Source organism: Schistocerca nitens, chromosome 3, assembly GCF_023898315.1.
Source record: "Schistocerca nitens isolate TAMUIC-IGC-003100 chromosome 3, iqSchNite1.1, whole genome shotgun sequence".
NCBI classification, from domain to species: Eukaryota; Metazoa; Arthropoda; class Insecta; order Orthoptera; family Acrididae; genus Schistocerca; species Schistocerca nitens.
In genome coordinates this window covers 142,118,784-142,262,962 of record NC_064616.1, presented here as the reverse complement: position 1 = coordinate 142,262,962, position 144,179 = coordinate 142,118,784, and the positions used below count along the sequence as shown (strand labels likewise).

The 144,179-nt window shown below is 42.7% G+C and overlaps 1 protein-coding gene across 1 annotated transcript; it reads right to left on the bottom strand.

Annotated features, from left to right (window-relative positions):
* Positions 1-38,047: 38,047 nt before the first annotated feature.
* LOC126249110 (uncharacterized) lies at positions 38,048-111,927 on the bottom strand. The gene is made up of 5 exons (XM_049950760.1): positions 111,800-111,927; positions 105,836-105,973; positions 101,560-101,784; positions 58,984-59,106; positions 38,048-38,537 (listed from the first exon to the last, which is right to left on the bottom strand). Exons 1-5 carry the CDS (start codon positions 111,925-111,927, stop codon positions 38,114-38,116), a joined length of 1,038 nt encoding a protein of 345 aa, XP_049806717.1. The 3' UTR covers positions 38,048-38,113.
* Positions 111,928-144,179: the final 32,252 nt, after the last annotated feature.

Genomic DNA, 144,179 nt, shown 5'->3' with positions numbered 1-144,179 from the left:
GTTCATATCTAAAAATATATGTTAAAGAAATGTTAACAAAAGAAAATGTGTCTGTACTTCACTCCACCTCTTACGTAATACCTAATCCAGCATTAAAGCACTCAATTATGAAGTAAAGTTTCACTCGAAGAGTCAGAAATGTCAAGATGTTATAGAAGGGGTACAATCTCTTGTGTATGTGGACTGTAATATGTCAGACGAATAACAGGAATCGTTCGAGAATGGTGGGTGAACCATTTCCGGTACACTCGTATGCTACAGCCCGACGAATGTGCAGTGGCTGAACACTAGACTGAGATGCACCTCCCTATGGCTTACGACAGCACCCAGATTGTGGCATCCACATCACCATTCTTGGATCGAGGCTCCAGTGAAGCAAACGAAATCCGTCTGACCAAGATTCTACTAAGCCGACAGTTCCAGTAGTGAACGAGGAGGTAACGCGGCACTTTCAGCAGAAGGTTGTTGACTAGATGCGATACGCGAGAGGTCCGTTGTAGAAGGCATACTAGTAAGGTGTATCCTTTTCGTCCGAGTGACTTATCCTCAGTTTTAAGTGTAAGTGATAGCCCACACGCTGGCGTGATCCGTACGACGCTTGGGAGCTGAAATATTACGATAAGAACAGAGCCGTTTCCAGCTGCATCCCCAAAACGTGAGTGACTGTATGTTACTTGCTCGTAATGAGAAGTACGTGATGAGCTGGTGAGGGCAGAGACCTGCGCCTCAGGTGGCTGTGCGCTGACTCACGGCGTCCTCCGCCACGCCCCGCTAACAGTTTCTTGCAGGCGTGCAGCAAAACCGCAGCCACAGCCGGGCCAGCAAAAACTCTCCCCTCTCCTTTCTCACGTGGACAACTCGACCGCGTCGCCGTTGACCTCTTACAGCGGAATCGCCCCTTACCACAACACCTCCTCCCCCGTCAGCTTCACAGCACGGAAATTATACTGCCTGTACGCAATCACGTCCGTGACAGTGTTACGTCAGAAAAGAAACAGAACACTACTCGGACGTGCGCGCCGTCAGTCGAGTTTTTAAGAGTCTTCCGTCTGTTAAACACGAAGTTTTTCCTTTTCTTTACGCAAATATGTTTCGGCACCTGTGTATCAGCCTCAGTGGGCCTCGTTCTATCTCTGTAAATTATTTTACGAAATGTTTCTTTCGTTTGCGGTTTTAGGACTTTTTATTTTTGTCGTGATTGCTCACTTGAAACTGCACTAACTTTAGACATAGGACTGTGCAGATTGACCGGAGTTTAGAGGCTTTACTGTTTGTCAACATGGAACCTGAAAAGTAGTCGGAGGAATATATTCCTTTATTTCACGGGTAATCACTTCAAAATTTTCTCGATAGGAACAATAGTGGATGTCCTGTTATTACATTTGCAATCGTTTTGTAGACACTTGGAGTGTTCTTTGTCGCTTGTCATTAGATGTACTGTTTATCACATTTTCTCGCTTCTCTTCCACTTGGCAATAGGTGTATGAATACTTAAGGTGACAGGTGAGAACAGAGCGAAAAATTTAAACACACAAAGAAACAAATGAAAGATATATAATAAGATGGGAAACGTAGGTACAGAACATCCACAACTTTTACTTTCGGAAACAATATGAACAAATAAGTAGGGGAGAGTGTATACGGGGGGATGGTACACCTAGAAGGATATGACGATCCATGGTCATTACTTCAGTTTAGTGACTGATTTTAGAATCACGTGGAATAATGCGCACTAGAGACCACTATAAGCAGTTTCTTCTGTCTTCCACAATGTTTTTTGTGGTTTGATATGAGAAAGTGTTCTGTGCAGCATTTGCCAATATTTCGAGCTGTAAAAATTTATGTTCTGCATAATACGCTAAAACTATATCGAATATTTTGTTAATTCTTCAGTTACAGATGTTGTATAGAAAGTAAAATTTTATGGAACTTTAAAACTAATCTTATGAGGTGTGGACGGTTAAGCTATACTTCCTGGCCATGTATCATCTTATACCTTGAACGAGAAGAAGGTCTTTTGCCACGGAACATGTGATACCTGCAAATTAAATGAGTTTCGGGAATGTATAACAGATTATACCTATCTTGAAAATAGAAATTAGTAAATGTTTAGAATACAGTCAGTTACAAAAACTATTTAACTTGTATCTAGTTTTTCATAATACTTTTGCTTAATTTGATTTTACTTATTGAATGTTGGTGTGTAGGAGAGTGATAATCTAACACACAGACGACTAAATACGATTTTGACTAGATTTTTCTTCTTTGCGACGCTTTTAAATTTCAATAGAATATTTTTTCCTAGGTACAAGAAGACCATGCTGTACCTTGGAATATACAAATGAAAGTTTTCTGTGTCAGTCATTTATTTACTTTGCTACTATGCGTTTCGTCGGCCGAAGTGGCCGTGCGGTTAAAGGCGCTGCAGTCTGGAACCGCGAGACCGCTACGGTCGCAGGTTCGAATCCTGCCTCGGGCATGGATGTTTGTGTTGTCCTTAGGTTAGTTAGGTTTAACTAGTTCTAAGTTCTAGGGGACTAATGACCTCAGCAGTTGAGTCCCATAGTGCTCAGAGCCATTTGAACCATTTTTTACTATGCGTTTCGATGGTGGCAAAAAAATAAGTGACTGATGCAGAAAATTGTTCTAGTTGTATTTATCAGCAGTCACTGCCTTCATGATGTCATTTATGGGCAATATAGTAACCTTGGAACATGTTTTCACATTTAGAGCACCTTAATTTTTCGGAATAATTTTTGTAATTCCAGAAAAAGTCTAAAACGTACAAGAAGTGAATGCTATCATTTAAACATGGAATAAGAAAATATTTTAAACTTTTATCACACGATGGGCTAAAGGAAAAGTCTGAAATGTGTTGCAACGTACAACACACTCCCCTCCTCACTGAATAAACAAAAAATATTTTCCGATTACTTCTCAGCTGACATGCTGACAACTCATGAAGTGCGTAACAACAGGCAAATCTCTACCACTGCCTCCTTAAAATTAACGCAGTTTCAGGTGAGCCATCGCAACAAATTAAAAATGCAAACTGATAGTTTTTATGCATAAAACATGAAACCATCCCAACGATTTGTATAGCATTTGAACGAAATAAAACGATACCTACTGAAGGTAATATACCTGTGTTGAAACATGTTCACGCAAAGAACAGAAAAGGAAAGTCATTATGCTTCACAGAAGGCGGAGATTTAAGAACCGAAATTTAAATTGTAAACAGGGAAAATAGGCTGCTGGGGCTCCCAAACCGAGCAAGATAATTAGTCGAGGCAAATCTGAATGTCACATTATACATCCGCCATCAGCAGTTCAAAACAAACATTTTAATAATAACTGTCATTATTCGAGACAAAACCTTATGTTACATTAAAGCACCATCTCCAATATGTTGTATGAATAATTTTAATAATGAAAACACTAATTATGATATCTGGATATGCATCTAGGCACATTGATGATATCAACTGGCCCAGAGTCTGCCACTTGAGTTTGCTAAACATCTCCGTAACGCTATCACGCCTACCAAATAACCCTGTGACGAAACCCGCCGCTCTCCTTTGGATCTTCTCTATCTCCTCTGTCAACCCGATCTGGTACGGATCCCACACTGATGAGCAATACTCAAGTATAGGTCGAACGAGTGTTTTGTAAGCCATCTCCTTTGTTGATGGACTACATTTTCTAAGGACTCTCCCAATGAATCTCAACCTGGTACCCGCCTTACCAACAATTAATTTCATATGATCATTCCACTTCAAATCGTTCCGCACGCATACTCCCAGATATTTTACGGAAGTGGGATCACGTAGATGAGGTGGACTTAGTCCTAAAGAAACTGAAAACTATCTGAAGTGGATCTCAAATCCAGTAAATTAGAGTGTATACTGTGAAAATAAAGATTATAGCATAATAATGAAATGTAAACTTTGGTCACTTTTTATTAAGATGCAGACCTATGAACCAACTACCACTCCATATTCTGCCAGAGACTTGGCGCTAGAGGTAGAAAGGTCACGAAAGCAATCACCGATTGTGTAATTCATTTTCTGAATTTTTAATCCAGTGTCAGGTAAGAATGTAAGAGGAGAGCAACTAATCAGACGAAGGGCTCTCTCAAACTCATTTGCCGAAAATTGGACTGTAGAGCAGTGTTATTAAAACAAAAGGAAATAAGTATGTTACTAACATATTTATGGTAATAATTAAATATTATGTGAAGTAAGGTTTTTAACCTGAATTGCGTACAAACGAAGTAGTTTTTAATGAGTACCATTAAAAACATACAAATATTTGTCGACACATTTGGAGAAAAACGAACGCTATAAAATAAGGTTTAATGAGCACACTCATTATATCTTATAATCTGAATATGCAGATGAAGAACAAGGATGTTTATTTGAAAATAAGATTACAGTCAATATATTGCTTCTTTTGTAATTAAAAGCATTTTTCTGTGTGAATAATGTCTTGTACAAAAAATGTTCAAATGTGTGTGAATTCCTAAGGGACCAAACTGCTGAGGTCATCGGTCCCTAGATTTACACACTAACTAAACTAAATTATGCTAAGAAAAACATACACACATCCATACCCGAGGAAGGACTCGAATCTCCGGCGGGAGAGGCCGCGCAATCCGTGACATGGCGCCTCAAACCGAGCGGCCACTCCGCGCGGCAGTCTTTGGTACCTATATAATAATTGTGGTTCAATAATGGCAACTTTTGGTTTAAATCTCATATCGAATAAAATATTCACTGGGAAAAATATGTTTATAGTGCAGATTACTTGACGCTTTGAATCTGTGGCTGTTCACACTTCTGATATTTTTCTCCGACATTTTCTTTTCGTTAACCGTACAGAGCATGATATCGTTATTAGCAATCTCGATATCTCAAGTATTATCAGTGCCCTTAACTACTCTAGAAGCTTCCTTGGAAAACTGTGCTGGTCACCTTGGTGATTAGCACCCTCATCTGTAAATCATCATTATCATCATCACTTCTTTGGAAAAGGCAGAACAAAACCCTTGGTCTGTTTGCTTTGCTGCACACTAAAGCGGACATCAATAGTGTCGACATCGGCTCCCGAAGCTCGATGTGAATCTTCCGTGTCAAATGTTCTCCGTCACAGGTAACTCCAGAAAGAATTAAATACAGGTTAATATTTAACGTAAATAAGCACAGTAGCATCATCGTCTGATCTTTAATATTATTTGGTGGCATCGTGCTGTTCTAACCAAATGTTTGTTTATATCTTCGGTAAATAATATTTTCTCATTTCCCGGCGTATTGCATGTTGTCTGTTATACGTTCAGTGAATAGTTTGATTTTTCGCACAAACATCGCGCCCTCAGGGGCTCAGCATTCCTTTGCAGGGTGCAGACTTGGCGCCCCCAGGGTACACGAGCTCAGGATTGATAAGCACCACCAGTCCTCTGTCACAGTAAGCTCTGGGCATGCTTCAGTGACCTCCGTGTGGCACTGCAGTGGATCATTGTGTGTCACAGAGAGTGAGAATCTTAGCTTGACCATCCGGATCCCGTGGATGGTAAAAACCTCTATATAACACTCCTTATTCTCAATGTGGGCTGTGTGCTGATGAGATGCTTGGCTGTTGAAGTGTTACAGTTGTTAGCGGGCATCGTCTGGGGAACCTGTCACACCTCAGTTGTGTAAACCTTACCTAGGCATGTGCGGCGATGTCTATGTCGACTTTTATTTCCCTAGCCGCTCGTGGAGCCAGGCTGGATCACTCGAAAGCTTCTCTTCCTTCTCCCACCGGAAATGGTCAGCGACTGGTAGGGGTCAACACGCAATCAAACAGGAGGGCTCATGTACCCAGTCCTTAAGACCTGAGGATTACACAGAGTCTTTCAGTATCGAGTGGTAGAGCACATGCTGATGATCAGAATATGTTTCTTGTAGTTAAATGGAAAGAGGGGAGCTTTGATAAAGGTTAACCTTGTTACATAAAAAAAGGTTTAGACGGATTCGCTGGAAGTTTAAAATCTGTCAAGTGCTAGCAAAGCAGGACTCTGTTGGTAAAAACACCAATTCCCAACAAGAGAAGAAAATCCAGGAAGCTCAATGACTCAGGGAGTGGACAATAGAAATTGAACTACACAACACCTTGAACTATAGCAAAGGCGTTGTGACTTGCAGGGATTGGGCTGACACTCTCCGAGAAGAACTGAATGCTCAGTCGTTCCAGGAAGGCATTGTTGGTGTGCAAAACATAAAGAAAAGGATGGATGACGATCTCATGAAACCTGACTTATTTATACTGACTTTCAGCTGCATGAAACTTCACCTCAGCATGCATCCTTATTTTCCTAACCCAATCTGCTGTTTTGGATGCCAGCGCTTTGGGCACACCACCTTAGTTTTCAAGGGAGAAGCAACTTGTTATAAGTACGGTGAGGCCACCCACGAAGGTGCTGGTTGTTCATTTCCTCCAGAATGTGTAAACTGCTCTGGGGATCACCCTGTATGTAGTAGGGATTGCAGTGTCTTCCTTGACGAAAGGAAGATACAGGAGATTCAAACAACTACGCTTATCTTGTATGCTAAGGCCAAAAAGATCTATAAGGTCATGCAGCACCCAAACATTGAGCCACCTTTGTGTCTGCTCTCAAACCGTCAGTTAGGAAGACTGATCCTACCACACAAATGGAGATTGATAGTGTCAGCACGAGTACCTGCGTTTGCCAGTGCACACACGCTGTCGCCGTTACTTCAGTGACTGCACATCCTCGCAGAATATTAGAAAATCCATGGTCGCTAATGTTGAGGAGCTGTCTGCTCTTCCGAAGGTTCAGTCTGGTCCACTGTAAAGTACTGCCACTGCCACTGCTGGGTTTGTGGCTCTGAAGGCTACCCAGGGCAAAAAAATCAAAGGCTAGTCGTCAGCTACTAACGGAGTCGGGAAGTAAAGAGTCTGACGATGTCGACATCATCTTATCTGACGTCTCTCTTGATTCTTCTGTGAAGCTAATGGACTTAGACGTCCCCAAGGCTGAGCCTACATCCATTATGTGCTCCCATTCCTGGTGTACAGACAGAGTGAAAGTGCAACACCCATCATAGATGGCTCCCATATTACAGTGGATCATGAATGGGTTGAAGACACATGTGGAGGAACTGAAACTGCTGGCACCGGAACGCCCCATATGTCTGTGTTTAAAAGAAACATATTTTAAAGCCACTGACACCTCTGTGCTACAGGCTATACCTTTAACCGAAAGGATGACCTGACTGGGGACAGAGCGAAGAGAGGGGTTGCTGTGATCGTCAGTAATGTGCATCACTCCTTTGCTTCCCCTGGCTACTGACTTGCAAGCAGTTGCCATTGAAATTCAGGTGTGTTATAGCATCGCTGCTTGCTCACTGTATCTACCTCCACAAGATGCAATAGACTCCGAGCTTCTCACAGATCTTGTGGAACATCTCCCACAACCAAAGCTGGAATGGATGGATGACATTCCGCAAGTGATCCATCATGCCGCTGGCTTATCCGTCCCAGTCTTCAGGTCATGTTAGGAGGTATCGTGTACCTTTGTGGACCAGTGAGTGCCACTCAGAAATCTGTGTCAAGCCTGCAGCTCTTCGACGGGTTAGGTACCACCCAACAGCAGATCGGCACTGTGTGATACTTGTGATAGCTCACCCAGTCACGACCAAATCCGGTACTGCATGCTTCGACATTTGTTAGTAGTGTCAAAGGAAGTGCTTCTCAAGTGTTTTAGTTTGACATGGCAGACTGGTCACTTTTTTGATAACTCTCCTCAAACAAGGAAAGGACAGCACATGTATCATTACGCTCAGTGAGATTCCTGTGCCTCATTTTTGACTCCAAGTTGTCGTGGTAGCCACATCTTAGAGACCTGAAAGCCAGATCCCTGAGGGCAGTGAATATCATAAAGTGCCTTTTCCACAGATCTTGGAGAGCAGAGTTCATTAACTCTGTAAGAAAGATGTTGGAGGGAATGGTTAACTGTCGTCTTGTCTGGTTGCTAGAGACCAGGTAACTCCTTAACCGCTCCAAGTGTGGATTCTGGAAATTTCGTTCCACTGTCGATAAGCTGACCCTCCTACAGGGGGCTATGCAGCAGGCTTTCCCATGTAAACATCACTGTATCTGCATAATCTCTGTTATCAGTACGACATTCGGTACTACTTCGGGACACAGTATTCTCGTGCATCAATGGGGCTTTCGTGGGCACCTCCCCATCTCCAAATGGTCTTTACTGCTAAGTGGTGTTTTGGACCCCAGTTGGTGACAGACTGTCAGATCGATTTCATCAGGAGAATATTGTCCCTCAGGGCAGTGTTTTAAGTGGTACCCTCTTTGGCATAGCCACAAACAGTATCACATATACCGTAAGAAGTCCTGTACAGTGCTCCTTATTTGTGGACAGTTTTGCAGTTTTCTGTTCTTCTTCCAGTGCTGCAACAGCTACTTGTCAGTTGCAGCTTACAGTGATGGGCTGGAGTAGTGGGCTGTAGATAAGTGTGTGTGTGTTCATTTTAATCGTCCTCGTCGTATTTTTAATTTACTTGATTTGCATATGAGGGACAAAATTATACATTTTAGAGTCTCAGTGAGATTCCTGGGCCTCATTTTTGGCCCCAAGTTGTCATGATAGCCACATCTTAGAGACCTGAAAGCCAGATCCCCGAGGACAATGAAAATCATTAAGTGCCTTTTCCACAGATCTTGGGGAGCAGACAGGCTGCGTCTGTTCCAGTTTTATAGGGCTTTTGTGCATTCATGGCTAAACTATGGATGCGCAGCGTATTTGCCGGTGAAGCCTTCTTACCAAAAGATTATTGACATTATCCACAATGAGGTGATTAGGCTGGCCACAGGTGCTTACAGGACCATCAACGTACCCAGTATCTGTGCTGAGGCTGGGGAAATGCCACTCACCAACCGACGGCAACACCTCATCGTGCATCAGACATCTAAGTTCCTTGCAGCTCCTACATCACCTGCATACCACATACCCTTGCTTGTCCGCTACTGGAACACCTTCTCTCCAATCGTCCACGAACCACAAGACCATTTGGGATCTGTGTGTGGCACGTGCTGGAGTCACTTGGTGTGGAGCAAGTACAACCCCAAATCCAGAGTTTTAACTGTCTGTCACGCTGATTACTATATAGGCCAGGAGAAATTTTGATTTAGTGCAATACAGAAGAGATTGTACTACTGCATATGTTTTTAATATTTTATTTTCCGCCATTTTCACTGAGCACCACAGCTCTATCGCTGCATTTACAGATGAGTGGAAATAGGGGTTTTCTTTGGTCGCTCTGTTGTTTTCCCTGATCGTGTCCTCAAGGTCCGAATGCCTCGAGACTTTATTGTTTTCGATGTGGAACTGTATGTGATCTTGCGGGCACTGGAGCAGACAAAGCGGGCTTCAAGTGCTAAAACCCTTGTTTGTTCCGATTCTCTGAGTGCCCTAGAACGCTTGTACCCATCACGTAATGTTGTCCAGAATGTTCAGGACGCCCTCCGGCTGTGGAAAGAGGTGTCTTTTAGCTGGGTACCAGGACACATCGGTATTGTGGGGAAGGGAAGGTCGGATGCAGCAGCCAAGAGAACGTGTAGCGATCCTCAGTTATTTCAGAGCGCTATCCCCCTACATACTACCACCTCGCTGTTGAGGTACACAGTCATGCGTCGACGGAAATACAACAGGCTGGAAGTGACTGATAACGAGCTGCGTCTAGTAAATCTCACTATGTGGCCATAGGGTACCTCTTTTCGGCTACGAAGACCGGATGAGGTCTTGCTCACTCGTCTTAGTGTAGGCCAAAGGCCCCTGACACTTGGACAAGCCCCAGGCACCTCCAACGGCTGAGGGTGTTCAGAAGCCCAGCGTGGCCATTGATACTCCTACTCCAGCTCCAGCAAATCCCACAAAACCGCGAAAAGGTACTGTAAAGAAGCAGCAGGAGGTAAAATCAAGTATTAAGCCGTCCGAACATGTCGATGTGATTCTATCTGATGGTCCATCTGACTTTTCCCAGAGCTGATGGAATGTGAGGTATCTGTGGGGCAATTATCTTGTCCCACGACTGAACTTCCAGCTGCTGCTGTCTGCTTACCCCGGTAGAGAGACAGGATGAAGGCGCTACCCTCGTGATAGATGGATCACATACTTCAGCGGAATTTGCAGGCATGCAGGGTGCATGTGGAGGAACTTTGTCTACTATTCAGGATAGACCACTGTACCTGTGTCTATAGGAGACTAATTTCCGTCTGTCATACACCCCTGAGCTTCAGGGCTCTGTACTTCACAAAAGGACGACCTGAGTGGAGAGAGAGCTAGAGGAGGAGTAGATATTTTCGTCAGTACCGACTAGCACTCCTCGCCTCTCTCCCTTACAACGAGTTTGCAAGTAGCTGCCATATCAGTGCACGTGCATCATCTGTTAACAATATGTTCCCTTTACCTGCCCCCAAATTATGCACTCAACGAAGAGGCCCTAAACGACCTTCTTACACAGCTCCCCCACCCCTTCATCCTTTTAATGCACACAATGTTCTTTAGGGCTGTGCAACTACCTGTCCCTGGGGTAGGGCATTTGAGACGCTCTCATGTCATTGTGTGTGTATTTGCTAAATACAGAGAGCACACACTTCTGCACTGCAGCTGGCCCGTTCTCTGCCATCGATCTCTCGCTTTGTTCTCCAGCCATTACTCACACGACTTAATGGGAAGTGGTCAACGACTTCTACAGAACTGATCACTTCCCAATCTGGAGCCACTTGCCAGGAAACCGCCTCGATGGGTGCTCAGTAGTGCAGATTGGACGCTTTGCAGGTAGCTAGCCCAGTCTGAACATCATGTCAATATTGAGGAAGGGGAGGATAATATTACCAACATGATCAACTGCGTCAATGAAGCATCCATTCCACAGTCCATGGGACAACTTAAGAGGCAGCCTGTCCATCGGTGGAGTGCTGAATGCCGTTCTGCAATGAGAACTAGGCGTGCTGCTCTGCGTAGGTTCACGTGCATACCAACTGCAGAGAATCTTACAGCCTTTTGGATGGCGTGGGCGAAATGTTGTCAGATTATTCGAGAGAGCAAGAAGAGGTAATGAACACCGTTAATTCTTTCACAAGGAACTCTGTCGTATGGGAGACCATCAGGAGAATCTCTGGGAGAGGAGAGGAGGGTGGTGCCCAATGGCTGCTGTAGTGAAGAATGCCACTCTCCAAACAAATCTGCGAGACATTGCCCAGACGATGGAGGCCTATTTTTCCGAAGTTACTGCAACTGCAATTCAGGATCCAGGTTTCCAGCACCATAGAACGGTTGCTGAGAGGAGCAGTTTGGACTTCTGGTCCACCTCTGATGAAGATTAAAACTGCCCATTTTCCATGTGGGAGTTGGATTCTGTATTGTCTGCAGCTCGTGACACATCCCCTGGTCACGACAGAATCCATTACAGTATGCTGTGGCACCTAACAAGGCGAAACAAAGATATCCCTCTCACACTTTTTAATGCCATTTGGGCGTCAGGCCCCTTTCCCGACTAGTGGTGTGAGGCCATTTTGATTCCTCTTTTAAAACCTGGGAAGACCGTACGTGCCCGAGTAGTTATCGTAGTGTTGCCTTCACTAGCTGCATGGGAAAGACCTTGAAGTAGATGGTCAACCGCTGCCTTGTTTGGATCTTAGAATCCAGGTAGCTTCCTAGTCGCTTTCAGTGTAGGTTCGGGAGGTATCGCTCCAAGTATGATAAGCTGGCCCTCCTGGAGGCGGCTGTACAACAGGCTTTCCTGCGCTGGAATCATCTTCTAGGTGTATTTTTTGACATAGAGAAGGTCTAAGATACTACTTGGAGGCATCTTATCCTCAAGGAGCTTCATGAATGGGATTTTCGTGGTTCTCTTCCCATTTTTTTCGGTCTTTTCTCTCACCGCGGTATTTTCGATACCGAGTTGGTGACGTCCTGTCTGATCGCTTTGAGCAGGACAACGGTGGCCCACAAGGGAGTGCTTGAAATAGCTATTAATGGAATTACATCAGTAGTGAAAAGTCCTGTCCAGTGTTCGACTTATCTGTGTTCTGATCTTCTTCAAACCTTCCAACGACAACACGTCAGTTGTGACTAACTCTTTGGCGTTTGGATGAATGGGCGCAGAAGAGTGGTTTTTAGTTATCAACTAAAAAGTCTGTGTGTGTTCTTTTTAACCATTCTCGTTCCACTCTAAACTTTCCTGAGTTTAAAATGGGAGGGGGGGGGGGGAGTGGGAGGGGCACTGTTCTTAATTTTAAAGACACAGTGAGGTTTCTGGGCCTCATCTTTGATTGTAAACTTACATGGTTACCAAATCTTAAGGACCTCAAGAAACGGTCGCTTAAATCTCTCAGTACTTTAAAATGTCTTAGCCATAGTACACCGGCAGCAGACAGGACTTGCCTGCTACGGTTTTACGTGGTATTTTTGCGATCTCGGCTCGGTTGTGGATGCTCGGTGTATTGGTCTGCGAGACCTTCTTATTTAAAGATGTTGGACATGGTGCACCATGAAGAGATTCGGTTGGCCCCTGGGGCATTCAGAACAAGCTCCATACCAAGTCTCTGTGCAGAGACTGGTGAACAACAGGCGACGGCTACTTACAGTGCGCCAAGTGTATAAACACTGTGCACACTATACACACCTGCATACCATACCATTTCTTGGCTTCCACTGGCACGGCTTTTTCATAACCAGCAACGAGCAATGAGGCCCTATGGTATCCGCACATAGGGTTGCCTACTGCAGATGGATGTGCCTGGTCTTAATGTTTTACGTCGAGATTGGGGCAGATTTCCACCTTGGCTCCTCCAGAGACCCAGATTTATTTTATACTTGACTAACTTTAAGAAAGATAGTACGCGAGATGTTACATTTTAATCTCTGTTTTTTAACATTTTAGATATGCATCACGATTTCAAAGTATTTTACTCTGATGCCTCAAAACAAGGGAATTCCCTTGCCTGTTCTGTAGTGTTCCCTGACCATGTCACCAGGGTTAGCCTTCCTGGCGAGTGTACCGTTTTCACAGTGGAGCCCCACGCGATCCTAAAGGCATTGGAGCAGATGCGTCATATTTAGGACAAATTGTTTCTCATCTGCTCCCATTCCCTTAGTGCCTTACAATCGTTACAGAACTGGTACCCATATGAGGAGTTGGTCCGGCTGATATATGACCAAATGTACTTGCTCCCGAGGTAAGCAAGTATCATTCTGCTGCGTCCCAGGTCATGTAAGGATACGAGGAAATGAAGAGGCCGATCGGACTGCCAAGGAGACCTCCAGAGGACCAGATGTGGTATAGTGCTCTATTCCCTTGCAGGCTATCCTTTCTACACTACACAGGAAGTACAGGCAGTTATGGGATGAGGAATGGCTGGCGGCGACGGCCAAAAAGCTGCGGTTGGTGAAGCCAACAACCCAGCCGTGGCATTCTTCTAGCCATTTACTCAAGCGGAATGAAGTGACCCTCACACGTCTTAGAATTGGGCACTGCCCTCTCACACGTGACTTTTTACTATGGTGAGAAAATCCCCCATTTTGTGATGCTTGTGGCATGCACATCTCTATCCGCCATATTTTAACAGATTGCATTTTATACCGTGATTCAGGGGCAGAAACAAATATTGGTGGGCATCTGCCCTCTATTTTAGCTGATTATGAGACGATTGTGACTCAGGTTTTAAGGCTTTGCGATGTGTCTGGACTCTGGCCTAAACGTTTAGGCTGGAGGTTTTAGTGTGCTGCAGAGTGGCTGGCTTCTCCTTTTTTTCTTGCGGGCAGCCAGCCACGTCCATGTGCTATATTGGTTTAGCTCCTTATACCACTTTTTTCCTGTGCAGTTAATGTTTTACTACTGAAACAATACTTCGTTCCGCGCTTCTGTGCTGGTACACACACACACAGTTTTCCATCTTTTGTTACCTGTATTTTATGTGCTATTTTATCTTCCTGTTTTGTGTATTTTACCGACACTCGTCTCAATTTCGTTTTGCGTGGGCGCTGAAGATCTTGCTGTCGTACAGACATCTCCATCCATCCGTCCATCTGATTGAACTTGACACATTCCCTCTACCACCCTTCCTGCGGGCCCACTTACATACACCTCCATGGTCCGTGCCTTGGCCAAAGCTTCGTCTCGAACTATCGGGAGGCTTAAAAACCTTAGTTGCACCAGAGGCCCTCCGCCGGCAATTTTTCTCTCTTCTCGGTGAGTGTCAGGGCACAGAAATTGTCTGCACCAATGGCTCAATTGTCGATGGTCACGTCGGCTTCGCTTACGCTCGCGTTGGCCACTGTGAACAGCTCACCTTGCAGGATGGCTGCAGTATTTTCACTGCAGAGTTGGCAGCCATCTCTCGCATATCAACTTTTGCGCGTGTGAGTCCTTCGTGACCTATAGTGACTCCTTAAGCAGCCTAAAATCTCTCTACCAGTGCTTCCCTCCCCTTCTTTTGGTAAACTTTGGAGATCGGCCTTCCCGAGACGGTCTTCCACCGTAAAGTTACTGAATGGCGCACCCTCAGTACACCAAATAAACTCTGCGCTATCAAGGAGAAGACGAATGTCGACATAAAAGTTTTCTGGGTTTGGTACCGCGTCATAATGTAAAAACTACTGCTGCTGGAGAAAACCAACGTTTCGGCCACGATTGCAGCGGCCTTCTTTTCTCCAGCAGCAGTAGTTTTTACATTATGACGCGGTACCAAATGCAGAAAACTTTTATGTCGACTGACTCTGGCCGCGGAAGCCCACGCAGTTATATGAGACGACGAATATGTAGCAGTCATCCATGCGAGCCACTCGCAGGGACTCCGTTGTCCTTTGTTAGCTCCTCATTGGCCATAGTTGGTTAACTCATATTCACCTCCTCCGTCACGACGACCCGCCTCGGTGTCTCTATGGTTCCGAAATGACTGCCGTCCACATCTTGTTCTACTGACAAATTTCAGCCGCTCTGCGACGAACTTCTGGCCTTCCCGCCACACAGCCAACGATAATGGGAGACATTGCCGCAATGGCTGATGGTGTTTTACGTTTTATTCACGAGGGTAGTTTTTATCACACAATCTAAGGGTGGGAGTTTGGCCTTTTCTCCAAGGCCTCCACGCCCCATCCATTTTAACTCTTCCTCACACTTTCTTTGCTGTTTGTTGACCTTGGTGTTCGTCTTTTCCCCGTCTGTGTTCCTCTAGCCCCATCTTTTAGCCTGGAGATTTTAGTGTGTTGCAGAGCGGCTGGCTCATCCTTTTTTATTCTTGTGATCAGCCAGCCCAGGCCATCTGCTATATTATTTTAATATCTTCTACTACTTTTCCTTCTAGAATGCGTTTTCCTCTTTTCATTATTTTCTTTCGTTTTGTCTTTCAGTGTGGTTCGAAGTTAGTCTTACGCCTTTTACTTTCCCTGACTCTTTTGGGACTGTTTTTAACTGGAGACCTGTTTTAATGTGAAAAAAAGGAATCATAACCCCATCGTTTCTTCCCTTTACTCCCCAAGAAAACCACTGACCACATTTTACTAAACTGTGTTTTATTTTCGTACCAGAAGGCAGCGGCATATTTGCCGACAGATCTATCCTGTGTTTTAAGTGGCATTAAACGAACGTGGTTAGAGTTTTAAGATTTTTGAAACTTACTGGCAGATTAAAACTGTGTGCCTGACCGAGACTCGAACTTGGGACCTTTGCCTTCCGCGGGCAAGTGCTGTACCATCTGAGCTACCCAAGCACGACTCACGCCCCATCCTCACAGCTTTACGTCTCCAGTACCTCGACTCCTACCTTCCAAACTTTACACAAGCTCTCCAACTTGTTTCCAAAAATTTCAGGGAGATGTTCTTAATGTGTCAACAGGATGACTGGCTCACCCATGTCTTTTGTAAGTGGGTAGCCGGTCGCCATTCCGTGTGCCTTTTTTTAGTTCTCCTGTGCTTTTACTTCTATTTTAATCTCATGTATAGCACATATCACCATTCTCTGTTATTTCAAGGTATGTGACATGCGGATGAACGTGAGTGGGTTGGGAATGACCGAATGAAAGCCATTTTATAGGTTTCCTCCTCAATGTGTGACAACAATTTTAGTCATTTTATCCACATTCCATTCCTTTAATATGTGTAAGGGCGCTGATAACCTCGGAGTTAATCGCTCGTTAGTTCCAGACACACACACACACACACACACACACACACACACACACACACAAAATGGTTCAAATTGCTCTAAGCACTATGGAACTTAACATCTGAGGTAATCAGTCCCCCTAGACTTAGAACTACACACATCCATGCCCGAGGCAGGATTCGACCCTGCGACCGTAGCAGCAGCGCGGTTGCGAACTGAAGCGCCTAGAACACTGGGTCACAGCGGCCGGCCCACACACACACACACACACACACACACACACACACACAGAGAGAGAGAGAGAGAGAGAGAGAGAGATACACACATAAAAACATCACACTGTTGATCTTCGATTTCTGTGCAAAACTTGTACAAATTTCGAATGCGCTCTTTCGAAGACGCAGACAACAAAAAACCTACAACAACGCACCGTGAACTTAACAGTCATAAAACTGGTAGGGGTGTGGCAGATATAATCACCTTTAATGAGAATTACTCGTGTTTACTTTGTCAAGAAATCAGCTCTACGTAAAAATTTATTTTTATAGCTTTAGACAACGGGGCATTATAAATCAAACAAATTAGCTTATTGTTGAAAGTCTTAAGGCGTTGTTTTATTCTGATGGAGACAGATTCAACGATTTTTTGGGAGAAGGAAAGCCCATAGATAATTGGTAGGTAGTACACAGTTCAGAGTGTTTCGGTCGGGTAATTGAATGGCTTCTCTTCAATCATGTCTGTCCTGGGAGCTGAGACTGAAGTTGTACCTTGAGTGTAACTGTGGAAAGCAATAGCTCAGTACTAGATCCTCAATAATGTCGTGTTGCCCTTGTATTCTAAGGGGAATAGGGAAGCCTAAAATATGATACAGTGTATAGAGCCGAAGAAGGAATAGTCATCAGTTGCGCCTCATAACATAACGTGACATAGCACTGTTTTCTTGGAGGCCCTTGGAGATATTCCATCCTCTGTCATCACTACCAGACAGAATGCAGAGATTTCGAAACAGAAATTGGTCAGCATGAAAAATATACGTCGCCAGTACGTAAGTCTAATTCCGCCGGAATTCAGTGACGAAAGTATTCTACAAGCGCTAGGGTTCTAATTGAATATCCCACCATGTAATGTCATTGGACCTTGTTTAATTTTAGGCCCTCTTAGGTCACTGGCTACGCAAGTTACACTTCTATAGCGGTGAATTTAACTTTCTAAGTACGTAAGTTTCGTTTCGTTTGGATCAATGGCTTTGAAAGAAACACTATTATCCCAACTCGGGTGTTATACAAGTTGTACGATAAAAGCAGACTTAGCTCAAAATGGCTCAAATGGCTCTGAGCACTATGGGACTCAACTGCTGTGGTCATAAGTCCCCTAGAACTTAGAACTAATTAAACCTAACTAACCTAAGGACATCACACACATCCATGCCCGAGGCAGGATTCGAACCTGCGACCGTAGCAGTCGCACGGTTCCGGACTGCGCGCCTAGAACCGCGAGACCACCGCGGCCGGCAACAGACTTAGCTCTGAAAGGCGTGTCACAACTTAAGAAGACCACTAAACAAGAAACAACTTACGGTAAGGAGATGCGCACTCCGGGAGTCATAAAAAAAAAAACATCGGTGTCATCTTGCTGACTATACATGATTTAATGCTTTACTCGGTGAAAGCTCTATTACTCATTTACGAAATGTATCTGCATCGTTAATAACATTCGTAAAGTGCTTTACAGTGTCTCTTGGAGAAGACTTGGTGCTGGTATAATCTATCTCCTTCGATATCTCTCATACACATATTTCTCGACAAGGAAAAAAACAAGAGAAAGAAAAGACAAAAAGGAAGAAAAAGAGAAAGAAACGATTTTGTGTGCGCCACTGCGTATATTCCACATTAACGTGTTATCGAACTATCAGTGCAACTCATACAGAAGTATGTATTTGCGCTGTGGGTGGTTTCGACTTCGGTAATTCGTGTTCACACATTCAACACAGGTCGTTACTTCAGCCTCCATATCCAGAGTATGGTCTCCACGAACTGGTGACAGCTGAATCTCAATACTGAAAGACAAGAGTTAGCGCTACTAACTGTACTAATCATTTCTGTCTGCCCTCCAGTTGACTCTACACACTTCCTGATGAGCCACTTCAGCTGCGCCTTCCATATTTTCTAATTTTGTAGTGATATTTCTGTTAGCCACATTGTGTTGGAATGCGTAAAATGTCATTGTAGCAACGATTCCTAATTGATGGCGACAGTCTTATGACGGTTCCCGTTCAGCAACTACTACTCAACGTTTGTGCGCAGACTTCAAATTTACCCGTTAAATCAATCTACCCGTCTTCTGGATCCAAAAGAATTGAGGTAATGCGTCGGTTATCCAGTCAGCTGCGGATCCTGTGTAACACATTTACCTGTACTTTCCATGCAAGACACTAAATTTCCCTTGTTTGTACCTGGCTCACTTCTTTCGTATGAGATATAACGTAAGCTATTGAATACCGAAAAGTACTGCAAACCGGTAAGCAGCGGAACTTTCAATCTCCAGCGTAAGCTGTCCGTAGTTGTCTGGTGCTCCGAGAGGTGGCGACTCTGTACAGTGTCGCCTGCTGCGCCATGCGTCAACGAGGCGGGAGTGGCATGTACTTTCCGGAAGACATTCTCCGATTGCCGTGTATCACAATTTTTCAGTCAGTCCCTAATTTCTTTTGCAGACTTGACCATCACGAAACAAGCTTCAGACTGGTAGCAAATTAAATATGTTTTCATCGGATCGCAGCCATTTTAACATGACAGAACAAAGAAGGCAAGGAAGCTACGTGACAAATTGTTCGGCATTTTACTTCCGTACGCCTTACGAGAAACCGAGACGAGATGATTCAGTTCCATTTATACAGCTCGATTTGTCGTTCCTCTCGTTAGGTTTTAGCAGCTATCGACTTCGATTCAAGAAGACGGAGATGCCCCATTTAGCCGGTCTTCGAACCCTATCCGTTGATCTTAGCTTGATACTGCGTAAAGAATTTATTTCTCTCGGCGAGTACATAGGCTTACTAAAAATAAAGAGGGCCCTTGGCATGGAAAAGTCCATTTTGTTCGTTGTAATGTCTTCTAGTACCAGTATTCTGAAGACAAATTAAGAACTTCTTCAAACAGATGCTACAACGGTAATTTAAGTTTATTTTTTTGACATTGCTGAACACTGACAGTTTGAAATATTGTTCTCTGTGACAAAAAACAAAAACCGTTTGTTATTGCAACCAGATTGTGTACGCACATATTTCTGGAATTCGAATTCCACTTGAAATCACTTGAAATAAGTGGCAGAGAGTTTGGCTGAAATAGTTAAAATGGCCTTCAATGACCCTTCGTCTTGTGTTCACTTTGGCTTTCCCAAATAGATCAAAGAAAAACCAAGAAGAATTATTAAATACGGTGCTTTCATTCACTCTCTCTCTCTCTCTCTCTCTCTCTCTCTCTCTCGCACACACACACATACACACAAGCACAATCAAAGGGTCACACACGCCGGCCGAAGTGGCCGTGCGGTTAAAGGCGCTGCAGCCTGGAACCGCAAGACCGCTACGGTCGCAGGTTCGAATCCTGCCTCGGGCATGGATGTTTGTGATGTCATTAGGTTAGTTAGGTTTAAGTAGTTCTAAGTTCTAGGGGACTAATGACCCCAGCAGTTGAGTCCCATAGTGCTCAGAACCATTTAAAAAAAAAAAAAAAAAAAAAAAAAAAGGTCACACACACAAGAACTTTTAGTCATTTCTAGTTAACTAGTCTTACTGTAAAACTGATTTAAGTGTCACATTAGATGGGATATAACTTTAGAAAAAAATTTTTACATCATTATCCTCTTATTCTTCTTCTCCAACGGTTTTATGCTTTCTCTTCAGAATTTAAAAATTCCCATACTTCACTTTCATTTAGATTATTTATTAATAAATTTATGAGCTTTATATCTTTATAATATTCTCTTAAATTGTTTTAAGTTCTTAGAAATGGATGCCACAACGACAAGAAGAGTTTCTCTGAAGCGTTTTATTTCTCAATGAATCAAAAAAATTTCGCTCCTTTTTCTTCCTGTTAAACTCATTTTAAATTTACTCCGGAGTAAGTGAAAGTCACTGAATTCTTCGATTTTTATATTTCATATAACGAGCTGTTTTGTTCACTCAACAAAATATTCTTTGAAATTCTCACTAGTTGATGACCGAAGGCTGGATACGACAACACTCACGATGAACGCTGCGGGAGGTTTCGCATAGAGAGGGTCATGTTTGACAGGAAGGAGTTCTAATGTGATATTAAAGTGCAGATCTTGATGAATCTTGTGGAAATTATTCAGTTAACGATTATTGAGAGAGAACGGAACCAGCAAAAAATATTTTTAGGATTCTTTATTTTATTGCCATAATCGATTTCGTGCCATTACGCACATGTTCAGGTGACTACACTTGTTCCAGTCAAGTATCAAGTCAACAGCATCATGTCAGTTCCTCCTGCTCCTACATCAGGTCCCCAAACCGGTAATGGAAACTAAACAAAGCTTGTTAAAAGTATTTTTGGGTGGTTGCATTCTCCATCAACAGTCGTAAATTGAATAAAAGTTACAGTAATCCACAGAATCTCTCACATAGACAAAAAATTATTGACTCTTTTTGGACAGTAATATTTTTTCCCCTGTACGAGGACGTCCTGAAAAGCAATACTTCACAACGTTTTATGTGAAAATTCTTAAGGCTTTTTAAATAAATGGAACATTCTGCATCTTTATTCCTAATGCCTACATATTTGCAGCCCTTTGCACCTAGAGAGCCCCACATTGTAGCTTGTGTAACGTGCGGTGTGAAACGTAAATATGTAGGTGCGATAGGAACAGCTTGATGGAATCGAGTTTCAAATTCTAAGTGTGTATCTACACATGCCATCCAACACTAAATTGGTGATCCCTTGATGCCTCAGAGCATGTCCTACCAACAGATCCCTTCTTCTAGTCAAGTTGTGCCACAAACTCCTCTTCTCCCCAATTCTATTCAATACCTCCTCATTAGTTATGTGATCTACCCATCTAATCTTCAGAATCCTTCTGTAGCACCACATTTCGAAAGCTTCTATTCCTTACTGTCCAAACTATTTATCGTCCATGTTTCATTTCCATACATCGCTACACTCCATACAAATACTTTCAGAAACGACTTCCTGACATTTAAATCTATACTCGATGTTAACAAATTTCTCTTCTTCAGAAACGATTTCCTTGCCATTGCCAGTCTACATTTTATATCCTCTCTACTTCGACCATCATCAGTTATTTTACTCCCTAAATAGCAAAACTCCTTTACTACTTTAAGTGTCTCATTTCCTAATCTAATTCCCTCAGCATCACCCGATTTAATTCGACTGCATTCCATTATCCTCGTTTTGCTTTTGTTGATGTTCATCTTATACCCTCCTTTCAAGACACTGTCCATTCCGTTCAACTGCTCTTCCGAGTCCTTTGCTGTCTCTGACAGAATTACAATGTCATCGGCAAACCTCAAAGTTTTTAATTCTTCTCCATGGATTTTAATACCTACTCCGAATTTTTCTTTCGTTTCCTTCACTGCTTGCTCAATATACAGATTGAATAACATCGGGGAGAGGCTACAACCCTGTCTCACTCCCTTCCCAACCACTGCTACCCTTTCATGTCCCTCGACTCATATAACTGCCATCTGGTTTCTGTACAAATTGTAAATAGCCTTTCGCTTCCTGTATTTTACCCCTGCCACCTTCAGAATTTGAAAGAGAGTATTCCAGTCAACATTGTCAAAAGCTTTCTCAAAGTCTCTAAGTCTCTAAGTGTTGAAGGGCGGCGTGGGGGGAAAAATCGAAGAGGAAGACCAAGAGATGAATAAACTAAGCAGATTCAGATGGATGTAGGTTGCAGTAGGCACTGGGAGATGAAGAAGCATGGAGAGCTGCATCAAACCAGTCTCAGGACTGAAGACCACAACACCCTCTTCTTCAGCATAACGATGCCTGACCACACACGAGCGCTGCGATATCTGCGATAATCCGACGGCTTTGTTTCACTGCCATCTGTCATCCTCTATACGTTCTCCAATTGGCCCCATCCGATTTTCATCTGTTTCCAAAACAGAAGGACCACCTTCGAGGACTTCACTTTGATAGTTACGAAGCGGTGAAAGCAGAGGTGATGTTGTGGCTTCGTCAACAAAGTCAAACATTTTTCAGTGTCAACAAATTGGTCTCGCGTTTGCAGAAATGTGTTCGTCGCTACGTTTTCTATGTTGAGAAAAAAGTATAAATGAAGAATAGGGATGTGGAATGTTAATAAAGCCTGTTTTATTTAAAAAGCTTTAAGAGCTTACACATAAAAAATCGAAGGCATTACTTTTCAGTACGCCTTCGGAGTTAAGTTGGTGGACCCCATGCTATGCTGGTTTCACTTCACCTAAGTTATGCATGGATAACGTTTTGCGGCTAGTGGAGGTCCTCCTTTACATATTTAGACTATGTTTGTGGAGTATTGGTAACACACCTGTGGTGTGCGTCCTGTAAGACCTTCGGTACACACACCATCAGATTATTTGACTTGTCGCTCTAGGGAAGTAGGCGAGTGTCAGCAATATGCCTCGTGGTCTTATCGTGGCGTGTTTATCTTCTGCTGATAGGTCAGACGATAGAAATGCCACTCGCACGCTTTGAGTAGCGATTGACAGTGACCAACTTTAAACAGAACTTGATTAATTTTCACACACAGTTATTAAAATAATAAAAAAGCATAGAAATTATTTAACTTCATTCTGGATGCTGTTTACAACTGACAATCTGAAGTTTCTTTGGTCTTGGTACGTTAATCTTATTCTCACATATCTCTGATACTTGACAAAGTGTCTATACATTTATCTTCATGGTTATGTACAGGAATATGATAATCTTATTAGGCGCAGACTGAAACTTGACTATAGACTAATGCAGACTAATGCAGACTAGGCAGACTGGTACAGACTGGTGCAGACTGACTAACCGGAGGTCTGTACACTCGTTATAGTACATCGCGCGTTCAGGTATCACTGCGCGAGTGTGATCCGCGAGGAGAAAAGGTTCTATGTTAGCAGCAATCTCATTGGCTGCGTTACATATTAATACGCGGATCGGCGGAAACAGAATTTGATCCGTCTCTAAGGCAGCGTCATCTCGTAGTGCGGAGATGGACGAGAGCTGCGCCTGCGCTGTTGTGCTTAGCGGGGTGCGCTCTAGTGGGAAAGTTGTGTACGCGCTGACTACGCGGAACTATGTACACAACAACACCCAATTCGAAACCTTCTTTAATCTTGCTAAACTTCTTATATATTGACTCTCACAGATCAGATTTACAGAGAATCTATACTGTAAAATGTCAGTGTCTGAATTTACACGTGGAGGCATCTCCTCCAATGTGTGATATAAGAACGAATTATATATTTACTGTCATAATTTTTTAAGCTTTTTATTTGATTGTTTTGATTGCAGAGGTTTTTGACCAAAGTTACCAGTTTCAGCTATGCAAAAGCCCTCTTCAGAACCTACAACAAAACGGAAAGAAAGCAAGTTATTAGGTACTAATACAAATGACAACACGACGTACCTCTCACTCTGCTGCACTGCAGCAACTCATATGATGTAAAAATAACATGAAGTAGAACTTCCAAGTCTGTTTCAAACTGCTATATATAGGATGCAAAGTGATCTTACAGGTCATTAATGCTTTAATCACGTACTAATACTCATACAAAGTAATTAGAAGGAGGTTCAGTCAAAAGAAGAGATGTTTAAAATTTTTTCATTTGCATGTAAGAAAGCAGGATTTTAAAAAAAAATTGTTTAACCATACAAAAATGTATTCGTCTACTGACAGTTTAAAGCTGGTCAGAATTTAATGAAACGTTCAAAAGATAAGAACTGATTACAAAATATCAGACTAAAATTGAACACATAGTGGTGGTTTTTTTCCTTTATTGTTATTTCATTCCTCTTGTTCTATAAGGACAACTGGTGGACTGTCTGCGGTACAATATTCTGTTCTTTAGCCAAGAGCATTCTTGAAACTGTAACAAAGATGAGAAAAAGAAGCATGCGGACTGTTTTTCGTTTTTAAATGAAAAATCTCAAAAAAGGGCTGCTAAAAAGACCAAGACTTATATAATTTCATATCACTTTGCAACGTGATGAGATACTTCTATGAAAGAGCATTGAAACACTGCACTTTCATTTCAAATCTGAAGCACCTGCACTGTGACAGAAGTGTTTTGGGTGGAAATAATATGTTCCACAGGAACGGGTAGAAAAAGTGTAGAGATGAAGTGCAGGGGTGGATAGTGGGAATACAGAAGATGGTAAAGAGGGCTGAGGAGAAGTTTAGTGTGTCGGTAGTTTAGTGGTTACAAGAGAAATTGTATGTGGACAGATGGCGAGGGAAAAGGACAGAGTGTATCACGGTGGATGATCAGAGACGACACAGTGAGGTTGTTGACATCTAGTTGGGAGTTTGATGAGATGGTAGAGAATACGTGTAGTGGAAGATTCCCCCCCCCCCCCCCCCCCGTAGAGGGGGGCAGCTGGCAGCAGCGTAATCCGGCGCTCTGCAAGTGTAGAAAGTGAGGTGACATAACGATGTTTTTTTTTCTTTGTTGGATTTAGATTCCCCCCCCCCCCCCGTAGAGGGGGGCAGCTGGCAGCAGCGTAATCCGGCGCTCTGCAATCTACAGAAAAGTTAAAAACAGAACTAGGAGATATCAGAACAATAGAAACATGTGACAAAAAGGTGGGTGACTGTTAAAAAACTGAATCATGGCGAAAAGTTGTGAAAAAAATATGATAGCAAAGGGTCAGTGATGCTGATTAAAACACATAGTAAAAGACAGGCGCAATTAAAAAACATGGCGACAGTTAGCGTTCTGTTCACAACAGTTGAAAGCACACCTAGCGACAGGTTGTTGGCTGTTCACAACACTTAAAAACGGGACGCGCAACACTGAACACTCACAAAAACACTACATTGTAGAATACGAAGGCATATGGGGAGGAGGACCTGGACAGATGAGGGGGAAAAAGTGGGGAGTATAAGTAAAGCAAAAAAATGGGGGGAGCCTAAGGAGGGAGAGGACACAAAAAGGGGGGGGGGGGGCAAGGTGGATGCGAGAAGCCGTGGGGAAGGCAGTAGAGGAGAATGAACATAATGATGCTTTTTTTCCTTCATTGCATTTGCAATTCTCCATTAGGGGCAGGCTGCCTGCAGCATAGGTGCTGCTCATCAGCCAAGAGATATGACAAATAGACAGGAAGAGGTTCAAAACACTATAAAGAAGAAAATATGACGGAACATAGAAAAAAGGGTGGAACATAAGAGAAGAAAGTATACCAAAAGTGGCGACTATAAAATAGAGGTTGTAATCTAAAAAAGTATTTTACACAAAAAAAATACACCGTAATGATCAAAAGGCACTAGGTAAAGTACAGCTCAAGCATAAAAAGTCGCAGAACGATTAAAACAGCCACGTGACAGATGGGGTAGCACGGAGCAATCGTGGACTATATACAGGTCGAGCCTACAATTAGAACAACATCACCTGATGACACTCGATAACGGCACCGAACACCACACTAATGCAACACACTTGAGAATGAATAAAAACTTGGGAGGATCTGCCAGGAGTGGGGGACAAGGGAGAAGGGGAAAGGAGACAAGAAGGAGAGGAGAGAAAGGGGGATGAGGTGGGGGTGCGCTGAAGCGATGGGAGAGGAAAACGGCCAAGGAGGGAGTGCAGAGACTCAGGGGAGGAAGGAGGAAAATCCACTCTGGGAGAAGGAGAGCAGAGGAAAATTGGGGCCCTAGGGAGGGGGGAAATAGGCCAGACTACAGCTGGTAGGAAGGGTAGATGTCACGGCAAAGTTCAACATCTGTGAGGGGGAGATGTTAGAAGTTTCTTGGATGAAGGAGATGGAGGGTGTGGAGGTGGAAAGAGGGGGGGGGGATACAGTGATACAAGCATCGCAACAGGTGAGGGGTTGAGAAGAAGGAGGAAACCAGGGGGTGGGGAGGGGGGGATCAAGACTGCAGACAGTGTGAAGGATGTGGAGATGTGAGAGGAAAGGGAGGAGGTGGGGGAATGGAATGAGATCATAGAGATGTCGTGTGGGGGAAGGAAGGCGGATACAGAAGGCAAGGCAGAGCACATGGTGTTCTAGGATTTGGAGGGCCTTATAAAAGCGGGGTGGGGGGGAGGGGGCAGAGATCCAGACAACGTTGGCATAACAAAGGATATAACGATGGCTGCCAATTTAGTCTTATAAAGGAAGGAGACGAAATAAAATTCGAGAGTGCGTATGTTGTCCTGTTTCTCATATTCCATTCTACACTCCTGGAAATGGAAAAAAGAACACATTGACACCGGTGTGTCAGACCCACCATACTTGCTCCGGACACTGCGAGAGGGCTGTACAAGCAATGATCACACGCACGGCACAGCGGACACACCAGGAACCGCGGTGTTGGCCGTCGAATGGCGCTAGCTGCGCAGCATTTGTGCACCGCCGCCGTCAGTGTCAGCCAGTTTGCCGTGGCATACGGAGCTCCATCGCAGTCTTTAACACTGGTAGCATGCCGCGACAGCGTGGACGTGAACCGTATGTCCAGTTGACGGACTTTGAGCGAGGGCGTATAGCGGGCATGCGGGAGGCCAGGTGGACGTACCGCCGAATTGCTCAACACGTGGGGCGTGAGGTCTCCACAGTACATCGATGTTGTCGCCAGTGGTCGGCGGAAGGTGCACGTGCCCGTCGACCTGGGACCGGACCGCAGCGACGCACGGATGCACGCCAAGACCGTAGGATCCTACGCAGTGCTGTAGGGGACCGCACCGCCACTTCCCAGCAAATTAGGGACACTGTTGCTCCTGGGGTATCGGCGAGGACCATTCGCAACCGTCTCCATGAAGCTGGGCTACGGTCCCGCACACCGTTAGGCCGTCTTCCGCTTACGCCCCAACATCGTGCAGCCCGCCTCCAGTGGTGTCGCGACAGGCGTGAATGGAGGAACGAATGGAGACGTGTCGTCTTCAGTTATGAGAGTCGCTTCTGCCTTGGTGCCAATGATGGTCGTATGCGTGTTTGGCGCCGTGCAGGTGAGCGCCACAATCAGGACTGCATACGACCGAGGCACACAGGGCCAACACCCGGCATCATGGTGTGGGGAGCGATCTCCTAAACTGGCCGTACACCACTGGTGATCGTCGAGGGGGACACTGAATAGTGCACGGTACATCCAAACCGTCATCGAACCCATCGTTCTACCATTCCTAGACCGGCAAGGGAACTTGCTGTTCCAACAGGACAATGCACGTCCGCATGTATCCCGTGCCACCCAACGTGCTCTAGAAGGTGTAAGTCAACTACCCTGCCGGCCGAAGTGGTCGAGCGGTTCTAGGCGCTACAGTCTGGAACCGCGCGACCGCTACGGTCGCAGGTTCGAATCTTGCCTTGGGCATGGATGTGTGTGATGTCCTTAGGTTAGTTAGGTTTAAGTGGTTCTAAGTTCTAGGGGACTGATGACCTCGGAAGTTAAGTCCCATAGTGCTCAGAGCCATTCATTCAACTACCCTGGCCAGCAAGATCTCCGGATCTGTCCCCCATTGAGCATGTTTGGGACTGGATGAAGCGTCGTCTCACGCGGTCTGCACGTCCAGCACGAACGCTGGTCCAACTGAGGCGCCAGGTGGAAATGGCATGGCAAGCCGTTCCACAGGACTACATCCAGCATCTCTACGATCGTCTCCATGGGAGAATAGCAGCCTGCATTGCTGCGAAAGGTGGATATACACTGTACTAGTGGCGACATTGTGCATGCTCTGTTGCCTGTGTCTATGTGCCTGTGGTTCTGTCAGTGTGATCATGTGATGTATCTGACCCCAGGAATGTGTCAATAAAGTTTCCCCTTCCTGGGACAATGAATTCACGGTGTTCTTATTTCAATTTCCAGGAGTGTATATTTGATCGAGAAAAAAGAATAAAAATAAAAATGAAACAGGAGTAGTAGAACAACTTTCGTACCAGCCAACTCTCCATTGTTGTGAAATTTATTCAAGATGGGAGATCCAAGATGGCGGTAATAGATATGGCAACATGGTAATGACGTGATGGCAGTGACAGGATAAGTTTCTAGTTACTTAATGGTTTACAGCATGCTCCACCTCGCTAAAGTAACAGGTTTATAGAGAAATAATTTCCAGTCTATATCTTCAGAATTATGTTGCACGAGCGATACTGATATGCAAGTGATATTGTTATGTGCTTGCTATCGAAAGCATCGCGAAAATGGTACGATATTCTGACAAAAAATGCGAAATTACATATGTTCTTGTAATCCCAGAGTGTGGAGATGGGTGTAGAAAAGCAAGCAAGCAAGCAGGTCGGGACCTGAAACAGCATTACGTTTGTGCCAAGGGGGGCAGACCCTGAATTTGTAGAACAGTTCTGAGAGTGACTTCGGTCCACTCAGGTCGCTATGGTCATGCTTGGGAGGGGTTGATAACCGCCCTATCGCACGGGAAATATCTAGTGCAGTGAGGGGTATACCTACAGTGTATGTGCTTTTGCTACCTGTCTTCGCAGTACATGTACGAGTGTCTGGCGGTCTATAGCTATATGAATGATGTAAAAGGGGCGATTTTGTATGGCACAGGATACGAATTGTATGTTTACTACATCGACACAGTGCATGGTGATATATTGCCGGGTTGGAAATTGGTTTCATGCTCTAATATTCAAGCTCCTGCCATCAGTGGCAGAGTGGTGCAATTGAGTAAGAGTCTTTCTGTATTTGACGATCTGTATGCCTCTTTGCAGTGTTTAATTGTCAGTGCAAAATGGTGATCTGTACAAAACAGTTTTTTGCCACTGGAAGTCTCGTCTGCAGATAGAGATGAAGAGGCAGACAGTTATTCTACACTGGTGGCATCAGTAATTCAGCGGGTAAATACAATAAGAGCCAATCATAGTGATCCATTCATTCACAAATCATACTTTGTGCTGGAATGTAGGAACCTGTACATAGAGGTGAGAACATTTGCGTTTCAGAGATGTTTGTTGAAAGCAGGTCATAACCATTTCCAAGAAGGGTAACACATTATGGATAGGGTACCACATTTGGACCATTAGGAGGAATGTATTTGGCGTTATTTTCGTAAACAGGTTCTGTTATGGCCAAAATTTCCATGGAGACAAGCTGAGACATCACGAAAGCACCTACAAAAGCGACCGTTAACTTTTTCTCGGACACTATACAATTTCCAAGAGGTTGACTTGGCTGTTATTTTACATAGCCATGTGACATCAGTATAACACTCAGAACCTTTTAGATGTGCTTACAACGGTGTGTAAGTACGAGAGCATTTCGCAGCGATGCGTCAGCCATGCTTGGCTGGTTAAAGTATGCACAGCTAGATGCAGCTTGCATTTCCCGTTAGGATTGTTAGGAACAATTCAGCCTATGCTATTCTGGGAAGCAATGGAACGGATTTCTGCAGTGTCTGCGAGGGAGAGTTGCTCGGCAATTAGGTCTTCGCTGGACTACAGGTAGAGAGAGGGATCGAGCCAGCAATGGTGAACACGTGCACGCGGTCCAGAGGGTTTATTTATATGGACATGTGACATCAGTATAACACTCGAAGAACCGCAAATATCGGAAAATAGACGCGTCTTTCACCTGCCATCGGCAGCGGTAACATCTCATGCACTGGCACTGGCTTCCGTCCGGCTACCCCAGAAAACTGCATGCATGCATGGGAACAGTTTGCTGATACGTTTCGTTTTTTACGTGCACTGAGTTTTTGTGCACTACATTATTTTCAGGTGTTTAAGCGTTGTCAGCATGTTTGAGTATCGTTAAACATGCATTATTTTTTGTCAGTTTATGTGTTGTTTTCGTGTCTGTTGCATTGTTTTGTGAACAGGTGTGCAGTGCATGATTTCGACAGTTGATGATTAGCAAGCGTGCTTGGAGAGCCTTTTACATGCCTTATTTTGACAATTCAGGAGTTGTTGTTTGCGTCTCTGCACATAAGTGTACTGCATTATTTCGGTGATTTACAGTTGTTTGCCTGTCTGCAGACTATTTACTGTGACCCGATGCACATCAGGGTGAGTGTTTTTTATCAGTGCAATCAATGAATTTGTCCCTAAACAATCTGTTCCAAAAATAAATAAAGTACATTCCTTCCTCTCTCCAGCAGCCCAGCGCAAGCTAAGTACCTTTCTGCAATTTTTCCCCTACCCCATACCGCCATCTAGGGTTACATCATGAGAGGGGCGACTTTGCCCTCAGTCAGGTGACTTAGGTTAGTCAAGGTAGCCCAAGTTAACTATTTTATACATCTACATCTACATCTACATCCATACTCCGCAAGCCACCTGATGGTGTGTGGCGGAGGGTACTTTGAGTACCTCTATCAATTCTCCCTTCTATTCCAGTCTCGTATTGTTCGTGGAAAGGAAGATTGTCGGTATGCCTAATCTCTTTGATTTTATCCTCATGGTCTGTTCGTGAGATATACGTAGGAGGGAGCAATATACTGCTTGACTCCTCGGTGAACGTATGTTCTCGAAACTTCAAGAAGAGCCCGTTCCGAGCTACTGGAGTGTCTCTCCTGCAGAGTCTTCCAGTGGAGTTAATCTATCATCTCCGTAACTTCATTTTCTGCGATTTTCTTAGGTTAGTGGAGGTAGCCATGGTGTGTTGCATTTCCCTAATGGAATTTGAACTTTGCGCCATTTTTTGGGAAGAGGAGGGGAGGGGGGAGGAGGGTTAGGTTAGTGGAGGTAGCCCAATTGACATAATTTCCCACCAAAATTTGAACCTCCCACCATGACGTCATTGTGATGTAGCCATATCTATCTCCACCATCTTGCATCCGCCATCTTGAACAAATTTGGCAACAGTGGAGAGTGGGGCTGAACATACTCCGTTCCACTACTAACTGAGGTAAAGTTATGAAAAGAAATAAATTGCAAGTATGTTTCATTAAAGTAAATAACAACTTGATTTGCAGTGGGAAGATAGTGAAGTGCAGCGATCGTCGCTAGATGGCGCAGGCTGCTCATAGTTTCATGTTCCTTACTCTTGTCTACCTTTTTTTGTTGTGCAGCGGTCGCTGTTGGAAAGAGCATTGTGGTGGCTCGAGTGTTGTGCGTCCACAAAGCTCTGTAGACGAAGCGGCACTGTTGGTCTCTGTAAGCCTTCCACAGTGCGCGATAAGACGTTTAACGAGACATCTCAAATGGCAGAAAATAATTTCTTCGAAAATTCAGAAATAAAATATTTTACTTTTGTATTTGATAGACAGGACGTACCTCTGAATCAAGATTCAAAGGACACACGCATACTTGCAATAAAACAGCTTTTTGTGATCATTTAAAAAATCAAAACATAGAAAACGGACATTGGATACAATTTTAAGATTTTACACACCACTTCCAAAAGTAGACATTCCGACATTTTGGAGGAACTAGAAATTTTTTGTAATAACAGACAGCTTCCGGATTGTGTTCTTAACGAGCAAAGTGTCTTCAACCAAAACGAGCTGTTTTATTCCTAGGTGCTGAATAATATTAACTAGATGACAGTGTCTTCTTGAAATATGTACCAACATTTATGGAATAGTGATACTATCTTATTGAGTGAAGTAATGCATTAACACTATAATAAGGTAATTTGGTAATGAGTAAACGTCGTGAGCACTTGATCATTATTATTCTGTTTTGGGGTCCAATACCGAAATTACTGTGGCAGAGAAATGGTGGAGAAGCCTAGAGAACGTTATCTTCCATTTGAGTCTGCATGCTTGTCGTGTGTTCAATCGGGTCATAAAGTCGTTATGCGTTGCGATACAGAAACTCATGTATAATTGTTTCATTGGGCCATTCATACGGCATACCTGTACAGCTTTCAGATCTTGATTGGCGTACAAGCTGCCGAAGAGCGTGCGCATGACGCAGCCATGGTTACAACAGTGCAGCATTGCTTGTCCTAACATTTAGCAAGGACCCTTTGATTAATTGCACATCTAACGATTGAGCTCACACACGAAGGGAATCTTACGGCGGTGTATGTGTTACTGTTTGTATGTGTGTGTGTGGGGGGGGGGGGAGAGGGAGGGAAGGGGATGGTTGGCTCGTGAGGGTGGTTATGTTTTTATTTTATTGCCTATTGTGGAAGATTAAGTGTTTATTGATTCTGGTTATATAGTGCCTCTTTGTTATTTAGTCCCTAACGTGATCAGTGAGTTATTACTTATAATAATTTGCTAATTTATTACTTTTTTGTTCATTGCAAGGGGTCTTTGTATGCAAAAGGTTTCCCATGATATTAGGAGTTTTCCGCTATAGTTGTTCATTGTAATAAGTTACATGTCCTGTCACGTGTTGGATGGTTTGTGCTTACGCTTTGTTAGATGTTCTGATAAAATGGCTGTTTTCATATCTACATCTTATGTGTTCTTTGGATCTAGTTTTGAAATCTCTGCCTGTCATTCGTAGATACGCCGATTTGCATTCTTGACATTCTGATTGGTGTATACCAGCTCCTTTTGGCTCAAATGGTTCAAATGGCTCTGAGCACTACGGGACTTAGCATCTGAGGTCATCAGTCCCCTAGAACTTAGAACTACTTAAACCTAACTAACCTAAGGACATCACACACATCCATGCCGGGAGCAGGATTCGAACCTGCGACCGTAGCGGTCGCGCGGTTCCAAACTGAAGCGCCTAGAACCGCTCGGCCACACCGGCCGGCACCAGCTCCTTTGTATGTCTGGTTTCTCTACTGGTATTTGTAAATGCAACTGTAATGTGTGTCTTGTTCTTGTTAAAGTAACGGTGCTCAGAACAGGTTATCCGCTATTCTGAACGTCAATGGATCACCTGAAGAATTTTTTAACAGCTGCTTGCAAAAAAGTTTGAAAACTTTGACACACGATGTATGATTCAGATTTCTTCCCAAATAATTTAAATTTGTAGATAAACAGGTAAGAGAGTTTCCAGTCTTACGTAATTTGTGTGATAATGCATCAGATGTTATAAGATGTGGGAAGCCACCTAAGACCACACCGCTGTTGGTACACCAGGTTTTATAAGCCAAAATAGCCATCAGCCTGTGGCCTGGATTAGCCTTCTATCTTCTTGCCTGATACAGTACACGTTGCACTTCCCGACGTGCATCTGTCTCAAGACTGGTTTAAGGGAAGTGGAAACCTTTGTTTTATTTTATTTTTTATTTAGCTTTTTTCTCATTCCATCGTGTTGGCTGCGAATGTCCATAGTTGGTTGAAATGAGGGATTATGACACAATGAATGATGTCACAAGGAATAATTTCACACTGAAGGGAGTGCCTTATGACAAGCGTTGCTCATTCTTCGTATATAGGGGGGAGTGTTGTACCTGGAGGATGGTGTACCTAAGAACATGTGATGCTTCCTGGTTGGTGTTTTAGTGTAGTGACTTATTATAGAACCACATGAAGGATCGCAACGAACAGTTTCCGTCATTTTCCATTGTTTGTGTTGTTATGAGACATGAGGGTGTGCTTTGTGCACTACTAGTAGATATTTATTTTGCACGTATTTTTTGGTGCTGTATAACATATTCAGCTGTTTAGAGGGTATTACTAGTTCTTCAGTTACAGAGCTTTGTGGAGAATAAAATTCAGTGTATATTTAAAACTAATTACATAAAGTGTGGGCGGTTAAGCCACACTTCGTCGGTCGTGTACCATCTCATATCCCGACGCGGGAGGTCTTCTACCATGGAACATGTGATATTTGCAAATGAACTGAGTTTCTTTAAAGTATTAATCATTTTAACTGTCTAGAGAATCGAAAATTGTTTTCGTTGCCTACGGATTCAATTTAAAAATATTTCAAGCAAGTAACTGGTTTTGATCATAATTCTTCTAGTTATTAATTACTGGTGTGTAATCGATTAATAGTGTAAGACATAGACTATTAAAAATAGCATTCAGAAGTTATTCTCGATTGCAACATTTTAAAATTTGAATGGGATATTAGTTCCTAGGTGCATGAAAACGTTGCACCTTGGAACATGTTTTCACATTTGGAAAAACCTTGATTTTCCGGAGCAGGTTTTGTAATTTCAGAAAAAGGCTTCAGCACACATCAGAAAAACTCCATTATTTCAGAATGCTATAAGAAAATATATTGAAGCCCTATTACAGAGCTAGCTAGAGGCGAAAGCAAGAGAAATGGTTGAAGTTACAACTGCGTCCTCTGTATCAGCTGTTAATAGTTGTGTAGATAAAAGTTACAATATTATGAAACGTTTGATATTTCAGTGAAATAGGTAGGTGCAGAAGTAGTAAATGACCAGCCAGAGTATATGAAATTACTTGTACATAAAGTAGTGGAGGATAAGACTGAATTAAAAACTTCCTACTGTACAACTAATTCTATTGCAATGGAGACTGTTTCCATGGAAACTCTTTAAATTAATGTGCAGTGCCATCATACAGTCTGTATTAGTACTGTAACGCAATAAATTTTGTAAAGTTAACTCAGATTTGAGAACCGTCTGCTTTCTATCCAACAGCGGCTTTTGTTCGCCAATGTACGAGGGTCAGTCAAAAAGTAATGCCTCCTATTTTTTTTTCTACGTTTAATTGTCAGGAAATTTAAATGCAATTACATAGGTTGAAAACCACAACATTGAGGATCATTTTGTCATTTTTCAATGTAATCTCCGCCCATCTCTACAGTTTTGGTCCATCTTTGAACAAGGGCATGTATCCCAGCACGGTAAAAATCACAGCTCTGCTTCCTAAGCCATTGACGCATGGATGTTTTGACGGCCTCCTCATCTTCAAAATGAATCCCACGATGAGCTTCTTTTAGTGGCCCGAACAGATGGAAGTCTGATGGTGCCAGGTCAGGGCTGTATGGGGGATGAGGCAAAACTTCCCATCCAATTTTGACAATCTCGTCAGAGGTGTGACGACTGGTGTGTGGTCTTGCATTGTCATGCAAAAGAAGAACATCTGCCATTGATTTTGTTGGGCGAACTCGCTGAAGACGTGCTTTAAGTTTTTTGAGGGTTGTGACGTATTGAACAGAATTTATTGTGCATCCCTGCTCCAAAAAATCAACCAGAATCACACCCTCTGTATCCCAGAAAACTGTTGCCATAACTTTCCCTGCCGATCGCACAGTTTTGAATTTTTTCTTCCTCGGCGAGCTTGTGTGACGCCACTCCATTGACTGCCTCTTTGATTCGGGTTCAAAAAAATGCACCCATGTTTCGTCCCCGGTCACAATTTTTTTCAGAAACTCATCTCCCTCCAAACGGAAGCGCTGCGAGTGTTGGGAGGCTATTGTTTTCCTTGCCTCTTTATTCTGATCGGTTAACATTCTTGGAACCCACCGTGCACAAACTTTTGAGTACCCCAATTGTTTAATAATCGTGATCACACTGCCTTTACTAAGAGAAATAATGCGACACACTTCATCTGCAGTCACCCGACGGTCACCACGAATGATGTCATCAACGTGCTGAATGTTGTGTGGAGTCACTGCACTCACCGGCCTGCCGCTCCGCTTTTCGTCAGTCAACGGTGTTTGCCCTTCAGCTTCCTTACAACGACGAACCCATCGTCTAACAGTGCTGACATCCACTGTCACAACACCATACACCTTCTTCAGTCTTTCATGAATGCGTATGGGCGTTTCACCTTCTGCATTCAAGAATTCAATCACACAACGCTGTCTCAAACGAACATCGATGTCGGCCATCTTACAAACTTCTGCTGTGCTGCCACCTGTTGACACAGAAAGTTACTACTGCAGTGGATTGCAGAAGAAGGTTTGAGGAATGGCGCCAAATTCAAATTTTTCACTTAACTTAATTTCTTTAAGTAGAAAAAAAATGGGAGGCATTACTTTTTGACCGACCCTCGTACATTTAAAAGTCACAGATTTATCGTCAGAGCTTCAGTTGTTACTTAAAGAGCTTGACTACCATGGGACTATGCCAGAAACGCATACCTGGGAATTACGCTGAATACTGTTGTGTGTGACGTTATATGAAGTAGCTTTCACATGTTGTTTATGTAACAGACTAGCCAAAATTGGTTCCATGAAATTAATTCAGATCGTCGTTTTCCATACGTAAATCCCTCACTTATTTCCATATTCCAGAAGGTCCTCATTATTGAGTCTATGGTCAAAGATTCATTAGGCTACATTCGTCTCACGGGACATATAAATGAGAGGAAAGTGCTGAATTCCTGCACTGAAAGAACGTTTCTTTATTATTGTGCATATAGAGAAAATAGATGCAGAGAGTTACTTAAATCCGTTAATACATCATGCTTATATGATACCTGACGATGAGTTTCGTAACTCCAAATATGTGTTTCCGGAAACGAAGCGCCCACCGCGTCATTTTAATTGATGATGAATGTGACTGTTAAGTAGCAAGTGGTAGTATTATTGACTATGTCACATTTATTCCTGTCTGATTCTTCAAGTCATTGTCATCATTATTTCCGTTATGTCCTTTGCTTTACTTCTTCCCTCCTATGTCTGACTAGTCGATCAAAATTAAATGGCCCTTCGTCCAATAGAGACAAAAAAATTGCTTGCATTGGTTTACGTAAGGATGTAAGATTAAATTACACTTTTCCCTACGTTACCATACACCACTTCCATTCACACACAGTATTTGAAAATTGTGAACTGTAATAGCGGAGAAGAATATAGGGGTTGATAAATGTTGTACAAGTAAACAAATGAAAAAATACACTTCTTGTATACGTCAGTTACATACAACGCATACAGCTCTGAAATGTTCAGTTCAATGGAAGCTACAGTGATGAGATATTACAAATGTAGTTTCTAGCCTATGAGCATACACTTTATTATTACAAAATAAATGTCAGATTATTATGTACAAAAAGTTAAATAAATTAATTACCGTTACACAATGAATATATTACACATTTACAGGTAATTTCTGGTGGTGCATGCCAGTTGTTTCAGTTTATAAAAAAAAAAAAAAAAAAAAAAAAAAAAGGAAGACAAAAATGCGTGCCTGTCCTTCGGAACCGCATGATTATAGTCTCATGAAGCTGACGGAAACCACCTAGCAGCAAAATTAGGGATGTTACAACACCAAGTATGTCGTAGCACCATTCAGTGGCTGGTAAACAGCTAATCTCAGCTCAACTGGCTATCTGACAACCTAACGGACAAACGGAATTTAATATAAGGTTTCCAAAAAGATAAAGTTCTCTAAATCAAAGTTTAACCATATGTATGGAATGTACATGAAGGATCCTCTAACTGTGGAATGGCTGCAGCTTCAGTTGGCAAAGCAGTAAGAATCACACGTTTATCTGTAGCGTTTCTGTGGTCAAAAGTCTCTGACAAATAACATAGACTTAAACTGACCCATAAACCACATTCGTGTGGCAACCAGTTTTTAAATTTCATTCTCTTTTTCCTCGAGCTTCTTCTTTTAAAACTACGTTATTAAGGGGGAGTAAATTACTGTATTCATTACGGGAAACTTTATCAAAATGCAAAAGAAATTTCATTAAGTTATATCATTGACAAAGAAAGAGTGTGTACAACAATTCTCAGTTACTTGAAACTGAATAACTTCACTGATGAGGGATGTCGCTTCCTTTGATTCTTAAGCTCTCTGCTGTCGTCTAAGCAGATGTGAAGACGATATATGTCAGAAAATAAGAGCTCTATTTCTAGGTTTCAGACTGCAAACTTAAAAAAATTATGTTTTAGAATACTTCTGTATGCACAAATGCAGAACATTTGAGACGTTATCTTGTCCATTGACCATATGGTAAGTAACGGCTTGAATTAGCTGTTCCTTTTAGCAACATAACTGTATTCTTCTTGGTGCTGCTCGTCTTCTATGTCTGGGAATTTAAAGCCCTTACTTAGGCTGTGGTCCCTGGGCTGTTGTCCGGTAACAGACTGGACAGTTGGAATGTAGCCCTCCGTCTCGGCTGAAAATGTCGGGAATTTGATTCCCTTCCCTTTCAAGTTGCTGGCGCCGAAAGAGGTAAAGCGCACACCCTCTTCTATATCTTGAACGTCGTTTATGTATCCAGAATTTTCGTCAACTTCGCCTCTTGACGGAAACTTCATTTTCCTTCCTCGTCTGCCGCGATCACCGTTGTTGAAAACGTGAGCTTCTCCATATGGCGTGTCTCCCAGCGGCTTATGTTGATGCTCTGGACTCTCCGAATTGTATGGGAACCTCAGTAGCTTCCCGGAGTTTCTGCAACATAGTTATCAAGGTACCAGAATACTTGGAGTCTGCAGGTTTTATTAAGTGAAACTACTTAAAGCAATGTGCGCATGTAAGTTAGATAATGCAGGGCAAAAAAGATTTAAAGGCACAGAGAGAAAGTAAACAAGGAATTTGAACAGACTGCTAGTTCCGGAATATTTTTAATTTAACACACTTCCGAGGTTCTTAGTGCTATGGTGCCCTACCGTGAAGGATGATTTCAGTTATGTATATAGAATCAGTTACTGTAATTGTGATTATCTCATAGATTAGGATACATATTATCTGTCTTTTTCAAGTGAATGTTTGTTTTGTTTTCAACCAAACATGTTTCACCTGTTCGTATTTGGCACCATCAGTGGCCTATAAAAGAAAACATAATCGTTTTACTGTACATCGTTAGTTACGACACATGTAGTATTTCCTGACACGACACTGCATTTAGGTTATCTTCCTGTCTGCAGTTATATGATTGTGGTTCATCGCCTACTTTTATGTTTCTTATTGTTTTCGGGTGCCCATTGGCTCTTGTGTAGACACTACATGACACAGTTTAAGTTTATAGTTGGATGTGTGTCACTATAATGCGTTTGCTACAGGGTTGACTGGGGGATCATGTGACTTGTAGAGGGTAGCGGTGGAGTGGGATGTTGTGATGGTGAGGGTTGGCTGGTCGGAGGTATAACAGTCGGGATAGTCTTCCATCCCCCCCCCCCCCCCCCCCCCCTCTCTCACTCTGTGTGAGTGTGCGTGTTTTATTATTTTTCAAATTTTTTATTGTAAGCTGTGAATTTATTCTAATCATGTACTGTTATTAATTTTTTGCTCAATGAGCATATCCATTTTTCTTTATGGCTGTCTGTGTGAAAACCTCTTCTTGGAGAGTAAACATGCCCTTTCTTTTAGTATTTTAGCAAGCGACTGCAATAAATGTTTTAATCATAGTGTGGAGGTGATTTTCTCCTGTTAGATGTTCGATGTAAGTCAGTGTCTTTATATGTTCTTTGTACTTGATATTAAAATTTCTTGCGGGTGCCCCGTTATAGTTGGGTTGCAATTATTAAACTTTAATTCATATATTCCTAATCAATTCCAGATATCTTTCTTTTCTGTCACTGTTATTAATTTCTGTTGTATTGTGCTGTTTGTATTGAAGGAGAGTTTTCTGGTGTGAATGTCGTCTGTGTTAGTAGATCTCAAGTATCTTCCGTAGGGGGAGGGGGGAAGGGCGAGAGGAGCCCACGCTTTCCCTAATGTTTGCGTATGTCTGTCTGTTGTTGCTGGTCTTGTACTTGAGGTGTCTTTCTAACAATTGCGTTTCTGCTTCACTCAGTTGTTTGTCTGTGATATTATGTACATGATAAACATAACTGAAATCGGACCTGAGGTATAATGGCTGGAAACAATAAAAATATACAAGGGTTGGAATTTTAATAGTGGCAACTATTTATTTACAGCTCGCACAAAATAGATACGTGTTTCAAAGTTTTACTAACCTTCAAAGCAGTCACCAGCATTGTGTATAACCCGTTGCCAGCGATATGGAAGTCGTAGGATACTCTGAGCAGTGCCAGTTGTGTTGACAGTTCGGGCGGCGCGGTCTCTTGCCCGACGAATTTCTAACAGTTCTGAAACGAATGCCGTAAAGTGTTTCCTTCAGTTTAGAAATCGAGTTGCACTCATGAGGGCTTAAGTCAGGAGAGTGCAGGAGGTGGTATAGCACTTAGCATCCCCATCAGTCAAACAAACCAGTAACAGCGTGCAATGTATGTGCTTGAGCATTGTCCTGCAAAATGATGGTCAGGTCCTACAGAAAGTGTCATCACTTCTGTCTCTAAGCTGGTCGTAGGTTGTGTTCCAAAAACGAACAGCATTGAGACAGAAGTGATGACACTTTCTGCATCATTTTGCAGGACAATGCTCAAGCACATACAGTGCAAGCTGTTACTGATTTGTTTGTTTCTAAACTGAAGGAAACACTTCACTGCATTCGCTTCAGAACAGGAACAAATTCGTCGGGCAGTAGACTGCGCCGTTCGAACTGTCAACACAACTGGTACCGGTAAGAGTATCCTACGACTTCCCCAATGCTGGTGACTACTTTGATCAGTAAATCTTTGAAACATGTATCTATTTTGGACGAACTGTAAATAAATAGTTGACACTATTTAGGTTCCAACACTCGTAATTACTAAAGTGCAGCTTTGCTCACGAATTTGGTACAAATGCTCATTGTGTTTCATATTCCTATCAAATTCCATGAGCGTTCTTAGTGGGGGCCACAATATACACTACTGGAAATTGAAATAAGAACACCGTGAATGCATTGTCCCAGAAAGGGGAAACTTTATTGACACATTCCTGGGTCAGATACATCACATTATCACACTGACAGAACCACAGGCACATAGACACAGGCAACAGAGCATGCACAATGTCGGCACTAGTACAGTGTATATCCACCTTTCGCAGCAATGCAGGCTGCTATTCTCCCATGGAGACGATCGTAGAGATGCTGGATGTAGTCCTGTGGAATGGCTTGCCATGCCATTTCCACCTGGCGCCTCAGTTGGACCAGCGTTCGTGCTGGACGTGCAGACCGCGTGAGACGACGCTTCATCCAGTCCAAAACATGCTCAATGGGGGACAGATCCGGAGATCTTGCTGGCCAGGGTAGTTGACTTACACCTTCTAGAGCACGTTGGGTGGCACGGGATACATGCGGACGTGCATTGTCCTGTTGGAACAGCAAGTTCCCTTGCCGGTCTAGGAATGGTAGAACGATGGGTTCGATGACGGTTTGGATGTACCGTGCACTATTCAGTGTCCCCTCGACGATCACCAGTGGTGTACGGCCAGTGTAGGAGATCGCTCCCCACACCATGATGCCGGGTGTTGGCCCTGTGTGCCTCGGTCGTATGCAGTCCTGATTGTGGCGCTCACCTGCACGGCGCCAAACACGCATACGACATCATTGGCACGAAGGCAGAAGCGACTCTCATCGCTGAAGACGACACGTCTCCATTCGTCCCTCCATTCACGCCTGTCGCGACACCACTGGAGGCGGGCTGCACGATGTTGGGGCGTGAGCGGAAGACGGCCTAACGGTGTGCGGGACCGTAGCCCAGCTTCATGGAGACGGTTGCGAATGGTCCTCGCCGATACCCCAGGAGCAACAGTGTCCCTAATTTACTGGGAAGTGGCGGTGCGGTCCCCTACGGCACTGCGTAGGATCCTACGGTCTTGGCGTGCATCCGTGCGTCCCTGCGGTCCGGTCCCAGGTCGACGGGCACGTGCACCTTCCGCCGACCACTGGCGACAACATCGATGTACTGTGGAGACCTCACGCCCCACGTGTTGAGCAATTCGGCGGTACGTCCACCCGGCCTCCCGCATGCCCACTATACGCCCTCGCTCAAAGTCCGTCAACTGCACATACGGTTCACGTCGACGCTCTCGCGGCATGCTACCAGTGTTAAAGACTGCGATGGAGCTCCGTATGCCACGGCAAACTGGCTGACACTGACGGCGGTGGTGCACAAATGCTGCGCAGCTAGCGCCATTCGACGGCCAACACCGCGGTTCCTGGTGTGTCCGCTGTGCCGTGCGTGTGATCATTGCTTGTACAGCCCTCTCGCAGTGTCCGGAGCAAGTATGGTGGGTCTGACACACCGGTGTCAATGTGTTCTTTTTTCCATTTCCAGGAGTGTATAACTTTGAATGGGAAGTCGTGTTCAGAATCGTTGTTTCCGTGTTACCAGAACAAGCACAACATAAAGCACCCCACCTTTGACATGCTTTGTGTGGAAGAGTTATAGTATCTTTCTGAAATTCTCTGTATTCAAAACATTTCGAATAACCTAAATAATGTTCTAATGACAATGGTGTTCACTGTCATGGAAGGGGAACAGGGTTCGTCCCAGTGTTCTGAGAATATACAACGAATACACAATGTGACTTATGAATAATGCACATTTCTTCATACCAACTGTTATTTGATCAAAAATCTAAGGAATTCTAGAGGTGCAGTATATTACGAACGTTCTTTAACCCAGCAGAAATGGAAGAGTGGGTAGCATTTTCTTACATTTCCTGCGTCACAGGATAAAAAAAATACCTGCTCGGGTGTTACTAAAGGCCCTTAAAATCTTCGATGCGAGTTTAAAAACATCCTGTATTTACTCCGATTTAGTATACTTATATGAAAACTGTTCTTGTTGGTAACGAGATGATTACGAGTAACAGCATTTTGTCAGGGAGATGAAACTTAGATACCAATTTTCATTTGTAATGCATGCTTAAAAACCCTCCCTACAAGGAATTAAGAGAAACTGTTCTGCTTATACTTAAGGCATAGGTGTGCAATTGCATGATCTTTGAACTGTCAGAATATACAGGATTTTAGCTCCCATTCTGATCGTTAATATCAGCGAAAGTTTTTACTGACACAAGCATTTTCTTTGCAAACACCTCCATTTGCATTACTGGGAACCTGCGTGTTTTATTTCAGTTATAGGTCATTCAATTTTGGTACAGCTCGGTAATACTACATCCACACTCTGGTACACGTTTCTCGCAATGTAAAGAGAAATCTACGTGACGTTTGTACATATGGCACGATTATTATGCTTTCCACTTTCTTAGATCTTCCTTGATGAGAAAAGGTCCAAAAGAATAATTTTGTAACAGTACAATTCCATTTTATCAAAAGCATGAGATACACTACATTAAGAAGCCATGCAAAGAAAACTATGTTGGAGGTTAAGATGAGACCTTATTAACATTATTATGTTGCCGCTGTTTGCTGTGATGAGATGATGTATGGGAAGAGTGGCCGTTGAGTGACTCTAGGAGGGTACAAGATGACTTAGAAAAATTTCTAGTTGGTGTAATGAATGGTACCTAACTCTAAATGTAGAAAAATGTAAGTAGGGAGAAAAATAATTTCAAATGCTACATTAGCAGTGTGACGCTTGATACTGCCCTGTCGTTTAAATATCTGGGCACAGAGTTGCAAAGCGATATGAAATGCAGTAGTAAATGGGTGCATCAGGTGCAACCAGGTGATTTTTAATAGTACAACATTTTTTCAATGAATTAACTAATTTTTGATTTTGATTAGTTTAATCAAAGGTCTTTTATTTAACTCAAACACATACCATATATTAATCTGTGTTATTATAAGAATAAAGAAAACAATTTATTCTTTGATTCATTTGAAGGACGTATTCCCAACAAAGTGGTTAAACTTCTTGGTTCAAGTTAGCTGTACTGTAATCAACAATGAATCCAAAACTTTAATGGAGTAATTTGTGGCCATATGTGTAAACTTGCAAATTGCAAGTTTAGTGATCATTTAAATTTAATAAATGGACTTTTTTTGGAATAAGCTGGAAACGCAGTCTGAAATGGTTAATGAATCAAAAATAGACTTCAATGGATTAGAAACAAAAATAGATCAAATAATTTAATAAAACAGTTTCAAATAAAATATGAGTCATTTTTAAAGTAACTAAAGTATACATCAATTTTAAATGTAGAAGGCCAGTAGATTTAAAAGCTCCAATAACCGGTTATGATTCAGTTACCAGACAATATGCAGAGAATGAACTATCGAATATCGTCACAAAACCGGAATGTGCAAGTATTCTAACACAATTCAGTAATTATGTCACTAAAATATAATTGAAAGATAGGTTTAATCAACTTTGTAGAGATAACTGTAACAGTTTTACAAATTAGTTTACAAAAACGGACATAGAAAAAGGTTTTACAGATTATTTCTCAAAGACTGACTTAACACCACATCTAAGTAAATTAAATGATCTTCAAAACAGAATGTGTGACAAACATAAAGTGAAATGTAGGTTTCTTAAGAGTGTGGAAGTCGTAGATAAAATATTTGTATCCCTGAATCAGTCAATGAAAACTAGACATGTTTCAGGTGAATTACTCATGTTCGGAGAACTGATTTTAGAATCAAATGATGATAATAGAATGGAAAAAAGATTTAAAATTTATTACATTTTTAATCTATTTAAATTGATCATATCAACAACTGAAGTGTAAAAAATTTACTGACAGGCATAATCCTCACAGAGTAACAACTAGAAATGAAAGACAGGAGATTGGAGGTTTTTGCACACTATGTAAAGCTGAGAAAAGTAAATTTGTTGAAAAATCTTGTAGGTGATGATCTGATAAATTCTTCCACCCTTTCAAATACTGTTAATATTCGTGACGAAATTCTTAATGAATTATATAAAACAATGAGAAAAGTTTCTAAAGAAGACAAGTCATTACTATTTGTATAGATGATTACCGGCAAACAGATCTAGTAGAAATGAATTCTGGTAAATTATAGAAATTTCAAAAATAAATAAGGATTATAAATATTTATTAACTGTTATTGACGTTTTTTCGAAATTTGCTTGGGCTGTTCCAGTGAAAACAGTTAAGAATTAGGATGATGCTTTTGGAAAAAGTATTTAGAAAGAGAAAGCCAAGAAATTTTGTACCAGATAATGATAAAGAATTCTCTAATAAAGACTTTCCAATCACTATGAAAAATTATAGCATTAATCACTATTCACCTTTCACAGAATTAAAAGCTTCTGTTGTAGAAAGATTTAATAGAATACTTAAAGAAAAGATGTGGAAGGGAATTAGTCTTCAAGGTAGTTACAAGTGAGTTGATTTAGTTTCTAAATTAATTGATGAGTACAATGACACAAAGCAGTCAATAATAAAAATGAAGCCAATAGAAGTTCATGAAAAAAATTATAAGCCAGATACTGTTGAATCTAAGGATAAAGCGAAATTTAAAGTACGAGAAAGGGTGAGAATCAGCAAACTTAAATGACTTTTGAAAAACGACACCCAGTTAATTTTTCAACAGAAATTTTCAGAATTGAAGATGTTATTCATTCTAATCCTATCACATACAAATTAAAGAATTTGAATGGTGAAGAATTAATAGAAAATTTTTATGCTTATGAGTTACACCAAAACAAAATATCGTGATGTATATTTAGTTGAGAAAGTATTGAGAAAGATGGATCACGTACATGTTAAATGGTTAGGATTTGGTAATTCATAGAATAGTTTGGTAAATAAAAGTTATTTTGTTTTATGGATTTACTTCTTCCTTTTGTTATTTTTCATTTTGTGTTAGGCTGTCCAATATGGATGGTCCTAAATTTTCATACTTTACTAATAAAAATTCTTATATATAAATGTATACACTGTGAATGTGGAAATTACGTTTCAAATTTTCTGTATGTATATTATCCTGATGATGATGATGAAAATATAGTCTCTAAATCTATAAATCAAATAACTAATAAGAATGCGATTTTTGTGTTGCTTCCAAATACTTTAAAAAAAGATTTTCGATACTTAAAATCTATTTGTGAATTTGAGTTCGTTCTGGTCCTCTTGTGGGGTCTGACCTCATACTTTCAAAATTCTATGAAGTGCAGGCCATTTGGGGAAGGATAACTTACGTGGTGCACCAGATATCCTTAGTGCAATTAGATCTTCTGCACCTCTCATTGTCATGGCTCTGCAACTAAACCTGCAGTTCAGCTATTTCGGCAAGAACACCTTCTGGGGTACATCATCTTCTTCCATTGTCCACTGTCCTCTTTCAACCCTGTCACAACACTGGTTTCCTCAACACCCAATATCCAGCATGATAGACAGTCTGCTGGGGTGGACCTGTCAGGTACCCCCTTGGTCGCAGCCCCCTGACAACACGGGCAGTGCACAGCAGATGCCAGAGCTGCCAACTTCCCATGTATGCCAAAGGGTAGATGCCAATCTTGTTGGAGCATCAGGACTCCCAGCAATGGCCATCATGTCAGGTGGCCTTTGCTGTGGCAGGATGGCGCCTCTGGGGTGAGCCCCTGACCAGAGTGGGTGGCATCAGGGTGGTTGACCCACAGTGAGGCAGATGACGTTATCTGATGCTGGTGGTCGATCGGTCACAGCGGTCTCTAAGCGAGATAAGGAACACTATAATGCTGAGAGAAACGACTCCAAGTCATTCCTATCCCTCCCTACACCATTAGAGGGCCGCAGGACTCAAGACCATGAAAACGAAGTATTCTCCTCAATACTTAGTTAGCTCCAGGTCTGATGGGTAATACTTTTTAACAACAAAGCTTTTGTTTTTTGTTGAGCACTTGGAAGACAAGTTCGATGAAGTGGCGGGAATATCGAAAATGAGGGATGGGTTGGTCTACATACAAACAACATCTCCCACCCAGTCACATGCATTGCAAAGCTCGGTGCTGTTCCGGTCTCCATCATCACTCCCCCTCCCCCCCTCGTAAGAGTTTAAATATGTTCCAGAGCATTGTATTCTGTAGAGATCTCCTCATACTCACACAGCTGAGCACCAGTATGAAGGGTTGGTTCAAATGGTTCAGATGGGGTCTAAGCACTATGGGATTTAACATATGAGGTCATCAGAACCCTAGACTTAGAACTCTGTAAACCTAACTAACATAAGGACATCACACACATTCATGTCCGAGGCAGGATTCGAACCTGCGACCATAGCAGCAGCGCAGTTCCTGAGACAAGCGTCTAGAACTGCTCGGAAACAGCGGCCAGCAGTATACAGTGTTGCTATGAGTGACTTCATCTTGGCTTTTGAAGGTGTTTCATTGTCTGAAAACGTCAACTGGTGTGACGCTAAACCTTATTTTCCTCGCCATATGTGATGCTTAAAAGTGTTGGAAATTTGGGCACATGTCCTTTCATTATCACAACAGCCCCACATGTTGGGAATCTGGACGTTCATCACACACCAACGTTCCTTGTGGCCCTCCTCCCGTTTGTGTCAGCTGTAGATAGCACCATTCCCCCCATTCACCTGACTATGCAGGTTTTCAGAAAGATCGGAAAATAATGGAACATAAGAACCTGGATAGGCTGACCTACACAGAGGCAAGATGTAAATAAGGCTGCCTACACCCTGTGCACATGATACACTCCTATGCTGTTGCTATGCCGAAATCGCCCTTTCTGGCGTTGGTAAAAGCAACAATTCAAACAGTGAACCCTCAGGGCCGCCAAATCACGCTTTCTCCCTTGTTGGTTGTGGCACTCCTCCTCCCATTGCTTCTCTAACATCTACTTCAGGGGCAACGCCCCTCCAGCCATCAGGGACATCGGTCCCCACCCCTCTGCTGGAAGAGCTGCAGCCTCCTACGGCTGCTCTTGCAAGGATGAGATCCCTCGGGACTTTCCCTTCCACGACTTCTGCTGTGGTGAAGCCAGACACCAGTCAGTTGCTGAAGGAGCCATTGGCTGCTGGTCGAAGGGCTTCACAGTCTCCCTCTATCCCTGAAGCTACTTCAGCGATGCCCATTGAGCTAGCCCCCAAAGAGTGGTGAGAGGGCAAACAGACAAAGTCTGCTAGGTAATGGGAGACTCCGGTGGCCCCCACACAACCACTCCCTAACAGCCCTGCGTCTGAGGAGGAGGGAGATTCTGGCATCCCCTAAATCTCCCTGACGCCTCAGACGCAACGGTAATGGAGGCAGGCACACAGTTGGTGGAAGCAGTTGGTACTGAGGCGTAATGTGGCTCCTCGGCCCCATCCTGCCTTCCCCAATGACAGAAAGCGTCATCCTCCAGTGGAGTTGCGGCTGTTTTTTCCCACCTGGCTGAGTTATGACAGCTCCAAAGTGTTACACCTGATTTTTGCGTTGTCCTGCAGGAAACATGTTTTCTGCAATGTATACCATGCCCTTCATGGCTATTGGGGGTACTACAAATCTGTTGTAACTATGACAGACTGTCAGGTGGAGTCTGTATCTATGTCCTTATCTCTGTAGCGAACCTGTACCCCTTCATACACCATTAGAATATGTGGCTGCCAGGGTAAGGACAGGGCAGAAAATTACCATGTGTAACACTTGCCTTCCTCAAGCTGGTCAAGTGCCGCACCACATATTGTCTCCACCAATTTCCCAAGGCACTCCACCTTTTCTTCTTCTGGGTGATTTTACACCCATAAAACTTTGTGGGGTGGACCCAAGATTACTGGCCATGGTAAGGACACCAAGGATCTACTAACTCAACTCGACCTTTGCCTCCTTAATACAGGTGCCCTCGCTCATTTCAGTGTGGCATATGGCACATATGGCACATCATTTGGTTTGCAGTCCTGGCCTTCTACTGTCTATCCACTAGAGAGCTCACGACGACTTGTGTGGTAGTGACCGCTTTCCACTCTTTCTGTCCCTACCCCAGCGTCACTCACATGGATGCTTGTCCAGATGGGCTTTTACCAAGGCTGACTGGGATGCTTTCATCTACGATACTGTTGAATCTCTGATGCTTGGCAAAATCACTGATGTGATCCATACCATCACTATTACAATTGTTGCCGCAGCTCAAGCGGCAATTCCTTGTTCCTCACATTGTCCCAGCGGAAGTCAGTGACTTGGCGGTCGCCGGAAATCGCTGCTGCCGTTAGAGACCATAGTGGGCACTCCAATGTTGTAAGTGCCACCTATTCCTGTAGAACCTGTAGAACCTCATTTCCTTCAAACAGCTCCGTGCACAGGTCAAACGACGGAAGCTGGAGCGTTGGAAACGATACATCTCCACCACTGTATAACAGACCTCTACTTCCAGGGCTTGGACGAATATACGATGCCTTTACAGATATCAGACGCCTGCAGGTGTACCTGGAATTCTCAGAGGTGCAGCTACATCTGCCAATCCAGACTTAATCTCAAGGCATCTTGCTGAGCTTTATGCTTGCACTTCTGCATCTGAGAATTACCGCCCTGCGTTTCGTCTTCTCAAACAGCAGGTAGAACAACACCTACCCTTTACTCCAAGCCATTCTGACTCATATAACGCTCCCTTCAGTGAGTAGAAATTTCTCAGTGTCCATGCTGCCTGTTCTGACACATCCCATGTGCCAGAACACATTCATTCTCAAATTATTCAACATCTGTCAGCAGATCACCAGCATCACCTCCTTATCATCTTCAACGGCATCTGGAGCGACGGCAAATTCTCATCGTAATGGCGGGAAAGCATCATCGTTCCAGTGCTAAAACATTGTGAGAACCGCTAGATGTGGATAGCTATCGTCCTATCAGCCACACCAGCATACTGTGCAAGCTGCTCGAATGTATGGTGGGCCAGCAGTTGTGCTGGCTCCTTGAGTCTTGGGGCCTTTGGATCCATCCCAGGGCAGTTTCGCCAACGGCATTCGACCAACGACAGATTGGTCCACCTGGAGTCTGCCATCCGATCAGCATTATTGCTGTCTTGTTTGACGTGACGAAAGCCTACGATAACTTTGGTGACACCACATTCTGAGTACTCTGCATGAGTGGGGCCACCAGGGTCTGTTCCCGATTTTTATACAGAACTTCTTGTGAGTCCACATTTTCAGACTTCAAATTAGTACGCCCCATATTCACGGGAATGCGGTCCCAAAGGGCTCTGTCCTGAGTATACCACTCTTTTTAATTGCCATTAATGGTCCTGCACTAGCAGTGGGCTCCTTGATATCTCCCTTCCTATACGCTGGCGATTTTTGTATCTCCTTCTTATCCTCTTCTAGTGGGGTGGCTGAAAGTCGACTGCAGAGAGCCCTACTAAAGGCGCAGTCAGGAGCCCTCACTCAGAGCTTTCAATTTTCACCCGCCAAGAATTGCATTATGCACGTCTGTTGCCATCGTACTGTCTACCCTAATTTGCTACTTTAACTCAACAGCCAGCTACTTAAGGTAGTGGAGACTTACTGCTTTTTAGGACTGGTATTAGATGCCCACTTAACTTGACTTCACCATCCTCATCAGCTCAAAGAAAAGTGCTGGTGGCAGCTTAATATTATTCGATGCCTGAGCCACACAAACTGGGGTGCTGACCGCCCTACACTGCTGCAACTGTACAAAGCCCTCGTGAAGTCCTGCTTTGACTATGGGAGCCTGGTGTATGATTCAGCATCACCCTCAGCATTGCAGCTGCTTCACCCTATACACTACTGCAGAGTTCGATTTGCAATGGAAGCTTACCGAACCAGCCCAGTGAACAGCCTCCACATACCAGCTGGCGTTCCTCCATTGTGGATTAAATGACAGCAACTGCTTGCAAATTATACTGCCTACACTCATAATTAGCCTCACCACCTGCAATACCATCTCCTTTTCCCAAAAATGGCAATTCATTACCTGCAACTGTCACCCAGATCGCCAATTCCCATTGCAGTCAATGTCCCATCGCTTCTTACTGCACTCAACCCTTTCCTGTACTGCCTTTCCTGCAGGTCCACTCGCATATGCCTCCGTGATCCATGCCTCAGTCACAGCTCTGTCTGGACCAACTGCAAGACCCAAAAGGCCCAGTTTCACCTCAGGCTCTCTGTGGTACGTTTTCTCTATTCTTGGTGAGTTCCAGGGCTTAGAAATTTTCCACACCGAAGGCTTCATGGTCGATGGCCACATTGGCTTTGCTTATGCTCATGCTGACCATACTGCACAGTGCTCCTTGCCAGATGACTGCAATGTTTTAACTGCGGAGTTGGTAGCCATCTCTCGTGCTCTTGAGCACATTGACTCCTGTGCCAGTGAGTCCTTCATCATCTTTATTGATTCGTTAAGGAGCCTATAAGCTCTCGACCAGTGCTTCTCTCACTATCCTTTGGTAATGACTATCGAGAGGTCTCTCTATGTCCTCCGTGGACATTCAAGGGTCCCTCAGTTGGACCCCACGACCTGTCAGGATCCCAGGCAATGAACTAGGTGACAGACTGGCCAAAAAAGCTACTGGAGATCGGCCCGCCAGAGACTGATCTCCAATCAGTTTTCCCGCATAAAATTTTCGCGACCTTTGATACTGAAAGGCACTCCCTGAGTACACCAAATAAACATGTTATGAAGGAGATAACGAGTGTGTTGCAGTCATTCATGTGAGCCACACCAGGGACTCTGTTGTCCTTTGCTGGCTCCACATTGGCCATATTTGGCTGACTTATGATCACCTCTTCCATCACGAGGCCCTCCTAAGTGTTGCTGTTGTTCCCACTTTGCTGTTGACATCTTATTGGACTGCAAACTTTTAGCCACACTGCAGCAGACCTTTAACCTTTCCGCCACACTACCAACAGTGCTCAGAGACAATGACTGAATGGCTGATACACTTTTACGATTATTGATAAGGGTTTTTTTCATCACACTATGTAAGGGTGAGCGTATGGTCTTCACTCCCAGGCCTCCACCCTCCCTCCATTTTAACTCGTTCTCACTCTTTCTTTGCTGTTTGTCTTGTTTGTCCTTTCCCCATCTGTGTTCCTATAGCCTTGTCTTTTCTGCTAGAGATTTTCGTGTTTTTCAGAATGGCTGGCTCATTCTTCCTTGTTTATGTGATCAGCTAACGTAGGTCATCTGCTATATTATTTTAATACCTTCCACTACTTTTTCCTTTTAGTGTACATTTTCCCCTTTTGGTTAGCTTCTTTAGTTTTCTCTTTCAGATTGGTTCCCATTTAGTTTTACGCCTTTTAACTTTCCCTCACTCGTTTTGGGACTGTTTTTGGCCTGAGACCTGTTTGATTGCGGAAAAAGGGACTCATGACTCCATAGTTTGGTCCCTTTACTCCTCAAACCAACCAACCACCATATCACTTGCTTTCCATGAATTTTATATCCTATAGATTCAAGAAGGTCTTCTAGAGGTTGTCTAAGCACATTCAGTTTATCCACCATAGTGTTGTACACAGAAATATCGATTGGTTAAATCTCTCCTCTATTCAAATTATCAAGTACAACTGGTAAATGTTCAGTTTCTTCCTTGATTAAAATTTGATCAAATTCTATAGTAGACTCTTTCAAAATTTCTTCACAAGTATTTTTTTCTCTTCTCATTTATTTCATCGACAGTATTATTGAATTGCTCACATACTATCTCAAGAAAATATGATAGACTGTTAAAGTGAATATTGTATATTTCTTTACTTTTCTCTACACTGTGTAGACCTAAATAAATATTATGCAAATGTTCTACTAATTTACGACCTGTACATTCATGTTAGCTAAGATAAAATATTTTATCTTGTTTAGGCCTTCTGCTGTCGTAATTATAGTATCTTCATGTAAGATAATCTTAGAGACTACAGATGAACTTCGGAATAATATCTCTTGGAATACTGCTTAGATGTGGCAATATAAATAATCTGTTCTTTTCTCATTTCTGCTTCATAAGATACCATATTTTTAGTTGTGGGCATTCTTTATATTTACCTTTTCACTGTTGTAGTAGTTTTTGTTCTTCTTCTATTTTGTTTGATTTCAAATTCTTTAGTTTGTTGTTGAGAGTGAATGACTTTATATTCTTTTCTGTAGGCAGCATAGGAGAGAAATGTTTATTCTAGGTTAAGATAATGTTTTTTTCTTTCTTAGCGTTAGAGAACATAAGAGAACATAAGAGCGCATTTGAAATTATCTGTAGTCAAGGTAACCATCTTTTTGTAGATAAATTATTTGGAGATGTATTTTTATATCCTCTTGTATATACAAGTAGCAACTCTCTTTTCCACTGCGATAATCTGTTTGTTCGTAATCTGTGTCATTTTCTTTTAAAAATTCTATAAAAACATTTTCCTGTTTAAAAAATCTGTGGTCGATTTTTCTGACCGCTGACTGTCCTTCAGAAGTCCCATAGAAGAAAGTAAATTTGGCTTAATTTATGTCCTCTTCTTCTCTTTCAATTATAGCCATAATTCTAAAAAAATTTGGTCATCGGATAGTGTCAAATGAATTTGCTTCACATAGTCAAATATATTCGTCATAGTTGATTCAGCATTAGCCATAGCTATAACAGCCCTCAGGCTGTGCCAGATGTACTTGTGACAGCTGCCATTTAATGAAAAACGTTTTTAATAATTATTCTCTTTAAGAAATTTAAAATAAACTGTTTTGTTTTGTTTAGTTTTCCAGGTTTCACTTGCAGGGAACCTGTATCTGCCACATGAGGAATTCCATCATGAATAAAGCATAAAATCTTCATAATTACAGGCATCCAGAAACAGTCAGTTTTTATCTCTCTAATGAAAAATAATTCTTATAAATGGAGAGCCTACAAGCCCTTAAAGCCAATGAATTAAAAGCTGGAGCAAAATGACTAGGAATTAAAGGATATGCTGTACTGAGAAAACACCAACTTATTGGTCGTCTCTATGGGAGTAATGCCCCAAATGTGAATTATCACATTGATAATCATGAGATTAATGAACTAAAAGCTAAACAACAACAAATTATTCAAATGACTCATCTTATGTGTAAGAAATTTGGCTGTTGGCAATGAATTGCATTTAACAAATGAAATGTGTGAGGTTATAGTTGTTGATTATGTTAAAAAGGAAAATCTATTTGATAAAGCAGCATGGAAGTATATAATATCATTTTATAAATTATCTCAAAACTTTTGCAAGGTTAAAAAATTATCTGAAGATTTTAGTACAAATTTTCAAGATGAAATGAATTGGTTATACTGTATACATCAAGATATCAGAAACTTTATAAGGATTTTATAAGAGAATATCGAGCCAAAATAGATTTGTTTGGTATATCATGTAGTCAACAATTATCTCAAGACTTTATAAGAGAATTTGAAGATAAAGTAAATTGGGATGATATATCATATAGTCCCAATTATTTATCTAAAGATTTGTGCGAGAGTTTCAAGAGAAATTAAATTGTGAATGCACATCAATTGGGCTAGAATTATCTGAAGATTTTATGCTAGAATTTCAAGATAAATTATATTGGGATACTACAGCTTAGAATGAAGAATTGTTTCAATATCTTATAAGTGAATTTCAATACAGTTTTATTTGTGGTGGTCTATCACATAAACAAATACTGTTCAAAGATTTTATTATAGAATTTTCAGATAAAGTTAATTTGGAAAAAATTTAAAATATCCACAAAGATCAGTATCTTCACTGCACAAAATAATAAAACCTAATGAAATACTGTAGCAAGCTGAAGGTAGTAAATTGTGCAGCCAGGAGGCTGCTGAAGGAGTTGTTCATTCTATATACATTACTGATCAAAATTATTGATTCGTAAAACTAAATGTAATCAAATTTTTCATAAAAATGTGTTTATGAGTGGTTAACAGAACATGTTTCTTGTTTAATGTGTAGAAATGTTATTAAAGGAACATACTTCAAAAAATTGTTGAGCGAGATGAGATACATTGTGATAGCAAATAATTTGTAAATTTTCTCTCATTTTCTGATATAAATTTATAGAATTGGGGTGCAGCCCTAAAGCTGCTTCAGCCGCTGCAGGATCATAATTAATTCTTAAAATTTCTTTAAAATCAAGATCTCTGTCTTAAATAATGTATGACTGCTTTTCTAAATTTTTACTTTGTGTTCTAATTTCATAATAATAATATTCATAGTCAAATAATCTTAAAATAACGAAAGCTGGTTTGAATTCTGATAGATTTTTTGAGGAACAACATGTGGTAATAATGAATCTGTTTCTCTGTTTCTCTCACTTATTATTTCAATCACATCATGAATTACTTCTCTGAAGCCTTGTATACTTCCATCTTAGATTCTGTTTAAATTTTCCAAGTGAATGTTTTTCTCTTTGATTGTTCTCCATTTTTACGAATCGACAGTACAACTCCATGTGCAGCCAACTTTTTAAAACTGTTTAGCTTCTTCTTTTAGAGATTTTAAAATTAAAGGATACAGGTCCCCCTCATTGATAAATAATGAATTTCTTTTTTATATTTAGACCTTCCAAATTGAAGGGTCCTAAATTTTCATAAATTGTTTTGTCATCTTCGTCTATGTGTTTATAAGTTGTATCTATTTTTATATTCTAAAATTACAGCAATATCTTTAGCTTTACTTTGTTCATCAGTAACTATAACACACTTACTACTATGTGAAGGCTTGTTGGGGGTGAAGCAGCTTTTGAAGCAGCATTTAGGCTGCTCCATGTTGGTGACTGACTCCATTTAATAAAAATATTTTTACTAGATTTTCATACTTATTAAAAATTTTGTATATAGATCAGGTTCATCAATAAATATAGTCGATTCTTTGTTTCAATACATTCAAAATGGACAGGTTTAGATTAATCTTATAATATTTTAGGTCTACATAAATGAAGGTACTTCTGCTATTGTTGTTTGTAAAAATAGTGATTGCAGATGGCAGAAATAAAGCAATGAGATGTTTGAATGATTATGGCGGGTTGGGTAAGCAGGATGATGCAAAACTTACTTGAGTGAGTGAAAATGAATTTAGTGTTGCATTAATTATATTTTGGGAAACATATGGTCTTGAAATAACTGCTGAGTTAAGTGAAGAAAGTTGAAATTCTATGAATAAGCCTTGGGTTGGAGTAAAAGATATAAATACTGACTATAGGACCACTATGTTCAAATGGAATAAGAAAAATTGGAATAGAATCATAAAGGTGCAACTAAGAAGTTATTACAAATAACAATGGCAGCATTTCACCAGTGGCAAAAGTATATTGACATTCAGTGTCATCAAGATGACAATTATCCTGATATTTTAATTACAGATAAAATACATGTACGGAAGTATGAAATATATGGTCGCTGTTGTCCAAAGGAACTACATGGAAAAGTCCATGTGTTAGGTCTCGCGCTATTCCCAGTCATGATTAATGTTCCTTTGGAAATACCTATGGCTGATGAAGAGCGGTGGTACTTGGAGATTGATGAATACACCAAAAGATAAAACAACTCTATTTGAAGTTTTGGTTCATGAAATTGGTCACATATTTAGTTTAGAATGTACAGATGTTGATGGAGCAATAATGTATCCATATTATAATGGTTCACATTCAGAATTATCTGAAGATGGTATCTATGCTATACAATCCTTGTATGGTAAAAAAGTATCGATACGACCACAACAAAAAAAAATCCTGTTGTTTGATCTGAACGAACTGAATCTTTATATCAAATTAAGAAGTTTGTCACCTTATTTGTGAACAGAGTTTCATATATTTTTTAATAAAAGTGGATGCGGATGAAATGACAGCAACCTTTGGGCGGCGCCCAGCTGATAACTAATCCGTTAACATTTTTACCACAAAGTTTACAAAAACTAGGTGGAATATATCAAAGGCTAAGTGGTGAAGTTGTTTTATTTGCTGGCAGTATGGTATCTATGATAAATTTGAATACATTACAATTAATTTCAGGATATCTAAAACCAATTTCTAGTACAGGATTACGTTGAAGTGTTAAATTAAATAGTACAGTCAACACATATTCAGGTAAAACGTATCATCCACCTTGAGTTCTTTCGATATTAGCCTATGTTTCAAGTTAAGTATAAAACGGTTGATTAAACTAGTCAAAATCAAAAACTAATTAATTCGTTGAAAACAGGTTGGTCTATTAGAAACCACCGATGAGCACTCTACATACCCACTTATTACTAAATGGAAGGAGCATGTAAGGATAGCATTAGGGAAGGCGAACGACCGACATTGGGTTTTTGGGAGAATATTGGGAAAACGTCGTTCACCTCTAAAGGAAACTGCATGCAGGTCACTAGTGTGGCCCACTCTTCGGCGCTTCTCGAGTATTTGAGATTCACACCAAGTCGGGTTAAAGAAAGACATCGAAGCAATTCCGCGGCGGGCTCCTAGATTTGTTACCGGTAGGTTCGGAAAACACACAAGTGTTACGTAGATGCTTCGGGAACTTAAATGAGAATCCTTGGAGGGAAAGAGACATTCTTTTCGAGGAACACTATTGAGAAAATGTAGAGAACCGACGTTTGAAGCTGACTGCAGAACGATTCTGCTTCCGCCAACGTACATTTCGCGTAAGGAACACTAAGACAAGATAAAATAGGGCTCGTACGGAGGCATATAGATAGTCGTTTATCCCTCGCTCTCTTTGCGAGAGGACAAGGAAAGTTACGGGGTACTCTCCACCACCCACCGTACAGTAGCTTTCGGAGTATGTACGTAGATGTAAACGTAGATGCTGTATGACTACATCTACATCTACATACATATTCCGCAATCCACCATACGGTGCGTGGCGGAGGGTACCTCGTACCGCAACTAGCATCTTCTCTCCCTGTTCCACTCCCAAACAGAGCGAGGGAAAAATGACTGCTTATACGCCTCTGTACGAACCCTAATCTCTCTCATCTTATCTTTGTGGTCTTTCTGCGAAAGATAAGTTGGCGGCAGTAAAAATGTACTGCAGTCAGCCTCAAATGCTGGTTCTCTAAATTTCCTCAGTAGCGATTCACGAAAAGAACGCCTCATTTCCTCTAGAGATTCCCACCCGAGTTCCTGAAGCATTTCCGTAACATTCGCGTGATGATCAAACCTACCAGTAACAAATCTAGCAACCCGCCTCTGAATTGCTTCTATGCCCTCCTTCAATCCGACCTGATAGGAATCCCAAACGCTCGATCAGTACTCAAGAATAGGTCGTATTAGTGTTTTATAAGCGGTATCCTTTACAGATGAACCACATCTTCCCAAAATGCTACCAATGAACCGAAGACGACTATCCACCTTGACCACAACTGCCATTACATGCTTTCCCCACTTCATATCGTTCTGCTACGTTAAGCCCAAATATTTAATCGACGTGACTGTGTCAAGCGCTACACTACTAACGGAGTATTCAAACATTACGGGATTCTTTTTTCTATTCATCTGGATTAATTCACATTTATCTATACTTAGAGTTAGCTGCCATTTTTTACACGAATCACAAATCCTGTCCAAGTCATCTTGTATCCTCCTACAGTCAGTCAACGACGACACCTTCCCGTACACCACAGCATCATCAGCAAACAGCCGCACATTGCTATCCACCCTATCCAAAAGATCATTTATGTGGATAGAAAACAACAGCGGACCTACCACACTTCCCTGGGGCACTCCAGATGACACCCTCACCTCCGATGAACACTCACCATCGAGAACAACGTACTGGGTTCTATTACTTAAGAAGTCTTCGAGCCACTCACATACTTGGGAACCAATCCCATATGCTCGTACCTTAGTTAGGAGTCTGCAGTGGGGCACCGAGTCAAACGCTTTCCGTGAGTCAAGGAATATGGCATCCGTCTGATACCCTTCACCCATGGTTCGCAAGATATTACGTGAAAAAAGGGCGAGTTGCGTTTCGCAGGAGCGATGCTTTCTAAAGACGTGCTGATGCATGGACAGCAACTTCTATGTCTCAAGGAAATTCATTATATTCAAACTGAGAATAGACCTTCCAAATGTCTCAAGGTAATAGGAACAAAAAGAATCCTAAATGTCAAATCATCTCGGTGGCAAGGTGAGAAATCTGCCCTTGTCCCTGCGAGTAATGTGTTGAGTAACTGTCTGTGTGGATGAGCAGTGCAGCGGCTTACGGTCGTTGGAAGCGAGTAAGGTCGGCGGCGTCGAGCAGCAGGTCCCCGGTGCCCGTCCGCGTGCCCTCTGCATCCCCGTCCGTCTCCTGTAGCTCCCTCTGCGACTCCCAGCTAGCGCCAGGCCTGCAGACAGTAGTGCCTCATGTACAAACATCCGCCGCTGTCAACCCCTGCACCAAATATCTATGTTTTAATTGACTTTGACCACTTTTCTTCCTGTGAACGTAACGTACGTAACAAGTTTGTGTGCGTAGCCACCATCAGCAGCAAATATATAAATATTCGTTTTATAAATTGGGACGCCGCTTTCTTGCTGCAATCTGTTTTATTTGTTGCAGATTCCTCTAGAGGCAATGGATACAATAGTAACATAACAGCAAAACTAAGGAACAAAACTACACTACTGACCATTAAAATTCCTGCACCAGGAAGAAATGCAGATGATAAACGGGTATTCATTGGACAAATATATTATATTAGAACTGACATGTGATTACATTTTCACGCAACTTGGGTGCACGTATCTTGAGAAATCAGTACCCAGAACAAGCACTTCTGACCGCAATAACGGCCTTGATACGCCTAGGCATTGAGTCAAACGGACCTTGGATGGCGTGTAGAGGTACAGCTGTCCATGAAGCTTCAACACGATACCACAGTTCATCAAGGGTAGTAACTGGCGTATTGTGACGAGCCAGTTGCTCGGCCACCATTGACCACACGTTTTCAGTTGGTGAGAGATGTGGATAATGTGCTGGCCACGGCAGCAGTCGAACATTTTCTGTATCCATAAAGGCCCGTACAGGACCTGCAACATGCGGTCGTGCATTATCCTGCTGAAATGTAGGGTTTCGCTGGGATCGAATGAAGGGTAGAGCCGCGGGTGGTAAGTCATCTGTAATGTAACGTTCACTGTTCAAAGTGCAGTCAATGCGAGCAAGAGGTGACCGAGACGTGTAACCAATTGCACCCCATACTATCACGCCGGGTGATACGCCAGTAAGGCGATGACGAATACACGCTTCCAATGTGCGTTCACCGCGATGTCGCCAAACACGGATGCGACCATCACGATGCTGCAAACAGAATCTGGATTCATCCGAAAAAATGACGTTTTGCCATTCGTTCACCCAGGTTCGTCGTTGAGTACACCATCGCAGGCGCTCCTGTCTGTGATGCGGCGTCAAAGGTAACCGCAGCCATGGTCTCCGAGCTGATAGTCCATGCTGCTGCAAACGTCGTCGAACTGTTCGTGCAGATGGTTGTTGTCTTGCAAACGTCCCCATCTGTTGACTCAGGGATCGAGACGTGGCTGCACGAACCGTTACAGCCATGCGGATAAGATGCCTGTCATCTCGACTGCTAGTGATACGAGGCCGTTGGGATCCAGCACGGCGTTCCGTATTACCCTCCTGAACCCACCGATTCCATATTCTGCTAACAGTCATAGGATCTCGACCAACGCGAGCAGCAATGTCGCGATACGATAAACGCAATCACGATAGGCTACAATCCGACCTTTATAAAAGTCGGAAACGTAATGGTACGCATTTCTCTTACTCGCACGAGGCATCACAACAACGTTTCACCAGGCAACGCCGGTCAGCTGCTGTTTGTGTATGAGAAATCGGTTGGAAACTTTCCTCATGTCAGCACGTTGTAGGTGTCGCCACCGGCGCCAACCTTGTGAGAATGCTCTGAAAAGCTAATCAGTTACATATCATAGCATCATCTTCCTGTAGGTTAAATTTCGCGTCTGTAGCACGCCATCTTCGTGGTGTAGCAATTTTAATGGCCAGTAGTGTAACAGAAAAACAACAGCAGTAAAAACAAAGTCACAAACAACAACACAGCGTGACTAGTCACAATGACACACACTCAGTACCGTAACAACAACACACAATAATCAGTAAAATATAAACAAAGACGCAGTATGGTGCATAATAGCATACTACCACAAACGTACACATAAAATCACTAACATTTTCGAAAGACAAGGCATAAACGCAGCATACGTAACACACAGTTGTATCCAAAAACATTCCAAGACTGAGAAAAGACGTAGGCTTATACAAGGAAGCAGGTAAAGTATGTAGCAATTATATTGTAGCTAACGTGATCGCATGTAAGTAGGAAAAATAGATGGAACATGTGATGCCTGATATTAGAACACAAATGAGACTGGTACTATAGGACAAAATACTCCACATTTCCAGAACACCAAAGAGAACATAATCACAGACGAACCTCTAGAAAAGAAGAGATGAAAATAATCTGAACACACAATAAAAGAGATGTTCTAAACTTGAAAGAAAAATGTCACATACAAAAAAAAAAAAAACACCACACATTCAACCGAAAAGAAAACCCGTTTTTAAAGCACACGTGTACATGACAACAGATAAAGCGGTTGAATAACAGGATAATGCCACACACCTCACTTCCCTTCACTATTCGCTGATACCCTTCACATAGCCTTTAGGCAAAAATTCGAATCATACAAGCACCAAAACCTTTTTACCCACTCTTTGGCAGTTATTAAGTAAAATTCTATTTTCTAAAGACCCCTCCCTTACTAGCCACAATCCTACTATCCCAAATGTTTTAACATAATATTACCATATCAAGAAAAAACACTTTCATTCACGCATATAAACAAACAAACAAACGCACATACACAGACACAGACAAACACACACCCACACACACACACGGAGAGAGAGAGAGAGAGAGAGAGAGAGAGAGAGAGAGAGAGAGAGAGAGAGATAAAGAGAGAGAGATGTGCAGCCGTTAGGTTTACATCGTGCGCTTCGTTAGGCTGGCAACAGTTACATAAACAAGTAAGAAAAGAGACACCATCTACGAAACAAAATGTTCGTGACATGAAAATGTGTTCAAATGTTTAAATGTGTGTGAAATCTTATGGTACGTAACTGCTAAGGTCATCAGTCCCTAAGCTTACACACTATTTAACCTAAATTATCCTAAGGACAAACACACACCTATGCCCTAGCGAGGACTCGAACCTCCGCCGGGACCAACCGCAGAAAACGTGTTGATGTTTTCTACGTGAAGTGACAATGCGGCCTGTAAATTATGATCAGATGAGAGGAAACGCACATTTCGGCCGGAAAAACGATAATTGTAAGTACTAATTTATTTATATAAAAATTCAGTGAACTGTTTTCTAATCTATAGGTCTCGTATATAAAAACAAAACTCCAGATGCCTTAATGTAAAAGGGGAAACACGTCTGTAACAAATAGAGTGGTGGCAGCGAGAAAAAGGCATTTGAATTTTTAAAACGAATATTACATACATGATGGCGGCTTGAGCCAGGAAATGGACTTGTTCGCAGCAATACAAGTACGCGCCGACATCTGGAACACGACGGCGACCATCGTTGTGGTTTCCCCAGACGCGTCAGTAAAGAATGGCGGCATGTCGTCTACAGTGTGTGCAACATCTTGCGCGTGGTGGGTTGCAGAATCAACTTCGCCGCATTGCTTTCGCTGTAGACGTAAGGTTTCAGCACCTGGGTGCCAACGGCTACACAACACGATCACCACTGGTTCGTAAGGCCGGTAATTTGGACAGCAGCCGCTGTGTTTCTGGCGTGTTACGACCGCAGGCTGTGCCCTATCTATAAGGTTTCCATGACGTTATCTTTCAGCAAGGTAACGTTAGAACGCATGTTGCCCATACTGCTCTCGCCTACCTCTATACAGAAGATGTCTGCTTGTTACCCCCTGCCGCACGGGACTAGCCGAGCGGTCTAGGCGCTGCAGTCATGGACTGTGCGGCTAGTCCCGGCGGAGGATCGTGTCCTCCCTCGGGCATGGGTGTGTGTCTTTGTCCTTAGGATAATTTAGGTTAAGTAGTGTGTAAGCTTAGGGACTGATGAGTTTAGCAGTTAAGTCCCATAAGACTTCACACTCATTTGAACACATTTTTGTTACCCGTGGTCAGCATGTTTTCCAGATTTGCTCACCCCCCACGCCACCCCACTCTGCAAACGTCTGGCCGTGGGCTGAGGACATACTGACACACCATCATTCGCCAGACACTTCTACTGATGAAATCTATACTAGAGCTGCTTCAGCAGTATCGAATGCTCTACTCGTAGCCGCCATCCTAGCTCACAAGGAAAGCATTTGCGTTGTAACGAACATTTCTGCACAAAATTTTGGTTGCAGGACCATTACATACCTCTCAATGTGCTGGTGAGTACCGTTTTCCTGCAAGATTCTGCAAGTTTGCTCTAGATATCACTGTAGGAGCCAAACGCAATGTAGATACCTTAAGTGTAAATGCAGGTGAAGATAAAGTGCTCAAAGCAGTGTCATATCGGCACATTCTATAATATCAGTGCTGAACGCCACGTCAGTGACACGTTCACCAATATCGTAGCCAGCAATCTGCCTCATGTCACGAGCCATTAACCTTCATATTTCCTTAGATAATTGTGACACAATATGTTTTTATGATAAGCAATCTGCCATGCAGTTTTGGCTGCATATTCATGGGACGTAGTTTAAGAAATGGTTCAAATGGCTCTGAACACTATGGGACTTAACATCTATGGTCATCAGTACCCTAGAACTTAGAACTACTTAAACCTAACTAACCTAAGGACATCACACAACACCCAGTCATCACGAGGCAGAGAAAATCCCTGACCCCGCCGGGAATCGAACCCGGGAACCCGGGCGCGGGAAGCGAGAACGCTACCGCACGACCACGAGCTGCGGACGTAGTTTAAGAGAATCTGTTATTCTCTTGGCATATATTTCACATTCCCTGAAGCAATATGCGTCCAGCTGTTGTGCATATTTTGTAGTTTTAGGTGGAATGATTTTTAAAGCCGCACCTCTTCCTTCAGAGGCTTCCAGTAATACTTGTTCATTCTTGTGTCCATACATCTTCAGATGTTCTTTCGTGATCTTGCCACTCACACTTACATCTACGAAAGGCATCGTTCTTCTCCCCGTGAAACGCGGGCTCCAAACTTTCCATTTGATTCTTTCGACTGTATAAAGAGTTTATCTGTCAGTCGTCACTGCATTGATATACTGGTGGTAACATCGATCGTGTAGCTGTGTGTGTCACTGTTAATTGATTGCAACGTCGTTATAGCGCTTCTGTACCCTTTCATGACTAGCGTTCTTTCGGCAGAAAACTCATAGTGGAATTGACTCTAATCACAGTTCAACACAGAACACATCTGAATGTTTTCTGTCGTGATATACGCATTGACTGCAGCAACAAATGTTTGAGCTCTCTCAAACACCTCTTCGTCGTCCTCCTTATATTTTCGTGCTTGGAGCACAGTTGTACGGCGTCACGTTATCTTAAACTCGTTTTTAAAAGTAGTAATAAATACCAGTGACGCTGTAAATTCTGCACACCCGAGATTTCTGGCTAAGTCCAACGCCCAGTGTTGTAAATGCCAATAATGAACGGAAGAACCGAATGCTCGCGCTCCATAGAACTTCGCTGTTACACGCTGATTGAGGATACTGAACTGCAGAGTACGATTTCATTTCAGAACTACGTTCCCTTCTCTTTACTTTGCCAATAGTCCAGTACTTTTTCAATATGGCTTTGAGACTTCAGTTTAGAGTACCTTTACAGGAGTTTTCATATATGGCGAAACCACTGACGTGATAATCATCGTACGTATCCCTTATTGTACTGTCACCAAATAACTTGATGATACTTTCTACTTTAAACTTCTTATCACGAAAAGGTTAGAATTCAAATTTCGTTGCTTCCATCACCGCTTCTCGAACTTGTCGTATCACTTCCGCTTGGAGACAGGTATTCGTCATTATCATCACTAGAATCTTAAATACATGTTAGTGGTGCGACAGTATCTGTTTCTAACCTGTTTTTTACTATAACAGGTAACAGAAAACTTGTGAATGATTCAGCTTCTACACGAACATCATCTTCACGACGAAGAATTCGTCGTAACTTCCATCTTAACCAATCGCAATATATTACAGGGTTGATTACCCATCTGACGTATCGCTACACAGATAACTTCACAAAATCCAACGTCACTTACACACTGCACTGTCTCTTCTGGTCTCGACTGGCATAGCGGCAGGCAAACGTCGAATTCGTGTTGGAATACCCATGAGGAGGAAGAGGAGATTAGCGTTTGACGTCGCATCGGCGACGACATCATTAGAGACGGAGCACAAGTTCGGATAAGGGGAAAATGGGGAAGAAAATAGGCATTGCACTTTCAAAGGAACAATCCCGGAATTTACCTGAAGAAATTTAGGGAAATCACGGAAAACCTAAATGAGGACGACCGGACGCCGGTTTGAACCGTCGTCCTCCAAAATGTGGCTCCATTGTGCTAACCACTGCGCCACGTCGCTGGGTTGGTATACTCAGGCCTTCTAACAGACGACTGCGGAGGTTTTCAGATAAACGAATATAACCGGAGCACTAACAGACCTTTAAATGATCCCTCACGAGATAGTGGTGTACTCGCAAATATGTATTTTTGAGCCCAAATACTTTCTTTGTCAGTTCGACTCGATGTCCAGCCAGGTTAGGGCCACTAAATTCCACATCCTTTACATCCCTAAATCACCAAAAATTTAATAACTTATTTTTCGTACTAAACTGGTGAAAAGTGAGATTTCATTACTTATACATTCTTGTTTTACTATTTTAATGACAAAGAGCGTACATATTTTCCATCCGACTGGAAGTGTATCGATTTCTGCAGTATCTATATTCCTTACATTATAGCTGTGCTCGCGATGTTGCCAATAATCTCTTTACGTTGGTTAGCTGGGCATTAGGGGAGTATTAGAGGTGACGGTGTGTCAACATCATAAACGTGATTACTATCAGCATTTGTAAACGAATGAAAGTAAGTGAGCTCGAAAGGGGAATGTTTACAATCGCAAAGGGGACACTAGAGTGTAATTCATATCGAAACTCACCGTTGAATGCTACGAAATTATGACCAGGTAAAGATTCTGGGCGAAACATGACAGCGGTACGTAAGTTGTGAACCTTATCATACCCAAGGTGATGAGCGAAATCCGTTGTGTGCTTGGTGTAACAATTCCAAATCCTAACAAATGCATATCCAAAGAATTCTAGATCTTTCGTAAGGAGCAGGCTCATGAAGAGGACTATCAGACTAAGATCGAGTTCCGTTATACAGGCACGGCTCTGGCTTCGCCGAGAGAGTGTGTCTGCCACAACACTCTTGAAGAGCATCGACCTGGCTGACATGATTCTGTGCCTTAACGCGGTCTATGTCTCTTGTATTGATAACGTCTGCCTACTAGCATAAAAAAGAATGATTGTAAGAGGCGGCTAGGATAAAAGTGAATGACTGTAGCAGCAAGCCTGGAAGATTTGACAGAGGTGCTCTCTCTTTCCTAACGCGTATCACGTCATATGAGATATTTCGAATTAACTTTTTAGCCGGATACCCTTCTGATCGCCACAGCTGTCACATAACCTAAGGGAGGGATGCCGTGTGGGCCATCTGTAAGGGTTGTTCAGTGTCTGTGTCTGTCTATCGCATTTTCGGAGCCAGAGATTAGGAACCAACCCTAGATTTGTCTAAACAATGGCCGAAGACCGCCTAAAAACCATGCTTAGGCTCGCTTTTATACCAGACCAACGTGAATTTGTCTCATATCCCTATGTTACAAACTAGGAGACAATGCGTTAACATATGCAAGAAGTGTTGAACACTTGCCAGAAGCTTCATGTGCCCAAATCCCGTGTTGGTGATGTTATCGTGGAAAATGGACATGTCACCGATCCATCCATCCAGTCATAACACTTGTAGGCATAACTAATAGGGAACGCAAAATTCTAAAATGTACTGAATGACGTCATTGTCAGATGCCTTAGAGGACTTCCGTTACAGCTCCGTTTCAGAGAGAAGAGTCAGATCTACATTGAAGAGTGAAAGAAACTGGTACATCTGCCTAATATCATGTAGGGCCCCCGCGAGGACGCAGAAGTTCGCAGCACGACGTGGCATGGACTCGACTAATGTCTGAAGTAGTGCTGGAGGAAAATGACACCATGAATCCTGGAGGGCCCGTAAGAGAACGAGGGGGTAGAGGTATCTTCCGAATAGCACGTTGCAAGTCATCCCACATATGCTCAATAATGTTCATGCCTGGGGAGTTTGGTGGCATAGGAAGTTTTTAAACTCAGAAGAGTGTTCCTGAAGCCACTCCGTAGCAATTCCTTCTGGAATCGCCAAAGTCCGTCAGAATGTGCAATGGACATGAATGGATGCAGGTGATCAGACAGAATGCTTACGTACGTGTCACGTGTCACAGTCGTAGCTAGACGTATCAGGGGTCCCATATCACACCAACTGCACACACCCCATACCATTACAGAGCCTCCGCCAGCTTGAACAGTCCCCTGCTGACATGCAGGGTCCATGGATTCATGTGGTTGTCTCCATACCCGTACTCGTCCATTCTCTCGATGTAATTTGAAACGAGACTAGTCCGACCACGCAACATGTTTCCAATCATCAACAGTCCAATCTCAGTGTTGACAGGCGAAGTGTAAAACTTTGTGTTGGGTAGTCATCGAGGGTACATGAGTGAGCCTTCGGCTATGAAAGCCCATATTGATGATGTGTTGTTGAATGGTTCCCCCGCTGACACTTGTTGATGGCCCAGCATTGAAACCTGCAGTAATTTGCGGAAGGGTTGCGCTTCCGTCACGTTGAACGATTCTCTTCAGTCGTCGTTGATCCCGTGGTAGCAGGATCTTTTCCGGCCCCAGCGATGTCGGTGATTTAATGTTTTACCGGATTCCTGATATTCACGGCACACTCGTGAAATGGTCTAACGGGAAAATCCACACTTCATCGCTATCTCGGAGATGCCGAATTTCATCGCTTGTGCGCCGACTATAACACAACGTTCAAACTCACTTAAATCTTGATAACCTGCCATTGTAGCAGCAGTAACCGGTCTAATAACTGCTCCAGACACTTGTTTTCTTATATAGGTGCCGCAGACCGCTTCGCTGTATTCTGCCTGTTTACATATCTCTGGGTTTGAATACGCATGCCTATACCAATTTCTTTGGTACTTCAGTGTATTTACGGGCGACAGGACTCACTTTTAGTGGTACGAGATTATCGAGAAGAGCATGTGCACCACGTCGTTCTAAATAGTGTTAATAACGCTGTCATTAGTCTGCTGACCTGTGAAAGTGATTTTTATGGAGTGACGAGTAATGGCAAAACACGTGACACTCCAATGTATGTGTGTGGACCTGGGAAATACCTACAATGCGACACTGAGGAGACTGTATTTTAGCGACAGTGATGTTCTCTGAAGGTGGGGTGATGCTCTGGTGCCTTTTGTTCTTAAACTTTGTTCGAGACATTAATTTTGGACGACAGCAGTGTGATAGACGGTGGTCGTGGAACTAGGTTAGACAGTTACGTGCTTCCTTCAGTGTGGCAAGAACTAGGTTGGTTGGTTGTTTTGGGGAAGGAGACCAGACAGCGAGGTCATCGGTCTCATCGGATTAGGGAAGGACGGGGAAGGAAGTCGGCCGTGCCCTTTGAAAGGAACCATCCCGGCATTTGCCTGGAGCGATTTAGGGAAATCACGGAAAACCTAAATCAGGATGGCCGGACGCGGGATTGAACCGTCGTCCTCCCGAATGCGAGTCCAGTGTTTAACCACTGCGCCACCTCGCTCGGTGGCAAGAACTAGGGATTGGTATTTTTTGTAACGGTACACTTAGAGGATTGTGTCGCACTTCACAGCAACGAGGATAACAACTATGATCACGCATATACACCGTCTTATCAAAAGTATGAAGACACATGTTAGACGACATCAATATGGGATATGTCTACCCTTCGCATTTATGACGGCTTGAAATCTGCTGCGGGCACTTTCAGTGAGGTGTGTGAATGTCTGCGGAGAAATGACAGCCCATTCTTCCTCAAGAGCCCAAACCATAGAGGACAGTAATTTTTATCTATGTTACTTTATCTGCTGCCATTTACAAACGACCTGCCACCTAGTTACTGAGAGAGGTCGTATTTTCACATTATGAAACTGTAGGCTGGCAAATCTTATAGTTGACAGTGTATTGGGAGGTGGTGGAGGGATCACTCATGGAAAAATTCCTGTAGTAGTTGGTATTACAGCTGCACCTTTTTTTAGTCTGAAGTCAGCTGATAGGTATACCTGCTCAAAGGAAGTCCCTCTAATTAAGGGCTCTCCTTCAAAGGACGTCATGTTTCCAAGTAGAGAAGGAATTAGCATATTTCATCAAAATATAAAAGGTGTTAGAGTTTATGGCGGGTCATGGCTCATCGAACATAGGCCGGTGTGAGATGGAGCGTACACCATTAAGTTAAGTAGTAGTTTTGACTTTGTACATGTGTACTGTCTGTGTTTTCCTTTCTTTTCCGTTTATAAATGTATAGCTACGGTGTTCTTTTAATCATTGAGAAAGGTCGTCGTAGGCACTTGTGGGTTTTATTGTTGTTCTGAAGAAGGTGTAGTTATCTACGCCGAAACCTGGGTTAACACATAACACTAGTGCTTTTTTCGCAATCGAGGCGGGTTTTTAGTTTTTAAATATAAAAATATTTCTGTTAATGATAAATCAGATATATGTACAGTATTTAACAATAATTTTCTGAGCATTGCTGGTGAATTAAATGAAAATTTAGTTTCCACATGGAATCATACAAATGTCTTGGCAAATGCCTTTCCAAGATTGATGTCTGAAATACTTCTCTATGATATAGACAAGAGGGATATTGAGTCAATAATTAAATCACTGAAGACTAAGGACTCTCATGGACATGATGGCGTGCATAGTAGAGTATTAAAGTACTGTGTTGCATATGTTAGCCCTGTATTTAGCCATATTTGTAATTTTTCCTTTAGAAATGGTCACTTTACTGAACGATTAAAATATTCAGCAGTAAAGCCGCTTTACGAAAAGCGAGAAAGGGATAATGTAGATAATTTCAGACCTATTTCTATGCCGTCAGTGTTTGATAAAGTTATTGAAAAAGATGCGTATGTAAGAATAACTGATCATTTTATATCACACGATTTGCTATCAAATGTACAGTTCGGCTTTAGAAGTCGTTTAAGAACTGAAAATGCTATATTCTCTTTTCTCTGCGACGTACTGGATGGGTTAAACAAAAGGCTTCGAACGTTAGGCATATTTTTTTATTTAACTAAGGTGTATGATTGCGTTGATCACAAAATATTGCTCCTGAAGTTGCACCATTACGAAATATAGGGAGTAGCTCACAATTGGTTCACCACTTACTTTAGCAACAGACAGCAAAAGGTCATCATTTACAGTGTTGAGATTGGCTGTGATATGGGGTCTGAGTGGGGTATGGTTAAGTGGGGGGAGCCCCAGCGATCAGTGTTGGGGCAACTCCTGTTCCTTATTTATATAAGTGATAAGCCCTCTAGTATTACGGGTAACTGTAAAATATTTCTGTTTGCTGATGACATTCACTTGGTAGTAAAGAATGCTGTGTGCAACATTGGATCGGTTTCATACAGTGCACTTCATGACCTACGTTCGTTGCTTGTAGAAAGTAAACTAACGATAAATCACAGTAAGACTCATTTTTTACGCACAGTTCAACCAAACCTGACGTTTTAATTTCACAGAATGGGCGTATGATTAATGAATCGGAACAGTTGGAATTTCTAGGTGTTCACGTGGAAAGCCCACATTCAGGATCTGGTTCAAAGACTTAATGCTGCCATTTTTACTATTCGAACGGTATCTGAAGTGAGTGATGGTTTAACACGAAAATTAGTCCACTTTGCTTATTTTCATTCGATTATGTCGTATGGCACTATATTTTGGGGTAACGTTTTCCATTCTAAAAGTCTATTTTTGGCTCAGAAACGGGTGGTTCGCGCAGTAGATGGTGTAAGTTCACGAACCTCAAAAATGGCTCTGAGCACTATGGGACTTAACATCTATGGTCATCAGTCCCCTAGAACTTAGAACTACTTAAACCTAACTAACCTAAGGACATCACACACATCCATGCCCGAGGCAGGATTCGAACCAGCGACCGTAGCGGTCACGCGGTTCCAGACTGAAGCGCCTAGAACCGCACGGCCACACCGGCCGGCACGAACCTCTTCTCGACTCCTGTTCACGAGTCTGGGTATTTTGACACTGGCCTCTCAATATACTGGGTGTTTGTGGAGGCAAGGTCAATATTTTATACAGTAATAGTACAAGTAATTCTGAACCAAAAATGTTATGTGAACATAGGTCCGCAAATGCTTCGTTAGGGAGGTATGGGTATTGAAAGGAATTTTAATTCTGCAAAATGGATGTGCACAACGCGAACGTATACGTAATACAACTGGACCGTAACGTGTTTCTGTTGAAAACAATGTTACAGGGAAGTACAGTTATGTTACACATTTCTGCATGATGTTTATTTACTTTGAATTTAGTACATAAGGCATTACAACATGCATGATACATGTATTCAGTTGAAAAAATGACGTATCACGTCTTTTACAAACGGCTTTAACACTTACCGCACAGATGTTGTACAGTTCACAGAACAGCTTCGAATATCCCACCATGAATGTCAATGCACTTTTGCACGCTAGCGATAACATGTTGTGTTGCTCGTTCAATTGCCTGTGGTTGATTCCTAATCAATTCTGCAACGTCCACGGTGCGACGACGCAGTTCATCTCGTGTATTTACCTTCACTCTGTGCACCTCTGATTTCATCCAACCCCATAAACAGAAATCTAAAGATCTTGGAAGCCAATTAATAGCACCGCCACGGCCAATCCCGAGATTACGGTAGGTGCGGTTGAGACGGTCTCTCACATGTAAGGTAACATGTGGAGGGCCACCGTCATGTTGAAAGTACATTCCAGTTCGCTTGGCTAAAGGAACGTCTTCCAATAGTTCCACAAATGAATTTTACAAAAAATGCAGGTACTTCTCTTCCGTCAATCGTTGACTGATAATAAATGGAGCTATCAAAAGGTTACCGATCATGCTGCACCAAACATCTACGGCAAAGCGAACTTGGAAATTGCTATCCATTGAAGCGTGTGTATTTTCCCGTGACCATCGATGATTACTGTATGTGTTGTTTATTCCATGTCGTGAAAACTTGGCTTCGTCAGTGAATAGTATGTATGGAAGAAAATGACTATTCTCAGTTACCCTCCGACAGAATTGAAGTGGTTGGGCATTGTCGCCAAAGTGGAGATTTTGGACACGCTATATGTGCAATGGATATAGGTTTTCCGCATGTAATGTTTTTCATACAAGTGCCTGTGGGGCATTCATACTCAGGGACAAAAAAATGGTTCAAATGGCTCTGAGCACTATGGGACTTAACATCTGTGGTCATCAGTCCCCTAGAACTTAGAACTACTTAAACCCAACTAACCTAAGGACATGACACACATTCATGCCCGAGGCAGGATTCGAACCTGCGACCGTAGCAGTCATGCGGTTCCAGACTGAAGCGCCTAGAACCGCACGGCCACGCCGGCCGGCCTACTCAGGGACATTCTTCGTATGCTCGCGCCGGGACTTCCCTCAACACTTGCCATAATTTCTTCCTGTTCTTGCGAAGTTTGTTGACGTGCACGCTAAGACGAAAAATGTCTACTTGGAAGAGAGCTTGTTGCACGCGAAGTGATAAACACTTTGGTAAAGACCCGGCGATCAGGTAACCGTCGTGTCGGAAAGCGCCTGTGGTTTTGTTCTCTTGCAGCGGTAGCACTACCGTCGCAGAAGCGATAAACATATCTGCGTATTCCTCATTACTGTAGACGTGTGGCATTCTTAGCAGCGCTTATACAGCACAGTTACCGCCATACATTACACAGCTAACCGATCCGTCGCCGGTATACTACACAATGCTCAAACAACGGCTGACGGTACTACGTACTTTAGATAACCATAATACGTGGTAGGTTGCATGGCGTAAGCGTGGCATGTACCCGTGCATTGTTTGAAGCAAATCACGTTACGGTCCATTTTTATTGCTTATACGTTCACGTTCTACACATCAAGTTTGCAGAATTAAGTTCCTTTCAATACCTACACCTCCCTAACAAGCATTTGCGGACCTATGTTCATATAACATCTTTGGTTCACAATTACGTATTTTGTGTAAAATGTTGACCTTTCCTCCCCAAACACCCTGTGTATATTCCTTACTGTCATTTCTTGCTAACAATATTAGCTTAATCCCAAGAATAAGCAGCTTACACTCAGTTAATACTCGGCAGAAATCAAACCTGCATTTGGATCAAACTTCCTTAACTCTTGTGCAGAAAGGTGTGCAGTATAGTGCTAAATCAGTTTTCAATAAGCTGCCACTAGACTTCAAAAATCTTAGTAATAATCCAGGCGCTTTCAAAATGTAACTGAACAGTTTCCTCATGGGTCATTACTTCTATTCTGTTTAGGAGTTCCTTGAAAAATTTAGCTGATTCTTGTTGTATTGTTGACTGCGTTTACTTAAACTTATGGCTTGACTTTTTTCGGGTTCATAAACATTTTATCTTTATCTGTTATTACTTTTATCTTGTAATTGTATGTACAGACATGTCCCATGGCCTTCTAGATTTGCTCCTCAATTTGATCTATGGAACTTGACGTGTAAATAAAGATAAAAATAAAATAAAATTTGAAACTTATTTGATAGTCCTTATCATAGGGATTAATAATATTGTAGCTTTAAGTACTTATAAACTTAAAGGTAATTAAGAAATGAAAATATTAAAATCAACGATTTATGAATAGAAGATAGAAATTTAGGCAGACAGAAAAGCGGTTATGACATATTATCACTTTATGACATATTATGAAATCTGAATTTTTTTTCCTAAAATAAAGTTATTTGTAAAGGTATGCTTGGAGGATTATGTCTCACTTTACAGCAATATCGAAAACAGCTATGATCACTCATACACTATCGTATCAAAATTTTCGAACACATGTCAGTGAACGTTAATATGGGATATGCCTACTCTTCGCCTTTATGACGGCTTGAAATCTGCTTGGAACACTTTCAACTTGGTACATGAATGTCTGTGGAGAAGGGGCAGCGCATTCTTCCTCAAGAGCCGAGACCAGAGAGGGTAGTAATGTTGGATGCAGGGATGTGGAGCAAAGTCAGCGTTCTCATTCATCCCAAACGTGTTTCATTGGGTTCAGGCCGTTCTATTTATCGATTGTTACTGTCTTCAAGCCACTGCCTCACAGATGCTGCTTTATGACGGGGTGCACTGTCATGTCATACAAACAGTCATCGTCTCCGAACTGTTCCTCTGCTGTACGCAGTACACAGTGCTGTAAAATATATTCGTATCCTTTCGAATTTAGCGTTCACTTCAGCACAATAAGGGACCTACACCCTAACAACGAAAAGTCCTCTCATACCACAACACCACCTCCTCCGTACTTCACCGCTGGCACTACACGTGTTGGTAGATAATGTTCTTCAGGCATTCGCCAAACCTGAACCCTACCATCGGATTGCCACAGTGTACAGCGCGATTCATCACTACAAATCACTAATTTCTGGTCTTCCGCTGTCCCTTGTCGTCGCTCGTTACACGACCCTGAACCGTCGCTTAGCGCTGACATTGCTACCATTGTACCCTATTCTTTTTAATTCCATATGCACACTTAATGTGCCACCTCGATAGCTGATAGCAACTTGGAACTCAAGAGTGATTCCCTCTGCTGGTTTCGTGAGATTTTTTACAACCACCCTCAGCAATGTTCGACGGTCCCTGTGCGTCAGTAGTCAGTACATGAGATCGTTGTGGTCTTGGTTTAGCTGTTGTTGTTCCTCCTCGGTTCCACTTGACAATCGCATCACGAGGAGCAAGCTTGGGCAGCTGGAGAAAGCTTGAAAAGATCCAGATGAATTCGTTAATCAGGTGACATCGGCTCTACATGTTAGAAGTCACCAAGATCTCCCGAACGACCCATTCCGCTGATAATGCTGCTATGCTGACAACATAATTCTCCCTGCCTACTGTTACGCTTGCCAGCCTGCCTCTCGTGACAGCTAGCGGTCAATTCCGCATAACATAGTATCGTCCGGACACTTTTGTTCAGACAATTTTTAGTAACATAATGCCTACATTTGTGCTATTCACTTTACAGGATGAAACACAGTACCATATGCAGTCACTTTACTAGAAAGGGCAGAAGGTTCTAAATTAATCCCTAGACTTTGATTCACAGGTTGAGAAATAAAATTTGGTGCCACATTCGTAACTTTTAATATGAGAAAAGGCGCTGATAACTTCGCCGTTGAGCGCCCGTAACCACCAAACAAGCACACAAAATTTGGTGCCGCTTGCTCTCTGCCCCTTCGGTGGTCAAATTCTGGTGACAAAATTTCTTCCACCACTAAGACACGAACAGGATACGTCACTAACGTGATAGCGAACTTTACCGATTTTGGCGGTGGACGCAGGAACAAGAGGTATATGATTACACAGTTTTATGTCAGAATGTGAGCCACAAAGAACATTCAGTGTATCGTAAAGGTAGTGTTTGCATTTTGGAAAATATGAATTTTTCAGAAGGAAATACTATCAGACGCCGGCCGAAGTGGCCGCGCGGTTCTGGCGCTGCAGTCTGGAACCGCGAGACCGCTACGGTCGCAGGTTCGAATCCTGCCTCGGGCATGGATGTGTGTGATGTCCTTAGGTTAGTTAGGTTTAACTAGTTCTAAGTTCTAGGGGACTAATGACCTCAGCAGTTGAGTCCCATAGTGCTCAGAGCCATACTATCAGACGCTCTGCTGATTATCGTTTCGCTGTCGGTCTTGGTAAAAGGAATCTCAGTAGTAGTTTTTGGTTCACTGGACAACACAACCTTATCTCGTTAGCAGGATATCTGAAACTGAAACACTTCGTTGAGCATATCGCAATATCATTCTTTTAAAGGTAAGCGATTAACCAAAACCTCACATCCCCACGTAAGTTTTCAGAACTTTAGCAGGAATTAGCATTACGTTCTATGTTTAATGCCTCAGCGTTAGTTACAATTGTCACATTTGAACACTATTTGCTCCCCATAAACTCCTTTCTTCACGTGATCAAAAGTCTTCCTAAACTCATCTTCATCACTGTACAATGTAGATTGTGCGGTATCTAGTCCAGGAAATGTGAACGATGAAAATCATTGAATGTGTATCAGGATATCCGACGATAACGAGATTCACGGAAGTGGTGCAATAGTCCACTAATCGGATAAAAAGATCCGCTAAATTTTCGGAGAGCTTGTCTTTCATAGCCGGCCAGAGTGGCCGAGCGGTTCTAGGCGCTACAATCTGGAACCGCGCAACCGCTACGGTCGCAGGTTCGAATCCTGCCTCGGGCATGGATGTGTGTGATGTCCTTGGGTTAGTTAGGTTTAAGTAGTTCTAAGTTCTAGGGGACTGATGACCTAAGAAGTTAAGTCCCATAGTACTCAGAGCCATTTGAACCATGTCTTTCATACGAGGTTTCTCTTCAAATAATACAAGTCGCAAAGACTGTATGACTGACGTTGCACCATCAGAATTGGCCAAGCATTAGTTTCATCTTAGTAATATAACTGTCTTCTGAATGTGTTAAACTAGTCATCGACTTATTTTTTTACTTATGTTTCGTTTACAGCTCAGTGGGCGATCATCTGCTTCGGTTGTTTCGGAAGCGTGATCACTATCTTGTCTCCGGAAAGGTAATGTTTTGCTGAGTAGTTATATAGAAACATCACCGAAGGAAAGCAGCGGGTGTGTCAGTTACTTACTTCACCAGGAAATTTTAAGACACACATAAGCGAGATAATAATCCTTCAGTTCTTATTCGGTCTTACTGGATCTGCAACTACATCTAAATTTATACTCCGTAAGCCACCCAACGGTGTGTGGCGGAGGGCACTTTACGTGCCACAGTCATTACCTCCATTTCCTGTTCCAGTCGCGTATGGTTCGCGGGAAGAACGACTGTCGGAAAGCCTCCGTGCGCGCTCGAATCTCTCTAATTTTACATTCGTGATCTCCTCGGGAGGTAATAGTAGGGGTAAGCAATATATTCGATACCTCATCCAGAAACGCACCCTCTCGAAACCTGGACAGCAAGCTACACCGCGATGCAGAGCGCCTCTCTTGCAGAGTCTGCCACTTGAGTTTGCTAAACATTTTCGTAACGCTATCACGCTTACCAAATAACCCTGTGACGAAAGGCGCCGTTCTTCTTTGCATCTTCTCTATCTCCTCTGTCAACCCGACCTGGTATGGATCCCACACTGATGAGCAATACTCAAGTATAGGTCGAACGAGTGTATAGTAAGCCACCTCCTTTGTTGATAGACTACATTTTCTAAGGAAACTCCCAATGAATCTCAACCTGGCACCCACCTTACCAACAATTAATTTTATATGATCATTCCACTTCAAATCGTTCCGTACGCATCCTCCCAGATATTTTACAGAAGTAACTGCTACCATTGCCTGTTCCGTTATCATATAATCATACAATAAAGGAACCTTCTTTCTATGTATTCGCAATACATTACATTTGTCTATTTAAAGGGTCAGTTGCCACTCCCTGCACCAAGTGCCTATCCGCTGCAGATCTTCCTGCATTTCGCTGCAATTTTCTAATGCTGCAACTTCTCTGTATACTACAGCATCATCCGCGAAAAGCCGCATGGAACTTCCGACACTATCTACAAGGTCATTTATATATATATTGATGGTCCCATAACACTCTCTTGTAGCACGCCAGAGGCTACTTTAACGTCTGTAGACGTCTCTCCATTGAGAACAACATGCTGTGTTCTGTTTGATAAAAACTCTTCAATCCAGCCTCACAGCTGGTCTGATATTACGTAATCTCTTACTCTGTTTATCAGGCGACAGTGCGGAACTGTATCGAATGCCTTCCGGAAGTCAAGGAAAATGGCATCTACCTGGGAGCCTATATCTAATATTTTCTGGGTCTCATGAACAAATAAATCAAGTTGGGTCTCACACGGTCGCTGTTTCCGGAATCCATGTTGATTCCTACAGAGTAGATACTGGGTTTCCAGAAATTTCATGATACGCGATCAAAAAACGTGTAAAATTCTACAGCAGATCGATGTCAGAGATATAGGTCTGTAGTTTTTCGCATCTGCTATACGACCCTTCTTGAAGACTGGGACTACCTGTGCTCTTTTCCAATCATTTGGAACCTTCGGTTCCTCTGTAGACTTTCGGTACACGTCTGTTAGAAGGGAGGCAAGTTCTTTCGCGTACTCTGTGTAGAATCGAATTGGTATCATGTCAGGTCCAGTGGACTTTCCTCTGTTGAGTGATTTCAGTTGCTTTTCTATTCCTTGGACACTTATTTCGATGTCAGCCATTTTTTCGTTCGTGTGAGGATTTAGAGAAGGAACTGCAGTGCGGTCTTCCTCTGTGAAACAGCTTTGGAAAAAGGGGTTTAGTATTTCAACTTTACGCGTGTCATCCTCTATTTCAATTCCATTATCATCCCAGAGTGTCTGGATATGCTGTTTCGAGCCACTTACTGATTTAACGTAAGACCAGAACTTCCTAGGATTTTCTATCTAGTCGGTACATAGAATTTTACTTTCGAATTCCCTGAACGCTTCACGCATAGGCCTCCTTACGCTAACTTTGGCAACGTTTAGCTTCTGTTTGTCTGAGAGGTTTTGGCTGCGTTTAAATTTGCAGTGAAGCCCTCTTTGCTTTCGCAGTAGTTTCCTAATTTTGTTGTTGAACCACGGTGGGTTTTTCCCGTCCCTCACAGTTTTACTCTGCACGTACCTGTCTAAAACGCATTTTACGATTGCCTTTTACTTTTTCCATAAATACTCAACATTGTCAGTGTCGGAACAGAAATTTTCGTTTTGATCTGTTAGGTAGTCTGAAATCTGCCTTCTATTACTCTTGCTAAACAGATAAACCTTCCTCCCTTTTTTTATATTCCTATTTACTTCCATATTCAGCTATGCTGTAACGGTCTTAGGATCACTGATTCCCTGTTCTGCGCTTACAGAGTCGAAAAGCTCGGGTCTGTTTGTTATCAGTAGGTCCAAGATGTTATATCGACGAGTCGGTTCTCTGTTTAATTGCTCGAGGTAATTTTCAGATAGTGCACTCAGTACAATGTCACTCGATGCTCTGTCCCTACTACCCGTCCTAAACATCTGAGTGTCCCAGTCTATATCTGGTAGGACAATAAAATAAACGTAATATACAGATAAAAAGTTTAATGTCTGACAGATTCCGTCTGCGTGTATGTATCATACTAACAATAGCAACAATTTCGTAACATGAATGCACTGTATAAACAGTATCATGAAACAGCATTTCTTTTCAACCTATTGCTCCAGTGGAAAGATGAAACACAATTTTGAGACACTTAGAAGACTCTCAAATCACAAAAGAACATATTATCCTACAAATGATTATTCGTCCTTTGCTCAGAAGTGATTTTGTAACCGAACATTCGTTAAGAATTAGCGTCCTCAGAGAGCTGTTTCCTCGTTGTCTACTTTTTTCTATGGGGAACGAAGTAGCGGATTCCCTATCTTTTAAACCAGTGCTAGATGAAATATTACAACCATATACGACTGAGTAGCAACTTACGGCTATTTACGACCATGCCAAGTATGGTTAGTAACAGAGCAAGGAAGCAAATAAAACTGTTTCGTCAGCAAGGGAGACATTTGACGGCAAAGCAATTAGAAGCGCTGGCAGCTGGGCAATTTCACATGACGCGATCGATCAGACTTGCAAAGACGGTGGTTCACCCATATAGCACCATCAGAGGAGTTTACACGAGTTCGTTTCGTTTTAAGCACGCACCACGCAGCTGGCCTGCATCGCCTTTGTGCTGAGTGACGTGTCGCGTAACAAACATGGAGCTAGGCTGAGTCTTGTTCCCGCAGCCTGCGCCGCTGACAGAGCACCTTTGACAGCAGAAAAGAAAAGCGGTCCAGAGACGGAGAAGGCGTTTGCTTCTCTCATGCTGACAGGTTTTCAACACTTCTCAGAATTTAGTTCAAAGCACAGAAAGTTATCCTATATGTCGTTGTAAAACTGTCCTTTCGGCGAGACGATTTATTGCAATTACTTTCTTATTTGTTACAGTATTAATTATATGTGCATACCAATTCTCCTTACCATTATGGTTTAGTAATGCTGTGATGATGAGCGCCCATGAATGAGGTTAAACTGCGTAGAAGAGTCAAAAATTGTAGAATAATAGAATAGCGTAGTTCGTAAAACTTCTTGTGAATAACATACATTAAGAAACATGTAATGAAAGCTTGTGATGAGTCAGTTCTTAAACGCTAGATAACAGGAAGGAGGACCTTAATAAGAAGTTATTAAAAGACAACAACAGACAAATCAAGTTTTTGTATGTCCATACTTGTGACTGGAAGTCTGGGGGACTACGGCCGTTCACTTAACGCCTACAGCCGTCCTTATGATGTCATTTGTTGTATGGCTACCAGTTCGGGCGCTTCAGTCCACAATCTTCAGATCTTACCTGATGCTGAATAGGTTAACACCATCCGTATACAGATGAATCAATGGCCAACATAACTGGTTTCCACAGACTACGTATAACTGTGATATTGTCTCTCCAACGATCAACTGTCAACAGTTGACAGTTGACACTTGCAGTTTTTAAGCGTCGTGTATGCGGATGATGTTAATTAACCCCTTCTGCATCAGCTAAGGCCTGAAAATGGTGCACTGAAGTGCCGAAACTGGTAAAGTGCAATAAATGACATTATAAGGACGGCTGTAGCCGTTTCATTTTCTTACAACAATAGATTCATGTGGCCATCTGACCACTAAACAGAAAAGAATGTACCAGTCACTCTGCAACGCAATAAAGCCTCCAATCCAACAACACTGACTAGAGTCTGGACAATTCACGAAATGTTAAAACACTAACCACACTCTTATCGTGACTGACTATAGTACAGGGCAGTTCCCCACTTAAATTTAGTATTGCCCCCTCTTCAGAATACAGAGGGTGAGTCACTATTGCCACCTAGGATAACTCTGAAAATATGATAGGAGCTAAAAAGTTTGTGGGACAAATGTTGCATGGGACAATGGGGGCCATATATGACGTTGGTTTTTGTTGCTAGTTGGGTTCGCGTCCGAGATATGAAGCTTACCTTTTTTTTCCTAAATTGGATGCTATAGTATGGTACTTATTTTCTGACAGTGGTTATAGAGACGAATCCAATGATGTGTAACAGTAAGGTCTTTTAAGCTCAGCGAAGGTCAAAAAGGTGGCATGAACGCCCATTTACACAAGGTGTTCGAAGTAATGACCATTGGTATAGACGCAGTGCTGCAATCATGGATTGAGTGGTATTCATTATCACTTCGGCTCTTATCGAAGCACGTTCTCTGAAAATTCTCTCTCATATATGGTGCAAATAGTAATATCTAACGCACCATTGACATGGAAGCACCATTCGACGGATCTGCAATACAACACTAATAGGAGCAGTAAGAATAGTATTGTCGAATCAAGCGAATGTGAATTATGTATTGATATGCTTCTCATTTACGGAGAATGCCAATGAAATTCAATGAGAGCAAGAGACTAATACGCTGAAAGATATCCTGACGTACTCACCCTACACGACGTACTTTTAAATATGAGTATGATAAATTGAGAACAACTGGATCTTTAAAACATCGGAAACATATCCGGTAAAGGAAAGTTACTAACGAGGAAATGGAAATTGGTAGTCCTGCCACTGTGGTTCGAGATCCTTGTTTTAGTTCGCGTCAAATCGCAAGGGAATCTGGCATGAGCCAGAGTAGTGTTGTTCGTGTTCTGCATCGCCATAAATATCATCCTTACCATATCAACACGATACGAGTCCGGCACATTTTTCGCTGATAGCTGGAAATGAGTTGCAGGGACAATGCTCAAATCGTTGGATTGGACGTGAAGGAGATGTATCGTGGCCGGCTCGTTCGCCAGACTTAACGCCTCTGGATTTTTCCTTGTGGGGGATTCGTAAAAGACATTGTTTATAAAGACATTCCAAGTACACCTGAAGATATGCGAGAGAGAGTTGTCAGAGCATGTGCTTCGATAAGTGCCGATGTGATAAGGAATACAATTCAATCCATGATAAGAAGATAGCAGCACTGCGTTGATACCAATGGTCATCACTTCGAACACCTTCTGTAAATTAGCGTTCATGCCACCTTTGCGACCTTTGTTGACCTCCAAAGACCTTACTGTTACCTATCATTGGATTCGTCTCGACAGCCGCTGTCAGAATATAAGTACCAAACTATAGCATCCCATTTAAAAAAAACAAAGTTGACCTTCATGTCTCTGAACCCACCCCACCTAGCAACAAAAATCCAACGTCATATTATTGGCCCCTGTTGTCCCTTGCAGCTTTCGTCCCACAAACTTTTCAGCTCTTATCATACTTTCGGAGTTATTCTTAGTGGCAATATTTAGTGATTCACCCTATAGAACACACTCTGTTACAGAGTTATGACATCGACATACGCACTCCACAAACTGGTGGGTCCTCACGCTGCAAGAAGAAGCCTTGGATCAGGGGAACCATGACTCCTAGACAGACGGTTAAGTGCTATTTCATCCTTTCTCTGTGACCGGAAAGAGCAATGTTACCGCCAGACGATTGTTGCAGTGCTGGGATATTATGATTGCACGTAACACTATATGGCGCCTAGAGCTACGAGAGAGAAAGTAAGCGGACCACAATGCTATACTCAAGAACACTTTTGTAACGACGCAACTTACCCTGACTCACTCATCTTTAGAATGGCCTTCATAGTGTGCATTATTTGCAGGTAAATTTTTGTTAGTATCTTACAAAATACATTTTAGTATTTCGTTTAGAAAATTAGCTACCTCAAGCAGCTCATTATTGTATCCTATTGCGTACTTTGTCTATTAAATGCCTGGTTTTTATGTTCAAGGAGAGCAACTCATCTTACAGTTCGTAGCTGACAGTCTCTTATTCGTTGGCTTAATAGATATTTGCCTTCGGATAAAAAATTACCTTTAGGTATTTATCGAAATCGTGACTTTTGTGTCAGTTTAACTTGAATAGGTTTTAATTTGCTCTGTCGCAATTACTGTTTATTTATTTACGCTTTATTTAGTAATTTGAACACACATCAAAAAAGTTTTGCATCACCTCGGTTCCGAGAGTTCCGAAACCTGTACAGAAAATTGGAATAGAGATCAATATAAACATCATTTCCGCCTTTTTTATTGCTCATGAAACCCACATATTGCATATTGTACCACCATACAGCGAGAGCTTCAGAGGTGGTGGTACAGATTGCTGTACACACCGGTACCACTAATACCCAGTAGCACGTCTTCTTGCATTGACGCATGTCTGTATTCGTCGTGGCATACTATGCACAAGTTCATTAAGGCACTGTTGGTCCAGATTGTCCCACTCTTCAATGGCGATTCGGCTAAATCCCTCAGTGTGGTTAGTGGGTCACGTCATCCATAAACTGCCCTTTTCAATATATCCCAGGCATTTTCGATAGTGTTCATGTCTGGAGAACATGCTGGCCACTCCAGTCGAGCGATGTCGTTATCCTGAAGGACGTCATTCACAAGATGTGCATAATGGGGGCGTGAATTGTCGTCCATGAAGACGAATGCCTCGCCAGAATGCTGCCGATATGGTTGCTCTATCGCTCGGAGCATGACATTCACGTGTCGTACAGCCGTTACGGCGACTTCCATGACCACCAGCGGCGAACGCCAGCCCCACATAATGACCCCCCAAAACAGCAGGGAAACTCCACCTTGCTGCACTCGCTGGACAGTGTGCCTAATGCGTTCAGCCTGACTTGGTTGCCATCAAACACGTCTCCGGCGATTTTCTGGTTGCACCGCGCTGCATGGTGTCGTGGCTCAAAGATGGATCCCGCCATGGACGTCGGAAGTGAAGTTGCGCATCATGCAGCCTACTGCGCACAGTTTGAATCCTAACACGACATCCTGTGGCTGCGCGAAAAGCAATATTAAACATGGTGGCGTTGCTGTCAAGGTTCCTCCGAGCCATAATCCGTAGGTAGCTGTCGTCCACTGTAGTAGTAGCCCTTGGCCGGCCTGAGCGAACCATGTCATAAACTGTTCCTGTCTCTGTGTATCTCCTCCATGTCCGAACAACATCGCTTTGGTTCACTCCGAGACGCGTGGACAGTTCCCTTGTGATAGCCCTTCCTGGCACATAGTAAGAATGTGGACGCGATCAAACCGCGGTATTCACCGTCGAGGCATGATTAAACTACAGACAGCACGAGCCGTGTACCTCCTTTCTGGTGGAATGACTGGAACTGATCGACTGTCGGACCCCCTCCGTCTAATAGGTGCTGCTCATGCATGGTTGTTTCCATCTTTGGGCGGATTTAGTGACATCTCTAAACAGTCAAAAGGGACTTTGTCTGTGATACAACGTCCACAGTCAACGTCTATCTTCAGGAGTTCTGGGAACCGGGGCGATGCAAAACATTTCTTTATGTGTGTACTTCTAGAAGCTCTAGATGTATAAAATGTTTAATAAATATAAGGGGTAGTGAAATGAAAACGAGGCAGATGGGAAAAAGATAAGTAAACTGTCGGCTATTTCCGAACTAATTGCCGTAACTGTTAGTACCTTTATCCCTCTGTGAGACAAAACGGTGACTGCCTTCATGGAAAAATGTTTGCTGATTGTAGCAGGGTATGTACCTTTTCGTCCAAAGCAAATCTACGGCCCCGAATGTCTTCGTTAAGGGCTCCAAAAACATGGAAATGGGAAAATATGGGGATTGTACGTAGGACGTGTAGGGCTTCCCAGCGAATCGTTTATAGCTTATTCGAAACAACCTTGGCAACATGTGGGCGGGCCCACAACAAAGGCAACATGGTGCATTCTCCCTATCAAAAACTCCTCAATCTAGTAGAAAATTTCGCTTGATACCCCGCGCTATCGAACTTTTGATAAGAAGCGCAAATGTGATACGAATGCTTTTGGTAATTCGAGATTTACTGCATCTACTTCACTGCCTCGATTCACGTCTTTCAAGGATGTGTTTGAGAAAAGTGCGAGCTCGATTGCTCATGATCGACGTTTTCGGTATCCACGCTGGTTGGCATGGAGGAGGTGATTTTGTTCGAGATATCTCCTTATGTTTCAGATTAGAATTCGCTTTTTGTTCGGGGGATCGGTGGTACATTATAATTAAAGGAGAGGTTAACTCAAAGGCAAATTCGGCGTAGCATCTGATAGGGATTCCATCGAGCCCTAGAGCTCTGCTCAATTTTAGCTGTTACAGCTGTCTCTCAACACAACTGACACTTATATCACTCACCTTTGCCGGATTTAAGGGGACTGCACCACTGGATTTTAATTTGTAAGGAAACATTTGGTAACCGACTTCAGCGTTGCTGCATTTGCTTTGCTACCCTCAGTTTCAGCCCCTGTCTAGTGCATGATTATCTAGATCTTAAGTTTGGCACCTCTAACATCCTTACATATTACGACATTTCTTTGGATTTTGTGAGACATCATTTGATAATACTTTGCTACGGTACTTGTTGAAGGCTTCACACGTTGCCTTCCTTACAGCCAAATAGGTTTAATTCAGCATCTTCCTATCTCTATACCTATGCTTTGTTTTACATCTGTTATGCAGTATCTGTTTCTTTAGAAGTTTCTGTATAGTGGCTGTACACCATGCAGAATCCCTTGCCTAATGTACTGTTATACTAGGTAGGTATCTATCGGGAGCATGGGCAGTTATTCTTCTAAACTTGAGCAACAGTACTAGTACATGCTCCTCTCCAGTGCAAAATGTTTCGAGTTTCTTACTGAGACACTAAACTACAGCTTCTTTATTTAGTTTGCTGAAAATTTAAACCCTTCTTCATGTTTTAGTTGCCCTTTGTACTTTGGTAATCATTGTTGCTACAGCTGCCTCATGTTCACTGATACCAGTTTCTATGTGGACCTTCTCAGTGAGGTCAGGTCAGTTTATTGCCATTAGATCCAATACATTTCCATCATAAGTCGGCTTCCGAACTATCTATCCTAGGTAGTTCTCAGAGGAGACAGTTAGCAATGTATCACGGACGCCTCGCCACGCCTACTACTTACAAAACTGTAAATTTCTCAATCTGCTGTTGGATGATTGAAGTCTATTCCAAAGGTGACACTATGATTGGGATACTTATGCACTAATGAACTTACGTTTCCTCTAAAGTTTTCGTTTACATCTGGAGGTGAGTCTCCTGGTCGATAGAAGGATCTCACGAGACGTTTATGACCATCCGTGATATTGAGTTTTGCCCATACAACCCCACACGCAGTTTCAATTTCTATCTCGGTATACCTGAATTTAGTGTCTACTGTTACAAAAATGGTTCAAACGGCTCTGAGCACTATGGGACTTAACTTCTGAGGTCATCAGTCCCCCAGAACTTAGAAGTACTTAAACCTAACTAACTAAGGACATCACACACATCCATGCCCGAAGCAGGATTCGAACCTGCGAACGTAGCGGTCGCGCGGTTCCAGACTTAAGCGCCTAGAAACGCTCGGCCACCCCGGCCGGCTCTCTACTGCTACACATACACCATCTTCATCTACCATTCGCCTATCCTTTTGCTATAAACTTTAATTTTCCCCAAATATCTCACTGCTATCTGTTTCGAGCTGAAACCAGCTTTCTGACTCTAGACTTCCTTTTTGAAATGATTTATCAATTAATCACTATGATTTTAATAATATTGTCTATGGGGATGGGTCATTTATTTGGATCTTACTTCTAATATCTTACATTTCTGGGTCCCCTTCGACTACAGTCATCTAAACTGGATGGAGCGTCGCCTAATCTAAAAGAAACACTTGCGTGCATCCTACGCACAGTCAGTTACCTGAGTAGAAGCCTCTGATAGTTAGTGCACACGTGACCCATCTGGGGGGATTCTACAGTTCTCAGCTCTAAGGAGCAACTCCAGGAAGTCGCCGTGTAGCATGTCACAGAACCTTCGAAGTCTCTGGTTCAGTCTTTCCACGCGAGTCAGAACCAGAGGCCACGGTCAGTTCTGTGGACAGTGCTGCAAATTCTGAGCTTCTTTGAAATTCTGCCGGCCGGAGTGGCCGTGCGGTTCTAGGCGCTACAGTCTGGAACCGAGCGACCGCTACGGTCGCAGGTTCGCATCCTGCCTCGGACATGGATGTGTGTGATGTCCTTAAGTTAGTTAGGTTAAATTAGTTCTAAGTTTTAGGCGACGGATGACTTTATAAGTTAAGTCGCATAGTGCTCAGAGCCATTTGAACCATTTTTTTGAAATTCTGTGTCCACGGCGGATCTTCTTACCCTTCCTGCTGTGACGGATCGCGTAAGTCCTGCAGAGGAGACAAATCCACAGGAGAAGATAGTACTTGAGGTACCTTTGGTATCTTTGGTACACGACTCTCTTGAACTCTCACAAAATACGCATTCGCAGCAGTGTCCTGTCGTTTGCCAGTAGTCAGGCTTACTAACTCATCCCGTATTTGAGAAGAACATTCAGAGTGGGGCTGCAATGTGGCTGGTGCTGTGTAAAAGGAACAATTTCGTCGTCCAGAAGTCCGACGCAGCCTTTGAAACTGAGGAAACGTATCATATCAATCAAGGAGCGGACCTCTGTATAACTGAAGCATATCTTAATACAGTAGAGCGTTCTCCAGCTCACATGACCAATCGCACGTGATCTTCTCGCTAGGTCTCCTGAGGTCTGAGGTGAAGACCCAGAGCTTCATTAACAGAAACGTGATCTATCTGTATAAATAACATGTCTTCAGCCGTAGATCGTCTATTGATGGTGCCTCTGCACCCAGTTTAATATGGCAAATTTATGGACAAGAGTGGGTTAGGGTCTCTTGTTAACAAATGTTCTCCGTACGTCACTGTGGAATGTTTACTAATAAATATAAGAGGCGATTAATAAGTTGCCGTTTGAGGGCGTTGCTGCTGCATAAATTTTGATATGTCAGCAACAACATTTAGGCAACGGATTAGTGTTGCATTCGTGTCTTCCAATGTACGTTTGGTAAAAGAGGAAACGTGAACTTTGACGAAGTTATTACCAAATACGTCTAAACGGGTCCAACATTCTCCTACTTTTTACTATGCTGCCGAAGGACAAACTCCGGTAGAAATCCATCAGAGGACGAAGAATGTGTATGGGCCAGGAAGTCTGTCGAAACCAACCACTGTGGAATGGTGCGCGATGAGGGGTGCTGCTGCTTCGTGGTAACGCACGTCGGCGTACCGCGGAAGTTATGACAACTCAAGTGGAAGACATTTGAGCACCTGCCCTATAGGAGACGATTCCTGTCGGACGTGGACGTGCAGCCGGCAATTAAGGACATCTCAGTGCAGCAAGACACGGTGTTTTACCAAACGGGTTCTGATTCCCAGAAGTTTGGAAGGTGAGAGACGAGGTACTGGCAGAATTGAAACTGTGATGGCTGGTCGCGAGTCGTGCTTGGGTAGCTCAGTCGGTAGAGTACTTGCCCGCGAAAGGTAAAGGTCCCATGTTCGAGTCTCGGTCCGGCACACAGCTGTAATCTGCCAGGAAGTTTCATCTTCAACCTGGTGCGTCGGTGGGATGAAGGCTTCAGTGCTCATGGCGAATTTCCTTGATTGGTGTACCGATTCTGCACTGTACGAACTTCGAACGGAAACTTTTTCATCTACCCTTATAAGATGGAGAAACACCAGCGTAGACTCCCTAAAGAAATTGCTGCCTTGTATTGCAAGGACTTTTAATTTCGAGCCAAGAAACACTCTGGACGATCACGATTACCATTTAGCCGCAATCCGGACACGATTTTTTTGTAGATCTGGACTTAAGCCAGTGTTGGTAAAACAGGACAGTACACAGCGATACTTCCTCGCAACTTCCTTCACAGAATAACCTTTGATACTATCGAAGGTAATTATTCTCTTTTATCATCCTTTAAGCACACCGAAGAAAACAGTTCTTAAGCCAGTGTTGGTAAAACAGGACAGTACACAGCGATACTTCCTCGCAACTTCCTTCACAGAATAACCTTTGATACTATCGAAGGTAATTATTCTCTTTTATCATCCTTTAAGCACACCGAAGAAAACAGTTCTTACGCTGTACTGCCTCGGCGTACACTTTGAACACTTTGAATTACATGAAATTAGCTCCACCCTATTCCACGCCACATATTTTACTGTTCCTTCGATGAGCTACGTGACTAAATTTTTGGTTCTACGGGCTTACGATGGGCAGACGAAATGTTCTCAGTCTAATGTCAATGAAATTTTACTTTCATTATCGTGACAGACGGCAAGTCAAATATCTACCTGATGGGTAGGAGAGTTTTGTCTGTTTGGCTTCTTGAGGATGTTGTGCTACATGCATTTCTTTCAAATGAACAAATTGGGTTAGTGTCGTTGAAGAGACACTTCCGCCACTTATCGTCAAGGAAAATTCATCCAATGTTTTTGAAAGTTTCTACGTAGTGTGCTACTTCATTTTCAGCATTTAAGAAATGGAGAGAGTTTTTAGTTGGCTACACTTTTATTGAATATGATTCGCATGAAAAACGTTCTGAAACTTCCAGAACAGAGGAAAGCATCGGGGAAATGTACAGTATGTTATTGCGATTAAAGTTGTGTGAAACAGCTGACACTGTAGGTATTCCAAAGGAGATAGTATGGTATGTTTATGTGAAGCATTAATCATGAAAACATTTCTCTCAAAATGAGTGATGGATATGTTGCAATTTGAACAAAAGAAAATGTGACAGTAAATTACTTAGTAATATGTGATCCATATACAGAATACTGCTGATTTTGTGTGCCACTTCGTTACTGCAGATAAAAGGTTAGTTAATTACATCATGCATATAGTAGACAACAGTGTAAAGAGTAACAGACACTCCACTAAAATAGGAAAATTCGATGTGAAATACACGTGTTCACGAAGGTCCTCTTCGAACTAGAAAGCCCAGGGATATGAAGCACGATTTGATTTAACATCTGTCCTGCTCAACATATTTGGCAGCCTCTCATTGCCACCCATTATGAGATCCACGGAAATATGTTGAGAGATTTGCTGCAGGTCCTAAAGCTGGCCCAAAGTGTGAACCGCTGGTCATTATAACAGTGAACACCATCAAGGTGCAAGACTGACTTGCTCACATATGCACTTCAGAGCATCAAATTACAATAGATAGGAGTAATGCCATATACGTTGTATGTTCTGTGTTTCTCATTTCGAAATCGCATTTGCGTGTTTGTTGTTTGTGAAAGTCCGCCTCAGCAGCTGAGTGACGAGCTGTTGGGTGTAAACCATGGAAATTTCCAACCAGAATGTAGTTCGACAACACCACTCTAACGCTAAATGCCGGCCGCTGTGACCGAGCGGTTCTAGGCGCTTCAGTCCATAAGCGCGCTGCTTCTACGGTCGCAGGTTCAAGTCCTGCCTCGGACATGGATGTATGTGTTGTCCTTTAGTTAGTTAGATTTAAGTAGTTCTAAGTCTAGGGGACTGATGACCTCAGATGTTAAGTCCCATAGTTCTTAGAGCCATTTGAATTTCTTAACGCTAAATTCTCCCTGCAGAAAGTGTCTCTAACAGACACACACAGATTGATTTGTCCAGATAATAATGAAGTCTGGTAGTGGACAAGGAAGAAATTCGCTTTAATTACCAGGATGACCCCTGCTACAATCGACTGTAACCTTATTTTAGACCTGACTGTCTCATGTTCCCAGGGACAAAACCCCGGTCGTATGCTTGGTACGTGTCTCATTTCACTTACCAGTCCATTTCCACTGCTACTCCGGACGTATTAGAGTGCCAGTCCTATTTGCAACAGCAACATTGGATAATACGACAAAGATGCGGCAAAAAATATCTTGAACGGTTACACAAGTATTTAATCACCTCTGTAGGTTTGCTTTGACGAAAAATATAAGCTGGAATTCAGTGAGGACCGATGACATTCTTGGAGCGTTAATGGTCGGCTTTTATTGCTCCAGAACGAATACCAAAATCGCGAAGAATGAACGGCTTTTATTTTTTTCCGTGTTCAGCATGAAGAAATTTAATTTCCTGAATTAAGATTCATAACGGAAAATGAGAGAAGAAAAGAGGGAAAAATGCACGCTGAAGGAAACAGCGTGAGGAAAAAAATATAAAAATAGTAGCTGAGTGGTCAGCATAGATCGTTACCATGCAGAGGACCGCGGTTCGGTTCCTGGTATTGCCAACAATTATTTCTTGCTGGGAAGACTGGTACAGGGTGCACTCTGTCTCGTGATGCCATCTGAGCAGCTACTTGTATGAGAAGCAGTGGCTTTGAAGGCCTGGTAAGTCGGCAATATGGCTGACCACATACCCCTCCATTCAGCATCTACATGACGTCGAGTGGCGGAGAATGACCCAGAGCCCGTTTGATATCCCTTGGAACTTCAGAACGCTGGCGAGGAACTCGGTCTTTTTTGTGTGAGAACATCGTATTTTTATGTAAGAAGGAGAAACGTGTACCAGCACGTTTCGTAATTCGACAGCGGCATGTTTGTATTCTACCGAGATATTACTTGGGATCGGTTGGTAGGACATGTTCTGAGGCATCAAGGGATCACCAATTTAGCATTGGAGGGCAGCGTGGAGGGTAAAAATCGTAGAGGGAGACCAAGAGATGAATATACTAAGCAGATTCAGAAGGATGTAGGTTGCGGTAGGTACTGGGAGATGAAGAAGCTTGCACAGGATAGAGTAGCATGGAGAGCTGCATCAAACCAGTCTCAGGACTGAAGACCACAACAACAACAACAATTGCTTGTCACGTTGGTGGGGATCCTAAATCTCTCATACGAATATGGAACAGGTGGGTTCAGGAAGGCCATGCTCAACGACATATAGGATTTCATGGGCCCCATGTGACTAGTGCTCGAGAGGACAGTCATCAGCCTTGCAGGATCGTACAGTCACGTCAGGTAACTGGAATCATCACATGCCTTCGTTTGCAGCAAGACAAATATACACAAGGTGCACCACAGACTGTCACCACACCGACGATAATTATAGCTGTCCACGACTTCACCACAGAGAGAGGCGCTCCGACAGTAGAGCGCCCAACGACGGCACAGGACACAGCAGTAGTACCATTTCGTCTTGCATTCTTATCACCATACGGGCTGAGAAGGCGGTGTGACGGCGTGTGGGTGTACGGCATGATCACCTGTGATTCACACAGCACGCAATTTGAAGATAAGGTGTTACATTTCTGACGTATTAAGGCTAACAGCTGTACCGTAACTTCGAGGTCTCCGTGATGTTATCTTTCACCAAGATAATACAAGACCAAATGTTGGCCGTGGTTTTATGACTTTCCTTGGATACAGATGCTGCTGCAAAGTAGCAGCTACATCTCTCACCGATTGAAAACATCTGGTCACTATTTGCCACGCCGGCCGAAGTGGCCGTGCGGTTAAAGGCGCTGCAGTCTGGAACCGCAAGACCGCTACGGTCGCAGGTTCGAATCCTGCCTCGGGCATGGATGTTTGTGGTGTCCTTAGGTTAGTTAGGTTTAACTAGTTCTAAGTTCTAGGGGACTAATGACCTCAGCAGTTGAGTCCCATAGTGCTCAGAGCCATTTGAACCATTTTTGAACCACTATTTGCCGAGAGAGTGGCAGTCTCTGTCTCGCCAGCCACAACTGAAGAACTTCGGAATAGAGCTGAGGAAGCATGACATGCAGTACTCGTGTGGGCTGCAGATTCCTCGGCTCGCGCCATAGCGTTGTGGGGTTTCGGATGACGTAAATAGGTCAGGAGTCGATTCCACGCAGGAGGCGGCTACACGGATAGCGGGGTCTGTGTGGCGTGGACTGGGCAATTTTTTAGGTTATAGGTTCTCGCAGAAACACAAAAAGGCTTCAGTCTCAAAGGGTACAGGTCGAAAACAGGAAGAACGTACATCTAGGAACCACAGGTATAACAGTTGTAAATTGTCGTAGCTGTGTTGCGAAAGTACCAGAGTTCCAAGCGGTAATAGAAAGCACTGATGCTTAAATCGCTATAGGTACTAAAAGCTGGCTATAGCCGGTACTAAGTTCAACCGAAATGTTTCCGAAGGATCTAACGGTGTTTAGAAAGATAGGCTGAACACAGTTGGCGGTGGCGTTTGTGTTGCTGTTAGAAGTAGTTTATCTTTTAACGAAATTGAAGTAGATCGTTCCTGTGAACTATTATGGGCAGAGGTCATTCTTGGCAACCGCAATAAAATAATAATTTGGAAATTTGTGGTAAGGTCTTACGGGACCAAACTGCTGAGGTCATCGGTCCCTAAGCTTAAACGCCACTTAATCTAATTTAAACGAACTTACGCGAAGGACAACACACACACTCATGCCCGTGGGAGGACTCGAACCACCTACAAGGGGAGCTGCGCGAACCACGGCAAGGCGCCATACACCGCGCGGCTACCCCGTGCGGCAATAAATTAACAATTGGATTCTTTTACCGATCTCCCCACTCAGTTGATACAATTGCTTAAAGAAAACTTAAGACTAATTTCAAACACCTGCCGGACTCATACAACTATAACTGGTGGTCACTTAAATTTACACTCGATATATTGGCGAAAATATATGTTTAAATACGGAGGTACACATAACACATCGTCCGACATTGTGCTAAACGCATTCTCTCACAATTACTTCAAGCAGTTAGTTCACGGATCCACTCGAATGGTAAGCGTTTGTAAAAACAAGCTTGGCCTCTTAGCAACAAATAATCCTAAGCTAATAACGAGCATCAAAACGGGTACAGAGATTAGTGAACATAGGGTTGTCATAGTTAGACTATTCAAAAAAGCATATAAAAAATCGCTTGACGTCTTCCTGAGAGATAATCTCAGCTTCCACCCACCCACATCCATATCCACATGATTACTTTGCAATTCACACTTAAGTGCCTGGCAGAGGTTTCATCGATTCATTTTCATACTACTTCCCTACCATTCAACTCTCGAATGCCTCGTGGAAAAAGGAACACCTAAATCTTTCCGTTCGAGCTCTGATTTCTCTTATTTTATTATGATGATCATTTCTCCCTACGTAGGTGGGTGTCAACAAAATATTTTCGCATTCGGAAGAGAAAGTTGGTGACTGAAATTTCATAAACAGATCTCACCTCAAAGGAAACCGCCTTTGTTTCAGTGACTGCCACCCCAACTCACGTATCGTATCAGTGACACACTCACCCCTATTGCGCGATAACACGAAACGAGCTGCTCTTCTTTGCACTTCTTCGATGTCCTCCGTCAATCCCACCTGGTAAGGATCCCATACCGCGCAGCAATATTCCAGTAGAGGACGGACAACTGTAATGTAGGCTGTCGCTTTAGTGGGTTTGTCGCATCTTCTAAGTGTTCTGCCAACAAAGCGCAGTCTTTGTTTCACCTTCCCCACAACATTATCTATGTGGTCTTTCCAATTTAAGTTGCTCGTAATTGTAATTCCTTGGTATTTAGTCGAATTAACATCCCTCAGATTTGTGCGATTTATCGTATACCCTAAATTTATCGGATTTCTTTTAGTACCCATGTGGATGACCTCGCACTTTTCTTTGTTTAGTGGTAATTGCCACTTTTCGCACCACACAGAAATTCTCTGTAGATAATTTTGTAATTGGAATTGATTTTACTAGACGGTAAATTATAGCGTCATCTGCAAACAATCTAAGGGGGCTGCTCAGATTATCACCTAGATCATTTATATAAATCAGCAACAGCAGAGGGCCTATGACACTACCTTGCGGAACGCCAGATATCACTTCTGTTCTACTCGATGATTTACTGTCTATCACTACGAACTGTGACCTCTCTGAGAGGAAATCACGACTCCAGTCACACAACAGAGACGATACTCCTTACGCACGCAATTTGATTAATAGTCTCTTGTGAGGAACGGTATCAAAAGTCTTCTGGAAATTTTGGAATATGGAATCGATCTGAGATCCCTTGTCGACAGCACTCATTACTTCATGGGATTAAGGGGTTGGATTGGGTTATTTGGGGGAGGAGACCAAACTGCGAGGTCATCGGTCTCACTGGAGTAGGGAAGCAAGTCTGCAGTGCCCTTTCGAAGGAACCATCCCGGCATTTGCCTGGAGCGATTTAGGGAAATCACGGAAAACGAAAATCAGGATGGCCGGACGCGGGATTGAACCGTCGTCTTCCCGAATGGGAGTCCAGTGTGCTACCCACTGCGCCGCCTCGCTCGGTGAGTAAACAGCTATCTGTGTTGCTCAAGAACGATATTTTCTGAATTCATGTTGGTTATGTATCTATAAGTCATTTTCTTCAAAATCCTACTGCAAATTGAGGTCAGTATTATTAGTATGTAATTCAATGGGTTACTCCTATTTCCTTTCTTGAATATTGGTGTGGCCTGTGCTACTTTCCAGTCTTTAGGAACAGTTCTATCGTCAAGTGAGCGGTTGTAGATGATTGCTAAGGAAGGCGTTATTGTGTCTGCGTACTCTGAAAGGAAACTGATTAGTATACCATCTGGACCGGAAGACTTGCTCTTCTTAAGTGATTTGAGTTGTTTCACAACACCTATGATATCTCCTTTTATGTCACTAATGCTAAAAGCGGTTTTGGTTTCGAATTCTGGAATATTTACTTCGTCTTCTTTCGTGGAAGAATTACGGAAAACTGTATTTAGTAACTCCGCTTTAGTGGCACCATCATCGGTAACATTTACATCGATATCGCGCAGTGACGGTATTGACTGTTTTTTGCCACTGGTGTACTATATATACGACCAGAATCTCTTTGGGTTTTCTACCATATTTTGAGACAATATTTCATTGTGGAAACTATTAAAAGCATCTCGTATTGACGTCCGCACTAAATTTCGAGCTTCCGTGAAACTTAGCCAGTCTTGGGGATTTTGCGTTCTTCTGAACTTGGCATGCTTTTTTCGTTGCTTCTGCAACAGTGTTCTGACGTGTTTTGTGTACCATGGTAGATCAGTTCCGTCTCTTATTAACTTATGCGGTATGAAACTATCTATTGGTGTCGATGCTGTATCTTTGAATTTGAGTCATTCTGGAAGGAATGGAGACTCTCTCTTAGGAAGGCATCAAGCGAATTTTTATCTGCTGTTTGAAACAGATACAACTTGCTTTCGTTTTTAGTGGTTTTGGTTAATATGGTTTTCAGCCTCGCTACAATGACCTTGTGTTCACTAATCCCTGTATGCGCCATGACGGTCTGTATTAGATCAGGATTATTTGTGGCTAAGAGGTCAAGTGTGTTTTCGCAACCATTTACTATTCGTGTGGGCTCATGAACTAAGTGTTCAAAGTAATTCTCAGAGAAAGCAGTTAGTACAATTTCAGAAGATGTTTTCTGTCTACCGCCTGCTTTGAACGTGTATTTTCGCCAACAAATCGAGGGTAGATTAAAGTCTCCACCAATTATAACTGTATGAGTGGGGTACTTATTTGTAATGAGTTTCAAGTTTCCTTTGAAGCGTTCAGCTATTATATCATCTGAGTCGGGGGTTCGGTAGAAAGAGCCAATTATTACTTTGGTACGGCTGTTGAGTATAACCTCTACCCATAGTAACTCGCAGGAACTATCTATTTCAACTTCACTACAAGACAAACTACTACCAACAGATACAAACACACCGCCATCTACTTTATTTAATCTATTCTTCCTGAACACGGTTTGAGCCTCTGTAAAAATTTCGGCAGAATTTATCTCCGGCTTTAGCCAGCTTTCTGTTCCTATAACTATTTCAGCTTCAGTGCATTCTATCGGCGCTTGAAGCTCTGGTACTTTCCCAACACGGCTACGGCAGTTAACAAATACAATACCGAGTGTTGCTTGGTCGAATCTCGTCGTTTCTTTGGACTGTACCGTTTGAGACTGGAGCCCTTTCTGATCTTTCCCAAGGCTGTCTAACCTAAAAAACCGCCCAGTCCACGCCACACAGCCCCTGCTATCCGTATAGCAGCCTCCTGTGTGTAGTGGACACCTTACCTATTTAGCGGAACTCGAAACCCCACCACCCTATGGCGCAAGTCGAGGTATCTGCAGCCTACACGGTCGCAGAACCGTCTAAGCCTCTGATTCAGACCCTCCACTCGGCTCTGTACCAAAGGTCCGCAGTCGGTGCTGTCGACGATGCTGCAGATGGTGAAGTCTGCCTTTATCTCGCTAGCAAAACTGGCAGTCTTCATCGACTCAGATAGCCGCCGGAAACCAGAGAGAATCTTCCGATCCATAGCGACACTCATAATTAGTGCCGTCATGAACCACCACCTGCAATTGGCTGCACCCTGTACCCTTCATGGCATCCGGAAGGACCCTTTCCACTCCCCCCGGTATCCACACGGAGTCACATTGGCTTTCTTCCCGTCCTTAGCTGCCATATCCCTAAGGGGCTCCATCACCAGCCTAACATTGGAGCTCCCAATGACAAGCAATCCCACCCTCTGCCCTTGTCCGGATCTCTCAGGAAGACTGGCCACTGCCGCAACAGGCGAGGCCGCCCTTGCTGGCTCAGAAGTACTTTCAGCATTGGGAAGCACCTCAAACCTACTACGGAGGCGTAAGGGTACAGCGTTGCGGCCAGCACCAACTTTCGCCTTCCGCCCAGGGATTCGCGACCCCGCCAATGTTCGCCAGTCACCGTCAGGCAAATGTCAATCGCAGGGACGTCCGAATCCGAGGGCGCAGTAGCATCAGAGATCCCAGGCGATGCTACAGGTTCGAGAGGCGCCAAAGCGCTTCTTCCAGATTAACAATGTAAGTGTAGGCCAAATGTGGCTTGAATTTTTTTTAAAAAATAGTGTTGACAACAACTGAGAGATTTATACCAAATAAATTAACAAACGACGGAACTGATCCCCCATGATACACGAAACAGGTCAGAACACCATTAAAGAAACAACGAAAGAAACAAGCCAAATTTAAACCAACCCAAAATCCCCAAGGTTGCTGATCTTTTACAGAGGCTCGAAATTTATCGCGGACTTAAGTGCGAGATACTCATAATAGTTTCCACAACGAAACTTTGTCTCGAAACCTGGCATAAAATTCAAAGCAATTCTTGTCGTACGTAAAGTACGCTAGCGTCAAGACACAGTCAACGCCCAGTCTGCGCGATAGCAATGGAAATACTATCGATTACAGAGCTGCTAAAGCAGAAATACTAAACACAGCCTTCCGAAGTTTGTTCACCACAGAATACGATGTAAATGTTGCAGAATTCGAATCAAGAACGGCTATCAACATGAGTACCTCACGAATGGATATCCTCGGAGTAGTGAAGCAACTTAAATCACTTAATCAAAACAAGTCTTCCGGCCCAGATTGTATACCATTTACGTTGCTTTCAGAGTACGCCGATGTAATAGCTGCATACTTAACAAACAGACACAATCGTTCGCTCGGTGTAACATCCGTATCCAAACACTGGAAAGCTGCACAGGTTACATCAACATTCAAGAAAGGCAATAAGAGTAACGTCCATATCATAAACGGTGACATGCAGCAGGATACTGGAACATACACTGTGTTCGAACATTATGAATTACCTCGAAGAGAACACATAGTCAATATGGATTTAGAAAACATCGTTCTTGTGAAACTCCACTAGCTCTTTACTCACACGACGAGAGATTTGAGACTGATCCCGTATTTCTGTATTTCCAGAAGGCTTTTGACACTGTTCCACACAAGCTGCGTGTAGTGAAATTGCGTGCTTGTGAAATATCGTCTCAGTTATGCTACTGGATTCGTGATTTTCTCTGAGAGAGGTCAGTAGTAATTGACGGAAAGACATCGAGTAAAACAGAAGTGATTTATGGCGTTCCAGAAGCTAGTGTTATAGACCCTCTGTTGTTCCCTATCTGTATAAACGAATTATAAGACAATCTGAGAAGCCGTCTTACGTTGTTTGTAGATGATGCTGCCTTTTATCGTCTAATAAAGCCACAGAAGATCAAAACCAATTGCAAAACGGTTTAAGTAAGCTTTTCTGTATGGTGCAAAAATTGGTATTTTAGCCCAAGTAATAAAAAGCGTAAGGTCATCCACATGTTTGCTGAAAGAAATTCGATAAACTTCGGTTACACGATAAATCAGTGAAATTTGAAGTCCGTAAATTCAACTAAATGCCTAGGAATTACAATTACGAACAACGTAAACTGGAAAGAACGCATAGAAAATGTGGGAAAGGTGAACCAAAGACTGTGTTTCATTGGCAGAACACTTAGAAGATGCAACAGATCAACTAAAGAGATTGCCAGCACTTCGCTTGTCCGTCCTCCGTGGAGTACTGCTGCACAGCGTGGATCCTTACCAGATAGGATAAGCCGTGTACATCGAGAAAGTTCAAAGAAGAGCAGCACGTTTTGTGTTATCGAGAAATAGGGGAGTGAGTGTCACTGACATGATACAGGGTTTGGGATGAACACCATTAAAACAAAGGCGTTTGTCGTTGCGGCGGGATATTCTAACGAAATTTAAATCACTAAATTTCTCCTCCGAATGCGAAACGTTTTGTTGACGCCGACCTAAATAATGAGAAACGATCATAATAATAAAGAAAGGGAAATCAGGGCTCGCACGGAAAGATATAGGTGTTCGTTTCTTCCAAACACTGTTCGAGAGTGGAATAACAGAATTATTGTGAAGGTGATGTATGAATGCAGAGTCTCGCGGCGATAACATTGAATAATATGTTCTCGGGTTTCCAAGCGCGTCAGTTGCTTAAAACTACACAAGCCTTCGGCCAAGCACTCCTCTGCCATTGTAAACTGGTATGACTGCCAGTGGGCTGTTGGTGCGCCCTTACATACACTAGCTGCCGGCTGTGACGTCACTGGTGCCCGTGACGTTGCCATATATGGGCATGTTTTGAGTGGGCATGTTTTGCCCGAACAGTGCCACAGAATGGCAGCAAAGCAAGTTTTTTTTCCTGCCCTTCGTCGGTGGTCTTATTCTGATATTTCCCAGAAATCACATCTGTCACTTGATGGGCGTTGTAGCAGTTATGCGCTGCACCATGAAGGTGGAAAAGGAAACTGCGTTGCACTTCCTCGACGTCCTTGTTCACCGTAAACGAAATGGGTGCCTTGACCACAGCGTCTACAGAAAACCCACCCACACAGACCTGTACCTGCACGCCACCAGCCATCATCATCCATCACAGAAGCGCACAGTATTACAAACATTGGTGCATCGTGCAAGAGCAATATCAGACGACGATAACCTGCCCCACGAACTGAGCCACCTACGCAAGGTTTTCAGGAATAACTACTACAACGCCCATCAAGTGAGAAAAGTGATTTCTGGGAAATATCAGAATAAGACCACCGACGAAGAGTAGGAAAAAAAAAACTTACTTTGCTGCCATTCTGTGGCTCTGTGTCGGGCAAGATACGCCACCTGTTGAAAAGACACAAGATCAAATCAATCTTCAGGCCTCCAACGACAATCCGTCAATTACTGATACCAATTAAAGACGCAGTAGGTCTCAGAACACCTGGAGTCTACGAAATACCTTGTGAGTGTGGCCAGAAGTACATCGTACAAATAGTGCGCACTATGGAACAACGCAGGAAAGAACATAAGAGGTATTATCGCCTACGCTATCCAGAGAAATCTGCGTTAGCTGAGCATGCGTTAGAAAGCGGTCACCACATAAAATTTGACGATAGCTCTGTAGTGGCTCGCACTAACGGCTTCTGGGACAGTTTAATAAAGGAAGCTATTGAAATAAAAATTACCGCAAACACCCTGAATAGAGACGGTGGCTTGCTGCTCAGCGCTGCGTGGGATCCAGCGATGGCGAGGTTGAAGAGGGCACATCGAACGCCGACTCAAAAAATGCCCATATATGGCAATGTCACGAGCACCAGTGACGTCACAGCAGGCAGCTAGCGTATATAAGGGCGCACCAACAGCCCACTGGCAGTCATAACACTTGTCAATGGCCAAGGAGTGCTTGGCCGAAAGCTCGTGTAGTTTTAAGCAGTTGACGCGGTTGGAAACCCGAGAACATTTTATTCGTTGTGAAGGTGGTTCGATGAACCCTCTGCCAGAGACATAGATGTGATCTGTGGAGTAGCCATGTAGATGTACATGTAGATGTAGATGTATCTGTGATTCGAGCACACTTGGACTCAATACCCAGTGTACCTTTGCTGCTGTTGGAGGCAGCAGGTCTGCATTCTTAATTTCACGCCCTATTTGCTCTTAAAACTGCCACAGATTTAATAGTGTATTCGTTCAGCAGTACTTTACACGCATAACAAGTAAAACATTGCCATTAACTGCCTTTATTTAGCGTTGCAATTTTAGCTACCAGCAGTGTAGAAGCTGGTGACGATCTCAGAATGGGTTTGAGGCTAACGAGGAGGATTGTGCCGACCTGTATGCAGAGCCGTACCCGTACGGCTGTCGGAAGAAGCGGAAGAAGCCGCCGTTGTGGTTGTTGAGGTAGTAGACGAGGCGGTCGCTGTCCCTGGGGCAGGCCGGGTAGGCGGCGAAGCATGGCCGCGGGTCGCCGCGAGCCGCCACGCCGGTGAGCGCTGCGCGGCCCAGCACTAGCAGCGGGGAACTCTCCAGGGCCTCCGCGCCGTCCACGCGTAGGATCCTGCACAAACCAAACTCTTCTACCAAAAGTCTCCACAAAATTATCACTCCACTGTTCTCGTAGTAGCTTATGTCTTGGAACGTACGTTTCGTTCGTATTCTAATAACTGGCCGCACGCAGCGTTTTTCCATGTTGATTTTGCGTATTTTCTCATCGATAGGAAGCGGGGCGGGTCATGTGGAGTCTCCTATTTACTCCGTGCCCAAACAAATATTTAATTGTAACAGGTTGCGTCACACCTGTGGCTGTCACAATGTACGTGGACTACTCGATGAGCTTAGTAAAGGACGTTCGTTATTCAAATGTTACATGGAACAAACATTAAACGAGGCAGAAGAAATCACAAGTCGAAGAATGAAGTCCAAAGCAGAGTTTGACGAATCGAGTAACCCCAAGAGCACGTCGCAAGAATTAGTGAGAAAGTTATAAGAGCGTTGCTGGACTAATAAACGTACTGTGAATGAACCGGAAGTTGTGTCTACTTGAAGGCTATCGGAGATGATGGATAGGGTCTCGGATATCGAGAGGATGGAAGAAGTAGTTGCCTCTTACGAGACATGGATCTAATTATAGTAGTGTAGCGAAGGCGTCCCATCATATGTGTTTAGTGCAAAGAATCTATGTTATCGGAACGGGCGACAACTTGCAGAGAATTTAAATGCCAGTTAAGGTGGCAGCATCAGATCCAAAGCATACTTAAGTAGACATTCTACATCCGCACTTCGACATTGAGCTAAAAAAAATCATACGAAGAACAAAAATGTGTCTTGCTTCACATATAATCATGCAGTACTTAGGAAACACACTTTCTAACTTAGATCTGTCATGTTGACAATAAATATGTTCCGAGATACCTAACGTACACTGGTCACTGATGTGCCAAATCATTACGACCACTGCCCATCTTTAGAGTGAATGAAACCTGGTGGTGTTGCGGGCCGGTGTCATGGAAAGGAAATTATATAGACGGAGCAGAAGCAAATTGGGAATCATTGTAGCGATCGTATGGGCCGTAAATAGTGAAATCCATTGACACAAGCGCATTTTATGAACTGCAGAACTGCAGTCTGTTATGGCCCCGGCACCCAGGAAACAGCAGCTCCGATACTGTCGGCTGTTGTTCTGGTGTCACCAGCAAATACGGAAAGTGACTGAACGGCGATCAAACCACGAATAGGTGACAAGGTGTTGGATATCCGCTTCTCATCACAGAACATGGATATCGTTGGCTTGCCCGCTCCGAATTGCCACCTCCTCTTCCCAAACAGGGTAATCCATCTCCCGCAATGGCAGCCTAGATCACGGATTACGACAGCTGTCCGCGTTCGGCCCCTCCTTCCTGAACTCGAGCTTTCCTTCTATCACCTTTCCTCCGGGTTCATTTCATACACCTCCAGGGTCATACCTTGGCCACAGATTCGTCTGGACCTATCACAAAGGCCAAAAGACTAAGTTCATCCTGAGGCCCTCCGCCATCAGATCTCTATTCTTGGCGCGTTCCAGGGCTCAGGAATAGTGAACACTGATGCCTCGATGGTAAATGGTCACGCTGGCTTCGCTTACGCTCACAGTGGACATACCGAACAGCACTCTCGCGCTCTTGAGCAAATCCGCTCCTGCACCGGTGAGTGTTTCCTATCTGTAGTGAGTCGTTAAGCAGCCTACAACGTAACGACCTTTGCTATCCTCGCCATCCTTTGGTAATGGCTATCCAGGAGTCAGTTATGGCCTGGAGCAACGTCCACGATCGGTGACCTACATCTGGACCCCAGGTCATGTCAGAATCCATGGAAATGAACTTGATGACAGGCTGGCAAAACAAGCTACATATTAACCAACCAACTCTGAAGATCGATACGCCGCAAACTGATCTCATGTTGGTATTACGGCATAATTTCGGGATCTGGAATACCGAATGGCACACCGTTAATGCACCAAATAAATTGCGTGCTATAAAGGCATCAATAAAAGTGTGGAGGTCATCCATGCGAACCACTCTCTAGGACTCTATCTATAATCCTTTACTGGCTATGGTTTCATACAACGTCTTACATATTTCGTTCCTTCCCCAGTTTTCGCGTGATAGGGTTCTTTTGGGGTATGGTTTTAATTCGATACCTGTGTGACTAAGGAAAAAGGGACTGATAACCTTGTAGTTTAGTCCCTTTAATCTCCAAACCACCCAACCAAACAACTTGATCGACTTTCCAGCTTCACTGACGCATGTTTTTCTTCCCCACTGGCGCTACGGGGCTCCGAGCTCTAGTTTGTAACATGACGGTGTATTACGTAACTACGTGGGTGCATGAGAAACAGTGACCTATTCGAAGGGTTCATCCACAAGTGGAGCACTCTCTCCTTCAGCACGACGATGCCAGACCACACACGAGCACTGTTACGTCTGCAACAATCCAACACGTGTCATCCATCATCCCCCACACAGTCCCGATTTTGCCCCATTCGATTTCCATCTCTGTCCAAAACTTAAAGAACGCTTTCGAGGACTTCACTTTCGTATTGATCAAGTGGTGCAAGCAGAGGTGACGTTGTGGCTCTGCAAACAAAGTAAAACATTCTTGTATCAACAAACTGGTCTCTCGTCAGGAGAAATCTGTACGTCGCTAGGGCAACTGCATTGAAAAATAAATATACAGACATGAAGAATATTGAGAAACGAATATATAGACATGAAGAATAAATGTATAATGTTGATAGCGTTTGTTTTATTTAAAAAGCTTTAAGAGTGTTCACATAAAAAGTTTGGACGCATTATTTTTCAGCACGCCTTCAATTATTGGATAACTCTGTGTATTCTAAAAGGGTTTTTGTACTGCTGGGCACTCCTGTACTTTCCCAAGTCAGTTAGAATGATTTGCGGTGTTAGACTGCACGATATGCACTAATCAGTCATCAGTGAAATCTAGCACTGTTACTCCCTCAAGTGATTTGTAATGAACAGAATGGATAAATCCAAACATAACTAAATTAATGATCCATCAAATACTAAACACAAAAACAATACACTTAACCATTGTTCAGAGAGTTAAAAAATGATTCAAATGGCTCTGAGCACTATGGGACTTAACATCTGTGGTCATCAGTCCGCTAGAACTTAGACCTACTTAAACCTAACTAACCTAAGGACATCACACACATCCATGCCCGAGGCAGGATACGAACCTGCGACCGTAGCGGTCACGCGGTTCCAGACTGAAGCGTCTAGAACCGCACGGCCACACCGGCCGGCTCTGAGAGTTACACACTATTCTGAAATTTCGGTTTTCAGCTGGTTTTAGTGAACCACAGCTTTGGAATATTCGTTTTATTTACTTTTTATCTATTTATTTATTTCCTTTGATCGTGTACATGTATTTCTCGTAGTGATTTAAGGCCTTTCACCGTAATGTATATAACATGATAAATGGCTCTGAGCACTATGGGACTTAACATCTATGGTCATCAGTCCCCTAGAACTTAGAACTACTTAAACCTAACTAACCTAAGGACAGCACACAACACCCAGCCATCACGAGGCAGAGAAAATCCCTGACCCCGCCGGGAATCGAACCCAGGAACCCGGGCGTGGGAAGCGAGAATGCTACCGCACGACCACGAGATGCGGGCATAACATGATAAATTCACTGACGCATTTAATTACTAAATAGCTATAGTGTAGACACTCCCCTAGAACACTAGATGTAAAACAGATAAGAGAAATTACCCTAGGAACTACATCAGTAGTACGGAAACAGTACACAATCTTTATTAGCTAATCATAACTGACGAATAGTGAGGAAACACGTCAGCTGGATTTATTAAACAAGCTAAAACATAAAACTAACTTTACAAATGCTACCATTATCAACTCAATGAGTTTATCAAAAGTATGATCGATAAACTAAGCCTGTATGGGCGTACTGCGATTAAAAACTTTCATATACGCCCTTCGCGTAGGAAAGGTAATTTTTACAGTGAATGTATACACGTGGATGTGGCGACCTCGCTAGCGAAGGACAGCAGCACCATTATTCTAGTTCATTAAAGAACTCACGCTAGCAGGAAGTCAGCGTTGACGAAAGGCAGCTGTTGCGCCGAGCGCGAACCAGCCGCGAACTCACACACCAGCCGTGGGACGCAGCGCAGGTCGTCGTTGCGGACGATCGAGTCCAGGGCCTCCATCAGCAGCGGCCTGCAACGTCACACACTTATCTTTAGTTGCTAGTCAAAATTATGTGAGGAAACTCAGTTTGATTCGCAAAATAAATATCATTTATTTTGAACTAATTACCATCGAAAAATACTTCTCGGTAACACCACTGTCCCCAGCCAAACTTTCTTTCTTTTCAGTTAAATTGTTGCTACTCCAGCAAACGTTCGAATTCCGAAGATTACGTATGATAGTGGGAAGTGAACGGAGGGGAGATGGGCTGAAAGATGTACGAAACACAGAGCCATATTGCATGAGGTATTTATTCTACATACACAGTACAACTACATAACTACTTTGTTATTCATACGTTATTGTTTGACAGAAGGATCATACAACCACCTTCAGACTATGTTTTGATCATTCCACTCAGCACGTAAGAAAAACTAATGCCTAATCTTCCCTTGAGCCTTCTGATTTCTCTTAATTTGTCACAATGTCCATTTCTCGCTCTGCAGGTGGAAGTCTTGAAAATACTTTCGCACTCGGAGGAGAAAGTTGTTAATCGAAACTTCGTGAAAAGATTTCGCTCCGACAAGAAACTGCTTCGTTTTAATGACTGCCACACCAGCTCGTTTATCATATCTGCGACACAGTATGCCCTGTTTCGAGAAAAAAAAACTTAACTGCCCATCTTTGAACTTTTTGGCTGTCCTCTGTGAATCCTGTGTGGTAAGGCTCTTATGCCGGACAAAAATGCTCCTGAGGAGGATGAAAAATCATAGTATATTCGGTCACTCTAGTAGATTTTTTGCATCTTCTTTGTTATCTGCCAATAAAAAGCAGTCTTTGGTTCTTCTTCCCCACAATACTTTCTGTATGATGGTTACCATTTAAGTTGTTTGTAATTGTCCGTAGGTGTCTGGTTTAATCACTAACCTTTACATTCGTGTAATTTATTTTTTAACCAAAATTTAACAGATTTCTTTCAGTACTCTTATGAAACACCTCACACGTTCTATTGTTTAGATTAAATACCGATTTTCGATTCATGCAGATATCGTGTCTAAATCATTTTGCAATTCATTTATACCTTCTGGAGACTTTACTGGACGGTAAGCGACAGCATAATCTACAAACTATCTAAGAGTTCATATCACATTGTCTCTTTAATCGCGTATACAAATTAAGAACAGCAGAGGGCTTATAACACCTTCTTGGAGAACACCCGGTATCACTTCATGAAATGTTTTCGCAGTTGCAAGTATGGACAATAATCAGCTGTATAATGGAATGACGACAATGCAAATTTGTGCTGGACCGAGACTCGAACCCGGATTTAATGCTTATCGCGTGCGATCGGTCGCCTTACAATTTGGCTATCCGAGCTCGACTCATGGCCATTTCAAAATTTTCAGATGTCATGTCTAAATGTGTTTACAACCTCTACTCGTACATCCATTATGTATATTCCCGTACAGGATACACTTTTTTTTAGTTATAAGTTCAAAAAATGGTTCAAATGGCTCTGAGCACTATGGGACTTAACATCTGTGGTCATCAGTCCCCTAGAACGTAGAACTACTTAAACCTAACTAGCCTAAGGACATCACACACATCCATGCCCGAGGCAGGATTCGAACCTGCGACCGTAGCAGTCTCGCGGTTCCGGACTGCGCGCCTAGAACCGCTAGACCACCGCGGCCGGCAGTTATAAGTCGCTTGCACGGTGTCGGCGGATAAATACGGTGTTGCGGTCTTTTCTGACAATAACCAGAGTTCAATTTTTCAAGAGCGCTTTTCTTTAAAGTAAAACCCTCCTCCATCATTTTTAGTAAAGTTTTAAATGTTTTGTCCTGTGTGCATTTCACTTTACGTCACACGCAGCCACAGTTCGTTTATCAGAAGCAAATAAAAATTTAGTAGAGAGTAGACTATGTATCTTTAGCTGATGCACTACGGTCGCAGGTTCGAATCCTGCCTCGGGCATGGGTGTGTGTGATGTCCTTAGGTTAGTTAGGTTTAAGTAGTTCTAAGTTCTAGGGGACTTATGACCTAAGATGTTGAGTCCCATAGTGCTCAGAGCCATTTGAACCATTTTTTTTAGCTGATGCATTTGGTGACTCCATTTTGCTTTAGAGAACGTGAGTACATCTGACATAACATAGCATGCTGAGAATGAGGTAAGTTACTTCTCTTTCAGGGCGGATATCATTTACCGTTCTTGTGAGCAAACAGTTCGTAGTTAGAATTTTCCGGTTTTGCGCTAGTTAAACAGATTAATTTAGAGCAGAGAAGGTAATGTGCAACAGTTAGTTTCTTCCGAGTTGAGGAGTATTTTATTTTGTGAATATTTCAATCAGACATTGCATTTCATGTTACGTAACTTCCGTAACCTACCTCAGTATGGAGTTTCAGTTTAGTAGCTTTCACTGAGTACACAATTAGTTTGTTTTGGGATTTAGTTAGATTCATTTCATTATTTCAAATTCAGCATTTCACTACGAATAAATTTGTTTCACGGCACTGTTCACAAGCGCAATGCAGGGTCAACCAAAAGTCAGTATTGCACAGCATTTGGCTACGACATCTTAAGGACATGTTACACGAGGAGAAAGTCTTTGAAAAAGGGTATCCAGCATTTCATTTGTAGGTAAATTACATAGAAAGGTCACAATGGCTCGCATGTAGGTTCAGCAGGGTCACCTTTGTGTGCACGGAAAGGTCAATGCAACGTCAAGTACAATCACAGAAGAGTCATAAAAAAAAGTGAAAGCATGAAAGTAGACGTAAAATGGGTATAGTATCAATATGTGCTTAGTTTGAACGGAGTGGAATGGATTTGTGACACTATGACATTAATTTCTCTACATTCCCTGTAACCTGTAAACGGTACAAAACAACGAGCTGACTCTATATCAGCAAGATGACCACGGGATTGCCAGAATCTTGTTCGCAGTGATACGGAATTAAGTTACACTTTAAAGTAAAAATACTTGGCCTCTCGACATTCTACGTGTCCCCTAGACGAGAATGGGACGAAAATTGCATATCATTCCCTGTGTACAGGAGTAATTTTGGGCCAGATTAATTTCAAATGTAACGACTATCTAACAGTAAGTGTTGGTGGTCACCAAGAAGGCGATGACCGTTTGGGAGGCTTCTTAGTTTGAAGAATGACGCCATGGGAGGAAGGATATCTAGTATCAACCCATATCAACCCCACAGGTCTCGAAAGTTCTCCAAAACCCGCTTGAAGACAAACATAGCTTTTTATAGGGATAGAATGGATTTTGATATCTACTATTCGGAAGACGTAAATGATCCATGTTGTCTATGCGATCGGAAGGCAACCGCCGGCCGCCATCTGCATAGCACGGCCAGAGGTTTCGTTCTACAAGCTAGATAACACGCCATCAGGCCCCACTGACACCTGACACTCTTCATCGCTAGTATTTCCCTGTAGCTCATGTCAGTCCTATACCGGGTATCTTGATATCGTTTCCTGTCTGTTTCTAATTCTTAAATGCAGAATAAGTTTTAATATTTGGGTTCCTCTCTATGCTATAATTGTAGTATGACCCTTCCACTTCATCAACATGCTCATGACAAACTTCGATTAACTGTCATTCAGACAGACGACTTACGCCTCTAAGTAGGATCGAGTCAGATGGTTCGAAGGCATCACCCTCTCTGCGTTCCACTTGTCATACGAGGTGGTGGGCTGGAGAGGTGTACCGCCACATATTGACACAGGATGACTGTAACGAATGTAGGCATGTCTGCGTTGACAGTTCGACTACTGCTAGCCCATCGGTACGCTTGGCACTGCACTCACATTTCGTTGTCCGCGACACACGAAATATTCAGACTGTGAATGCCGCGTCTGACGTTCTAAACGACAGAATGAATTGTCTTCGGACGAGTCCAACTGCAGCATCTCATACAGCCATCGCTGGAAACGTGCTACTTGCTACCATTGCAGTTAGCGTTGTTGAAGGGATTAGTGCGATGATCTAGGGTGCCTATGCGTACAACACACGTTATCACCGTCTACAATTTGAGGCAAAGCTATGCAGCAACCTTTATGTTAGGAAACTTGTAGAGGAGAAGATACCGTAGTACCTACAAGCAGTTTCGGGCTATTTGCGGCCAGCTGCAGTGGGGAATGTACACGCAATCTTCTGATATCTGATTCCTTAATCTGCACGTTCGCCTTACTTTTCACCCATCGACTGAATTTCGGTTTTTGCTCGATCAATAACTTGTTCGTCACGGTGCTCCAGAAAGTATTGTTGGAGGTTTGTGGTCGAGCAAACAAATTAGATGGAGGGCATTTTCTCATGAATATACTCGGTGCTGCCTGGTATCATGCTACGACGTTTCGCAGCCCGTAGCCGCTTCACATCACAGTGAGTTCTCAAATCCAGAGATCATATACACACCCGTAAATCCAATAATTTGTATTTTCTTACGTGCTTAATATAAGATAAAAACGTCATTTGACACACATGAATTATACTTCTTGTTGCTATTTTCACGAACATTTATATCTTTTCTAAAATCTGAATTCAACATAATGTATCAAAATGAGAAGAATAACGAACATGTCGTATAATGTTCATTCGCATGATTGATTTATCTGATGACACTACATTCGAACATCTGATCTTCGCTCCAATGTTTTCTAAAGCGGATACCTCATGTAAGATTGAATGCGCCACCATAACTTTTCGTTTGGATTACCTTAGCGAGCCATCACATATCCATTTTCTTGCTGTAAAACTGCTTATTATACTCTCACGAAACTATTTACGAGTTTTTTTTACATGAATTGTGCGGAAATTTATAAGGTGGAATTATAAAGGGTCTACAGTAAATAGTATCTCTGGGAGAAAGAACAGTATTCGAGACGATTAGAGAAATAGCCACTTGAAGCAAGACAATACAGTATTCGTGAATATTGTTTTTATTTCTAGTGGTGGGCAGTTTCTGTGATGAGAACGTCTGTGCTCCGAGTATCTTCTCCATCACGAAACCGCCCCGTTCAGTTCACAACTGCCTGTCGTTTGTTGCGACTGTGTGGCAGCCAACGACTGAAAGTGTTTCAGAGAGAAGCATGAAGTAGTTATTTAGTGTGCTTCCGGTGCTTAATTAATTCTGGTGAAGCTTTGTTTACCAATAACACACAAAATAACCATCAGCTGCTACAGCACAACCCACGTGGTACATTCCTAGTTATTTGTCTATCAGTGTGTTGTGCATTATGATTGGTGACAATCTCGTAGATCTTGCTATTTCAGATAAATTAACTACCGAATGCAAAAACCAGAAATTTCAGGATTATGCTATCATTGAACAGTTAGAGGACGCTTTATTTCCCACAGGAAATGCTATGCTCGTCATTTCCCGTACGAGGCAATATTTGCATGCCACATTTGCTACTCTTTCCAAACGCCGTGGTAGTACCATTGGTCTCCAGACCCCAGACTGAATAGACGGGACAAAGTGCAAGTTCACATCAAACATGGACACTGCATTAAGAGCGGCCGTGAATTTATAACAGCACTGATTATTTGAGTCGCTGTTACAGGTGGAAACGCATACCGCTTTCCCCCTGTTGGTGGGAAACCGCAGTATGAGGGAACCGAGCGATAAAAACACACTTTCTGATAATTTACTGTATTCAAGTCACAAGACTTACACAACTACAAAAATCATGCTTATGATGTTCTTCGAAGACCCTCTGTTTACTGAGTTTAAATACACGCTAACTAACGTTTTGAGCATCCGCATTGCACGTCCCTACAAATATCCGCAGCGTTATCGTAACTGTGAAGTAGCCGTAATGAATGAAGTTTGACTTACCCGGCAAACTGCTGAGCTCGCGAGGAAGTGGCCAAGAGCAGAAGCAGCGCCAGCTGCAGCCGCGAGAAGCGATCCGTGGCCGGCATCTCTGGACAAGCGACGCAGACTGCCGCCGTCCGCACACCCATGTCACTCTTAACGGGGCTCCGCCGCTTTCTCCCGCCCCCATATGCATTTCACCCGGCACTCCCTGTTCAGTCTCCTGGACCAACACTGCCGTGTTATTCGCGGACCGTGAGAAAAGGATCATCCTCTCAGCTACAATAATCCCCAGCTACTAGGCACTGTAGCATTGTCATTACTCACAATACTTGCGTAAGTAGGACACGATTTAGCTTTTTGATCGACATTGTTTGTTACAAGTTTTGCTTCTGCAGATGTGTGTGTGCAGGTATGTATGTTTGTGGGGGGGAGGGGGGAAGGGGAGGAAGGGGGAGGATCGGGGGTGGTGGCCGTAGGTGTATGTCAGTGTGTGTGTGTGGGGGGGGGAGGGGGGAAGGGGAGGAAGGGGGAGGATCGGGGGTGGTGGCCGTAGGTGTATGTCAGTGTGTGTGTGTGTGGGGGGGGGGGGTGTATATGCGCGTGTGTGTGTATATGGGCGTGTGTTTGTGTAAGAAATCAAATAATTGTGACAAGCACCGTTTTCCATGCTCCCAGACGTTAACTCCCTCGTTGTTGTTGAAGGTCAGTAGTAACAGTCTTGCCTCCGACGTAGAAGTCGATCACAGAGTACCATCGTTCCAGTGCTAAAACCAGGTAAAAACACGCTTGATGTATAGCTATGGAATCCATCATTGTAGCCAGCGTTCTCTGTAAGCTGCTAGAACGTATGGTGAGTCGGTGCTTGTGTGGCTCCTGGAGTTACGGGGCCTACTGGCTCCATGCCAGGGCGGCGGTTTCCACCAGGGTCGCTGTATCACTGATAACGTAGTGTTCCTCGAGTCTGCCATGATAACAGCCTTTTTCAGATGCCAACACCTGGTAGCCATCCGTTTTGATATAAGAAAAGCCTACAACACGACCTGGCGTCACCACAACCTTGCCATATTACATGAGTGAGGTCTCTGTATCTTACTCCAGATTTTTATCCAAACTTCCTTTTGCTCCATACTTCCAATATCGAAGTTGGTGTCTCTCACACTTCCCCCCATAGCCAGGAGAATAGGGTCCCACAGGGCTCAGTATTGAACGTCTCTTTATTTTTAGTGGCCATTAACGGTCTAGCAGCAGCTGTGGGGCCATTCGTCTCACCTACTCTGTACACAGGCGACTTTGCATTTCCTATTGCTACTCCAGTAGTGGTGTTGCTGAGTGATGCCTAGAGGGAGCCATCCAAAATGCGCAGTGGCTTCCAGCTTCCAGCTTTCAACCATGAAGTAGTGGGTCATGCACTTCTGTCGGCGTCCTACTGTTCATTCAGAACCAGGACATTTTCTTGATGACGATTCACTCACTGCAGTGGAGACATATCGATTTTTAGAATTGGTGTTTGGCGCCCAATTGACTTGGCTTCCTCAACTTCGCTAGCTTAAGCGGGTGTGCTGGCAGCACCTTAATGCCCTCCACTGCCTGAGCTACACCAATTGAGGTGCTGATCGCTCTACACTGCTGCGGCTCTACAAAGCCCTTGTTCAGTCCCACCATGACTATAGAAGTCTGGTCTACGGTTCGGCGGCGCTCTCAGCATTGCAGTTGCTAGACCCATTGCACCACTATCGGGTCAACTAGCGATGGGAGCTTCTAGGACGAGTCTGGTGATCAGCCTCCTGATGGAGGCTGTGGTCCCTTCATTGCAGATCAGGCGCCAACAACTGTTCGTCAATTATGCCGCACCACATTGGTAGGTGTCCTGAGCATCTGAATTACTGTCTCCTTTTCTCAACCACTGCACTTCATGCCCCACATCGGCGGCCCAGGTTCGGGATTATCATCGCTGTTTGCATCTGATTCCTTCTGCCTGAACTAGACTTCTTTGCTTTACCACCTCTCCTCCAGGTCCATTCACATACTCTTCCATGATGTATACCTAAGCCGCAGCTTCAGCTGGCCCTTTTGCAGGGCCCTAAGGACTCACTTCCTCCTAAGGCTCCTAACTGTCACTTTTTCTCGATTCTTGACGTGTCCCAGGACTCTGAAGTAGTCTACAGCGACGGCTCGATGATTGAGGGTCACGTTGGCTGCGCTTATCCTCACACAGGACATATTAAACAGCGCTCCTTGCCAATTTCTTGCAGTGTTTCCATCGCAAAGCTAGTGGCCATATCCTGTACTCTTGAGCACATCTGTTCCTGCTCTGGCGACTTTTTAAGCGGCTTACAATCTTTTGACTATTGACCAGTGCTACCATTGCCATCCTTTGGTAGCCACCATCCAGGAGTCCGTTTATGCACTGGAATGGTCCGCTCGTTCAGTGGTGTTTGTCTGGACCCTGGGGCACATGGGAATCCCAAGAAATAAGCTTACTGCAGGCTGGCCAAACAGGCTACCCAGAAACCGTTTCTGGAGATCTGAATCGCTGAAACTGACCTGCCCTTGGTATTATGCCGTAATGTTTTCGGGATTTGGGATATGGAATGGCATAATCCAGGTATGCCCAATAAACAGCGTGGCATAAAGGAAACTACGAATGTGTGGATGTCCTCTATGCGTGCCTCTAGCTGGGACTATGTGGTACCCCGTATTGGCCACATTTGGCTGACCCTCTGCATTCTCCACCGCCGTGAAGACCCACCCAGTGTCAATGCGGCGGCTGATTGACGATGACCCATATTCTATTGCACTCTCCTGCTTTAGCTGCCCTGCGTCGGAGTTTTCAGTTCTGGACTTGTTACCGTTAGTTGTAGCTGACAACGACTCATCAGCTGATTTCGTTTAACGTTCTATACGTAAGGGGGTGTTTTATTGTTCCATCAATGTTTTAGTGCATGTCCTTTGTCAATCTTTGTTCTCTACCTTATTGCTTTTAGGCTGGAGGTTTTAATGTGTTGCAGATTGGCTGGCTTATTCTTTTTTATTCTCGTGGTCAGCCAGAGACGGTCGTCTCCACTACTGTTTTAGTCCTTCTACTTTTTTCTTGCGTCTCTCTGAGGTTTTATTGTCGTCTTTCGTCCATTTTAGTGTTTGTTGTCCTTCTGTAGTTGCAATGTATTTCTTTTCTCAAGGTTTTGTGCGATGAGTCATGTTCGTTTTATTCTCTCCCTCGTGGACTTGTTTTATAGGAACAATGGACCGATGACGTAGCAGTTTGGTGCCTTCCGCCCCCTTTCAACCAACCAGCCAACCAACCAGATGTAAAAGTAGCTTCTAAAGAACCACTTCTGAGTGTAGGGGGCACTACTGTTACTGATATATACAAATGCTCTGATGATTAACGTGGGAAGCTGTTTGTGCTTGAGGCTGTTCTTTATATAACAGTAATACTCTGATGATTAATGTCGGAGGCTGTTTGCGCTTGAGGCTGTTCTTTATATAACAGTAATACTCTGATGATTAATGTCGGAGGCTGTTTGCGCTTGAGGCCATTCGTCATACAGCAGTAAAGCTGTAGCGTCAGAAAACTGTAATGAAACGTAGGAAGACCTGCTGATGATCGGCAATTCATGCAATGATTGGGTGTTTACCGCCAACGTAAATAAATGTAGCTTACTGCTCAGAAATAGACGGTAAGTCCTCATACTGTTCGGTTATACTATCACTGAGAGCAGTAACCACAGTAAAATACCTGGGACTACCCGTAAGGAGCGACTTGAAGTGGAATGAGCACATATCACGAGCTGTACGAAAGGTATAGTCCGCCCAGAGGGTCAATGTAAATGTAACTCATCCACCAAAGGAGGCAATTATAAAACATTCGTTCTACCGATTCTTGAGTACTCATCGTCAGTCTGGGAACTTTACCCTGTTGGATTCACTGTGGAGGTAGAGAACGTTGCGTTTTGTCACTGGTTCGATTAGTAGAAATTGAGCGTTGCGAAGATTCACAACAAATTCATTGTAGGTGATAAATTAGTTATGTTTACAATTCAGGAGAGAGCGTTGCAAGTAACCTCTCTGAGTTTCGGGTACGTCAAATGCACATGACATGATATTACTTCCAGAAGTTAATTAGGGATCCAGGTCATGAAGGCAACGTCTTAGACCCCCTAGCAACAAACAAACCAGAACTTATCGAATCAGTGAAAGTAGAGGAAGGAATCAGTACTCATTTAGCTGCGATAGCAACTATGACTACGGATATTACAAGGAATGTTAAGAAAGCAGGAAAGTATTTTTGTTTAGCGAGAGTGACAGGAGTACCTAAGTACTCAACATCAAATGTTCAGTGCTGAGGACGAAGATGTGGAGCACAAATGGATAAAAACCGATAGCATCCTTCAATATGCTGAGATTGATATGTTTCGAGCAAGATCTTCAGGATGGGAAAGTGATTTAACAGCGGTCTTAGAAAAGTGCTACGTAAAGAGCTTTATCACATATTCACTAGAAGTCAAAACCTAGCAGACAAATAAATGCTGAACGAAGTGAAAGTGAGCGCAAGGAAAGCAGCGAATCGTTCAGTGACCTTGAAAATAAAATTTTCTCAACCGATCTGACTAAAATCCCTAAGACTGTTTGGTCTTACGCGACTTTGGAGCAATCTCCCTCAAATATCAAAGAAATTAAATGCCTCCCAAACTTCCAAAATATGCTAATGATCCACCTTCTATCAAAATAGCCCTCTCTTCTTTACTATGTGCAGCTATATCTCGTCACTCCTGCTTCCCCAGAAAATGCCCTACCTCTTTTTCATTTATGTTTTGTTATGTCCAAATAGCCACTGTCATTGTAGCTTTATCTTCCCCTCTTCTTATATCCATTCCGCTTCTGATACAGCTAAACGTGGCTTCAGATGTGCTAAGCTAATATACAGGATGGAGAAAAATTGAGTCACGAAATTTTAGCCCTGAGTAGCTGATGCCAGTAGGAACCAAAATTACTAATGATGTGTAGGTCGACAACGCACAATTTTTGAACTACGGAAACTTGGCGACACGCGCTCCGATTGTCCGCGGGATTTCCCTGTTGCCAGATGCTCTGGACAACGCATGACCACGAATGCTTTGTCTGCCGCAAACCGCGATGTATCCAAGGCGGCCAGCACGTTCGGTGGTAGAGCGCCAGCCTTCCACTCTGGGGGCCTGGGGCGAATCCACCGGGGTCCCGACATAAAATATTCAAATGTGTGTGAAATCCTATGGGACCAAACTGCTGAGGTCATCAGTCCGTAGACTTACACACTACTTAAGCTAACTTACGCTAAAGACAACACACGCACCCATGCCCGAGGGAGGACTCGAACCTCCGGCGGGAGTGGCCGTCCGATTCAGACATGGTGCCTCTAACCGCGCGGCCCGTCCCGACACATCCATTGTACTTTCATGATAGGCCATACCGGTAACACACCCGTCAACAGCTGTTAGTTCGCGTGCAGGAAGTCTTTTAAAAATTGGTGTCTAGGACATTGTTTACTTAAAGCAGGTGCTCGAACTGGTGACCCTCTGACGCGATGCAACTTGGTAACGTCGAACGGTATTTTGCCGAACTCTTTGAAAGGTTCCTGGCATTGCCCTGATGTTATTGGCGGCATGCTGAATGCGATCCATTAATTCCTTTCTAGGTGGTTCGCGTCCGAATGGGTGAACTAGAACCTGGAAGAATCCCCACAGGGAATAGTCCGGTGGTGTGAGGTCTGCTGATCGTGGGGCCATGTATTACGATCACCTCTGCCAATTACCCGGCCGTCGAAGAGTTCATTTGAATTTCCTCGTACAGCATGGCTGTTATGTGCGGGCGTAGCCGTATGTCCATGGGAACATCTTCCAGCAGGCCGGGTAGAGTTTCTTGCCAAAAATGAAGGTAATTTGCCCCGCTAAGACGGGGAGGTAGACGGACCGGCCCAATCAGATGGTCACCCACAATGCCTGCCCAAATGTTGAGCGAAAATCGTTCCTGGTGACCGTGGACGTACGTAACATGAGGATTTCCCCTCCTTCAGTAATGAATGTTTCGAGTGTTGTAAAGTTCATCCCGATGGAAGGTGCAATCGTCGGGAAGCAACACAATAGCAGGAAAGTCGGGAACTCGTGCAACACGTCGCAGAAACCACCGGCAAAACCCTAGATTGCATTCATAGTCCGCCACAGGATTTACGTGTTTGACAGGGTGGAAACTAAATGGTTGCTCGCCGTCATCCCTCAAAACCTCCCCATGTTGTGTCCAACCGCTCTAGTACTTGTCGTAGGTGCTTCCTCGAAGCGCTCGAGAACAGTCTCTTCAAAAACAGCATCCCGTGGTGTTCGAGGTCATAGAGCATCACCATCATATCCCACTAACGAGCCTGTTTCGCCAAGAGCGCCCGTGAGTTGCCTTAAAAGTTTGCGGGATTGGGTGGCATCTTGCTCGGTACCGTCTCTCATACAACCGTCAAGCTTCGTGAGCATTAATGTCGGCTAGTCCATAAACAAAAACAGTATCTCGTTGTTCCTCAAACGCCGCGCCGCGCCGCTGCGCCGCTATGCTTACTGTATGACTAAATCGCAGGTGACGTGTGTGTGCTCCGAAGCGAAGCTTACGTGTGAATGCCTCTGACGTGAGGTGGTGACAAACAGCAAGACCTATTCGGCACGTGTGCTTATCACGTTGGGGCAGTGACGGGGCGAGGAACGTTTGTATGTGTGAACCGACAATCATAGCGCTGTCCGTCAACCGACGAACGGCAACAGGGAAATCCCACGGCCAATCGGAGCGCGTGGTGCCAAGTTCCAGTAGTGTAAAAATGGTGCGTTGTCGACCCAAAAAACAGTAGTAATTTTGGTTCCTACTGTCATCAGCTATCCAGGGTTAAAATTTCGTGACACAATTTTTCTCCACTCTGTATATAATTCTATATGTCCTTTGCTGTTATTATTATTGTTATTATGTCAGATATTATTATTATTATCAGTATTGTTATTACTATTATTACTAATATTACTGAGTAGGTTTAAGGTCTGTTTGGTGTGAGTTGCTCCTGGTCAGATGTAAGAGGGGGCCCCTAAGGCCCTAATCTGGTCAGGCTTAATAAGCAATCAATAAATAATTAAACAGATAATATCTGTAAGCAATTCGACACCATATATTTAGTCATTTAGTGATCATACAGGTACCGAAACGGAGGATAACAGACAGAACGCCGATATACGGAATTCGGTCTTCTGGAATTGTTTCACGGCGGGAAGATCGTAATACGGTCCCTCGTTTCAGTCATAGTAAGAACGTCGAAATGCAGATATTGTGGTAATATTCGACGAACATGATGCGAAAGAACTTGCTCCACTTCTGGCTGCAGTTTATCGTCATTCGCTTGAGCAACGAATCGTACCTAACGCTGGAGTAAAGCGCAGGTGATTACCGGTTTCAAGAAGGGTAGTAGGACAGATGCACATAACTATACGCCTCCATCGTTGACGTGAATCTAGTGTGAAGTTATGGAACGTGTTTTATGTTCTAGAATTATGAAGTTTTTCAAGAACGCGACTCTCCTCTACAAAAATCAAACAGAGATCTCGCGAAACTCAGCTCACTCTTCTCCTCCATCCGATCCATAGCTCTGTAGACAATTGTCTGCCTTCCAACAATAGTGGAATTCAGGTTGAAGCCGTGTTCCTTGACTACAGGAAGGCATGTCGCACTGTCATGCATTGCCGTTTAGGAAGAACATACGAGCTTACCGAATATCGCACCAGATTAGCGACTGAATTCAAGAACGCGTTGCAGACATAACTCGAAACGTCGCTCTTAAGAGAACAAAATCGATGGATGTAAAGGTAATTTTCGGAGTTCCCCAAGGAAGTGAGATAGGACCGTTACTGTTTACAATGTATATAAATGATCTAATAGAAAGCATTGGATGATCTTTAAGACTGTTCGCAGTGAATGCGGTTGTCTATGAGAAAAGTATCGATTTGCAGAATGACCTTCAGAGGACTAATGAATTGTACAGGCTCTGGCAGTTGACCTTAAACGTGAATAAATGTAGCACATTACGCGTACATGGGAAAAGAAATCCACTGCTGTACAGCTACGCTATTGATGACAGATTGGTGGAAACAGTATCTACCGTAAAATATCTATCAGTAACAATCCAGAGAGACTTTAAGAGGAATGACCGCATGAAACAAGTAGTAGGAAAATCAGATGCCATGCTGAGAGTCATAGGAAGAATTTTACGGAAATGTAACTCATCCACGAAAGTAGTAGATTACAAGATGCCTGTCCGACCAATTCTTCAGTAACGTTCATCAATCTGGGATCCTTAGAAAGTAAGACTGATAGAAGAGATGGAGAAAATTGAACCAAGTTTCATCACAGGATCGTTTAGTCTGCGCAAGAGGCGTAGAGATGCTGAACGAACTCCAGTGGTAGATGCTACATGAGCGGCGTTGTGCATCAAGAAGAGACCTACTATTGAAATTTCAAGAGAGTACTTTCCGGGAAAAGTCGGACAACATATCATTTCCTCCACATACGTCTCCCAAAACGCCCGCGACGAGAAAATTCACGAAATTATAATTTATTAGGCTTACCGACAATCATTCTTCCCACGCGCCTTTGCGAGTGGGGCATAGAAGGGGTGATCATTTAGTGGTACCAGAAGTATTCTCCGTCACAGTCCGACAGGTGGCTTGCGAGGTATTGATGCAGATGAAGATGTAGATATCCTTTCTCTCCATGAAACAGTGGCGGTTTCTTTGAGAATGGATGTTAAGAGTTCAGGAAAGTGAAGCAATCGTCTTCTTAGCAGTGAAAGAATCGAACAAACTCATTCACTTTCTCGGTGAAGTATAATTCCTCTGTTACCAACCACACCCCTAAGATTTGGCTTGCTGCTCTTGCACTGAGCTAAATACTCAGAGTACGATTGTCTTGTGCATGGTAACGTAGTATTTTACTCCTCACAGTAGCTGGTTTCCAGAAACGTTCGCTGCATTGCCAGCATCAGCTTTACACGCCACATTTCATTCAAAACACGATCATTAGCGTACTACTGCAATCTGTGCGGCTGTGGGTGAGGATCAGTGAAACGTAATGCACAAGATCTCAAACATACAGTTCGACATTTATTGTCATCTGAAATCGATGTCCGAGAAAAAGGGTGTCTTACAGAGAAGCAAAGCCTAAAGTAATTTTCTCCAGTCGTGCAGTCGTAAGACCACACTTTCTGCTTTTCTCATCGCAGTTGACGTGGTGCTAACAGTGTAAGCCTTCCCAACAGAGCTAACTGCACTTGTTGGATAATAATCACAGAGATAAAAACTTCTACCCATCTTCCATAAGAATTATTCATTACACCCAGAATTATCTCATAATCACTGATTCATTCTAATTTCTATGGTCTCTTCTCGAATGCAACCTATAACCTGATTATAGGAAATTTCTCTAATGACAAGGTCTCACGGGCACTGCTTTATCGCTGAGGCAAACCGCACCAGATCTAAGCCACTAAAATTAGCTCCAAAAAGATGTCTGCCTTCCAACAATTAGTGGAATTCTGGAAACTGTTTTAATCATTGAAGTAGGTCTCTGATATAAGCTATTTGAGCTTGCCCCGATTTCTAAGTGGAGCTATAAATGATGAGTTACAGGTAACAAATGCATTTAATAATCATTTCTTAAAAATAGTAGAAAGCACATGGACAAACAGTTCAAGAGAAAAATCTCAGCAGTATCTTGAAAATGTAACTTTCATAAAATTCAATCGTATGAATGTATCACCAACTAATCCTTCTGAAATTAAGAAAATTATAAATTCACTCAAAGATAAAAGCTCATCTGGTTTTGATGGTTTTTCTAGTAGGGTACTAAAAATTCGTTCCCATGTAATAATCCCAGTCTTATATGAAATACGTAATGCATCACTAACTCAAGGCGTTTTTCCAGTGGGACTGAAATACGCCACTGTTAAACCCTCTTTAAGAAGGGTGACAATAGAGATGTCAACAACTACTGACATCATTTTCCAAAGTTTCTGAGAATATGGTGTATTCTACAATAGGATCCCTTTTTTTTAAGCTTATGGGACTTAACTGCTAAGGTCATCAGCCCCTAAGCTTACACACTACTTAACCTAAAGTATCCTGAGGACAAACACACACACCCATGCCCGAGGGGGGACTCGAACCTCCGCCGGGACCAGCCGCACAGCCCATGACTGCAGCGCCTAAGACCGCTCGGCTAATACCGCGCTGTTAGGATCTCATCTTAGCGACAATAGTATCCTTAACTAATCGCAGTCTGGGTTTCAGAAAGATTGATCTACTCAGAATGTGATTTACACGTTCACTCACCAGATTTTAAGAGCATTAAATAATAAAACAGCGCCGGTTGGTATTTTCTGCAACGTCTCTAAGGCATTTGACTGCGTGAGTAACAGCTGTCTCCTAGATAAATTGACGTTTTATGGTATTGGTGGTATTACCAACCAATGGATAGTGTCATATCTAACCAAAAGAGTGCAGACAGTTGTAATTCAAACATAATTCTGAATCGGGAGAAATCATGTATGGGGTTCCCCAATGTTCAATTTTATGCTTACTACTGTTCCTCATATATTTAAATAATCTTCCGTCCAATATAATACAAACACAATTAGTTCTTTTTACAGATGGCACTAGTGTTGTCGTCAATCCAAGCGTACGTACAGAAACAGAAGAAATGGTAAATAAAGTTCTCAAAAGTATCATTCACTGGTTTTCTGCGATTGGTCTCACACTCAATTTAAAAAGACACAACATATTCAGTTCCGCACATCTAGAGGTGCTACACTATTGGTAAGTGAGGAAATAATAAACAGGGTAGAAATTTTAAAATTCTGAGGAGTCCATATCGATGAGAACTTAAGTTGGAGAAAACACATTCTGGCACTCCTAAAACAACTTGTTAAGCCACGTTTGCCCTTAGAATCATTGAACATCTTGGGAAGAGACAAATCAGTAAGTTGACATATTTTGCATACTTTCATACAATAATGTCCTATGGAATAACGTTCGGGGTGACTCATTTCTGAGGAAAAAATGTCTTCATTGCGCAAAAACACGCCGTAAGAATAATATGTGATGCTCAACCACAATCATCTTATGGACACCTGTTAAGGAGCTGGGCATTGTGACTTGTTTCACAGTATATTTATCCCCCATAAATTCTGTTGTAAATTATCCACTACACTTCAAAAGGGGCAATGAAGTACATAATTACAGTACCAGAAGGAAAAATGACGTTTATTACTGCACATTAAGGTTGTCTTTAGCACAGCAAGGGGTGCAAAATGCCGCTACAGAACATTTTTGATCACTAACCCAGTGATATAAAATGTCTGACAGCCAGCAAGTAAAATCTGATAACAAACTATTTTTGTCTTTTTAGAAAGAGAAGAAAGTTAAAAATGCTCAGAATGCAACCCGTGTACAAATTAATTTGTGACGTGAAGGTAGACTGACTCCTTCCACATCGTAACAATCTATCATGCAAAACGTCCATGGAACATGTAACCAACTAACAGCAGACTTCTACTTCGCCCTGCATTGAGCTCTCGCTTGAACCACAGAAGTCGCAAATGGCGGTGGTTTGGAGATAGTGGAGTGCACGCTCCAGGACCTCTGGCTCGGATCTGTCCTTGAAGTAACCTATTTGCAACAATTCGTTGTGTCACTGTGGTGCCAAATGCTGCTCGAGTTGTTGCTGCAGATGCGGTAAGATGCGCGCCAGCCATAGCCAAACAAGACGGTTTTTCCTCTCAGTAGTGCCACGTGGCCTTCCAGAGCCTAGTCTTCTTGTGGCTGTACATACCCGTGACCAGCAGTGCCAGTAATGATGTACAGTGTCTATTTCTGCAGTATCGCGGAAGGAACATCAGCCATTTCGTAGCTTTATTACACGACCTCGTTCAAACTCGAATGGTTCAAATGGCTCTAAGCACTATGGGACTTACCATCTGAGCTCATCAGTCCCCTAGACTTAGAACTACTTAAACCTAACTATGCTAAGGACATCATACACATCTGTGCTCGAGGCAGGATTCGAACCTGCGACCGTAGCAGCAGCACGGTTCCGGACTGAAGCTCCTAGAACCGCTCGGGCACAGTGGCCGGCCGGTCGAATTCAACGAGCTGTCGATAATGGTGTCTTCGTCGTCTTAAAGCTATTCTTCATTAACATCAACTCAATGGTCTAACGTCAAAGGTAACAAACGCTCGTAGCTTTTACAGCGCTTATTTAAATAAACCTGATTTACAGTCTCATAGTGGTGCTACACCGAGAGAGGGGTCGCAGTGGTTAGCACACTGGACTCGCATTCGGGAGAAAGACGATTCAAACCCGCACCCGGCCACCCTGATTTAGGTTTTCTATGGTTTCCCTAAATCGCTTCAGGCAAATTCTGGAATGGTTCCTTTGAAATGGCAATGCAACTTTCTTTCCCATCCTTCCCTAATCCGAAGGAATCAAGACATTGCTGTTTGGGCCGGCCGATGTGGCCGAGCGGTTCTAGGCGCTTCCGTCTGGAACCGCGCGACCGCGACAGTCGCAGGTTCGAATCCTGCCGCGGGCATGGATGTGTGTGATGTCTTTAGGTTAGTTAGGTTTAAGTAAATTTCTAGCGAACTGATGACCTCAGATGTTAAGTCCCATTGTGCTCAGAGCCATTTGAACCATTTGAACCTTGCTGTTTTGACCCCTTCCCCAAATCAACCAACCAACCAGCAGTTACAATCACTTCAACAGACTAAAAATTAGGAGTAATTAGGATTAGTGGTGCTACTAACGGCCGGCCGGAGTGGCCGAGCGGTTCTAGGCGTTACAGTCTGGAACCACGCGACCGCTACGGTCATAGGTTCGAATCCTGCCTCGGGCATGGGCGTTTGGGATGTCCTTAGGTTAGTTAGGTTTAAGTAGTTCTAAGTTCTAGGGGAGTGGTGACCACAGCAGTTAAATCCCATAGTGCTCAGAGCCATTTGAACCATTTTTTGCTACTAACGTCACTCTTAAGCGAGTGGCGCGAAACCTGAAAAGACGTCATGCTGCAGAAGTAGAAACCTGCCTACCAACTTTCGTTTATCTCGCACGACTGTTTCTTGGTGCTGCAACTTTTTTTCCGGCTGTGCATTTTGGTGGTAATTCGAAATAATTCTGGGATAGGACGGCAGGGCTTCATGTAGACACATTCCATATCAGGGTCGAATATCTTGTTTGTCCTGATTGTTTTTTCGTGGTCATATGACGGACACCATTTGTTTCATTGAATTAGACTTTTGCCGTAAAGATATCATAATAAGTTGTAATTCATTTGTATTAGAATAGTGTATAATTCTGTAGCACGTCTAGATGGTTTATTGAATATAATAGAAAAGTAACAGAACTTAATGATCAACAATATATTGCACCGCATTAAGTAAACAGTCTGTTGATGCTCAAGAACTTTTTGGTTTCTAATTCTGTAGAAAGGTACTGGTTCACATGTAAAGACATCGTTAATGCAATTTTAAAGTCAAGTTTCGTCAACAAAGAAATTTTCTTCGTGGTTGTTCGATAAGGAGTGACAGATGTAAACGTTTCAGGGCGTTAGATTAGAGAAATCAATGTGGCCATGACTGCTTTCCACCCAAGCTCCTGGATAGGTTCTGTTGTGAAATCAGCAGAGTGTAGACGGGTGCTCTCGTACTGTAGCAACACTTGATGCCGTTTCCCTGGTCATTTTTCTTCTGTTTCGACACCAACAGATGCCAACTGGGATCGACACACCCTTGGGATGGAATTAGTAAGGCAAGACCCCTTCTTTGTGTAACCAGATTTACAACGTTACATTTTTAAGACTCGAATGGCCTTCGCTTCAGATATTCTTTGCTAGGGCCAAGCATTGCTTTCTTTTTATGAAACTAAAACACGGTGGTTGAAATGCTCGTCTGGCCATCCTTATTTAGACTTTCCGTTATTCCTTTCATTCGATTAAGGCAAATGCTTAGAGCATTCTTTTGAAAGGGCACATTCGATTTCCTTACACATCCTTCCAAGTCTTAGCTTCTTCTTCGTCTCTAATGATATCGTATTCTGTTAGTTCCTGAAATGGTCAGAGGTGACAAGCGATTTACGAAATGATTTTTCATATAAAATCCTTTAATAATCGAGATCGCAATGTTTTAACAGTCAGTTATTACTAATTTCGGCTGAGCAATTAGTCGTCCTTAGATCAATTAATAAAATGCGTGCAATGTCTAATCACAACATTGTATGAAGACACATTGCCATCAATATACAATATGCTTGTACACGAAAGTGACCCCTAGAAAAGGCCCGCATCTCGTGGTCGTGCGGTAGCGTTCTCGCTTCCCACGCCCGGGTTCCCGGGTTCGATTCCCGGCGGGGTCAGGGATTTTCTCTGCCTCGTGATGGCTGGCTGTTGTGTGATGTCCCTAGGTTAGTTAGGTTTAAGTATTTCTAAGTTCTAGGGGACTGATGACCATAGCTGTTAAGTCCCATAGTGCTCAGAGCCATTTTGAACCCTAGAAAAGTTTTACATGTTATGGATCGATGAAATATTACGTTAGCAATACCTTTCTTATTCAGACACGTAAGAGGGATATACACACTGCACAGTAACATTGCACCACTTAATAACATGTGTTATGTACCCAATACAGAGCAGTGAATAGACTTGCAACCGTAACGTTGTACCAGTTAACAACAGGGATGCGTGCCCAGTTCAGAACAACGACTCTACTGCCTCAGTACTGATCTTTTTTCCTGTTTTCCCTTGATTTCCTTATTGATTGTCGGTAGTCTGGCAGCAGTTGACAGTACGAGAAGATTTACCAGCCACTCAGTGACTATTTCGAAGGTAGCCAGCACAGCGGCTGAGGCAGACTGTTAAAAAAGCGCGCGAGTGCCTAGGCGCGGGTCCAAATAAGACGGCGCTGCGCTGAGAAAGCGGCGCCAGTTCGCCCACAGCGGGCTTTCTCTCGCAATAACCCGGTCAGCCGCGGAAGGTGACTAACGCTGCAGATCCGTCCCTCCCTCCAGCCTCCGAAAATACATCTTCGTAATAGAAACACATGACCTCTGGTGAAAGGTTCACACCGTCACTACCTGCTTTTATCCTGTTTTGTCCTCCCACATTTAGGGATACAGTATCGAATAAAAAGTCTCGAGAACTCACGAGTGCTCATGAGTACTACTCATCATACTACTCATCTATAAGCGCTACAAAAATATACACTGTTTTAATAAAAGTGAATTCAATAAAAGAAATAATATCTATAACAAGACCCTGATCAAAATACCACCCATAAGTACTACTCATAACTAGTGTTGTAAGAAAAGTAGCGTACCCATAAAAGTATCTAAAGAAAAGTGCCTATAGCCTGAGATAGCGATACTTCCCTTTGATAAGAAGTTTCGAGTATATACTCTCTGTTTGCTCTAATCTCTACAATTCTCCTTGTAAAACCTATCCATAACCTAGATAGATAATCTATTTTCATAAGTTCAAATGGCTCTGAGCACTATGGGACTTAACATCGGAGGTCATCAGCCCCTAGAACTTAGAACTACTTAAACCTAACTAACCTAAGGACATCCCAAACGCCCATGCCCGAGGCAGGATTCGAACCTGCGACCGTAGCAGTCACGCGGATCCAGACTGAAGCGCCTAGAACCGCTCGGCCAAACCGGCCGGCCTTTTCATAAGTATCAGATAGAGTATAACAAGTGTTAATCCAAGCAGTATTATTTCTTTCAACACAAATTGAATTTTCAAAAAAATTTGGCACTTAAAATCTGAAATTACATAACAGCTTGTCATTACGTATTGCTTTTCTAACGTATGATTGTCTGGGAGAGTTTTTTTGATGCTGTCATTTTTTAAATTCGATTATTTCAAAACTACTTTTTTTATTTAGCCACTTTCCATTCGAGACGTAATGTATTCATGCCAACAAATTTGTAACGCTCTGTTCTCTCTCTTATTATCATGTTATGTAAACAGCTTTACCATGCTGCTGTGATGGGTTGTTTACTTAAACGTTTTTTCGTGTTTTAAGTATTTCCCGAGAACTTCAAATTTTTGCAGCTGATCTCATTATTATCCAGTCTGTCACAATATTGCCATGTTTCCCTTTTGCTAGGCGCCGTTATCGTTGCTAATTCAGTATTTACTGCATTGAAACTCTTTTAAACAACAAAATTAACCGGTACGTGGAATCGTGAAAAAGAAAAAGAAGAGAATTACAAGTGAATGAAGTAAAGAACGAAACGTTGCCACGGTTGGATAATCGTTGCAAAAGCTTTCGTGGATTCACTCTGTCGCACGTACACACACCACAAGTTGAGTTGTTGGGCTGCTGGTGCTCGCACGTTTAGTAAGTGTTGAAAGTGTTTGAACTGAATGATATTGTCAGAATTATGGGTAAATAATAAAAATTTAATTAATTGTTACGAGGATCATTCGATATGATACTTGCGATAAAGTACTGAAATGACTAAAGGTGTCAGTTGAAATGTGAGGAGTAAAAAAACATCGTTATTATGTTGAAAGTACTCAATACCAAAAAGTATGGAAAGTTTTTCCGTGACCCTACCCACACATTCCGCGATCATCCCAACCCTAGTTTACCCCAGCGTACGGTATTAAATGCTCTGTTTTCGTGGTTATTTCGTCCATTGTGGTTGTCCCTATTCTTGAATGTTTCCCTAGTGGCTCAGAAAATCTTAAACTGTTTTGTAATATCTTCATTACCGGAGAGATCAATACGACGACTGCGCTTTACATATTTGTAATTTCCCTAGCCTCCTTTCGGTTCACTGTCCTCTTCCGTAGCTGAGTGGTTGCAGCGGCTGCCTGCCATTCGCCGAACCAAGGTACGATTCTTGGTACTACCAGGGATTTGTCCTTGGCGGGAGGAATAGTAGTGGTGCACTCACCCTCGTGGGGCGAGCTGACGAGCTTCTCGACAGATTAGTGGTGGTTCCAAGGTGAAGAAACCCGACAAAGCCCGGGAGAGTGATGTGCTGACCACACGCTTTCATAAATCACCCGATGACTCCACTGGAGGAGGATGACACGGTGGTCTGTCTGCGGCCAGAAAGCGGAACATTACTTTTAATGTTTTCGACTTATCTCCCAGAGGTTTCTCTCACACATTAAACCTTTGTGTGACTGTTTGTTAAACAGTTTCAGTTCGCACATCGTGTCACAACTCCTACAGAACTTCTTTAATTTACGAGTAGTGTCGCTGTCTGTATGTGATCTTTCATGCAAGAAAATTAGGTAAAAAGGCAGGTAATATCAGAAGATAATATCAAGCCATATTTTTAAGACATAAATCGATTCATTTTAGTCTGTCAGTATACAGTACTTCTTGTGTTTTTAGATTCATGGTATTAACATAGCTTTACTGTGTTCTAAAGTGATATTCTACGTTTCGTGACACATGTTAGGTAAAATTGGTAATCATTTCATTGCTAGTACAATGTAAAATTTTAATTTAGTGCTTTTTGATGGGATATTAAAATTTGGTCATTTAAGTGTTATCTGTTGCTTCACCAGATTACCCGTGCTTGTAATCAATAAAACTGGAGCAAATTATCAGCACTGACTAATGCTCAGTGGTCTAAGAAAGCTCAATAAAATTCGTTCAGTCTTATTTAACGACGTATATCAACCGTAATGGAAAGCCTTTTCATTCACATTTCTCTCACAGCTTACTTCGTTTCCCGCATTCTGAATTCTTAATACTAATAAGTCTGGTAAGTATTTTATTTTGTACCCAGCATTCAGCATGCTAATTGATCTTTGGCTGACATCAACCTCCTTCCTTCGTTTCCCGCATTCTGAATTCTTAATACTAATAAGTCTGGTAAGTATTTTATTTTGTACCCAGCATTCAGCATGCTAATTGATCTTTGGCTGACACCAACCTCCTTCCTTCAGACGAGAAAGCTTTGCAAAACCCCATGATTTAAAATCTATATTTTTAACATCAAATTTGCTTTTAAGAGAATTTTGCGCAGCAGTGTGAAAGCGCAGTGTTTCATTTTCTCTATATTTAAGCTCGGGATCTGATTCGACAATAACGTTAATATGACTTTTATGACGTACTCGTGTTTATTTATATTAAAGCATTCGTTACTAAAACATGATGTATTTGAATAAGACGATGGGTAGTGAAACTGCAGTACCACGTTGGTCGCAATAGTTATGCGTCAAAATTATATCACAATTTTGCATTCAAATAATTGTGCCCGTAGTTTTAGTGCTTCAGTGGGCTTCATCGGTTTTTCAAACCTAAATTTCTTTTTTATATTTTCAGCTTGGCATATTGGTGCACATCTGTATTACCTTTCTTTATTTATATTTAATATTCTATTTGGCTTTTTGGTCACATTTTTTATTCAGTGCGTCTCGTATGTATTCATGGATTTTCCTACGCTGTATACCTAACCTGCGTACACGCTATGAAAAAATGAAAATATTATCCACATATTTTAGATAAGGGACTCAGGTAAATGGATTTATTCGAATATGCGTTTTCTTACGGGCAGTGTTTTCGTGCAACAGTTTGTTGCGACAACGTGTGTGAGCTAAAGATGAAACAGTTCACAGGAAATATATGGTGGAGGAATAAGCACTAAAGCAGATTTTTGTATGACGCGGCTGAAGCAGTCTTTCCAGGGTATGTTGGAGAGCGAATTGACGCACTTTTGTTAGTAAATTGTGCATGTTCCTTTTTCCGTTGCCTCTCTCTCTCTCTCTCTCTCTCTCTCTCTCTCTCTGACTCTCTCTCGCGCTCTCTTTCTCTCTCTCTTCCTCTCCGTCTCATGATCACATGACAGTTTCGGTTATGTGCAGTAGCTAATTGGCGATCGTGACTTAACTTTTCCTATTCGTCAGCTGTGATGCCTCAAAGCGTACGCAGAAACATTGCACAAACCTATTTAGTACGTTTTCTTTCCTAGTGTGTCCGTAGCGTGCATGAGGTCGAAGAGCGACATATTTTTACTTTAGGTACGAGCTTTTATGCTGCCCTATTTATTTACTTACTCGTAATAATACAAGTTACTCGACGAGCTAGTTTGCCATTATTAAGCGTATCTGTGAAGATGGTATATTAGGTGTAATATTGTCTTTTATTTCTATTTTAGTATATGCCTACGTACGGCATTTAATGCTTATGATTTGGCTCTGTGTCTGCTGCAGAAGCTACGTCTGTTATGAAAATTGATTCTTGCATACCATTTACGTGTACTGTATAGTTGGTGTATGTTTCCATGTCTGAAATTATCAGGGTGTTCAAAATTTTTATTCATACACCAGTTGTTTCTGCGTTCATGTGTTGGAACTGTCATTCTCCATAGTACTCGAATGTTCTTTGTCGCACCACACTGGCTGTGCACTAGCTTGTCTGCAAAAGCAATTTTTTTCCCGAGAATGTTCGCCTAAACACCATAAGTTTCCATGTTCATCTTAATTGTCTGAATGGGAATGACTAAAATCACTAACATCGCCACCTCGATTAAGAGTTCTTTCCAGCTGTGTGAGCTGATCACGCTTCGTACTTACTTCTCCTTCTGTTGTGGTTTGATTTTCATTTGATTGTCTGTAAATTTTTTCAAAGCTTGGTGTTCTTCCATTTCCGAAAAATGAGCCATATTGCCAGTATCCCTGTCTGCGTTTCTTCGCAAATTTGTCACTAAACTTCTGCTCGCAATCACATATTCTGTACTTTGATTCAATGATGAATTAGAATAACCCTACATATCTATGATGTTTTCGGAATTTCCAATTACGATATTAATTTGTGATAAATATTCGACAAAATTAGTTTCACTTGGTTTTGAACTTCACTTTTCGTGACACAAATGAAGTACAACACCAAAATTTCTATTTCTTACAAAAACGATTTTCAACCAGGCACTATCCATAAAAAGATAAATTGTCCCAGGTAGTGTATAACTAATAGAACTCCTGCATACATAACAAGTAGAAATACGTAGAATCTGTACTACCAATGCCATTAGTCAAAAACATTTGTTTTCACCAAAGTACGACAATGACATGCAATTAACAAAAAGCAACAAAAAAGTCTCCAGAGTAGCACAAATATTGAAAATACAAATGACAGTGCGTTAAGAAAAATATATAATATTATTACCCAAGTATTAGCCAGCAAAACAGTGTGTGCGCAGTTTGTTATACAAAGTGGTTGTGGTAACTTCACTTTAATGCCCGAACCTTCATCTTACTACGAAGATCACAGAAATTTCCTACAACTTGTTATGTTGTTGTGTATGTGAACTGTTTTGCTGTTCTTAATTTTCGTGTGCTTCTATGTTGAACCTGAATAATGAAAATGGTGTGATAACGTAAACGCTATCTGATAAAAAATGTCGCCAGATCCACGAGAAACTGTATAACTCTATTGCAATTAATTTTTTCCAAAAATTAATGGAACACGTAAAACTGTATAGTAAATCAGCCATCCCGTGAAATTTGGTATTGTTCGGTGCAGTAATCAGTCTTAAAGTGGGTGACTTCACAGTGGTTGACTTACAGCTCCAACACACAAAACTAACAGAATAAAAGTTATACATAAAATTAAAAATCGAATTTTTAAAGAATAAATTTCTAAAATGATTTTGTGAAAATGTCCTGTAAATTTTAGTACACCAACTAACTAAATAAAATCCCGAGCAAAAAATGACATACATGTAGCACTGCAATGGAAGAATAAGCTTGTCTGACAAAGTAAATGAGATCTGAAGTATATTTAACTGAACTGAACCTGACGATTTTAAAATTTTTGACCGTAAATGATCTTGTTGTGTCCTGATTGTAATGTTCAAATGGCTCTGAGAACTATGGGACTTAACTTCTGAGGTCATCAGTCCCCTAGAATTTAGAACTACTTAAACCTAACTAACCTAAGGACATCACAGACATCCATGCCCGAGGCAGGATTCGAACCTGCGTCCGTAGCGGTCGCGCACTTCCAAACTGTAGCGCCTAGAACCGTTCGGCCACTACGGCCGGCGATTGTAATGTTAAAGTGGCCATAATAAATATTCACATAATAGTTTGTGGCAACGGAAAATCGGTACTGCTCGAAGTGGTGGATATAAAATGAAGCGCTGCTGTGAAGAAGATAAGGGAAAAAACTTCCCAATTTCAATGCAATGAAAAGCAGCTACGCTAAGTACATCATGCTTTACTATGAGTGGTTGTGTTTCGCTTTGTGCAATTCTGCGACACACAACTACAAAATAAATTTTTTGTCGGGAGACGTTGGAAGAAACTGTACTTACTGTATGATCAAGAAGAGCGTATAATTCAAAAACTTTTTTGTGAACCTCATTCCTTAACAAATACAACCGTCCTTACAAAAATCGCTTCCTATTAGAAATATGACTCTGCCATGGAGTTAGTTAATGAAATGGTAACAAGTGGTGAATCTATAACACTGAGTCCAAGCTATGTGAACAGGTAACTTCGTTTAATCACAGCTCGAAAGTAAAACTAACTGACTTCAACCAATGAAGTAAAATCGTGCTAAAAATTCACCTTTTAAAACTCATGATACATTACTGATCAGCAAGTAATACAGTGATAACATTGCCTGAATATCTTCACGCTTTTCAAATGAGTCTTTACAAAACCATAGTTCCAAAAAACAATATCATCTGCATTTACTTATCAGTACTGTGAGTTAACTAGCATGTCGCTCTCATTTAAGTACATGGCCGAAAGAGTCAGCCTTCAGGAATTGTGAAAGGAACACTGTCGTGGAGGACCGTGTGCCACAAAGGGCGCAGATTCACCACGAGATGGGGAAATTCACAGACGTGTATTGTCTATTGAGACCTAAGCGCTCTGTTGTGCGAGTGAGACAGATGAGAAAGAGACAGAGATAGCGAAACCCAGTAGAAGCCGGTTGTGGACAAGGAATCGTAGCAATGTTAAATATGGCCTACCTAAGATCGGCCATAAAGGGAAATATTTTTGAAAATTATTTAATTCTGTAGTAATGCAGGGAATGAAGGCACAATAATTTTAATCTACCATCCTCCATAATTTTCATGGTGATCCAAAAAAAAATTTAATATTTGTCATGTCTATAATACTTTAGGATTTACTGTTAAAGTGAAATTAACAAGTTTTGTAACAAAGACCTCAATGCTAAAATCTGAACGCTTTTGTCGATCTTAACGATCGACATTTCATATAGAAGTGCATCATTAAAATGACAAACTTTGCCAATATCAACTCTGTAACTTTATTTGTTTAAAAGATATAGTAAATTTAAATTATGAATATTTTGACTTAAGTATCAGATCATCTTTTCCTCCACACAAAACACGGTGAACGATGACAGCATGAACCTTATTGAATCATTAGGTAATAGAATATTTGTTGTAAAGTTTAGTGCATAATAGTTACTTTTGTTCTTTATTTATTTTTCAGAAAGCACACTGGTGCAAGGTTACTGGCTGTGACATTCAAAGTTAAGAAGGAAATTGTAATGGTTTTATGTAAAAGAATTTAACGTTTATTATGTAATGGATATTATTGTTACTTTGTTTAGAACGTGAAAGTGGTTAAGCTTTGATTATTTAAGTATGTTAAAATGTAAAATAATGTAGAATAAGCTGTAGCCAATCAGATGGACGGCTTCAGGAAAGGGAACTGCCCTAGTCAGTTGAGCGAGGATATTCGCCGCGAAAGAAAACGCGGCCGGAGACGGTCAGAGGGACAGTGTTGGTGGAGACGCGAAAGGGGACGGTCAGTCTTTAGGTAGCTAGGAAGTGAAACGACTTACAAAATTTCGCGTTGTGTGGTATCGCGGGACTTATTCTCAGAGCGGTGAGCAGCCGCACGCCTGGTGTGAACTCTAAATTTTCGCGTAGTTAACCACGTGGAGTATTGGACTTTTGTCACGATGAGATTGTGAATGATCGAACTGTATCAAATGGATATGTGGTCGAGTGTATTAGTAATTCTAAATACGACGACTTTCGCCATTGGTTTTCTTTTTGAATGCACATTATTCTAACCAAATCGCAACTGTGTGGTCTAAATCATTTATGGGTCGTTAATTTAGTTCCCGATATTATTATTACTGTTATTATATGTTATATTAACTTTGTATTTCGCAAATTTGCCGTCAGACAATTTAACCAAAGGGTCATATGTGTCTAATTTAGGGCGTGTAATGCGAAACCTGGGGTTGAACACCTAGACGAGTTTGAGCCAGGACATTTCGATGAAGGGGAACCGCATGTGGGCTCGAACAGCTTTGGGATGTTAACTGGCAATTGGGGGCTAGTCTGGGACCGGAATATGGAAAGTGTTAGTTGAAGGATAAGAATCCTCCAAAGTGTAGAAACAGCATTGGATTTTGGAAAGTATTAATTGCGGAATATGAATTCTGGAAATTTTAGAATTGGATTTGAAATCTGCGAAGTGTTTCCAAAAGTATTATCTGAACTTCGATAAGCAGGACCTCTCGCAAAATTTAAAGGTGGGATCGGTTCAGGACTGAATACTAGGTTTCTTTAATAGTTATGAAATTACAGTTGTAATTCTCACAGTTAACGACATTCTGTGGCCTAGGTTCCAAGTCTGTGGCAGTTTAAGCAGTTTGCTTAGCGGCTCCGATTTACGAATTTTGCAACGGTTGTGTGCACCGAGTTTTATCAGTGGTTAGGAGTGATAAAAAAGTAACGCGGAAAAAGGGGCGATATCGACAGTACGTGGTTCCAGCCAGCAGCGGCATCTTCAACGGCGATTCATCGCGCAGCGGCGGTTGCAGTACCACAGCAGAGGCTACGAGATCTTCGGTGTCGGCTTCAACTGCAACATAGACAGCAATACCATGGCAGAAGGAACAAGCACGACAAAGCTAATTACCTACGCTGATAGAGAGATTATGTATGATTCTGTAGGTCAATCGCCAATAATAGACGTCGGTTATATTAAGCAATCGGCCAGTTTGTATGGGTCTGAAAATACTAGCGAGCCGCTTAACCCGAAGTCGGAGGGGGAGAGCGTGGTCGGCGGTGAATTTAATGTAGAAAGTAATCCGAAATCAGGCAAGGGAGATGAATTTGGGGGAGACATGATGTCGTAATTAATGCCAATGATAAGAGGATTGGGATTCAAAATTGATTTTGTTAAAACCAATATGGTTGACGTAAATTTAAAAACCCGAAATAGTTTCGGTTGTGAAAGACGAAGTAGGTAAAATGGCTAGCGGAATCGGGGAATTGATAGACGGAAAATTAAAAACCATACGGGAGAAATGGGCAAAATTTCTGATGAAGCTGGGATTCTTGACGCTAAGGTAGATCAAGCGGAGAAAAATTTCAGTGATAAGGTGGAGAAGTTGCAGGCAGATCTATGAAGCAACGTAAGAAATTGTAAGAGTAGGCAAGATGCTCTAATGTATAAAACGACAGAGGCTATTACCAACTTATCCGTTCGAACAGGTAAAGGGGAGAAAGAAGTAGATAAAATAAAAGAACAATTAGAAGCTGGCATTAAAATAGAAAATAGTGAAGCTAAAAAACAAATCAATGAAATAAAAAGCGAATTGAATTCTTTAGCTGCACATCAAACCTCTACAGCGATTAGTGTTCTGTGGATGAACTCAGGATCGGTCAAATGTTCGGAGACGATGGAAAATCTCATCCAGTAAATTTTCTAGCGGCATACAGAGATGGTTTTATAAGGGGAATGACCGACGAGGTGAAGATAAAATTTCTGAAAAAACATTTGGAAAGTGAGCCGCAATCGTGGGAAAATATGTAGAGTAATACGTTCAGTACCTACGAAACCTTTGAGAGCAGTTTCCTCAGCTAATTCTGGAGTGAAGCGAAGCAAACGCGACTCCAAAATGAGTTTCTGAACGGGACAACATTTAAATACGGGAACGGGTCGATGCGAGAGTTCTGTAAACGTGAACTTGCGAGATTAATGTATGTGAAACGTCCATTGGGAGTTCTTACTGAAATTACGACGTTGAAAAAACGGTTACCGGAAAATTTGCAGTGGGATCTAGTGCACAGTCCTAGCAACTCAAAAGAAGAATTTTTGGATTTTGTAGAAAAATTGGAACGGATATTGAAATTTAAATCGCAAAGTAAACAGACAAATAGTTTTCAGAGCGGAAATCATAACTACAGTCCGAGTAATTATTATGAAAAGCATCCGGGAAGTTATCAACGGAACGCAAACGGCAGTTTTAATAAGGGAAACGATAATAGGAACACATTCAAGGATAAATTTCGTAGGGGTAATGGGAACAGATACTTTCGTGACAGGTACCGACACCAAGAACGTAGATTTTAGGGACCGGTACCTGGCGGAATGAACCAGCGTAATGGGAGATCGTGAAACTATGTTTCGCCGCATATCAGGTCCGGAGATGGCAAAATAAACCGGCGATGAATAGGACGCGAGTAAACGGAATCGTGACAGCGAAAGTTGTTGAGGAGGTTAATAATGGCGGCACAGCATTAATCTTGTCAGCTGTTGATGACCTTGTGTGTGTATCGGTGGAGATTGATGCATTATTTTTGAAGGAAGGTAGTAATGATGTTTTATGTGTTGAAGTTACGAAAGTGGAAGCTGCAGATATTGATACTTCAGAGGAATGAATCTGTGAGTATCTTTCCGTTAATGGAGGTGAACCCGAAATTCTGGATGAATCTGTGGATTTTGAATGTTTGTTTGAGAATGAATGTGGATCTGAATTTGATGTCTGATCTAAAATTAATGTGGCGCTGGAGCATGTAGGAGAGGAGAATATATTGTGCTCAGGTTTAAATTAAAACGCAGGGGAATAATAACGGTACTGTTGATACTGAAATTCCACAACGTTGTAGCTATAATTTATGTGATGTAACGGCAGAGGATGGTGAAACTGTGAACGGTTCCTATATTGGTGATTTGTCGACGGGGTTCAATAAGGTTTTCATGTAGCGAATTGTATGATGTATCAGCGGCTGTTGAAAGTGCTGTTTGTGAAAGTGTTTGTAATGATGTGGAAGTAAAACATAATGCTTTATTTCATGATAATGATGTTGTAGCTACTAATGTCGATAATTTTAAGGGAGAATACAGTGAGTTTGATTCTAATATAGAAAGTGATATTTGAACAGAATGGTATGTTAAGGAGGAACGTGATTTTACTGTAATTGATTGTCGATGGTACGGGAGAACATTACAATGGTTATTTCCTCTTTTGTGGACTCGAGAGAAATTTAAGATAGTAAGAGGTCTAGAAAGGAGAAAAAATGAAATTGGGGTGAAAGAAGCATTTAATGAATTAATTTAGGACGAGAACGAAATTCTGGGGGGAATCGAACAAGATATGTGAACTCTAGAGATGGAAGAGAAGGGGAAAGTAGGTTAAGAAATAAATGTATCTGTGTTTAGATTATAAGATTATTTGGAGGGGTAATTTGTAATGTTTTGTTTCAGGATTTCTTGTAGCTTGTTTGTTGTTTAGCCGCATAAACATTTTTTTTTTTTGGCCCAAGGTCTGTGAAATTATAAACAGATAGTTTAGACGCACATTTGGGTGCGACGAGGTCGGAGAACTCAATTATTTGCTGAGCGGTACCAAGTCAAAAATCAGTGCAGGGTTGGAACTTTAATAGTGGCAACTATTTATTTACAGCTCGTACAAAATAAATACGTGCTTAAAAGTTTTACTGACCTTCAAAGTAGTTGGGTTGTTTCGGGGAAGAGACCAAACAGCTAGGTCATCGGTCTCATCGGATTAGGGAAGGAAGTCGGCCGTGCCCTTTCAGAGGAACCATCCCAGCATTTGCCCGAAACGATTTAGGGAAATCACGGAAAACCTAAATCAGGATGGCCGGACGCGGGATCGAACTGTCGTCCTCCCGAATGCGAGTCCAGTGTGCTACCACTGCGCCACCTCACTCGGTCCTTCAAAGTAGTCACCAGCATTGTGTATAACCCGTTGCCAGCGATTTGGAAGTCCTAGGATACTGTTAGCAGTGCCAGTTGTGTTGACAGTTCGAACGGTGCGGTCTCTTGCCCGACGAATTTGTGTCACTTCTGAAGCAAATGCCGTGAAGTGTTTCCTTCAGTTAGAAATCGAGTTGAACTTGCGTGGGCTTAGGTCAAGGGAGTGCAGTAGGTGGTATAGCACTTAGCAGCCCCATCAGTCAAACAAATCAGTAACAGCTTGTACTTTGCGTGCTTGAGCGTTGTCCTGCAAAATGATGGTCAGGTCCTGCAGATAGTGTCATCACTTCTGTCTCTAAGCTGGTCGTAGGTTGTGTTCCATAAATGAACGACTTCCACATCGCTGGCAACGGGTTATACACAATGCTGGTGACTACTTTGAAGGTCAGTAAAACTTTGAAACACGTGTCTATTTTGTATGAGCTGTAAATAAACAGTTGCCACCATTGAAGTTCCGACCCTCGTATATGTAGTGTGTTCTACTTTAAGCTCTCTTCGTTTTCTGTAGTCGAGTCTTCTGTGTGATACTTCGTCCTCCTGTAGATTCGAAGATTTCATCTAGATATCTGAAATGTGTAACGCTGTTTATCTTGCCGTATTTTGTATCTAATTTTTATATGTTTAGTTTTGAGCAGAAGAATTCAAACTTTTGGAAGGAGATTTACTGGCCAGCTTTTCCTGCGCATTCATTTAGCATTTATATTTATTTGGTTGGCGTCGCTTCGTTATTTGAGGAAATGGCCAGGTCGCCTGCGAAAGCTGGGTTTGAGATTTATGTCTTGTCCCGGGATCGTCCTAGTCTTGGTTTCCAGTGTTCTTGGATTTTCAGCTATTTTCCCGTTCCCCATTACTTTGTCCAGGGCTAAGGTGAACAGTAGTGGGGATAATTTGTCTCTTTGGTGTACTCCACTTTTGATAGTGAAGTGGTTACAGATTTCACCCATTAATTTAACTTTCGGTGTTGTGCCAGCAAATGTGGTTCTTATTAGTTGTAGTGTTTTTGTGTCGAGTCCCTGTTCTGCTAACATGTTAAATAAGGATTGTCAGTCAACAGAATAATATGTTTCCTTGAAATATATGAGAGCGCAAACAATTAGCGTATTCCTGATCCTTTATATATTAAAACTGTTTTCAGATTGCTGATTTGTTCTGTACATGAACAACTGGGGTGGAAGCCTGCCCGATGTTCAGCAATTCTATTCTACCTGTTTTTGTGTTGTCTGGAGTGAGCAAGCTGAGAAAATTTTATAAGTGACTTGTAGCAGGGAGACTCCTATGTCGTCATTCACATTCGGCTTAATTACTTTCTTGTGCAGCAGGTGAATAAGAGCACATTTCTCGTCGCCCGTAAGTTTCTCTGTTTGCCAGGTGGTGGTGATCATTTGTGTAAGTTCCTGTAAAGACCTTGGTTCTTTAGTAGTTTTGCGATGTTGCCCTCTTCACTGGATGTCCTGTTGTTTTTTAATTTATGTTCGTGGATCTCTTTGCATGTTTGTGGGAATAATTCTGGGTGAGCGGAGGAGCAGTACTGTGTTGGGAATCTTGTTTCAGGTTCAGAGCAGTTAAGGAGATCAGAGTAATAACGTGCCTGTTCCAGACATTCTCTCGATCAGTTAACGCGGGTTTTCCACCATGTTTTCTGAAGCATAACTTTTGATGCGTGTACCGCGGACCTCCATTGCGAAACTCCTGTAGAACTCTCTCGTGTTACGGTTGCGGAAATTTGCCTCTATAGCGTCCAGTTTCTCCTTAATGTATTTTCTCTTGGATTCCTTAATGAGTTTTTCTGCCTGTTTTCTCAACTAGGTAAACTGATGTAGGTTTTCTGGGGATTTTTTACTGTAATGCTCCTGTAAGGCTTGTCTGCTTCTTTCTAGTGCGTTTTCACATTCAGAGTCCCGCCATTGGCGTGTAGTGTTCTTTTCACGCGGTTTTGCTTTTGCTTTTTGTATGATTTTCCTATGGAATTCTAACCATGTGTTAGCTTATCGCCATTCCCATTCCTCCTTTATGTTGGATTTTATAATCTCTTTCGTGTGAAATTTCTCCATGTGTGTTCATTTGTTATGGGTTTCTTCGGTGTTAATTAGATTTTAATTCGAGTTAGATGGTTGTCTGAATCAACATTCGCACCTCTGCGAACTTGAATGCCATGGAGCTCTTTCTAGACGGGGTAGGATATCGATACATGGTCTATTTGGTATCCTCCCATCAGTTGTACAGGTGACCTCCATGCGTTCTGTTTTCGCGGCGATTTCCTCAGGGATGTCGACATGAACTGCAGGCTGTTATGCTGTGTTATGCTCATTATTCAGAGAAAGTCTAGCAATTACGTTTACACGTTCAAAATTTCGACAGTTTACCGAGACTTTGACGACATTACAAGAAACCAGGATCAAGGATGAGCTATGTTATTATCCGAGTATTGGTTAAGTATTCACACCAGTCTTCAAATAATTACAAAGGTGAGTGATGCCCTTCGCAACTCGCTATTAGCATCTAACGCAAATTGCCATGACAAGCAGGAATACACTGTCTAAGATACTTAACTTACAAGTACATATGTCTCATTCTGTTACTGTTGTACACAGAATCTATCTTGCGCAAACATACAGATTGCTTTAAAATACCTGTTCTTAGCTGCGTTTGTTAAAATTGAGCCCGGCATCGTTTAACGACGCTTACGAGTAATGCGACAACTCTTTGTCGTTTGTCATGGGAACCTCAAGAAATTTCTGAGAAACGATGGTCCGCTACCTTAGTGTCTCTAAATCTAGGTTATCGTTCAAAACTATCATTAAAATGGAATAGCATTATGTCGTAATATTACTTTAGTTTCTGAATAGTGTCAGTATCAATAATAATCAAAATGAAAAGCATTTAACAGATTATTCTTACTGTGAACTAATAAAATGTCATCCAAAACTTAAGGACTCAGATTACTTATGCTCGTAACTACACGTGCTAGAGAAGGCACTGTCTTTTTGTTGTCTTCTCACCGTACAAGAATATCAGTTTCCATCTCTGCACCTTTCCGGTAGCAGCGACTGCGAAGTACAACAGTACTTCGCGGTCTTTTTCCACATGGTCCAGACGTTACGCATACCTCTGGAATTTCAACGTATGCTGCAGTTTCGATGGACCTGACGTACCGTCATGTGAACCAAGAGTAGCTAAAATGGATGGAATCGTAATCTGTAGCAACATTCACCCACGATTATGTTTTAAGATCATGGCATAAGAGGCGTATGTAGTTATTCACTCACCTGAAATGTTTACACACGTATCATCAACCTCTTTGAAAGCAGTCTCTGCTCAGCATCAAAAGATCACGGTATGGAGGACGCAAGAATGTAGCGATCTTGTAGTACAGCTGCAGTTTAGTCTTATCATTCCTTCCATCAATGTAATTTCTGAAACGTAATTGAACTATTGTCATGGCATCACCATCTAATCCATTAGGACTCAAGTGATCGTCCAGAAGTTCACACTGCCAGAGAACCACCAAATGCAGGGTTGGAAATACACTCCTGGAAATGGAAAAAAGAACACATTGACACCGGTGTGTCAGACCCACCATACTTGCTCCGGACACTGCGAGAGGGCTGTACAAGCAATGATCACACGCACGGCACAGCGGACACACCAGGAACCGCGGTGTTGGCCGTCGAATGGCGCTAGCTGCGCAGCATTTGTGCACCGCCGCCGTCAGTGTCAGCCAGTTTGCCGTGGCATACGGAGCTCCATCGCAGTCTTTAACACTGGTAGCATGCCGCGACAGCGTGGACGTGAACCGTATGTGCAGTTGACGGACTTTGAGCGAGGGCGTATAGTGGGCATGCGGGAGGCCGGGTGGACGTACCGCCGAATTGCTCAACACGTGGGGCGTGAGGTCTCCACAGTACATCGATGTTGTCGCCAGTGGTCGGCGGAAGGTGCACGTGCCCGTCGACCTGGGACCGGACCGCAGCGACGCACGGATGCACGCCAAGACCGTAGGATCCTACGCAGTGCCGAAGGGGACCGCACCGCCACTTCCCAGCAAATTAGGGACACTGTTGCTCCTGGGGTATCGGCGAGGACCATTCGCAACCGTCTCCATGAAGCTGGGCTACGGTCCCGCACACCGTTAGGCCGTCTTCCGCTCACGCCCCAACATCGTGCAGCCCGCCTCCAGTGGTGTCGCGACAGGCGTGAATGGAGGGACGAATGGAGACGTGTCGTCTTCAGCGATGAGAGTCGCTTCTGCCTTGGTGCCAATGATGGTCGTATGCGTGTTTGGCGCCGTGCAGGTGAGCGCCACAATCAGGACTGCATACGACCGAGGCACACAGGGCCAACACCCGGCATCATGGTGTGGGGAGCGATCTCCTACACTGGCCGTACACCACTGGTGATCGTCGAGGGGACACTGAATAGTGCACGGTACATCCAAACCGTCATCGAACCCATCGTTCTACCATTCCTAGACCGGCAAGGGAACTTGCTGTTCCAACAGGACAATGCACGTCCGCATGTATCCCGTGCCACCCAACGTGCTCTAGAAGGTGTAAGTCAACTACCCTGGCCAGCAAGATCTCCGGATCTGTCCCCCATTGAGCATGTTTGGGACTGGATGAAGCGTCGTCTCACGCGGTCTGCACGTCCAGCACGAACGCTGGTCCAACTGAGGCGCCAGGTGGAAATGGCATGGCAAGCCGTTCCACAGGACTACATCCAGCATCTCTACGATCGTCTCCATGGGAGAATAGCAGCCTGCATTGCTGCGAAAGGTGGATATACACTGTACTAGTGCCGACATTGTGCATGCTCTGTTGCCTGTGTCTATGTGCCTGTGGTTCTGTCAGTGTGATCATGTGATGTATCTGACCCCAGGAATGTGTGAATAAAGTTTCCCCTTCCTGGGACAATGAATTCACGGTGTTCTTATTTCAATTTCCAGGAGCGTATGTCTCGTTGTAGTTTATTACCAATTTGTTTGAATGATTTGAGGAACATGAAATGCTCTTCTGGGTCTGCTCACCTATATACGGAAATCTACTCAACTCCTTTCGTGGGAGCAACTACTTATCATCGGTCAGAGTATCAGTTCAGAAATCAGCATACCTCCGGACTTCGACCTACTGTTTCAGTGCTTTCGTGAGCCTGTTTCAGTAACCACTACTGTTTTACACGAGTTTATTTTCTCTCTTACACGACTTAGTTCCTATTTCGATACTAAAACTCCGACTTCAAAGTATGTCTCAGCAAAGTGCTAAGACAATGAAAGACAGAGGGAAGTCTAGTGAAGTCTTTTAGAGGTGCCACTGTATTAGGAAACTGATT

Coding starts and splice junctions, on each gene's coding strand:
- LOC126249110 (XM_049950760.1), bottom strand. CDS start 111,927: ATGGGTGTGCGGACGGCGGCAGTCTGCGTCGCTTGTCCAGAGATGCCG. Junction 59,107..101,559: donor GGGTACGGCTCTGCATACAG/GTCGGCACAATC, acceptor TACTGTCTGCAG/GCCTGGCGCTAGCTGGGAGT. Junction 38,538..58,983: donor CTTACTCGCTTCCAACGACC/GTAAGCCGCTGC, acceptor ACTATGTTGCAG/AAACTCCGGGAAGCTACTGA.